The sequence below is a fragment of the Heteronotia binoei genome, chromosome 8, assembly GCF_032191835.1.
Source record: "Heteronotia binoei isolate CCM8104 ecotype False Entrance Well chromosome 8, APGP_CSIRO_Hbin_v1, whole genome shotgun sequence".
NCBI lineage: Eukaryota > Metazoa > Chordata > Lepidosauria > Squamata > Gekkonidae > Heteronotia > Heteronotia binoei.
Genome location: NC_083230.1, coordinates 101,739,043 through 101,883,221, shown reverse-complemented (window position 1 = coordinate 101,883,221; position 144,179 = coordinate 101,739,043). Strand labels below are relative to the sequence as shown.

General features: G+C 46.2%; 1 protein-coding gene across 1 annotated transcript; it reads left to right on the top strand.

Annotated features, from left to right (window-relative positions):
- Nucleotides 1–24,624: 24,624 nt before the first annotated feature.
- LOC132576528 (sodium- and chloride-dependent betaine transporter-like) lies at nucleotides 24,625–119,522 on the top strand. The gene is made up of 15 exons (XM_060245747.1): nucleotides 24,625–24,761; nucleotides 47,213–47,443; nucleotides 54,349–54,483; nucleotides 62,469–62,609; nucleotides 67,351–67,438; nucleotides 71,974–72,106; nucleotides 74,709–74,843; nucleotides 79,171–79,274; nucleotides 81,493–81,617; nucleotides 83,524–83,636; nucleotides 85,989–86,126; nucleotides 87,670–87,772; nucleotides 94,862–94,962; nucleotides 101,666–101,836; nucleotides 117,445–119,522. The coding sequence occupies exons 2-15, from the start codon at nucleotides 47,236–47,238 to the stop codon at nucleotides 117,595–117,597; spliced, it is 1,848 nt and encodes a 615-aa protein (XP_060101730.1). The 5' UTR covers nucleotides 24,625–24,761; nucleotides 47,213–47,235; the 3' UTR covers nucleotides 117,598–119,522.
- Nucleotides 119,523–144,179: the final 24,657 nt, after the last annotated feature.

Genomic DNA, 144,179 nt, shown 5'->3' with positions numbered 1-144,179 from the left:
CTGCGGACGTGAATGCTGTGCCGTTGTCGGTGACGATGGTCTCCGGCAACCCGTGGGTTGCAAAGATGGCCCTCAGAGCCGTGATGGTTGCCTGCGATGATGGCAAGGGCACCTGGACCACCTCCAACCACTTGGAGTATGACTCCACTAGTATGAGTAGAGTCCGCCCATGGAAGGGGCCAGCAAAGTCCATATGCAGTCTTGACCAGGGGTTTTTGGTGGATTCCCATGGTTGCACTGGGCCACGTGGGGGGTCAGGCCTTGACACCTGGCATGTCGGGCACCTTTTAACCCAAGCCTCAATTTCTGCATCGAGGCCGGGCCACCAGACATAGCTTCGTGCGAGAGCCTTCATGCGGACTATGTCCGGGTGTGCCTCGTGCAGGGCTCTAAGCACTTGGTCTTGCAAGGGTTTGGGGATGACGACTCTGTTGCCCCATAGTAGGCAGCCTTTGTGGGTGGATAGTTCGTCTTTCCGGGCTGCAAACGGAGTAAATTCCGGCCCAGTTGAGCCCTTGGGCCACCCCCTCCCCACCCAGTCCAAGACACAGGAGAGGACTGGATCACGAGCGGAGCGGGCAGCAACGTCGCGGGCGAGCAATGGCCTGTCCGGAAGCATGTCCATCAGTAGGATCTGATGAGCCGGGGCTGGATCGGGATCCACGTCAGGCAAGGGCAAGCGGCTCAGGGCGTCAGCATGGCCCATTGCCTTGCCTGGGCGATGCACTAGGGTGTAAGTGTAGCCGGCTAGAAAAATGGACCAACGGAGGACCCGTGGGGACAACACCTGAGGGGTCTGCCGGTCTGATGCAAAGAGGCCCAAGAGGGGTTTGTGGTCCGTATAGAGGGTAAAGGGCCGGCCGTAGATGTAATCATGAAATTTTTTGACGCCGGCCACAACTGCCAACCCTTCTTTGTCGATTTGGGCGTAGTTCCGCTCCGCCGACGAGAGGGTCCGCAAGTAGTACGCGATAGGGACTTCGGTCCCATCAGGGAGTCGGTGGCCCAGAACTGCCCCCACGCCATAAGGGGATGCGTCGCATGCAAGGACCAAGGGCAGGGTCTCGTCGAAATGGGCAAGGATGGAGTTGGACATCAGGAGGCCCTTGATATCCTGGAAGGCTTTAGCGTGCTGGCGGCCCCACGCCCAGGGTCGGTTCTTGTCTAGAAGCCGGTGCAGGGGTTCGGCCACCGCTGCCTTGTGGGGGAGAAAAGCATGATAAAAGTTTAGGAGGCCGAGGAAGGCCTGGAGTTCTTGCTTGTTGGTGGGCGCTGGAGCATCTCTGATGGCACGCAGCTTGGCATCGGAGGGGTGGACCCCCTGGGCATCGATGGAGAACCCCAGGAATTCCACCCGATCCACACCCAGGAGGCACTTCTCCCGTTTGACCTTGAGGCCGGCTGTTTCAAAACGTTGTAGGACTCCTCTAAGGCGGGCGGCGAATTCTTCAGGCGAGGCTGCAGCGATCAGCACATCATCGAAGAATGGAGTGACTCCGGGAAGTCCTTTTAAAAGAGAGTCCATGAGTTCCTGGAACAACCCCGGAGCCACACTCACGCCAAATTGCAACCGCTTTACTCTAAAGGCCCCCCGGTGGGTCACAATTGTTTGGGCGTTGGCCGTGGCCTCATCCACCGGCAGCTGTTGGTAAGCTTGGGCCAAGTCCAACTTGCCAAAAATTTTTGCGCCGGCTAGGGTGGCTAAAACGTGGCTGACGATGGGCACAGGGTATGCGTGGGCCTGAAGAGCCTTGTTGAGGGTGCACTTATAGTCTGCACAAATCCGCACTTCCCCACTGGGCTTGACTGGAGTCACGATGGGCGTTTCCCAGGCTGCGTGGGTGACAGGCTCTAGTATTCCCTGTGCAATCAGTTTATCCAGTTCCTCCTCAATTTTAGGCTTGAGCGCGAATGGAACTCGCCGTGCTTTAAGCCTAATAGGCCGCACTGTGGGGTCGAGGTGTAGTGTAACCGGGGGACCTGTGTAGCAGCCCAAGGTGCCATCGAAAACGGCCGGGAACTCTTCGCAAACCTTGTTAAAGTCGACTCCGACAGTCTTATTGACCCCCCTGATCTCTATTCCCAGGGGCTTGAACCAGTCGAGACCCAAAAGGTTTGTAAGGTGGTTCTTGACCACTAGCACTTGTAGCTGGCCCTTGAACCCCTTGTATTCGACTGGGACCGGGCCCACTCCCAAGATAGGCACCTTATTCTTCTGGAAGTCCACTAAGGTAAACCCCGGGTCCCTGAGACGAGGCCTCAGCCTGGTGGGGATTTTAAAAAATGTCTCTGCCGCTATAATAGATGATGCTGACCCAGAGTCCACCTCCATTTGGCAGGGCACCCCCCCCGATCTCTACATTGACCCGGATTTTGGAGGGCCTGACTGGCGAGGGTAGGTACTGTACCGGGTATTGGTGGGCGTGGAGAGCGTTGGTCTCGAAGTCTGGCTGGCCTTCGGAGTGCGCAGATCTTTGCGGGACGCGTGCTCGGGATGTGGATCTGCAGGCGCAGGCGATGTGGCCTTCCTTGCTGCAGAGTCGACAGGTGGCATTCCGGAATCGGCAGGTCTTTCGCTCGTGCTGGCCCCCGCAGCTTGCACATGCAGGTGGTGTCTTGTGTCTCATGCCCTGTGGGGTATGGGTGGTCTTCCTTCCTGCTGAACGATAGCCGGTTTGTAGAGCTTTGTCCTTGTCTGAGTCCTCTGTAGATGGTTCAGGGTTGATCTGGTGTGCCGCAGCCTGTCTTGTCAGCCGTGGCCCTGCTGATCTGCCCTTCTCCCAGCTGGTGGCCACATCGATTGCCTTTGTTAGGTCGCACTCGGAGAGGGACAGGAGTTTCTGTACTAGTTTTTCGTCCCTCAAGCCCCATACAAACTGTTCGAGAAGGGCTTCGTTGAGGTCTGTGAAACTGCATCGGCTTGCCACCCGGCGCAGGCTTGTCAAGAACGCCATCGTGGTTTCGCTTGCCTTCTGTGTCCTTTGTCGGAAGTCCCAGTGCCGGGTGAGCTTGGTTGGCTGGGGCTGGAAATACTTCTCCAGAGCGCTGATGATGTCGTCCACCGGCGTCTCTGAGAGCTTCCTGGGTTGGAGAAAAGCCCTGGCTAAGTCCACGGTCTCCGTGCCACACGTACTGATAAGCAGAGCTCTCTGCATGGTAGTCTCTGTAATCTTCCGGAAGGTCAGGTATGACTGGAAGCCTTCGACCCACGAGTCCCACAGCTCGGGGCGATCGATGCTAAAGGGCTGCAGGAGGTTGGCTGGAGCCTCCATTCTTGGCAGCGTGTCTGGGCGGCTTGCGAGATGGGGTGTGCGCAGAGCGGAGGTGGGGACCCAGATGGCTTGGATTTAGCCACCTTTCCGTGTTCCTGGTTCTGTTGCTGGTTCTTACTGGCATCCCATCCTCGTCGCCAGTGTAAAGTACTGGGGTCGGCGCAGTAAGAGACCGGAGTCGGAGAGTGATTTCAGCAAGCTTTACTTCAGGAACACCAACACAGACTGAGCTCTATTCAAACCTCCCGCTCCTTTTATACAATTCTTGCCCCCTTCTGATTGGACCTTAACTATGTACATGGATTGGCTATTTACAGAGGCCTAAGGGCCTATCAGGGTACAGTATGAGCCTAGATGTTGATTGGCTACTTATGTTTCAATCCTTCCCCTGATTGGGCACGCTTAGGCCTTCTCTGGAACCCTGGTGTGGAGTACAAGCTTGGCTTGTTCAGCTTCCCTCCAAAAGTAACAGTTCTCCATTTGAACCTAGGACACAACAGAATCCATCCTCCAAAGCAGCCATTTTCTCAAGGGGAACTGATCTCTGTAGTCTAGAAATCAGTTGAGGTTCTGGGAGATTGCCAGTCTCCACTTGGAGGCTGGTAACCCTAGGCCTCATTTGGAGATTGGTAAACCTATTCCTTGCCGGTGTGCCTTAAAGGTTATTTCATTTGTGCAAACAACCAACAAAAAACCCGGACAGTGCCCAGGTTGGACCATGCTGAAGAATATATTGAGAGGCCTGAGAACTTCAAGATGCCTGAGGCCAAAGAAAGACTGGGTGGGGATGCAAATCAGAAAAGGGTACACAGATGGAGCAATACAGTTGGCAGTTCATAGTCTCTCTGTGTGGGTTGTGTTTATCCAGTAGGAAAGCCCTCTCTGCCCCCAAACTTGAACACAGCTTTCTTGTGGCAGGAAGGGAGTTCCCAAGATCATCTTCTGACAGATCCTTTGAAAGACAGTACAACAAATCCGGTAGTGGGTGTGGACACATGCATACCTAAAAAAACTCCTGCACCTTTTTTCAGAAGAAAGGGCCAGGCAGAATGGGAGGCAGCGGAGCCTTGCCAGCTGGCGAGAACTGAATAGAGGATAGAGAGGGCATGCTGGAAGAAGAAAACTGTTGTGATGCAGCTTGTTCTCATTGTCAGGGCGAGCATTCAGGAAGGAAGAACAGGAACACACATTAGAACACACAGATCTCCTGGAATTACAAGTGATCTCCAGACTACAGGGATCAGTTTCCCTGGGGAAAAAGACAGGTGACATCTCTGGCACTATAACTCCACTGAGGTCTCTCCCCTCATCAAATACCACCCTTCCTAGGCTTCACCCCCCAAATCTCCAGGAATTTCCCAACCCAGAGACGGCAACTCTGGTGCAGACACAGGCAGGCTTGAGCCATGGGCTTCTTGAGTCAATGAATCACCAAGAGAGCAGACCTAGTGTTGCCAGGTTCCCCCAGCCACCACTAGGATATAGGGGCAGGCCACAGGCAATGATGGCAGCTACAAGCATAGACAGCTTCAAGAAGGGCTTAGATAAACATATGGAGCAGAGGTCCATCAGTGGCTATTAGCCACAGCGTATTGTTGGAACTCTCTGTCTGGGGCAAGTGATGCTCTGTATTCTTGGTGCTTGGAGGGGCGCAGTGGGAGGGCTTCTAGTGTCCTGGCCCTACTGATGGACCTCCTGATGGCATGTGGGTTTTGGCCACTGTGTGACACAGAGTGTTGGACTGGATGCACCATTGGCCTGATCCAACATGGCATCTCTTATATTCTTATGCTTAAGGTCTCCTGAGTCCTAATAGCTCCACTTGTTCTTTTGGGTTGTTCACCCTGTCTCTTCCTCACCCTGAACATCTACTTCCTGTGGCAGGCTTTGCATTCATCCAGACAAAAATTTCCATTGGCAGAATGGAACTTTTCTGCCTTCTCCTTCCCACTGTAGATCACTGATCTCCAAGAGCTGCTCCTCAGGGGCAGAACTGTTCTATTACCTGTAACTGCAGTATACCTCCGCAGTTGCATCAACATGTGAAATGGTATGTTGTGCACCTTAACATTCATGCACATGTAGAGTTGCCAGGTCCCCCCTGGCCGCTGAAGGAGGTGCGTAAGGTTGCCAACTTCAAAATGGGAAACTCCTGGATATTTGAGGGTGGAGCCAGGAAAGGGTGGAGTCCACAGGGAGCACAATGCCAGTGTCCACCCTCCAGAGTATCCCTTTTCTCCAGAGAAAGTGATCATAATCTGGAGATGAGCTGTAGTTCCAGGAGATCCCCAGGCCCCACCTGGAGGCTGGCACCCCTATTCTGTAAACAAGAAACAAAACATATACACTTTGAAATCTAACCTGTAAAGATGCAGGGGAGAAGGTTGGACTTTGTAGAGTGAAAACTCTGGCAACTCAAGGCATCTGTAAAAGTCAGAGTAGGGACAGGGTTAGGGGACAGAAAAAAGAGACTGGTCCTAACAAATGGGGACAGTCAATACTACTTATAATAACGTAGTATAAGTCAATTGTGTGGCCTCATTTGGAATATCGTGTACAATTCTGGTTACCACAACTCAAAAAAAATATTGTAGCATTGTGAAAAGTGCAGAAAAGGGCAAGTAGAATGATTAAAAGGTTGGAACATTTTTCCTATGAAGAAAGGTTAAGGCGATTGGGGCTCTTTAGCTTGGAGAAATGATGACCACGGGGTGACATGATAGAGGTTTACAAGATTATGTATGGGACAGAGAAGACAGAGAAAGAAGTACTTTTCTCCCTTTTTCACAATACAAGAACTCCTGGACACTCAATGAAATTGCTGAGAAGTCAAAGGAAGTACTTCTTCACCCAAAAGGTGATTAACACATGGAATTCACTGCCACAGAATGTGGTGGCAGCTACATGCATAGATGGCTTTAAGAAGGCATTGAATAAACATATGGAGCAGAAGTCCATCAGTGGCTATTGGCCATAAGGTATCAGGGGTGTCAAACATGCAGGCTCCTGTCAATCTCCCAAGCAACTGGCTGTTATCTGATTCCTTCTCCCTCTCTTTTGCTTCCTTCTGTATCACAGCTTGCTTTGTCAGGCTTCTCAATTGCACAGGAGCTACAGAGCAAAGCCTCTGTTTTCTCCATTGTCTGAGGCTCTTCCCTTGGGAAGGAACGGGAGAGAGCTTGTTTTACCAGGCTCTCTCAGTTGCACAGTAGAGCTACTGAGCCAAGCCTCTCTTCCTTCTGTTGGCTGAGGCTCCTTCCCCTCCTAGTCCCCTGGAGAAGGAAGGAAAGAGCCAGAGCTTCCTTTGCCCAGTTCCCTAAATTGCATGGGAGAAATAAAAAGAAAGCACCTTTAAGACCAACAAGTGCTAATATTTTAGGCATGTTTAAAAGGGTTTTTTTTTTTTAAAAAAAATCTTTAATTGTGTTTGTGTGTCCATTAAAAAGGTAAAGGTAGTCTCCTGTGCAAGCACCAGTTGTTTTCGACCCCGGGGTGATGTTGCTTTCACAACATTTTCACGGCAGATCCAACATGGCTTCTCTTATGTTCTCTTTCCCTAATAGAAACCATCCCTGCAGAGGAACACAAGACCCCCTTGAGTCCATGTTCAAGTCCACAGTGATGCCATTTTCTTTTTTATTGCCATCACTTTCTTACCATCATTACTGCCACTTCACAGTGCAGACAACACCTTTCAAGACCTAGCTTATTCCTTCTGGATATATATAGCTATGGTTTGCATAAAGGACCACACCCCCGGGAGGAAGGGAGGGAGGGAAAATAGTGGCATGGAGTTCTGGAAACAAAATTCTTGAAAAAATATTTAAAAGTTCACGAGGGGCATTCCTGTGTTTCTCCTCCATTTCCCTCTTGAGAGGAGAGCTCCCTCACATCTTTTTCCAGAAGAAACAAACAAACCAACCCTGTTTACAGATACACATCAACAGGCATTTACTTCACATCAGTTACCAAAGAAGTGAAACCAAGCTGTCAAGAGAAGTTGCTGCTTCCTGGCTCTTGTCTGGAACTATTGTGGATTGAATTCTGCTATAGAAACTGATGGGTGGGGTGGGCAGATCCATTTATCAACTAACCACTGCTGTAGAATAGCTGGTGATGCAGACTGGATGCATTGGGTGAGAGCTTTTTTTTTTTAAAAAAGAAAAAGCTCAGCAGGAACTCATTTGCATTTTAGGGCACACCCCCTGACATCACATTGTTTTTCTCTGGGCTCTTTTGTAGAAAAAGCTCAGCAGTGACTCATTTGCATATTAGGCCACACCCCCGATGCTGAGCCAGCTGGAATTCCGTTCCTGTGTATTCCTGCTCAAAAAGGAAAGCCCTGGTGATGAACATACAGGGCTGGAGAGTTTTTTGTGGAAAGGTTAAGTAAGCCGAAACAGTACTACAAGAAGAGGAAGAATTCTTTTCTTCCAAGCAATCATGTTCCATCACTTGCCAGATTCTTTCAGTTGCTTATCTTCACTTCCTGTCAGGTCTGCTTTAGCTTTACACATCATCAATATTTTGGTCTCCAGTGTAAAAGGCCAGAATGCATCAATATGATCCAAAAAATATGGTGGAAGAACTCATTTGCATATTAGGCCACACCCCCTGACACCAAGCCGCCTGGAATGGTTTTCCCGTGCGTTCCTGCTCAAAAAAAGCCCTGGTTCTGCTTCAGTAACTGTAGCTCTAGTAAATCCTTCGACAGTCATGAGGAAGAACTCCGCAACCCCTTTGCTTCATCCAGATCAAGCATCTTTTTCCAGCAGATCCAATTTAATATCCTTTTAAGAGGAAAGCTCTTTTCCCTGGTCCACATTTTGCCTTTCCATTTCACTTTGAGGCTGAGCGAAACCTTCTGTTTTCATTCTAGATCGAGGAGCAGGGAGCTGGACAAAGCAAAAGGTTACTGGCAGAGGTAGACAAAAAGGAAATTAATGAAGGCAGGAAGAGATAATCTGGCAGGCAGCGTGATAAGAAGCTATGACAATTCAGATGCGGGGAGAAGGCTCAGCGAGGCAGGAGAAGGGGAGGAAAGCGGGGAGGTTAGGCAACAGGAAATTAACTGTTAAAAATCATTATAAGGTTCAGCACCCTCTGTGGGGCCTTGCTAGCCAACAGGGCTGGGGAGGCTTAGCAGAGGCTGCTGGACTTTCACACGTTATCCGATCTAAATTGCAGAATTAAGGAGAATTATTTATTCCATAAAAGTGGACTGTAGTGTGAATTTCTGGACTGTGGATTATTACAATCAGGGCTTTTTCTGAGCAGGAACGCAGTTCCACCTGGCTTGGTGTCAGGGGGTGTGACTCAATATGTAAATGAGTTCCAATTTATTTATTTATATATTAGGATTTATACTGGACTTTTTCTGCCAAAACAGCCCTGATTATGTTAGGTAAATTGGAACAGTGTGGTACAGGGGTTAGAGTGTCTGAACAGGATCTTGGAGAATGAGGTTCAAATTCCCAGAAGTGCCAGGAAGATTGCTGGGACAATTTGAGCCAGCAGCTCTCTCTCAGCCTTCTTTTTAAACATTTTTGGAAGGTTTTGTATGTGTGTATGTGTGAGCGTGTGTGTGCACCTGGAAGTCATGGCAACTTTGGGTGTGTGTGTAAGACAAAGACAACGACTACAGGTTTATACCCCGCTCTTCTCTCTGAATCAGAGACTCAGCGCGGCTTATAAGCTCCTATATCTTCTCTCCCACAACAACAGACACCCTGTGAGGTGGGTGGGGCTGAGAGGGCTCTCTCAGCAGCTGCCCTTTCAAGGACAACCTCTGCCAGAGCTATGGCTGACCCAAGGCCATTCCAGCAGCTGTAAGTGGAGGAGTGGGGAATCAAACCCGGTTCTCCCAGATAACAGCCCGCACACTTAACCACTACACCACTCTTGACCACACCCTCTGGACCTTGGCACTCCAGTGTCTTCTTCTCTGGACCTTGGTTCAACCCCATTTCTCCCTGGAAGTGATAAAAGGAAAGTGGATACCTACTCCTATTACTGTTTGTCCTCTCTCTGCTCTCACTCTGGGGTTTTAAAGGTATCAAGCCCAGCTTCCATCTTCTTATGTTCCTGGCTGTCGGCCTTCACTCTTACAAGCTGCCTCAGGGCTGTCCAGATCTCCAGCTTCCTCTCTAGCAGCAGTGGGGGCTTCTATCTGGAGGGGGGGGTCTGTCACTACCTGTATAATGCCCCTGTATAAATCAATGGTGCGGTCTCATTTGGAGCACTGTGTGCAGTTCTGGTCGCTGCACCTCAAAAAGGATATTATAGCATTGGAGAAAGTCCAGAAAAGGGCAACTAGAATGATTAAAGGGCTGGAGCACTTTCCCTATGAAGAAAGGTTGAAACGCTTGGGGCTCTTTAGCTTGGAGAAATGTCGACTGCAGGGTGACATGATAGAGGTTTACAAGATAATGCATGGGATGGAGAAAGTAGAGAAAGAAGTACTTTTCTCCCTTTCTCACAATACAAGAACTCGTGGGCATTCGATGAAATTGCTGAGCAGACAGGTTAAAATGGATAAAAGGAAGTACTTCTTCACCCAAAGGGTGATTAACATGTGGAATTCACTGCCACAGGAGGTGGTGACGGCCACAAGTATAGCCACCTTCAAGAGGGGTTTAGATAAAAATATGGAGCACAGGTCCATCAGTGGCTATTAGCCACAGTGTGTGTGTATATATAAATTTTTTTGCCACTGTGTGACACAGAGTGTTGGACTGGATGGGCCGTTGGCCTGATCCAACATGGCTTCTCTTATGTTCTTATGTTCTTACCTGCCCCACTGGGCTGGCCATTACTTCTGGGTTCTTTGCTGCCTCCTTGGCTGGATAAAGGCCCTCAGGGCACTAGGTTGTTTGTGGTTTGCCCACGGGGCAGGGGGGTAAGTTGGGGGAGTTGGCATCGGACCAAATGTGTATAAAGGTACCTCTGGGGCCTTTCTCTATCAGAGACGCTGGACTTCCTGACAAACCCACTCTGTTCCTCAGACAAAAGATGGCATCATCGCCCAAGTTTGCCAAGCTTCTACAAGCAGTGTCCACAATGTTCTTTTCAAGTTCAGAGGCACTGCTAATACTGCCAGAGTCCGACTGGACTCTTAGCTTGGATCTCAGACCACAGGTCTTAAGTTTCATTTAAGTCCATTTGCAAATCCCTTCCCTTTTGATAGATTTACCGAAGTTTGCCAGCAAATTTGCCCTGCTGTGCTGAGAATATTTAAGGAAAGGTAACTGCTTCCCTGTTACATAGCAGGATGTTCTAGCACATCTTCTTTTGGCAAACTGAACAAGCTATTCACATTTTTTATTTTTAGATCCTGGCTGATACTTAATTTTAAAAGTTTGTTGGCAAGATGCCTATTGCTGTTTTTATGCTCCCAATGTCAGGCTGTGCTCAGATGGGTAAAAGGACGACTTCAAATAGATTCGTGTGGGGTAGCCATGTTGGTCTGAAGTAGCAGAACAAAGTTGGGAGTCCAGTGGCACCTTTAATATGAACAAAGTTTTATTCAAAGCAACCATTATATATATTATATATGGTTGAGGAAATCCTGTTTCACTCTATCTGAGGAAGTGTGCTTGCACCTGAAAGCTTATACCTTGAATAAAACTTAGTCTTAGAGGTGCCACTGGACTCAAACTTCAAATGGAGTTTTTATTTTAGCTGTTGTTGCAGCCAACTTATGACAACCCCATAGGGCAGAGGTGTCAAATGGCCTGCCCAGGGCTTTAATCAGGCCTGTGGGGCTCTCTTCTCCCCCCTCCCTCTTTCCTGTCCTCACCCTTTGAAGCTCTGAGGCTGCTGAAGTTCCCTGCTCCTTCTTCCTTGTCTTTGCAGGAAAATTTCTTAGCCTGCAAAGCTGCAAAGAAAATGCAGAATGGACTTTCCATTAAGGCCTCTGTGCTGAGATAGGCAACTCTGGGAGTAGTCTATCTGGGCACAGGCACCTTAATGAAAAATCCTTTCCATGTTTTCCTTGCAGCTTTGTCTGTGGTGAAATGTATTTTAATAGAGTGGAGCTCATTTTCCCTTTTCAGCATTTATATGACCAATTAGAAGTTGTTCCTTGCTGGAGTTGTGTGACCTTGCAAATAAAGGGTTGATGCTTTGAGCCAGCATGTCTCTGCTGAATGGACCTAAGAACTAGTGCCTAGTGAGCACTCGAACCTGGGTACCCACAGCCAAAGGGGGATATTACACTGAAGAGCCATTGCCAATCTGAGTAGACCTGGGGCAGGGAGAGAAGCTTGCAATGCCAGCTTCTGACCAACAGATAGCTTGTTCAGGTTCCTCAATGCGTATCTCTGATGTATTTTGGTTTTCCATTATATTATGTAAGATGTTTGTGGCTGTTTCAGTATACTCATTTTGTTTTTATCTTCAGAAAAAGAGAGTTCCCATCAGCTGCAACTATTTCTAAACTTTTCAGCTGTTACTGAGGAAAGAATAACCAGACAAGACAAATACTCCATAATATTACCCAAAGAGGCAGTCTTCTAATTATTTGAGGGAAATTAGCTTTAAAGGAGACAAAATGAGAGGGGGTAACTGGGATTCTCCACCAAAGTATACCAGGGTTTTCCCCCTTTACGAGAATATTCGAAATAAACCTGGCAGATGTTCTGCCAGAAAGGTTTTTATTGAAAGAGAATAAAAGAGTAATGCATGTATACAAACACACTGAAACCACACACAAGGCTAACTAAGAGGAAATCAGAGAGGAGAGGGGAGAAAGCAATCTCAAGGAAGGCTGTAATTGCCTGTCTCGAAGAAAGAAGGTCCTCAGAAGCAGCAGCAAAATGACCAGAGTTTCACAGAGGGAAGAAGACGAGGCCCAAAATGGATTTGGAAGTATGGATCTGAGAACACACACTGGTGGCTAGGGGCTCCAGATATAGGGCAAAAAGCTTCCTGGGGCAAGTTGATGTCTTAGCCCAAACACAATAACTTGATGTGGGGGTTGGAGGTGGATAATGATTTGGTAGAAGCTTGCTGGGTTTATCAGAGTTGGACCATAGGTGTAAGTAGTGCTTGATGACCCTGTTAAGTACTGGATGGGAAAAGCTACCAGGTTTGGTGAATAGCATGTTGCTTAATTTGGGTAAATGGGTGAGGGGAAGTGGGGCAGGGTGTTGACGACATGAATCCGTAGGTTCTTGGGAGACCCATTGTCCTAAATTATGCATTTCTCTAGGGTGGGCAGGAGGTCGTTAGCTAGCCAACCGCTCTTACTCACACTTCTAAACTACATGACCAGGCTTGCCTCTGACTGGTATCCATTTTGTGTCATTTCAGGCCAGGCTCTGTATTGCATGTATGATATCTGAGCTGACATTAGGAAGGATGCTTATGGTTATTCTAGCTTTAACACGCTCCTCAGTGAGAAGAAGAAGATATTGGATTTATATCCCGCCCTTCACTCCGAATCTCAGAGTCTCAAAGCCGCTCACAATCTCTTTTATCTTCCTTTCCCATAACAGACACCCTGTGAGGTGAGTGGGGCTGAGAGGACTCTCACAGCAGCTGCCTTTCAAGGACAACCTCTGCCAGAGCTATGGCTAACTCAAGGCCATTCCAGCAGATGCAAGTGGAGGATCTGTCCTCTTTATTATTCATTATTCATTTGTATACCCAGTTCTCCCAGATAAGAGTCTGCACACTTAACCACTACACAAACTGGCTCTCTCTCTAACAGGGGTCTGACCTCTCTAACAGGGGTCTGACCTGCTAACAGTAAGGTCTAGTTATTTGGTTTAGATGGAGTGGCCATGGCTCAGAAGCAGAGCATCAGCTTTGTATTCAATAGGTCCCAGGTTCAGCCACTAGCATCACCAGTTAAAAATGGATCAGCTGATCTGAAAGCTCTCTCCTTGAGAGCAGCTGCCAGTTAGAGCAGTCAATGCTGATCTTGATAGACTAATGGTCTGACTCAGCATAAGGCAGCTTCACGAGGTCATGAACATAAGAACATAAGAGAAGCCATGTTGAATCAGGCCAATGGCCAATCCAGTCCAACACTCTGATTCACACAGTGGCCAAAAAAAATTATACACACACACACACACACACACACTGTGGCTAATAGCCACTGATGGACCTCTGCTCCTTATTTTTATCTAATCCCCTCTTGAAGCTGGCTATGCTTGTAGCCGCCATCACCTCCTGTGGCAGTGAATTCCACATGTTAATCACCCTTTGGGTGAAGAAGTACTTCCTTTTATCCGTTTTAACCTGACTGCTCAGCAATTTCATTGAATGCCCACGAGTTCTTGCATTGTGAGAAAGGGAGAAAAGTACTTCTTTCTCTACTTTCTCCATCCCATGCATTATCTTGTAAACTTCTATCATGTCACCCCACAGTTGATGTTTCTCCAAGCTAAAGAGCCCCAAGCGTTTTAACCTTTCTTCATAGGGAAAGTGTTCCAACCCTTTAATCATTCTAGTGGCTCTTTTCTGTACTTTTCTGAAGAAAGAATAACATTTTAGACTGTATTTAGACTTATTGATAGGATTATGTTAATTTATATTATTGTTTTATTGATCAATTTTAGTGATAGTTTGTATTGACATTGTAATTTGCTATTAATATGATTGTATTTTCCTTCTTTTTGTGTTTTGTTGATTGCTATGGCTGAGATGAAACAATAAAGTTATTGATCTATCTCTGATGGGCTCACAGTCTTATCACAGACAAGGTGAACTCATCGACCAAACAGGTTTGCTAAGAATCCACAGCATCCCTAATGGCATCACCACCCTTTCTCAGGATTTCACCAAAAACAAGGACCTCTAATCTAAACAAAAATGTTTGTATTCTAAAACAGAGCTCTCATCATTAAAATGGAAATATCACAAATTTAAAAGCTTGGGCTTTGAAAAAATTCACAGGTAGGGCAAATTGATGTTCTCAGTAGGACATTGCCCACATTTGGCCTAACCTGGTTACATCTCTGGTTCCCTGGTTGCATAGTGGCTGGTGGAAATTCTACTATTTCCCAAACAAACGAATCTAATCCTTTGCTTTAATTCAGGATCCGAATTCAAACCAAGAATAATTAACACTTAGGACAAAGCTGGAAAGCAAGTTTTAAAACAGTGACAAGCTGGAAGATGTCCAGAGGAGGGTAATGAAGATGTTGAGGTGTCTGGAGACAAAGACTGATGAGGAAAGGTTGAAGGAGCTCAGTATTTTTAGCATGGAGAGGAGATGACTAAGAGATGATGCTATGAGTCTGTGATGATTGACAACAGATACAGATAATTCTACAGCCATTATAGGGTAGTGGTTAGAGTGCTGGAATAGGATACAGGAAACCCTGCTTTGAATCCCCACTTTCCCTTGGAAGAATGCTGGGTGACCTTGAGCCAGTCACATTGTTCAGCCTAATCCACCACACAGGGTTCTTGTGGGAATAAAATAAAATGGTGGAGAGGTTAAAGATGTAAACTCAGGGCTTTATTTGAGCAGGAACACAGTTCCAGCTGGATTGGTGTCAAGGTTTGTGGCCTAATATGCAAATGAGTTCCTGCTGGGACTTTTCTGCAAAAAAAGTCCTGTGTAAGCTCTTTTGTGTCCCCATTGGGGAGAAAATCAGAATACAAATGAATAATGAATAATAAAGAGGACAGATATTATACAACTCAATGTCAATATCATAATTAAAATCTCCATTTAATCCTATGAAATTGTTCTCCATTGCCACTGAAGATGTTTTTTTTTAATTGTTGTTTTTGAATGGACAAAGCAGAATCCCAGAATGGCATTTAGGATTGGCTTGTGGTCATTTGTTGTGTAGCAGATGCAGGCAAACCATACACATTCAGGTGCTCACGCAAAGTCCAGAGCTCAGTCCCAGAAGTCCACAAGTCAAACATTTACAAGCCAGAGGGTTGTTACCAGAAGGGGTGAACCAGAGAGCATAGTCAGGAGGCCCATAAGCCAGAGAGTAATCAAAAATTCCAAAACCAGTCCAAGATCACACAAAGAAAGCAGGGTCAGGAGCTGTGGTCACAGAATCTAACAAAATAACCTGGTACTTTCACAACAACCAGACTCCCTTAGCTGGTTTTATAGGCAATCACTAACAAGACTTGCTAGCAGCTGGCTGCTGGAGCATAACTCTGCAACTACTGCAAGCTGTTATCAGCCAGCTGCTGGTGACAGGCCATGAGCCGAGCACTCTGATGTCTTTCTGGCAGCTCCCTTCTTAGCTGCTGGCTTTGGCACTCAAAGGATAGAGTTGAACCTAACGGGCTATTGATGCTCAGCTGAGGTTCATCTACTGCATCAAAGATGAGTGCTGGTGACCCTGAGTCAGCTGCTGCTGGTGAGCCTTGATGAGCCTGCAGCTCCTCTTCTATCAGCTCAGGGCTGGTTCCATGCAACTCCTCTTCTCCTGAGAAGTCCTGCTGCTGTTGAGTCCTGGCTGAGGCCAATCCACAACATTGTTGCAGCTATACCACAGCTGCAAATTCCCATGACAACTCGTGTGTAAACAGTACAGATGGGCCTGATTCTGATTGAGACTGCAGTATGTGGGGAATGAGAGCACCTGCCTCTCCCCTTCCCGCTTTTGGCAGCCAGAACTGCCAAAAGGGATTGGATAAACATATGGAGCAAAGGTCCATCAGTGGCTATTAGCCACAGCATATTGTCTGGGGCAGTGATGCTCAGTATTCTTGGTGCTTGGGGAGGCACAGTGGGAGGGCTTCTAGTGTCCTGGCCCCACTGATGGACATCTCGATGGCACTTGGTTTTTTTGGCCACTGTGTGACCCAGAGTGTTGGAATGGATGGGCCATTGACCTGATCCAACATGGCTTCTCTTAACTACCCAGGGCTACAGGTGTGGGTGTTGCACCATTGAGAAGCGCCTGAGCAAGCATTCAGTGCATGTTCAGCCTCCCCACCAGTGCTTCCAGTGCCCACCAATGCACTCGTTTTGGATACAGCCTTGCTTCCTGCTGTCGATTTCTACAGAGAGAAGTGCCCTGCAATTGGTGAAGGAGAGGATGCAATTTTCTCCCTTTTCAATGCAGACCACCACTCCCCCTGTCTTGTTCTGTTTCTTGAGGGCCGGAACACTTTCCATATGAAGAAAGGTTGAAACGCTTGGGACTCTTTAGCTTGGAGAAACATCGACTGCGGGGTGACATGATAGAGGTTTACAAGATAATGCATGGGATGGAGAAAGTAGAGAAAGAAGTACTTTTCTCCCTTTCTCACAATACAAGAACTCATGGGCATTTGATGAAATTGCTGAGCAGACAGGTTAAAACAGATAAAAGGAAGTACTTCTTCACCCAAAGGGTGATTAACATGTGGAATTCACTGCCACAGGAGGTGGTGGCGGCCACAAGCATGGCCACCTTCAAGAGGGGTTTAGATAAAAATATGGAGCAGAGGTCCATCAGTGGCTATGAGCCACAGTGTGTGTGTGTGTGTATATATATATATATATATATATTTGAAATTTTTTGGCCACTGTGTGACACAGAGTGTTGGACTGGATGGGCTATTGGCCTGATCCAACATGGCTTCTCTTATGTTCTTATGAGGATACCCTGATCCCAGGCAGGAAGCATACAGGCCTAAAGCTGACCATATTTTATTTTATTTAAAACATTTAGTAGCTGCCTTTCTTCCTCGCAGAGCTCAACACAGCTTATAACCTAGATCAGGGGTGGCCAAGGGTAGCTCGCCAAATGTTTTTTGCCTACAACTCCCATCAGCCTCAGCCATTGGCCAAGCTGGCTAGGGTCAATGGGAACTGTAGGCAAAAAACATCTGGAGAGCTACCCTTGGCCACCCCTGACCTAGATAAAACACCCAGAACAAAATACATTAGAAACATACCTTTTATGAAAAGCATTTAAATAGCTAAGCATTTATAGTAAACAAAGCAGACCACACACCAAGCTAGCAATGAATACATTAGAAGCATGTCATATAGATAAAATGTTTAAATAGCTAATTTTTTTAAATAAACCAAGCTGACCACCCGACTAGCTAGCACAGCAGTGAATGTTGTAATAGAAAGAGATGTTAGAATCTGAAGTGATGGTATCGCTTTACTCTGCTCTGGTAAGAGCCCACCTGGAGTATAGTGTTCAGTTTTGGGCACCACATTTTAAGAAGGATATAGACAAGCTGGAACGGGTCCAGAAGAGGGTGACGAAGATGGTAAAGGGTCTGCAGACCAAGTCCTGTGAAGAAAGGTTGAAGGAGCTGGGGATGTTTAGCCTGGAGAGGAGGCAGCTGAGAGGTGATAGGATCACCATCTTCAAGTACTTGAACGGCTGTCATATAGAGGATGGTGTGGAATTGTTTTCTGTGGCCCCAGAAGGTAGGACCAGAACTAATGGGTTGAAATTAAATTGAAAGAGTTCCCAGGTCAACATTAGGAAGAACTTCCTGACAGAACAGTTCCTCAGTAGAACAGGCTTCCTCAGGAGGTGGTGGACTCTCCTTCCTTGGAGGTTTTTAAATAGAGGTTAGATGGCCATCTGACAGCAATGAAGATCCTGTGAATGTGAATTTTCTGCATTGTGCAGGGTTGGACTAGATGACCCTGGAGGGGTCTATGCTTCTATGAATCTCCTTTGGTTTCTTTCTTTTTTTAAAAAAAAATCTCTCAAAACATTTTGCATTGGACTCAGAATACTAAGCATCACTGAAAAGCCTGGCTGGGATTTTTAAAAAAGTAAAAAAAGTTTTCCAACGAATAGCAGTATTAAAGGACTTCCTTAAGGGTGATAGATTGGGCAGGACAAAATGAAAGCACTGAAGTAGGGTTGCCAGGTATGTGTTGGACAATACCCAGAGACTTTGAGGTGGATCCGGGAGACAGCAGGGTTTGAGGAGGGGAGGGGCCTCAGTATGGTACAATCCCACATAATTCACCTTTCAAAACAGCCATTTTCTCCAAGCCAAGCCAGCTGGTGGCTTGGACAGTACATTTAAAGTTGCTTTCTTTCCCCCTCCCTCCCCATCGTTTCCTTCCTTCCTGGAAAGCCAGTTTGTTGTAGTGGTTAAGTGTGCGGACACTTGTCTGGGAGAACCGGATTTGATTCCCCACTCCTTCACTTACAGCTGCTGGAATGGCCTTGGGTTAGCCATAGCTATTGCAGGAGCTATCCTTGAAAGGGCAGCTGCTGTGAGAGCCCTCTCAGCCTCACTCAGTTCACAGGGTGTCTGTTGTGGGGAGAAAAAATATAGGAGATTGTAAGCCGCTTTGAGACTCTTCGGAGTAGAGGGCGGGATATAAATCTAATATCTTCTCCTTCCTTCCTTCCTTCCTTCCTTCCTTCCTTCCTTCCTTCCTTCCTTCCTTCCTTCCTTCCTTCCTTCCTTCCTTCCTTCCTTCCTTCCTTCCTTCCTTCTCTCAAACATCTGATGTTTATTCTATGCGGCTCTTATGTTAAGCAGGTTTGGCCATCCCTGGCCTAGTCTCTTAACAAGCAAATCTTCTCCCCCATGCCATGTCACAAGCTGCTTTTGAGAGTCTCCTTGATTTAAAAACTGGCTTTCCATTTTGGCATAAAGGGCTGCTGTTCAAGAAATGCAAGCCAATGCACTCTTGGGCATGAAGAACTAGTCATGAGTTTCTTTGGAGTCCTGCCATTGGGAATAAAGGCCATCGTATTCATTATATAGTTGTTAGGTTTTGTGTGTATGTGTGTGTTTTAAATCTCAATAACTTGCCTGGGCTTCTCCACCCTTACTTTGATCTTTTGGCAACATCGATTGATGTTATTTTAGTGTGATATATTGAAGATACAGTTCTGTTGGTAGCTGGAGAGAAAGGGAGTGAATTGCTCATTAACCCAGAAAGGTGAGGTCCAGTAAACAACAATAAATAATGGTGATATTGTACAAAGTATTTATACAATCTGAAAAGCATGGGAGTGCCTTTAGAACCAGGTTTTACAGAGAATGTTGCTACTGGTTATGTGACCCACCACACCCTGCTCTTCTGGAATGCTGCCTACAGGCAAGTTGCCTTGGAAGTATGAAGTTCTTAGCATTTTAGAAAATCCTGCCCTTATTCAGATGCAATATAGAAGCCACAGTGTTGGATTTGGTGTGGTTCAAACTCAACCATAAAGCTCTCCATAAAGCTCAACCATAAAGCTCTCAGGTGGCTGCAGGTGAGCCACTGCCCCTTGCGCTGGCCTACCTCATAGGGCTGTGAGGATATATATGGGATAAACCTTCCCCACTATCTTGATTTAAGAACATAAGGGAACATAAGAGAAGCCATGTAGGATCAGGCCAGTGGCCCATCCAGTCCAACAATGTCACACAGTGGCCAAAAAAACCAGGCGTCATCAGGAGGTCCACCAGTGGGGCTAGGACACTAGAAGAGCCAGTTTGGTGTAGTGGTTAAATGTGCAGACTCTTATCTGGGAGAACGGGTTTGATTCCCCATTCCTCTACTTGCAGCTGCTGGAATGGCCTTGGGTCAGTCATGGCTATCACAGGAGTTGTCCTTGAAAGGGCAGCTTCTCTGAGAGCTCTCTCAGCCCCACCTACCTCACAGGGTGTCTGTGGAGGGAGAAGATATAGGAGACTGTAACTGTTTTGAGTCTCTGATTCAGAGAGAAGGCTGGGGTATAAATCTGCAGTCTTCTTCTTAGAAGATCTCCCAATGCTGCGCCCAAGCACAAGAATACAGAGCATCATGTGCCCCAGACAGAGAGTTCCATCTATACCTTGTTGCTAATAGCCACTGATGGACCTCTGCCCCATATGTTTATTCTTTTTTTTTGCAAGATGAAACAGAAGGAGGGAGACCCATTTACACCACCATGAGTTCCTTGCAGGGCTGCCACCCTCCAAGCGGGGCCTGAGATTACAACTGATCTCCAGCCAATAGAAATCAGTTCATCTAGAGAAAATGGCTGCTTTGGAAGGTGGACTCCATGGCATTATATCTTACTAAGTTCCCACTCCTCCCTTTTTAGGCTCCACCCCCAATTCTCCAGGAATATCTCAACCTAGAGCTGACAGCCCTAGCTCTATGGAAGAAGAGCAAAAAAAAAAAAAAGATTATTTACGGTAGCCTGCTCTGGCTGCTAGAACAAAGTAGGAGTCCAGTAGTACCTTTAAGACCAACACAGTTTCATTCAGAATGTAAGCTTTTGTATGCATACATACTTCATCAGACAACAGAATGGCAAAATGGATTCTAACTTTGTACCACTTTGCATTCTTAACCACTGCCCACCAGCTATATGTATTTCTGCTCACTGTACCCCATTCCATTGTCCGATGAAGTATGCATGCATACGAAAACTTACATTCTGAATAAAACTTTGTTGGTCTTAAAGGTGCTACTGGACCCCTACTTTGTTCTATTGCTTCAGACCAACATGGCTGCACACCTGGATAACACTGGCTGCTGTTGACACTCCACAATCCCAGCAAGAGAAAGGTCTGTTACCAGAAATCCTTAGAATCTGGGAACTTCTGTATTGAAGAAGAAGAAGAAGAAGAAGAAGAAGAAGAAGAAGAAGAAGAAGAAGAAGAAGAATGAGGAGGAGGAAGGGAGGAGGAAGAAGAGATTGGATTAATACAATGCCCTTCTCTTGGAGTCTCAGAGTGGCTTAGAATCTCCTTCCCTTCCGCTCTCCACAATAGACACCTTGTGGTGTAGGTGGGGCTGAGAGAGCTCTCAATGAGGCCATCACTTTTTGCTTCCTCGTTAGCGTTGCTGACTCTTCACTCAGAGCAGTTTACAATCTTAGAATCATAGAGCTGGAAGGTATCCCCCAGGGTCATCTAGTCTAACCCCAAATGCTTAAATCTTCTTCCCTTCCCCTTCCCACAACAGGGGGTGTGCCCCCCCTGCACTGATAACATCACTGAGTTACAAGGGGGTGCCCAATTTGCCATCTCCAGAAGGCTGGTGCCCTAGCCAATTGCCTAGTTTGCCTAGTGGCAGGGCCTGCCCTGAACTGTGGCTGCCCCAAGATCACCCAGCATCTGCATGTGGAGGAGTGGGGAATCAAACCTGGTTATCTCAGACTGGAGTCCACACCCTTAACCACTGCACCAAACTGGCTCTCTCCAACAACCCATACCCTTCTTCTTCCTAGAAAGAAGAGCTTCAATTACCATCTTGACTGAAACTTGAAATTATTTTTTTTATCGCAAGTTAACAATGCTGAATGGCTGATTCATGCTTTCATCCCTAGCATAAATAAAACCCTGTTATGGTCCCTATCCATTAGATAGGCCATATAATTTTCCCATCATGTGTAAAAGGCTCTGGAATGGCTGTGCATCCCATTTCTATGTAATGAGTCTTATCTATCTGCCAGTGCTTCTTTCTTTGGTTGGCGCAATCCTGATGGTGTGCTGTGGGAATTCAATCTCACGTCTTCGCAACTGCAGCAAATTTTAAAGCTGTAAAATATGAGAGGGAATGGAATGGGGGAAAATAAAAAGATTCAAATTTATGCCATTTCTTCAACTTTTAAAGATAGTAAATGTATACTTCAAATGCTGGCCCCAATCTAGCCCAAGACAAGCACTTCAAATTGTGCCAATATTAAAGTATATAACATTGGCTGGATTGTATTCAGCATGGGGTTGGACATTTTGTGGCCAGACCCCAGGGTAAATTAACAGAGAAGAACAAAGGGCTGCACTGATTGGAGTGAGAGACGAAGAAAAACCAAGGGTTCTGTGGGAAGAAATCATTTTTTTCTTTGTCTCTTCCACAGAAAAGCTCCATGGTGCTCCACGGTCTATTAGAAATGCCTCCACATTATAGAGCTCCACATTAATCTTAATAACAAGCTTTTTAAATTTAAGACAAACCTAACCAGGATAAATAGGAACTGGACGAGCATGCTGCATGGTGTACATGAGCCCATTTGTTGCGCTACTGCTGAACACTATTAGCGGTTAGGGCTTTTTTTTTGGGGGGGGGGAGCAGGAATGCACAGGAACTCAGTTCCAGCTGGCTCAGTGTCAAGGGGTGTGGCCTAATATGCAAATGAGTTCCTGCTGGGCTTTTTTCCTACAAAAAAGCCCTCCTTGCGGTTGTCCTCCACCATCATGGGTAGGTGAGGACAGATCTCAGACACAGTTTATCTACTGAGCCTACAATACAGCCAGCATCTGCAGTGACCCTGCCTGGTGTACAACTAGGGGCTTCACTTTGGGACTGCCGGTCCTCATGCTCTCGCCTGGTTTTCACAGCCATTGCAAGCTGCATGACAGACTATTAGGGATGCTGATTCCTGAAGATTTAGGGGTGGAGCCTGGGGAGGGCGGGGTTTGAAGAAAGCAGGGAGCTCAGTAGGTATAATGCTGTGCAGGGCTTTTTTCTGTAGAAAAAGCCCAGCAGAAACTCATTTGCATATTAGGCCACACCCCCTGACAACATCAGTTTCAGTTTCAGTTTATCTCAATTTATATCCCGCCCTTCCCACCGAAGCGGCTTATCATTGTTTCGCACAGCAGGAACTCATTTGCATATTAGTCTACTCCCCCTGATGCCAAGCCAGCCTAAACTATGTTCCTGTGAGTTCCTGCTCAAAAAAAGCCCTGATGCTGTGGAGTTCACCCTCCAAAGCAGCCATTTCCCCCAAGGGAACCGATCTGAATTATACCTGTTGTGAACTTGCAACAATGGGCAGTCAGGGTCAAAAGGTGATCTTGCCTTAAAACCAGTGGGAAATGATGCCTTGTATGAACATTGTTTTGTGTTGTGTCAGGTCCCATGATTCTCTTGTCTAAAGCTATTTCTTGGGGTATTATTCCCACACTGGGATCTGATTCCTTCACTGGGTGAGGCCAGGGGCTTTCTGTGGGAGTATGTGAGAATCTCTGTTCCTTGGTGATGTTCTTCAGGTAGTTTTGGACAGAGTCACTCTCACTGCCCCTGTTACATTTTTGGTGCTCCTACTTCTCATAAGTGGGAGAGCATGTTACCCACAGTCTCTTGTTATGTCCCATCACCATTCTGTGGGAGCAGGGCAATGCCTAGATTTTCAAGGTTCAGTAGGCACACAAGCATACCTGCAACAAACAAATTCTAATCCCGTATCCTGAAGCTGGAAAATATGTATGTTCCTCTATGCACGCAAAATTGTAATCATATATAGAATGCTTTTTTCTGTTTGTTTGTTAGGAGCAACAAAAATATAAAATAATAATTGCTGAGAAAGGTGCCAAGTGAGGGTTGCCAACTCTGGGTTGGGAAATTCCTGGAGCACTGGGAGAAGCTAGGGTTGCCAGGTCTGAGTTGGAAAATACCTGAAAACCAATACTCCCTCTAAGCTGTGGAGTCTTGTGAGCAAAAATTCTACTTTGTGAACTACTGGCACAAAAGTTGTGAGCTACTGCATAAATTAGTTTGCTCTGGGGCCATTTTTCCTGAGTTAAGACAAAAATGTGTGAGCTGAAGGCTTAAAAAACTGAGCTAGCTCACACTAACTCATCTTAGAGGGAACACTGCTGGAGACTTTGGGGTGGATCCAGGAGAGGGTGGGGTTTGGGGAGGGGAGGGGAGGGGCTTCAGCATGGTACAAAATGCCATAGTGTCCACCCTTCAAAGCTGTCATTTTCTGCAGGGGAGCTGATCTCTGCTGGAGATCAGATGTAAAAGCAAGATGTAAAAGCCCAAAGGATGGCAACCCTAGGGGAAGCCTAGGGAGGATGGGTCTTGGGGGCCCTCATTGCAACAGAATGCCATTGATTCCACCCTCCAAAGCTGCTGTTTTCCCCAAAGGAAAACAGTTGCCTGCCGATTAATTGTATTTCCAGGAGACCTTCAGGCCCCTCTGGAGGCTGGCAACCCTTCCTCTGATCTGTGGGCCTAACTAACCTCGCAGGGTGTTTTGTGGCTCAAACATTGCTCTGATTTCTTTGAAGAAAGGAGGGTGGGACTATGAAACCAAATAAATAAATTCCAGAAGTGGGAAAATGTAGCACAGAAAGCGGTTTTATAGGCCACCCCTCTGCCTGTTTACTTGGACACAAGTTTCATTGAGTTCATTTCCTAGAATCGTGTTTCAGATGGCAGCCCAAATCTTAAGTGAAAAAAAATCACCCACTCAGGGTTGTGAACTGATCGCAGTCTTCACATTTTTGGCCTGCCGAATCTGGCCTCATTCATCTCTCACTCTCCATTTGCTTTATTTACAATTCGGTGTCTGCATAGATAAAATATTATAAGACAGTCAAGGAGAGATGCACGGCTTTGTCCTTATCTCAGAAACACATCCCTCTTTCTTTTAAACCTACACCCACAAGAGAACTCTGGTGATAATTTGTCTGGGATATCTGCGGGAAGGGGAGGGAAAGGAGGAGGAGAGAGAGAGAGAGAAGAGAGGAGGGATTGTTTGCTCCAACTGGCTCTGTCTCTCGCAGTGGCACTTAGTTGGTTTCTTTATTTTTCCCCTTCCATTCTCCAAGCCGTTTTCAGTAACCAAGACGGAGTTGCTTGTGGGACGTGGGGTGAGTGATTTTTTTAAAAAAATGATCATTTGTGTGGGGCTGTGCTTCAGACAGAAGTCTGACAGGGCAAGACAATAGGAGAAGTTAATTTGAATCTGAATCTAGTGATGTGTGGATTCAGGGACATAGTAACTGTTTAAAAAGTGAGTCTGAGATGTAATTTGATCTTACGGGAACTTCTTGTGGGGATTTTCAGACTCTCATTTCTCCCTACATGCCATGAGAGGAGTGGCTTTAAAGGGGATGTGGGCTTTGCCCCAGAAGTGAATGGGAGTCAAAATGTGCAGCTAATGGTGGGCAGTGGGCAGCTATGTACACAAGCAATGTGTCACGTCACAAGAGGTAGACAGTGGCAGCAATCCAGAGGGAAAAGGGGAGTTTAGAGGGATGTGAATATGATTGGTTGCAGTGGTGTCAAGTAATGTGCAGTACAGTCTGCGAAGGGCTTTAAAATACACAAACTGGGAGGGGTGCCTGCAGGGAGGGGGATTAGCAGCCAGACTCTAGGAATATGCTTACATCAAACAGAGCTTAGAAATGACATTTTCTTCCTGACACATTTTTGTCTCCCCCTGAAGAAAACAGGAGGATCTTATGGAAAACAGAACTTTTGTAGTATGACTCTTGTTAGAAATGGTTCCATAATTGTGTGTGTGTGCGTGCGGGGGGGACATGTTGTGTATACAGTGCTGTGTGTGATATGTCCAGAAAGACAACAATGTTCAGGGATGGAGTAGTTACTCTACCCATCCCTCACACCATAAGATGCTTTAATAAACAGCACTTTCTTGACATGGAGATACAGTGGTGAAGAGGTAAGCTCGGGGCTCAGGGAAAAGCAAGAGGGCAAACAAGCAGCGCAAGAGACTTGCACGGTTTGACAGTGGCCCACGTGCTGAGACAACATGAATCAGAGACACTCCCTTATCATTAGCAGAATGCTGGCACTGGACCCGTGCCAGTTACGTACTGAAGCGGAGAGAAGTTTGTGGAAGAACTCTATGAAACTTTCAACATGTCAAAGTATTAAAGAAAACTGTTTTAAGATGATGTATAGATGGTATATAACTCCTAAAAAATTGACAAAGATGAATAATAAGATGCCAGACAAATGTTGGAAATGCAAAAAGCATGAAGGTTCTTTCTACCATATGTGGTGGACGTGTGAAAGAGCTAAAATGTTTTGGCAGATGATTCAACAAGAGATTTCTAAGATCTTGGGATATGAGTTTAAAAAAGTTGCAGAGATTTTTCTGTTGGGACTACAAATGCTTATGAACATATATATGAACATATGAAGCTGCCTTATACTGAATCAGACCCTGGGTCCATCAAAGTCTACTCAGACTGGCAGTAGCTCTCCAGGGTCTCAAGCTGAGGTTTTTCATGGTTACTTGGCTGAATCCTTTTTAGTTGGAGATGCCAGGGATTGAACCTGGGACTTTCTGCTTACCAAGCAGATGCTCTACCACTGAGCCACCGTCCCTCCCCATCCGTGTGACAGCTTAAAATGCCGATCTGGACTCAGCCCTAGACAGGCAAACTGTGGGTTTCCTTCCTGTAGACTCTTTTGTCTTTGTCTGTTTGATGGGTATGATCAGATGGGCTTTTTGGCCTGCCATAGTCACACCCTACCTCCAGATTCTATGAGTGCAATCACACATGCACATCTGGCCCCCGTGCCACTCCTGCCCTTGCCTTGTCCTGCAGTGCCTCCTACTCACATTGAACTTCCCAGTGACAAAGTTTTGCTGTGCCTCTGTGGTGCATTTCTGGCCGTCTGAACAGCTGGGGCACACTATGTACACACAGTGCATGTGCAGGAGCAGTGTGAATGCTCCTCTAAACATGCATGTGTCAGGTGCTGTGTGATTGCTGTGGCGAGCCTCAAGCAGGGCTGGCTTTTTAAAAGCTGGGAGACCACTGTGGCAACTTCCTGGTCTGATTGTACCCGATGTGTAGACTGATATTCTCAGGGAATTGCTTCTTTCTTCTTCACTCTTCTCTCTCCCACATACACAAAGAAGGGGGCATGTTTGCTCTCCACTTTTGTCATCATAGATGCAGGACATGCATCTCTGCATCTGCATCCATTATAGTTAGTTTAGTTGGATTCTGTTCCTATCTTTCATCTACTCTGTCTCGAAGGGAGTTCACTAAAGAAAGAACTCTTTATTTGTTTGAAACTGAGAAGTGGCTCTGTGTAGCTCTGTAACTTTGCAAGTGCAAGCAGAACAAAGAAGCTCAGGTGCGAGTAGGTCTAGTACACACTCTGCTAAATTGATACAGGTCCTGGCTTTATCATAGCAGTGAAGCTAACACAGACCGATTTCGCACTAAGGCTTGTTCTGGGTGGAGAGCCCTTTTGGGTGATTAACATGTGGAATTCACTGCCACAGGAGGTGGCGGCAGCTACAAGCATAGCCAGCTTCAAGAGGGGGTTAGATAAAAATATGGAGCAGAGGTCCATCAGTGGCTATTAGCTACAGTGTGTGTGTGTGTGTGTGTGTGTGTGTGTGTATATATATATATATATATATATATATATATATATATATATATATATATATATATATATATATATATATATATATATAGTGGCCACTGTGTGACACAGAATGTTGGACTGGATGGGCCATTGGCCTGATCCAACAGGGCTTCTCTTATGTTTGCCCCCGGCACTTCAATCGGTTTTCACACAAGCTGCCCTGGGGCTGCAAGATGGTGCACCACTTTTCCATGGCAAGCAGGAACCGCTTGTCAGAGGATCTTGCTTGCTGCAGAAAAGCAGCGCACCAACTCACAGCTCCGGGGTAGCTTGGGCGAAAATGGAGAGAAGCCCTGGGAGCAAAAGGGCTCTCCACCCAGAACAAGCCTAGTGTGAAATCAGTCACACTGTGTACACTGGAATACACTTTGCCACTACTGGACTCCTGTTTGGTTCTACGCACTGCTTTGGTTTTATCACCCTTATGCAGTTGGCCATTGGAATGTTTTCTCACAACTTCAACAAGAGTTAATAGATGCTATTCCTTGGCTGAGAACAGACGGGCATTCTGGGGCAGCTGGGAGGTGTCCCGAATCGGGGGGGCTCAAAAAGAGCCATGCTGGAGCCTCCAGACGGTCCCCAGCAATGTGACCCCATCCCGTCTGTGAGGCAGCTGGGCGCCTCCACACAGGAAGGTGCCCTGGAAGCCGGATTCCTTTTTTCCCTCCTTGTGGGGCAAGTGCACATGTGCACAAGTGCACCAGCACTCTGATTGGTTTCCTGTTAAAAAAAAATGGAACAGCTTGGGGTGGCTTGGCAGCTCCAGACCAACAAGTCGCCTCGCTTGCGCCCTTCCCCATCCAGATGGCGGGGAGGCAACTGATGGCCGGCTCAAATATTTTGGAAGTGGTAGTTTTCTGAGCCAGTCAAAGGAGCCTGGAGGATGGGGTGAGGACAAGAGGAGGACTGTCAGCAGATGTTGCTGCCTGCACAGATTTTTTGGGTTGACTTCAGAGGCATCTGAGTCAACCCAAAGTGCCAGTCTGTAAGCAGCCCTTATCTCCTTCTGCAGATCTTCATATTCCTGCTGTAAGCACAGTGGTTACAATTCTCCATTCAGCAATTGCTGATACAAGGTGCTAAACCTTGGACTTTCCCACTCAGGCTGTTTCACAGCCAGGCTTGGCAAAGGCCGCCTGTAACTACTCCCAGGCTGAAAGAGCAGCTTCGAGAGCTATCTAGACAAATTTCCCTTAGCCCGGTAACACCGGGGACAAACCATAAGTGCCTTTAGCCAGATTGACTCTGTTATCTGTGGTTGTATCACCAGCAGACCAGCTGCCATTCGGGGTGGGGGGGGATTCTCAGAATCCCCCATTTGGAATCGTAGGCAGAGATGCCAGTGCTGTTCTCTGCTCCTCTCTGGATTGACTGTTTGACAGTCTAAGGGTCAAGACAGATGAGAGGCTGGCAGATCTATGATCTGATATCCCCGGGTGTTTTTTTTTAAGGCCCAGTGATTGAACAGGAGTGTGATTCAGATCAAGGTTGAGATAGGAACCCTTTCACCCGTGCATGATTTCACAAGACAAAACCAAGCACTCTGCATTGCCATAGCTTTTGAAATAAAACTGGGTAAAAGTGGAATACCTGTCCTCCTTCAAAGCTGCTAACAGCATAGAAGAGAGGAGTTTCAATTAGTGAAACCAAACAGGAGCGGAAGGGTGGGATCCCCTCTCTCCTTCCCACCCAAATCTGATGGAAATCAAACTTCTGTGCGGCTATAACTGCACTTTAAAGGATGCTGGGAAATCCACAGTCTCTGTGTCAAACTCATTTGTTATGAGGGCTGAATCTGACATAAAGGAGACCTTGTCGGGCCAGGCCAGTACCTTTTTTTGTAGAGAAAGCCCAGCAGGAACTCATTGGCATGTTAGGTCACACCCTTGATGTCACCATTGTTTCACACAGGGCTTTTTTGCAGAAAAAGCCTAGCAGGAACTCATTTGCATATTAGGTCACACCCCCTGGCACTGCATTCCTGCTCAAAAAAAGCCCTGGACCAGGCCATGTGTGTCATACAATGTAATGGCAGGTAACAGAGGTATAAACTTTATAAAGGGCACAGACAAACACAATTAAAGATTTTGTTTTTAAACTTAAAATAAAACATGATTAAAACATTAGCACTCATTGGTCCTAAAGGTGCTTTCTTTGTATCTCTCCCTTGTGATCCAGGGAACTGGGGACCAGGAGAGGTGGGGAGCCTCAGCCAATAGAAGGAAGAGAGGCTTGACTTAGAAGCTCTGCTGTGAGACTGGCAAAGCAAGCAATCCCTCCTTACTTCCTCTCCAAGGAAGGAGCCTCATCCAATAGAGAAAATAGAGTTTTTGCTCTGTAGCTCCTGTGTGATTGAGCAAGCCTGGCAAAGCAAGCTGTGATGCAGAAGGAAAAAAGAGAGAGGGAGGGAAGCAAATGACAGCCAGTTGCTCAGGGGCATGATGGGAGCCCTCCAGGAGCCTGATTCAGCTCTTGGGCCGCATGTTTGACACCCCTGGTCTAGACCCCAACACTAGCCAATGCCATCCTCTGAAACAAGTTTCTCTCACCCCTAAGTGTGGAACTCACAAATCCACTGTAAACTGAATCAGAACATTGGTCTATCAAGATCAATATTGCCTATTTGGACTGGCGGCTGTTCCCAAGGCCTCAGGCAGAGGTTTTCTCACATCCTTCTACCTGGAGATGCCAGAGACTGAAGCTGGAGAATTCTGCATGCAAAGCAGATGCTCTACCACAGGGGTGGCCAAAGGTAGCTCTCCAGATGTTTTTTGCCTACAACTCCCATCAGCCCCAGCCATTGGCCATGCTGGCTGGGGCTGATGGGAGTTGTAGTCAAAGACATCTGGAGAACTACCGTTGGCCACCCCTGCTCTACCACTCAGCCACAGCACCTCAAGAATCCCCCAAGCCTCCCCATTAGGGTGTCAACTTCCAGGTGTAGGGTTGCCAGTTTGACTCTGTTATCTGCAGAGTCACCGATGGGGAATGGGGGGTAGGGTTGCCAGATCCAGGTTGGGAATCTCCTGGAGATTTGGGGATGGAGCCTGGGGAGGACAGGGACCTCACTGGATACAGTGCCATACAGTCCACCCTCCAAATCATTCATTTTCTCCAGAGGAACTGATCTCTGTAATCTGGAGATGAACTATCATTCCAGGGGATTCCCCAGGTCCCTCCTGGAGGCTGGCATCCTTAAAAAGGTACTGCCTTGGGGGGAAAAAGTGTACTGCCTGGAGATCTCCTGCTATTATAACTGGTCCCCAGACAACAAAGATCAGTTCCCCTGTAGAAAATGGTTGCTTTGGACGTTGGACTCTATGGCATTATGTAACAATGAGGTCCCTTCCTTTCCCTAACCCCACCTTCCCTAAGCTCTGCCCCTAAAATCTCCAGATATTTCTCAACCCAGAGCTGGGAACCTATAATATAGTGGGTTCAACGCAAGGAAGAGGCGAGGTGGTAGTGATCATAGCTCTTTAAGTACAGCAAGTATAGGGCTGCACTAGAAGGACTGGGGAACTGGGCCAATGGGGCCAACTTATACACACTTCAAGGTTCCCGCGCTAGGATGCCATTGGATCATTCAAGCCTGCAGGGGGCCCTGACCGGAGCAGGGCAACAGGTATTTGGATCCTGCTGCCCATTGTTCCTGAGTCCCCAAGCTCAGTCTGTATGGTTCTAATAAACCAGGCAGGAACACGCGTAATAGTCTTCGCTTTGGTCCACATACATAACAAAACCCTACTTCCTGTCCCACCTAGAAAACACTGATTTTCATTGAACAAAGTCTATAACCAGTTGATTGAACAGTACATGGTCATTTAATTTGGGAAAGTGGGGAGGGATCATGCAGGAAGAACTACAAACAGTGGTTCATTTTGACCACAGTGTCTTTGTTAGTGCTGTTTTATTTACTTACAAATGTATACACTGCTTTTCTGCCCTGCTCTGGGTCACCAAGGTTCCTAACAAATTAGAAAGATACTTAATAAATACACATCTTAAAAACCATTGAAACCACACAAAGCATCAAAACATGTAAAGCTAAAATATACACCTGGTTTAATAAAACACAAACATACATGAAGACAACAAATTAAAATCTAGGGTAGGAAGAAACGCCATTGGTGAAAATACCCCCCATTTTTTTCAGTTTAGTGGCACAAACCTGAAAAAGCTCTCCAGAGCTTCTTCTGCCAGAGGACCTCTCCCCCATACAAATTGCAGCCTTGTGCAAAGCTTGGTAACGTTGCAGCCAACTTTGCACAGGTGTGCACACGCATACGCTCACACACATGTTGCCAGTGATCACAGCTTGCCATGCCGGTATCAGTGGGTTCTACCATGCATTCTGTACACTCAAAATCAATCAATCAAATCTTTAATGGTATACGGAGTAAACTAGGACAAAGTACATCGTTGTCAGAATAAGAGGGGAAAGAAAGTGTTATACACTCAATATGTTTCCCCATATTATGTAATTGTGTGACTCTTCTCATTTTTCACAGTGGCTGATAACACAGCAGAGAATCCCCTAGTGCTCCACAGAATGGAAATTGGGGCTTTGCAGCTGCTTGTCAGTTTTTAAAAAGAGTTTTGTAAATTTGAACATCATGTCTCCCCTCCCCGCCTTTGCCTGTGTTCCCTTCTGTTCCCTCTTATTCAATGAACTAATGCTAAAATGTATGCACAAAACCTGAACCAGGAGGATTGAGATGGAAGGGGCTTGTTGGATGCTGCTGCACAGTTGTGATAGAGCAATTGCATAATTTTTTTTTAAAAAAACTTTTGGGCACTACTCCCCCTCCCCCCATCACAAGTGACATTCTATCCTGATTCAGAGGATTACAGTTGCAGAATAAATTGCAGCTGCAGAATAAATACACCGGAGGGAAAAAGAATGGTGCATAATGCAGGTACAGGATCTGAAGTCAAGATGAAAGGCTTACTGCTCTGAAAATCTGCAGTAAGATGTGTTTGCGTAGTGGGCCTTAGCCTGTTGAGGGACAGTAATGTTCCCTACAGAACTGGTTTTAGAGATCAAGTGAACCTTTGAAGAAGCTATTGTGGCACAGGTTATACCATGCTGTGGAATGTGGCACAGAAGCTAATTTGTTAGCTAATTCTTGGTTCTGTGCTAACAAGCCACGCAGCTGCTGCTTAGATAAAATGTATAAAATATTATGAGACAATTGCACCTTAAGCTATGGACATCTGTGGAGCTTTCCTTTTTAACCTTCCTTTCAATATTTAGCATAAGGGGAAGAAGCCAGGGCATGTTCGCAGGCAACAGAGTTTCTGCACGTGAGATTTTCTGCATGCTTTCCCCTGCCTTCTCCTTACCACCCCCTTCTATGTGTGCTTGTCAGAGGCTCCAAACTGGCTCCTGAAGGCATGCTTGCCTGCTCCCACTTTTGTTAGTTTCTTCATACATGTGCTATAGCATTATAAAGGTTCTATATCAGTTAGAAAAAAAAGTGTTTGTCATAGTGCTGCAATGTTCTACTGCCACAGTTGTTTTCAAGCTTAACGTAACTGTTACAGTGTTAAAGCGATAGATTGTTATAGTGCTACAGTGGTATTATGCTGTAACATTCTATTGTCATTTATCTATTTCCAGTTTTAATAGAACATTATATTATTATTGCAACTCTCATGGCCATGGACAATTTAAGGTTTGCTCCCCAGGCTCTCCTGCATCATTGCAAGAGATTCTCCTAAGGGGTCAGATTCTCCAGATGTATCAGATCAGCTTGCGGATGACTGGTATTTCTGCTGTGCAGCTTGTCAGTTCCACCCCCCACCGAGCCATGTCCCATATGCAACAGTGACTCCGGAATAAATTAATACTGGTGAATGAGAGAAAGCGAAGTGTAGTTCCTTCTTAAATCATGCTGGTAATGTGACTCTTGAGTGCGTGATTATTTATTTACTTTAGTTATATCTCACCTTTCTCCCAAAGGGGGTCCCAAAGTGGCTCACGTCATTTTCCTCTCCTCTGTTTTATCTCACAATACCCTTGTGAGGTAGGTGAGGATGAAAGTGTGTGACTGGCTCAAGGTCACTCAGCCAGCTTCTGTGGCACAGCAGGGATTCGAACCTGGGTCTCCCAGATCCTAGTCCAACATTTTAGCCACTACTCCAAGCTTGACTCTCTTTATTTATTTATTTTATTACATTGGTATCCCTTCCCTAGGAGCTCGGTGGCGCAGAATGGTAAAGCTGCAGTACAGCAGTCTAAGCTCTGCTCACAACCTGAGTACAATCCTGGTGGAAGCTAGGTTCAGGTAGCTGGCTCAAGGTTGACTCAGCCTTCCATCCATCCAAGGTGAATAAAATGAGTACCCAGCTTGCTGGGGGGGAAGTGTAAATGACTGGGGAAGGCAATGGCAAACCACCCCGTAAAAAAGTCTGCTATGAAAACATTTTGAAAGCAACGTCACTCCAGAGTCGGAAATGACTGGTGCTTGCACAGGGGACTACCTTTACCTTTTTTATCCCTTTCCTCCCCTGACGGGCTCTTTGCAAATGTCAGGGAAATTCCAGTCATTATGTATGGTGTAGGGTAAATAAGCTCATTGAACTCTCCTTTAATCTAGTATCCTTTAAAAATAAATAAAGCTGCCTTATACTGACTATGACTGGTGGCCTATCTGGGTGAGATCTGTCTATTCTGACTGGCAGCGATTCTTCAGGGTCTCTCACAAGGAAAGCTGTCCCAACTAGGTATACCTATAACTGAAAAGAAAGGGTGTTTGTAAGAAGTGGGAGATTTAGAGAGCCTGGAAGTCTATAGAAAGAGGGCTGGTACACAGCGATTGTATCGCAGTGGCAAAGCATGCGCTTGGCACGTGGAAAGCATATGCTCTGCTGCTATATACTAGCTCTCATTTCATTGGCTTCCTGAGAATCCTGACAATTTAACTGAGACGAAGAAGAGTTGGATTTATACCCTGCCCTTCACTCAGAGTCTGAGTGGCTTACACATCTCCTTCTGTTCCTTTCCCCACAACAGACACCCTGTGAGGTAGGTGGGACTGAGGGAGCTCTCAGAGAACTGAGACTGGCCTAAGGTCACCCAGCAAGCTGCATGCAGAGGAGTGGAGAATTGAACCCAGGTTTCTAGATTAGAGTCCACTGCTCTTAGCCACTACACCAAACTGTTTCTATTGAATCAGACTGAAGGTCCTTCTAGTCCAGGGACTTTTGGCCCAGAGTGGCCAGCCAGATCTCTCTGGGCGTTTTCGCACTCACCTTCAGCCGGCGCGACCCCCCTCTTCACCGCGCAAGATCTGCGTGGATTTCGTACTAAATGCCGTGGAGCAGCCGGAAGAGCCGGAAACTCCCGTCGCAAAAGCCGCGCAAACGGAAACTGCTTTTTGGCGGTTTACGTTTGAGCGGCTTTTGCGCCGGGAGTTTCCGGCTCTTCCGGCTGCTCCGCGGCATTTAGTGCGAAATCCGCGCAGATCCTGCACGGTGAAGAGGGGGGTCGCGCCGGCTGAAGGTGAGTGCGAAAACGCCCTCTGTGAAGCCGGAAGCAGGGCACAAAGGCAAGAGCTTTGCTGTTGCCCCCCCCCTCCCAAGCACTGGCATTTAGCTGCAACATTGTCTACACGTGGATCAGCCACTGCTTCACATTCTCTTGCCCAGAGGTTATTTTGTAGAAAAATAGGTGGTGGAACTCATTAGCATAATCATTCACATATGCTACCCCCTCCCCCACCAGCCAAAAGCAACCAGACACAAGAAAGGAGAGCCCTGGGCAAGTGAGGCCTGTTTGGGCTGGCTAGAGATCCAGCCAGCCCAAGCAGGCCTCGCTCACCTGTGGCTCCCCTTGGCTGCCCCCCCCCACAGTCAAAAGGCCAGCAAGCCACCCACCACCCAGAATCACATAAGAAGTGGAGAAAGGGTGGTGTGGGCTTCTCCGGGGCTGCTGGGGGCTTGGCAAAAACCCTGGTGGCTGGCTGCCCGCCCACTCTTCTAATCCAAGAATTGTTATGCAGCTGCACAAACGATTCATTGGAAGAGTAGCAGTAGGGGGGAAGAGGAGGGGGGGCAGTCAGAAAGGTTCAGGAGCTGTGCTCCTGCTGAATTCAAGGCCTGCTCTTGTCCATTTAATGAATGTGACAAGGCTCTTACGAGCCTACTAGTCACAGCTTTGCCTTAATAGGAGCAGGCATCTCTGGTGAAGGATTCTTTCTACTTTGGAGCTAATTTATTTGTTTGCATATACATCCAGCACCCCAGCCTGGAATCCAAAGCAGTGGACAGATGATTCTTAGGTGGGCCCCCCTCCAATCCAATTGTTGCCAATGAGACATGGCCAGTGCTTTGGCATCGGCACCTGAATCATACCACATTGGGGCTGTTCCTCTGTTCAGCATTTATTTATTTATTATTTTAGATTTCTCTCCCACAGTCCTGCCATTGCGGCCCTAAAATGCACAGATTTCTTTTTGCCAACCTTATCGTGGAAGAAATAAAGCAGTGCGCAGTGTGTGCTAAACTCCTGTGATGGAAGAGACCTTTGAGAAATTGAAAAGCTTGTGCCCAACTGAGAATTGTCTCATGGCAATCAAGTCAAGACATCAGGCTCTGTTGTGTCCCATCGGCTCCTACCCTGAGAAGTCAAGGGGAAATGAGGTCCAGGAGAAACGGGGCATCTTGCTATGAATCTCCATAGCAGCAGCAATTTTTCATAACTCCCTAGAGAGGCCAGCCTTACACTTGGAGAACTTCTGCAGCAGGGATCGTGCAATGGCTGGCATAGTCTATCTCTCCTTAGCATTTTTTAAAATAATTTTTTATTTTTCATTGAATAACAGTGATTCACAAAAGAAAATATAAAGACCCATAATCAGAAAGTCCTCAAGTAGTAATTCTCTACACACAAAATACAATTACCAGGATTAAACAACATCAATTAATACAATAAGTACCACCTTCTTCATGCAAAACTTATACCTGTGTCTAACCTTCTAGGTACATCACTACTGTTCAGGGTCCTTTTTTTGTAGAAGGAACTCCTTTGCATATTAGGCCACACACCCCTGATATAGCCAATCCTCCTGGAGAACATAAAAGAAGCCATGTTGGATCAGGCCAATGGCCCATCCAGTCCAAAACTCTGTCACACAATGGCCAAAAAAACAAAACAAAAACCCAGGTGCCATCAGGAGGTCCATCTTTGGTGCCAGGACACTAGATGTCCTCCCACTGTTGCCCCCCCCCAAAAAAAACCAAGCTTACAGTAGGCCCTGTACTAAGAGCCTTGTAAGCTCTTGGAGGATTGGCTATATCAGGGGTGTGTGGCCTAATATGCAAAGAAGTTCCTGCTACAAAAAAAGCACCGCCACTGTTTACTCTAAACAGTTACATACACAACTGAGAATCACAAGTGTAGTCTGCTCTTCAGGTGTAATTTTATTCCAATATTCTCTGATCATATTTGTACAAATAATGACTGACAATGGCTGAGAGCAGATGGGCAATCTGGGGTGGCAGGGAGGCGGCCCGAATTGGGACGGCCCAAAAAGAGCTGTCCTGGAGCCTCCCCACGCTCACCCTCATGCCTCCAGCATCCCGTCCATGAGGCGGCTGGGCACCGCCACACGGGAAGCTGACCAGGAAGCCAGACTCCTTTGTTTTCCTGGAGTGGGGCAAGCACTGGTGCGCATGAGTGCACCAGCACTCTGATTGGTTTCAGTAAAAAAAACAAACCCCAGAACAGCTTGGCACAGTTTGACAGCTCCAGACTGCCAAACTGCCTCGTGTGCGCCCTTCCCCGTCCAGACGGCAATCTGGCGATTGACGGCCGGCTCAAATATTTGCTACCACTTTCAAAGTGGTAGCTTTTTGAGCCGGATGGTGTGGCCGGAAGGACGGGGTGAGTGCGTGATGGGGATGCCCGGCAGATGTTTGTGTGTGGAGGGATTTTTTGGGCCGACTTCAGAGGCGTTTCTGAGTTGGCCCAAAGTACCGGTCTGTAATCAGCCGATGTGTCCTCTTGACTACTTACACACATAACTGCTTACACATTTCCTCAAGACAGATTTTGATAGATGGTCTTATCCTTTTTTCCCTGTTGATGTGCCATCAACAGCCACGCAGACCCAACCAGATTTCTTAAGACATGATCATATTTCCTATCGAATGAACTATCCACTTGGCCAAACAGAATTGGCAGGCATTCTACTTTAGGGGCTTGCCAATTCTGTTTGGACAAGTAGATAGTTCATTCAATAGGAAATACGGAAGAGAATACGTAAAGCGTTAATGTTTTATGTATTCTCTCCCAGAATTTTTTTTAAATAATGGGGCAAGTCCACCATATAGGGTAGAGTGAGCCTTTCTCCTATAGCAGGGGTGGCCAACGGTAGCTCTCCAGATTTTTTTTTGCCTACAACTCCCATCAGCCCCAGCCATTGGCCATGCTGGCTGGGGCTGATGGAAGTTGTAGGCAAAAAACATCTGGAGAGCTACCGTTGGCCACCCCTGTCCTACAGGGTCTGCCAACATTGGTCAGAGATATTATCAAGCATTTTTCCTGATTTCACAGGGGTAGAATGCTAGCTAAAGATTAATATCAAACAATTTTTCCTTATTTTAATGTTAATCGATGTAGCTAAGATATCTTTACAGATTTGCCCTCACTTGTTTTTGGTGATTTCTTGGATTAAATCACATTGCAATTTCTACATATACCATGAAGAGAAATAAGAACAGTGGAAAAATTTTCATCTATACCAGTGTGATCCTACCTAGCCCTGACAAGTTAATCTTAAACCAAAGTCTGAATCCAGGGGTTTATTTTGGGTATATTTTTGGTTATAAGCTTTCATGTGCATGCATTCTTCTTCAGATACCTGATCAGATACCTGATGAAGTGTGCATGCACATGAAATAGAATTGCCAATCCCCAGTTGTGCAGGATGGGGGGGAAGTCAAAGGACTTCCTTGATGACCAGGCTCAAAAAATTAAACAAGATCGAAACACTATTTGCAAAATTCTTCATGAATATATTATAATACCACAGTTGTGTGATTCAGTAAAACATAATAATAAACAGAATGTCCAAAACCCAGATACACAGTCCTAAAATTTCTTAGAAATGCAACTCAATGCACACAATATCCAATGAAGGAAGTCCAGGTGGCTGTTCTGGAAGTAATTGGTTTGTATGAAGTCCCAAGCTTCTCCTAGTACATTCCAAAACACAGTCAGCGTATCATTCACCACTACACAGTGAAGAAAGGTTTCTTTCTATGAAGAAAGGTTAAAACACTGGGGGCTCTTTAGCTTGGAGAAATGTCAACTGCGGGGTGACATGATAGAGGTTTACAAGATTATACATGGGATAGAGAAGGTAGAGAAAGAAGTACTTTTCTCCCTTTCTCACAATACAAGAACTCGTGGGCATTCGATGAAATTGCTGAGCAGTCAGGTTAAAATGGCTAAAAGGAAGTACTTCTTCACCCAAAGGGTGATTAACATGTGGAATTCACTGCCACAGGAGGTGGCGGCGGCTACAAGCATAGACAGCTTCAAGAGGGGATTGGATAAGCATATGGAGCAGAGTGTATTGTTGGAATTCTCTTTCTGGGGCAGTGATGCTCTGTATTCTTGGTGCTTGGGAGGGCACAGTGGGAGGGCTTCTAGCCCCACTGGTGGACCTCCTGATGGCACCTGGGTTTTTTGACCTTTGTGTGACACAGAGTGTTGGACTGGATGGACCATTGGCCTGATCCAACATGACTTCTCTTATGTTCTTATGTTCTTAAGGTCGTACGTAACCCTTGCTTCACTTTGTTTCTACAAGCTTCACAGACAGAATTTATGATTCAAATAAGGATGCTTACAATCTCATTTGCTTTCAACGACTTTAGGACGGTGTATCTGGGTTTTGGACGTTCTGTTTATTATTATGTTTTGCTGAATCAGACAACTGTAGTATTATAATATATTCACAAAGAATTTTGTAAATATTGTTTCGATCTTGTTTAATTTTTGAGCCTGGTCATCACGGAAGTCCTTTGACTTTTTCCCCTTGCCCTATCATCCGTGATTCTCTGTTTGGTTGCAGAATCCCCAGTTGAAGATCCTCTGCTTTGGAGGTCTCCCCCCCCCCGCTTCAGGGTTATCAGAAGTGTGTGGGGGGGGTCGAATGTCCACTGGGCACTCCATTACACCCTATGGAGATTGGTTCCCATAGGGTATAATGAATAGATTTGTGGGTATCTGGGGTCCTGAAGTGGCTGTTTTTTTATGTAGAAGCACAAAATTTTCAGCATAGTATCTGGTCCTCAAAAAAACAACCACCCAGAGTTTCAAAAAGATTGCCCCAGGGGATCCAATTCTATGAGCCCCAAAAGAAGGTGCCCTCATCCTCCATTATTTCTATTGAAGGGAAGGCATTTAAAAGGAGCATGATCCCTTAAAATGTGATAGCCAGAACTCCCTTCGGAGTTCAGTCATGATTGTCACAAGCTTTCTCCTGGCTCCACCCCCAAAGTCTCCTGGCTCCACCCCCAAAGTCCCCAGATATTTCCTGAGTCAGACATGACAACCCTAAAATGAATCACTTCCATCCATGGAGCTTTTTTGGGGGGGGGGGCCCTGTTTTTTGCGGTAGAGGCACCAAATGTTCAGCATAGCATCTGGTACCTCTTCTCAAAACATCTTCCCAAGTACCATAAAGATTGGACCAGGGGAATCCAATTCTATGAGCCCCAAAGGTGCCCCCATCCTTCATTATTTTCAGGCTTTTAGAGGGCATACAGTCCCTTCAAACGTGATGGCCAGAACTCCTTCAGAGTTCAATCATGCTTGTCACAACCTTGCTCCTGGCTCCGCCCCCAAAGTCTCCTGGCTCCACCCCCAAAGCCCCCAGATATTTCTTGAGTCAGACCTGGCAGCCCTAGAAGCAACAGAGTTCCATTTGGCCAGAATTGTTGGCTCTGCCCTGATTCCTTCGTCTGAGTAATTTGTTGCTTGCACAAATTGAGCTAATCACAATCCATGCAAAACTATACGAAAAGACAGAGGTGCATGGAAATGAATTCTGTTTCAATGCTCAATATTATAGTGGACAATATGTAATGTGGATACATTTAAATAAATTAGCATATGCAAATGAGCAGCCTTGGGCTCACTTCAGCCTTCTAGGATTTTGGAGGTCATCCCTTCAGCGCTGGGTCAGAAATGCTGTGTAAACCATAATGCAAGCGAGTAATCATAAAAGCAGGTGGACTGTGCAGGCTTTCTCATTGCTAATCAGCAAATAAATTGGAGTTAAGTCTTTCGCCATCAGCCTGTAATGACTTTACTAATAAGCATAGACAAAAACTGCGTTGTGCTTGATGATTTGCATTCAGGGGCTGGCAGGAAACTGGAATTGCAGAGGAAGACTGACATTTCAGCGCAGCATTCATTTTGAAGCACTGGCTTTCATTCCACTGATGGCCTATGGAACTCCACTAGGTTTTGACACCAGTGATACAGAAAGGGAATCTGTTGCTGAACAAGCATTTCATTTAGCTGATTAGCCTGATGTTGTGTCTCTAACAGATGTGGTAACTAACTACAGAAGATTGTCTGGCTATCTAAGATACAGTGGTAGAGGGAGGCATTAGCAGCTCCTTATGCCAACAGGCGCAAGTCCCTCAGGGGAAGGGCCAGGGCTTTTTTTGTAGCAGGAACTCCTTTGCATATTAAGCCACACCTTCCTGATTTAGCCAGTCCTCCTGGAGCTTACAGTAGGCCCTGTGAGGACTGGATACATCAGAGGTGTGTGGCCTAATATGCAAAGGAGTTCCTGCTAAAAAAAAAAAAAGCCCTGGGAAGGGCAATTTTTAAATCAGGATTACTGGGCCAGTGTCATTTAGTTATTTGTTTAGTCATCAAGTTACAGCTGGGAGTTCTGACCATCACTGTAGCAATCTTGAGTATGCTGTTCAGGTGTTGTTCAAGTGTGTGCCTGTAAGTTGCAAACCTACTATTGATTTATTGAAAATTCATTACAAATAGGGTTGCCAAGTCCTCTTCATCCCCTGGCGGGGGACATTTGTGCGCGCAATCTGTGCGCATACAATGAAATTGTACAGAGTTTTACCTCCCAAATTGCTAGAGCATCTGGGAAAACCACAGAGTTTTCCCGGAAATGCCTAGGGCACCCCCACATGGGCACCCCCATTTTGATGACATCACTTCCGGGTGATGTCATCGCGCTAGTGATGCGGGGGGAGGTCCCCCCCGCTGGCCCAATGTGGGCCGGTGGGTTGAGAACCTCCAAGGGGGGGATTCCCTGCCTGGACCGGGGGCTTGGCAGCCCTAAAAATGCTTTGAGCCTAAGGCCCAAGGGAAAACATAAAATGGCAGGGCATTGTGAGTTTTTGTACATAAGTTGCTTCATGTGCTGGTCAGCCAATGGAGAAAATAGATTCTTTGCTCTGTAGTTCTTGTGCAATTGAGCAGGCCTGGAAAAGCAAGCTGTGATGCAGAAGGAAGCAAGAGAGACAGAGAGAAAGAAGCAGATGACAGTGAGTTGCTCAGGGGCCTGATAAGAGCCCTCTGGGGGCCCGATTTGGCCCTTGGGCCTCATGTTTGACACCCCTGATATAAGCTTTTGAGACTCAAAGTTTCCTTTGTCAGATCCCTTTGTGTCTCGAATGCTTACATTTTGGAAATCTTGTTGGTCTTCAAGGGACTGGACTTATATTTTGCTCTTCCACTGCAGACTAACAGAACAAAAGTTCATTTAAAACACAGCAACAAAAATCAACACAAGTTTCCCAGTTGTGCCGAGAAGCAAATGTCTTCACTATCTTGGCAAATGATCTTACTAGCTTTTAACTGAATGACGACCACCACCGAGATATTAGATCTAAATGGATGTTTAAGAGCTCTGATTGCTAACCTTAAACTGTATGGAAATTAGCACCAAATTGTCTTAATATAATATTTAATTTAACTGTTTTTATTGTTACTCTATTATGTATTGTGAGCCACCCTGAGCCTACTTTGGCAGGGAGGGCAGGATATAAATAAACTAAACTATGACTTTGATGGACCGAGGGTCTGATTCAGTATAAGGCAGCTTCATATGTTCATCCGGGTGTTCATATGTTAAGAGATGAGGTTGGGGGCAAGGAGGAAGGTTGAGCCTGCTGTGGAGGAAAGGGGACCAGAGTGTGTGTGGGGCAGTGGGGGAAAGTTAGAATTGGGAGAAGGGTTAATGTTCTGCTGAGATTTTAAAGCTTGCCAAACTCTGTATAAATAGCAGGGGTGGGGAACCTCTGTCCTGAGGGCCATTTATGGCCCTCAAGATCACTTGGTCTGGCCCTCGGGGAATGCTGGGCTGAGCCGAGCCAAGCCATGTGGCTGCCTCCCTGGGGCCTGGCTGGCCAGCGAAGATCGTGGGGCCCAGCCATGCTGTGCCCTTGATTATTCCAGATGGTATGGCCTAATATACTAATGAGTGTGTGACTTAATATGCTAATAAGTTCCTGCCAGGATTTTTCTACAAAAAAAGCCTTGGACCTAGGCATTTTTTGCCTAGAGTGACAGGTCAGGGTGTTTGTGTGCCAAATTAGGCTCTCTCCACATGACTTCAAATAGAAAAACAATTATTTACATTAGTTTTGCCACCCTGAATCATTCTCCCTTGGCAGAGCACTATTTTTTAAGTTGATAATTTTGTTTGGCCCATGAATGATGTTATATAATATCCAAATAGCCCTTGGCAGAAAAAGGGTTTCCCACCCCTGATAAACACATTGCCTTGGAAGGGTTTGAACTGCCCTTATCCTTTGGGATACAGCAGGATAAAAATTCCCAGTGAGGTCATAATAGTCAATGCATAATTGCAAGCCGCTCTGGAAGCTTAAACTGGGGAACGGAGTCTGTATCTCACAGAACAACCAAACAAATGTTTCTAAGAAACAAGGCTTTGCTAATACAATGGAAACAAGACACTTCTGCGCTCGACTGAGAAATATTTATTTACAATCGTATACAGAAGTTCCAGGGGAAAACTTAAGGCTGTACAAGGAAACTACAATAAACACATATTGATTACCAGCTGTTCCTTTCTGGGCTTTACTCCTATCACATCATTTTGCATGACAACAGCAATCTGGCTGCTGAAAAGCAGTTTGTCTCTTGATGACTCTGGGAGTCACATTCTGCTTGGAGATGCAGAAAGACCCAGCTTATGGGGTATGTGCCTGGGGGACTTGGACCATACTACAAAAAGGAGAGAGGGGAACGTGTGGGGTTCCCTGGACAACAAATGGTCCCCCTTATCCACCAGAGTGAAGAAATAAGGGGAGGGTGATTAACACATGGAATTCACTGCCACAGGAGGTGGCGGCGGCTACAAGCATAGCCAACTTCAAGAGGGGATTGGATCAAAATAGGGAGCAGAGGTCTGTCAGGGGCTAGTCGCCACAGGGTATTGATGGAACTCTCTGTCTGGAGCAGTGATGCCCTATACTTTTGGTGCTTGTGGGGGGCAACAGTAGGAGGGCTTCTTGTGTCATGGCCCCACTGATGGACCTCCTGATGGCACCTGTTTTTGGTTTTGGTTTTTTTGCCACTGGGTGACAGAGTGTTGGATTGGATTTATTAGATTTATATCCTACCCTCCCCGCCGGAGCAGGCTCAGGGCAGCTCACAGAGAATAAAATCACAATAACATTAGTTATACATTTAAAAATAATACAATATTCAATAATATAGCAGTTAAAAACAATTTGGATGGGCCATTGGATTGATCCAACATGGCTTCTCTTTAATTCTTATGTTCTTGTGAGGCTTAATTCCAACAAAGAGAACCCCTGAGCACACAGATGGCATCACCGAAGCCAACCTTAGTCCACTACCATAAAAAAAGAAACAGAAATAAGACAGAGGATAGGGGAAGCTGGCCTCCAGCCCTCTTCACTTATTCAGCTGCTCTTCCATGGGCTAGGTGGGCAAGAGTTGGCCTGTCTGTCTGTCCGGATCTCTGTCTTCACTTGTCAGGGTGTTTGCAGCCTGGTCTCAATGCCTATTATTGAGGGTTCCCAGTTCCATGCTGGGAAATACCTGGTGATTTTGAAAGTGGAGCCTGAGGAGGGTTTGGGGCAGGGAGAGCCAGTTTGGTGTAGTGGTTAAGTGTGCGGACTCTTATCTGGGAGAACTGAGTGTGATTCCCCACTCCTTCACATGCACCTGCTGGAATGGCCTTGGGTCAGCCATAGCTATCTCAGGAGTTGTCCTTGAAAGGGCAGCTGCCGTGAGAGCCCTCTCAGCCCCACCCATCTCACAGGGTGTCTGTTGCAGGGGAGGAAGATAAAGGAGATTGTGAGCCACTCTGAGATTCGGAGTGGAGGGCAGGATATAAATCCAATTTCTTCTTCAGTGGAGTATTACGTCACAGAGTCCACTTTCCAAAGTGCCCATTTTGTCCCAGTGAACTACTCTCTGTTGCCTGGAGATCAGTTAAAATCCCAGGCGATCTCCAGCTATCACCTGGAGGCTGGCAACCCAACATAGTACTCTTTGAGGCTTCTGGGAGTTTGGATGCTGCTGCCGTTGTTTCTATACTTTCCACTGTCACTGTCTCCTAGGGTTGCCAACTCTGGATGGGGAAATACCTGGAGGTTTTAGAGGTGGAGCCTGGGGAAGACAAGGTTTGGGGAGGGGAGGGATCTCATCAGGGTATGATGCCATCAAATCTACCTGCCAAAGCAACCATTATCTCCAGGGGAACTCATCTCTGTCATCTGGAGATCAGTTCCAATAATGGGAGATCTCCAGGCCCCACCAGGATGTTGAGACCCAGAAATAAAGCCATGAAAAATAACTTCAGAAGTATAATATTAATCAACCACAAAAATTTGTAATGAACCCAATCATATGCTGCACTATACAATGTTCAATACATTAAGCAATACTCAATACATAAACCACTGATCCCTATGAACACCTAATACTCATTTACATTCAAAATATGCAAAAGTTCTTACCCGCTTTTAAATTTCAAAGAGAAAACTCCAAGGAAAGGGCTTGTGCCATTCCAATAAAAGTACCCGTGTCATTGCTAGTCTTTATCAGGCTTTTTTTGTAGCAGGAACTCCTTTGCATATTAGGCCCCACACCCCTGATGTAGCCAATCCTCCAAGAGCTTACACAGCTCTTACTACAGGGCCTACTGTAAGCTCTTGGAGGATTGGCTACATCAGGGGTAATATGCAAAGAAGTTCCTGCAACCCCCCCCCCCTAATATGCAAAAGAGTTCCTGCTACAAAAAAAGGACTCTTTATACATCCTACATAATGCAAGTTAGGAATTTGAGACTTTCCTCCACTAAGGTGCTTGGAATCGTGCTGTCCTTGTTGGAATGATATGGATTTGTGATTGAGCCTCTTTGATAAAGTTGGGAAATGGTGACCAAGTCGATATAGCCATCATAGCTTTAAACTGGAGTCCGTACTCTTTATGGATCATGAAAGCAATGGAGGAAGACCATAGAGGATTTTGGAACATTCTGTTATAAAGACTGACAAGCACTTTCCTTGGAGCCTTTAATTAGGAATGAGGGGTCATTTTTGACTACCAAAAAAAGGCTATGCTGAGAACCATGGGGGCTTCATTTACAAAAGCTAAGGACAGAGGCTATAGAAAGGAGGGAAATTGGACAAGATTCAGTGGAAAAGCTGGCTGGATCCAGCCCACAGTTTGTATGTTTGCACCAAGTGATGCATGGTTTATGAGCTAGAATGTGCTAACTACAGCCTTGAACCATGATTAGCTGGCCTGCTTGCACGGCTACTTACCTGCTGCCCTGTCATTTATTCCCATTCTGCAGATGGGAATTACGGTACCTCTGCAGAAAAAGTCCTTCAAGGTCAAGCATGGTTCAGCTGAAATTTGAACCTAGAACTGTTAAAGTCAAGACCAGTTCACATATCATCAGATAGATTCTTCCATTTGTTTTGAACAGATTGCTCATCTGGTTCCTACAGCCAGGATATACAGTTCCTGTCTTACACCACCACCATCATCAGGGATTTTTTTGAGCAGGAATGGACAGAAATGCAGTACCAGCTGGCTTCGTATCAGGGGGTGTGGCCTCTTATGCAAATAAGTTCTTGTTGGGCATTTTCTACAAAGAAGTCCTGTGTTAAACAGTGGTGATGTCAGGGGGTGTGGCCTAAGATGCAAATAAGTTCGGCTTTTGCTACCAAAAAAAGCCTCCGCCACAGCCACCACCACCACCATCATCATCACACACTCAGGGTGTGTGGCAGGGTAGCAAAATGGGTCATTCACATACAAAACATGGATTTCTGCATATTCAGGGGATTCCTAAATACAATTCTGAACTAAAGGGAAGGAGGAAATAGTATTAGAGAGTAAGAATGATGGAGAATGGAAAGGCATCATGGACACATAAATTAATATTTAAGCCCTTTCCTTTCCTTTCCTTTCCTTTCCTTTCCTTTCCTTTCCTTTCCTTTCCTTTCCTTTCCTTTCCTTTCCTTTCCTTTCCCTTGCCAGTCCATGTGAGTGAAACTGATGCAGTTTTCATAAGGACAATATCACTTTCAACAAATTGCCCCAATAAACAGATTTTGGAATTTCTTCTGTGTTACTTTTGGGGCTCCTGAGTATATGCTAGACGCAGGGATGGCCAACGGTAGCTCTCCAGATGTTTTTTGCCTACAACTCCCATCAGCCCTAGCCATTGACCATGCCGGCTGGGGCTGAAGGGAGTTGTAGGCAAAAAAACATCTGGAGAGCTACCGTTGGCCACCCCTGTGCTAGAGGACCACACCTGGAGAGTGAGAAACTGGACAAGTTTGATATGAACTGCGTAATAAATTCTGACAGTATGTTTCCTGCTTTTTCTCTCAGTTTTCCCCCTACCCTACAGAGCCATGGAATGCAAAGAATCTTGGGATATGGAGCCCAACGGGGCCATGACTGTGTCGGAAGTAGAGGAAAAGGTAGACAGGGAGAAGGAGAAGCTTCAGGACAGGGGCCAGTGGACCAACAAAGTTGAATTTGTGCTATCTGTGGCTGGGGAGATTATTGGTTTGGGAAATGTTTGGAGATTCCCATATCTCTGTTACAAGAATGGAGGTGGTAAGCATTCCCTGTTTTTCAGTATTTATTTATTTGTTACCATTGGCCATTGCAAAAGCAGGAAATCAAATTTTCTGTTTCCAATACAGCAAGTAATATAGAGATTTTATTATAAACCAAGCCATAACATTTACAACAGAATTAACAAGCTAATGGAAAAATCATCCAGTGACAAGCTGGCTTTTAAACCATTAGATAATCATGGTCCCCCATAACACCTAATGATATTTTGTGTAACACTTTCAGTCTTTTGTATTGCCATTATTTATGACAGACATGTGTGTCCTTGTTAGGGGAGGCCTGAAAGCTTGGCTCACTTCCCATTCACTGCTATAGGGATCAGGCAACCAATTCATCAATGGGCTGTTCAACTATTTGCAACCTGTTCAGGTGCATTCTTAGGAACAGGAGACTTGCAACTAGGGCTTTTTTTTTGCAGAAAAGCCCAGCAAGAACTCATTTTCATATTAGGCCACACCCCCTGACATCACTATTATTTCACACAGGCCTTTTTTGATAGAAAAGGCCCAGCAGGAACTCATTGGCACATTAGGCCAATGACATCAAGCTAGCCCGAACTGCATTCCTATGTGTTCCTGCTTTAAAAAAAAGAAAAGAAAAAAGAGCCCTGCTTGAAACCATCAGAAGCTTGTGATCTCCTGTTTGAGAAATTTTGCTCTGTCTCCCCATTGAAGTTTTTTCTGGGGAGGTGGGAACTGACTCCTAGGTAATCATCTGTAGGTGAGGTTAGTCTGACCTCCCACCTTAGCCTAGGGTTGCAGGTTGCCAGCCTCTGGGTGGGTAACAACCCCTAGAGTATCACAGTAAGAAGCATAAATAAAACAGAAAACTGTGAAAAATAATGAAAAATACCAACACTTACAGCATTACAATATTTATATTACAAAAACATAACTACAATCCTACAGTTACAATCATAAAAATAAATGTCCAAAGCGGTATTCCAAATTTATTATTTCAGTCCATATATAGACGTCTGGTTCCGACTTTTAAAACTCAAGAAGAAGAAGATGAAGATATTGGATTTATATCCCGCCCTCCACTCCAAAGAGTCTCAGAGCGGCTCACAATCTCCTTTACCTTCCTTCCCCACAACAGACACCCTGTGAGGTGGGTGGGGCTGGAGAGGGCTCTCACAGCAGCTGCCCTTTCAAGGACAACCTCTGCCAGAGCTGTGGCTGACCCAAGGCCATGCTAGCAGGTGCAAGTGGAGGAGTGGGGAATCAAACCCGGTTCTCCCAGTTAAGAGTCCACACACTTAACCACTACACCAAACTGGCTCTCACAACAATTCACCCGCTCCAATGGTCTGAATCCAAGTGCTGGCACTCCAGATTCTCATCCCCAATGAGTTCCCTCCCCCTGGAGCTGGCAATTTTAATCTGCCACAATTATTATTATTTAATTACACTCAGTGCTTTTTTTTGTAGAAGCCTGGCAGGAACTCATTTACATATTAAGCCACACACTCTGACATCACTGTTGTTTCACACAGGGCTTTTTTGTGGAGAAAGCCTAACAGGAACTCATTTGCATATTAGGCCACACCCCCTGATTCCAAGGCTGCAGGAACTGTGTTCCTGCTTAAAAAACAACAACACCCTGATTATACTGTCAAAAAGACAGTGTCACGATGAGGGGTGTGTTTGTGTACTTGTGTGTGAGAGAAAACCTTGATAGTGTGATGACACAGGCATTGCTTGTAAACATGACCATGACATTTGTGCTGCTATAAGCCATGTAGCCTTCACTGAGAAAAGACAACAGCAGAGCTCTTTGCGTTGGAGATAAACTTTGGGATTCTATGAGCAACAAAGGGATATCAGCTACACAACTGTTATGCTCTAATCCATTGTTTTTTCCTATTTTTCAAACCAGTTATTAAAGATAGCTTGTTACGCATTATACACACCCATCGACCATTTCCCCGTTGTTCTTAACTGACTTGCACTGGAAAAGTTATGAAAGAGGATATCTCATTGCTGACCTCAAGTTCCTTATAGCTAGAGTTACAGCTGTGCTAAGACAATAGTTAGAGCTGATTCTTAATTTAAAGCATGACATGCCTGGCACTCTAACAAGGGGAACATTTTTGTTGTTGTAGAGGCCTTCCAGTTAATTATCTGGCATGAAGCTCTGTCAGAGGCTGCTGGCACCGGAGAAACAGTTTTAAAGGGCAAAGCCAGGTTCTCCTAGGAAACAGATCAAGGCTCCTACAAACACCTGCATCTGCAGGAAGAACTGGGCAAGGGAGGATGCAGCACAAGCTTTCTTTCCCTCTGCTTTACTAACATTTGGAGGCTTTTGGATGGGCCAGTGGGATGGCTTGCAGAAAGCAAACAACCAAGCGAATTTCTTAAAAGCTGTGATGAGCAGCTCATGGAATTCAGGGATTAAATATTCCCTGTAGAGCAGCGGTCCCCAGCCTTTTTGACACCAGGGACCGATTTTGTGGAAGGCAATTTTTCCATGGACCAGGGTGGTGGTGGTGGTGGTGGTTTTGGGATGATACAATTGTGCACTTTATTTCTATTAATTTGGTGCAGCGGTTAAGTGTGCGGACTCTTATCTGGAAGAACCAGGTTTGATTCCCATCTCCTCCAGTTGCAGCTGGTGGAAAGGCATAGATCAGGTCAGCCATAGATCTTGCAGAGTAGTCCTTTAAAGGGCAGCTTCTGGGAGAGAGCTCTCAATTCCACCTAACTCACAGGGTCAGTTGTGGGGGAAGAATATAAAGGAGATTGTGAGCCGCTCTGAGACTCTGAGATTCAGAGTATAGGGCAGGATATAAATCCAATGTAATCTTCTTCTTATTATTATTACCATGCTGTTCCTCCTAATGCATGCATTAGTACTATTAATATTAATAATATTAATATTACATTAATATTATTACTACATTATAATATGTAATGAAATATTTATACAACTCATGGCCCGGAGGTTGGGGACCCCTGCCGTAGAGTTTCAAGGGTCTATGGAAACTCTTGGAGGCTTCAGTTCTGTTGTGACATAATATGTGCTGTAAGCAGTGCTTTTTTTGGTAGACAAAATCCAGCAGGAGCTCATTTGCATGTGGCTGCTGCATGGTGGGTCAGGCTGGGTGGAGCTCTGCTCCTGTGGGCTGCAGCAGGAAAAAAAACCCTGGATGAAGGATTGATTCTCTTGAAGGAATACCTGTGGAGCTCCTTCTAACTAAGGAGAGAGGACAATGCTTCGCTAAACAGAGCAATGGGGTGCAAGGCAGTCTCATACAGGTGTATGTTGTTCTCTGTAGATAGATCCAAGTAGTCAGCCGTGTTTGTCTGAAGTAGTAGAACAAAATAGGAGTCAAGTTGCACCTTTAAGACCAACTTCATTTTATTCAGAACGTAAGCTTTCGTGTGCTCTCTAAGCACACTTCATCAGACGAGGAATCTGGTACAGTGAGCAAAGCCACACATAGCTGGTAGGCAGTGGCTCAGAATGCACCAATTTGCATTCTGAGTCACTGACTACCAGCTATGTGTGGCTTTGCTCACTATACCTGATCCCCTCGTCTGATGAAGTGTGCTTAGAGAGCACGCGAAAGCTTACGTTCTGAATAAAATGAAGTTGGTCTTAAAGGTGCAACTTGACTCCTAATGTATATGTTCTGTTGATTACTACAATGACTGACTGAATTGGTATAACAGCAAAACAAGCAGGCTGGAACCTAACGCATGGAGACTAGAGAATAGGGAGCAAGGAACAAACCCTGAGAGAGCTCCTGTAAGCTTGCAGAGATGCAATAAAAGGGAAACTCTAGCAAGCATGGCTTCTCTAGTTACCTTCAGCACTTTAATTTGAAATATATGTTGCATATAGATCTCTCTTTAATATTAGTTAAATACATAGCTAATGCTGCGTCTGGCCCCAGAGTTCAGATTGAAGCATTTATACAATAGGGCCAGATCTGCAACAACAGCAACAAATCTTGCATTAAAAAAAAAGGGGAGCCAGGAATTGAAAATCCACATATATTTTTAAAAGAACATTCAATAAGCAGGAAGATTTGTGGGAAGAAAATAGGAATGTTTCCTGAAAAACCCCTGGGGATTTTAACCAGCTCTTCTCCATGACTGTCCCATATCACTGAGGTCTACACAAAAGTAGTTAAAATGGCAGGAAACAGTAATGTTAACAGAGTTGCCAGCTCCTGGCAGATTTTGAGGTAGAGTCTGAGAAGGGCAGAGTTTGGGGAGGGGAGGGACATCAATGGGGTACAATGCCACAGAGTCCACCTTCCAGAACAGGTGAACTTCCCTAGGTGAACTGATCTCTGTCGCCTGGAGATCAATTGTAATCCTAGGAGATCTCTGACTACCACTTAGAAGTTGGCAATTGTAGATATTAGTAACATGTCCAAAAAAAAAAAAAAGAACCAGTATACAGATTAAGCTTCATAGTTTTTAAAATAAACTTAAACAAAAAACCCACAATCATCTTTCAAATCCAAGAATAGACCATGGCCATTTACAGAAGGCATATTCATCTCTGACTTCTTCAAGAAATTTACAGCATGCCATCCATGTATGGACAGTCAACCCCTCCTTTTGGAGTGCCAAGCAGGCAGCAAGAACAATGCCAAACCCTTGAGAAGCCCATTTTGGTACAACTGCACTTGCCTCTCACAGTCACAAGCTGTGTAATTCTGCTTTCAAAAAGACTTTGCCACTGGTTACAGAGATAAGATCATGCCAGAAAATTTCCATATTCAGAGGCAGCAAGGTTCTGAACTCCAGTGCTAGGAGGCAACTTCAGGGGAAGACCTTGGCCTCTATGCCCTGTCTCTTGGCCCTCTAGGGCAACTGGTTGGCCACTGTGTGAAACGGGGTGGTGGATTCGATGGACCATTGGTCAGACCCAGCAAGGCTCCTGTTATAAGACAAACCTGCAATATTATACCATACATTCCTCTAGAGCAGCACTTTCTAGTTCAAATTTCATCCTTTTCTGCATACTATAATTTGTAAACTTCTATCCTATCCCCTCTTTAGTTATCATCTCTCCCTTAGCTGTCTTTCTCTAAACTGAAAAACTCCATAATACTTTAGCCTTTCTTTGTGGGTCTGTCTTTCCAGTTCTACAATATCCTTTTTGAGATGAAGTGTCCAGAATTTTATATGGTAGTCCAAATGCAGATAAATTATGCAATTATATAAATGCATTATACTACTGGCAGTTCTATTTTCAGTCCATTTCCTAGTAACCTGTAGCATGGAATTGTGTTTTTGGATTATTGCCATTCACCAAATTTATATTTTAATTGTAGGCTTCCCAGCCTCCCGCTGGGGGTAGGTTTTCCCCAGTTTGGAGGCCCCCAGCCACTGGCATGGACCTGCCCACCTCCAAAAAGCTCTGTTGGCACCTGATGTGCCTGGCATGATGACATCTCATGGAAGTGATGTCATTGCTTCAGGCATGTCACGCAAGGGATGCTCTAGCATTTGGGTAAAAACTCTGTAGTGCCATAGTTTTTAACTCAAATGCTAGAGTGTTCCCCACGTGACATGGCTGGGATAATGACATCACTTCCAGGTGACATGAATTGTGCCACCCCCACCAGGAGCCAGGTAAGACCTGGCAACCCTTTTAAATTGATTTATTGATCTATTTACCAAGATGATGATGATGATGTTGAGTTTATATCCTGCCCTATAATCTGAATCTCAGAGTCTCAGAGCAGTCACAATCTCCTTTACCTCCCCGCCTCCCAGTAGACACCCGGTAAGGTAGGTGGGGCTAAGAGAGCTCTTACAGCAGCTGCCCTTTCAAGGACAACTCCTGTGAGAGCTACGGCTGACCCAAGGCCATTCCAGCAGGTGCAAGTGGAAGAGTGGGGAATCAAACCCGGTTCTCCCAGATAAGAGTCCACACACTTAACCACTACACCAAACTGGCTCTCTAGGTGACCTTTATGGAAGATACAGAGAAGCAGACAGATCCTGCTGTGAGTTGACTGAAGTATCTAAGGGTGCTAGATCTCTCTCTCTACACTACATAATGTGTTTGAAATCCAGATTTTTACTGTGTAAGAATAGCAAAAATCTGGATCTAAAACACATCATACCTCTTTGGGGCCCCCTGTGCTTTGTATGCATATCTGTAAATAAATGGAAAATGCCATATATATTCAGAGCTAACCCTTTGAAATGGAATCAAACCAGGTAAGCACTACAACTGGAACAAGTCATGAGGATAGCAAAGCAATCCAGATCTTGTAGAGCAGGGGTGGCCAAACTGTGGCTCAGGAGCCACATGTGGCTCTTTCACACATATTGTGTGGCTCTTGAAGCCATCCCCCCCCCCCACCCTGTTGGATGGCTCGGAGAAGGTGTTTGTCTCTTTAAATCACTTCTCCAAGCCAAGCCAGCAGCTTGGAGAATACATTTAAAGTTGCTTTCTTTCTACCTCCACATCTATTTCCCTCCCTCCCTTGCAGTTCTCAAACATCTGTCGTTCATATCTTGCGGCTCTCAAACATCTGGCATTTTTTCTATGTGGCTCTTACGTTAAGCAAGTTTGGCCACCCCTGTCGTAGAGGGACATTTGGAAGGATTCCAAATCAAAATTCTTGTTAATTGCAAACTGGGAACCAAGGTGCTTCTGGGCTCTTACTTCTTTCAAGCAGTGACTGAGACAAAGTGTTAAGAAAATCATCCACCCCCAGTGCTTTCCTACTCACAATCAGCCCACCTCCAATGGCTTTTAAAAATGGCAGTAGAGTTGTAATGTACTTAGTTCAGCATTACATGTAATGGAATCCTTAACACTCCAACCTGTAGAAAGGAAGTTTTTTTAATTTAAAAAAGCAGAAATTAACACATGGTTTTTCTTCATCTCTTCCTCGCCCACCCTCACAGGTGCTTTCTTCATCCCGTACCTCATCTTCCTCTTTGCCTGTGGGATTCCAGTGTTCCTTCTGGAGACAGCCCTGGGGCAATACACCAGTCAAGGTGGGATCACTGCCTGGAGAAAGATCTGCCCTATCTTTGAAGGCAAGTCAGTCGCACGTGGGAAGTCCCCCTTACTTTCCATCAAGACTCTGTGTACTCTTGGATTTAGTTCCCTGTAAGGTCCTCAGCTATAGGGTGTGGCTCTGAGCCAGCAGTTGACATACCCGCTTCAAAGTGTAATCTGAGTCAAAAGGGTGAGTCATTCCCAAAGATGTCAGGAGACCATATTGATAATCCACATGCAGCCAAAAGATGGAGCCAAAGTAATGGTCAGAAGCGAACCAAATTACAGAACTGTGACACAGAGCCCTGGGGAGATAAGGCTGTAATTGGGTGCAGGATGATGATGATGATCAAAAGAGAGGTGAAAGCCCAGATATGCTGAACAAGAGGCTGAAGCCTGAGAATGAATTGTGCCAGTTGTGATATGCAGTGGTGCAAGTCAGAACAGCAGGGTGATGAGGTGGTAACAGCAGAGTTAGATTTCTGAAGGTAATGTTATGGCTCCTATTTGGGCGTTGCAATGGTAGCCGACAAGGTCAGATCTGCTCAGTGGTGCCGAATGCAGTGCCTCAAAGCCAAAATCTATTTCATTTTCAGCCATGTCTACTTTCTCCTCCCTGTCCCCCTTTTTTTCCCTTCTTCTTCAAAATCCAGCTGCAGAGAATGCAGGCTACTGTGGAAGAAAAGGATGGGGTTCTTAACCTTGTTCCCTCTTGCAATGTTGTTTTTAAAATTATGGCTTCTCCAGCCAGCTGCCTTTTTCCATAGCAGGAACCTGGGTGGTGGGGATCTTTAGTGGAAAAACTGCCAGAAGGAACAGAGTTGGAGGTGTAATCTAAAGGTTGGTTTCTGCCAATGGAAGGGGATGATTAGGAATTTCCCCTAAATTCTAAAGCAAGGGTGGCCAAGCTTGCTTAATGTAAGAGCCACATAGAATAAACATGAGATGTTTGAGAGCTACAAGACATGAATGTCAGATGCTTGAGAGAAGGAAGGGAGGAAGGGAAATAGATGGGGAGGGAGAGGTGAAAAGAAAGCAACTTTAACTTTAAATGTATTGTCCAAGCCGCCAGCTGGCTTGGCTTGGAGAAGTGATTTAAAGAGACAAACGCCTTCTCCAAGCCAGCCAATGGGGGGATGGGAGCTTCGAGAGCCATACAATATGTGTGAAAGAGCCACGTGTGGTTCCTAAGCTGCGGTTTGGCCGCTCCTGTTCTAAAGTAAAGACTATGGAGGCTATCTTCTTGCCATTTTTAGCTCCCATTCCTCAATTTCTTGAGGGGGGGGATTGGGGATGAGGGTGGGGGTTTGCTTGCTGTTGATAGGCAAATTGCAAGCCCACCTGAGAGTCTACAGGTCTTGGTTGCATTTCAGCAACTAAGAAGGGTCCGAGGGCAGGTAGAAGAGTATTGTGGATTATTTTGCCTTTGGAAGGTCAGGCATAGTGCCGCTTTCTGAAAGAGAAAGCAAATTTGTGATCTGAATATTTTCTTTCCTCTCTCCTTGGCTTTAATTGTGTGTCCAGTGTTTCTGGTACATTCCTAATCACTATTTTAAAAGATACTATTGTATATTCAGGTATGCTTGCTCCCCACCTCCTGTGTGTACACTGGAATGGACGGTTAGTCCTAGTACTGTTGGGTCTGGTTTAGGATGGCTGGACTTGTCGCTTAGCAGAGTGCTCCTTCTGAGCTTCAGCGTAGCAGCCTGGCCTAGTTTAATGGTTGCCACACTATCTCACAAACTGCACAGAGAGCCCTTGTTTTAAATTAAGAAACCAATAATGGTGTATTTTTTTTGTTAAAAAATAACATTTAAGTGTAGTGGAGAGAAAAGAGTGTCTAAACTCAGGACTCAGATTCAGTGGGAGCTCACAGGAGCACAGCTCCTGAACCTTTCTGAGAGTCCCATCGCCTCCTTCTGAGAGTTCCACCTCCTTGTCCATTGAATAGTCTGTGAAGCTGCATAACAATCCCTGGATGAGCGCCACCACCTATTTTTCTACAAAATGACTGCTGTCTAAACTATTCTAGCTAACTGGATGGCTGTGGATTGTAGTAGGCCATCTGCTTAGTTCAGATCAGGAGGAGAGACACCATGCTGTTCCTCCTAATGCATGCAGTAAAGAAGAAGGAAGAGGAGGAGAACAAGGAGGAAGGAAGTTCTCTGAGATTACATTCTATCAACCTATCTATCTGTCTTGTTCTGTGATGTTTGTAGTCCTGGAGGACTGAGCAAGAGCCATTGCCCTTCTAATAAGAACTACTAGGGAAAGGTAGTACCCCAGAAATGTGACCATAAGAGAGGTACTGCTGATTATTTCACAATTACCTCAATAGCAAGTACTGGTAAACAGCCTTAAAGAGGACACTTGTGATGGATAGTATACAGTAGATGTGTCAAAACAGTTGCCTTTGTAAATCACTTTCTCCATGTTAAATCTGAAAAACAGGGATTTTTTTTTTTAAATGCACACACTTTGTCTTTTTCTACTCTGTATTTTCTTGCACGATGCTTCCACTAATGTATCATGGCTCTTTTCTAGAGATGTTGAGTCCTCCCGGCTCAAAGTTAGATACAAACTGTGAAGGTTCTAGTCCTGGGCCAATGGAGTACAAAAATCATGTTGGAACCTGCATCTTTAAATATACACAATCTTTGGGTTGGATCCAGACTAACTTTCCTGCTAATGGAAAGGGTGGATCTATTTCCACCAGTTCCATCTTCCTGCTGCGGGCCTCATACTGTTCTGGGTGAGGTGGGGGGGTCCCATGTCCCTGAGGAGCAGTGTTTTGGGGAGATCAACAGGGACCAAGGAAGAAGGAATGTCCTATTCCACTGAGAAGTGCCACACATGAATGGAAAATTTCATCTGGCTCCAACCTTGTAGACGTCTACAGATAGAAAAAGTAGTTCCCGGATGGCAGAAAAAACAACCCAATTACAGGTCTCACCCGCTGGCCTTGCAATGCATCTTCCTAATCACTATTTCTTCTCTTCTGTTTTTTTTTTTCCTGCTTTCCCTTCCTGTCTACCGCTCGCTTTCTGAGGCATCAGCAAGGGGCAATGAGTGCAACTGCTGGGCTGGCTGTTGTACAGGCACAGAGAAAGAGACTGCTTTCTGCTAAATTGACACAAGATGCAACCGGGGGCGTAGAGCGAGTGAACGGGAAACTCAAGGAAGGGAGAATGGAGCAAATGGTAATCATTTGTGCATGCTACAGAGGCCAGATGAACAACAGAAGAATTATTAGTCTTGAGGATTCAGGGGCTGGCTATGACCTGGAGATCGGGTTGCCAAGTCCAATTCAAGAAATATCTGGGGACTTTGGGGGTGGAGCCAGGAGACTTTGGGGGTGCAGCCAGGAGACATTGGGGGTGGAGCCAGGAGCAAGGTTGTGACAAGCACAATTGAACTCCAAAGGGAGTTCTGGCCATGACATTTCAAGGGACTGAACACCTTTTAAATGCCTTCCTTCCATAGGAAATAATGAAGGATAGGGGCAACTTTTGCGGCCCATAGAATTGGACCCCCTGGTCCAATCTTTTTGAAACTTGGAGGGTATTTTGAGGAGAGGCACCAGATGCTACGCTGCAAATTTGGGGCCTCTACCTCAAAAAACAGCCCCCCCCAGATACTTGTGGATCCATTCTCCATGATTTCCTATGGGAATACATCTCCATAGGGAATAATAAAGTTCCCAGCAGATATTTCCCTCCCCTCCCCCTGCTTTCTGATGACCCTGAAGCGGAGGGAGGACCTCCAAACCGGGGGATCCCCTGCTCCCACCTGGGGATTGGCAACCCTACCTGGAGAGCCCAGGCTAGCTTGATCTTGTCAGATCTTGGAAGCAAAGTTGGGTCGGCCCTGGATAGTATTTGAATGGGAGACCACTGAGGAAGTCCAGGGTTGCTACACAGGGACAGGCAATGGCAAGCAACCTCTGAATGTCTCTTGCCTTGCAAACCCCATGGCATCACCATAAGTCAGCTGTGACGTGATGGCAAAATTGATGAGACACGTTAGATGCAGCTAAATTAAAAGTTCTGCTAACTTCAGAAGGGCTTGACATAGGGTTGCCAAGTCCAATTCAAGAAATATCTGGGGACTTTGGGGGTGGAGCCAGGAGACATTGGGGCGGAGCCAGGAACAAGGGTGTGACAAGCAGAATTGAACTCCAAGGGAGTTCTGGCCATCACATTTAAAGGGACAGCACACCTTTTAAAATGTTTTCTTTCCATAGGAAATAATGAAGGATAGGGGCACCTTCTTTTGGGGCTCATAGAATTGGACCCCCTGCTCCAATCGTTTTGAAACTTGGGGGGTACTATGAGGAGAGGCACTAGATACTATATTAAATTTTTGGTGCCTCTGCCTCAAAAAACAGCTCCCCCAGAGACGAAGCTATCAGGAGTCTCGCTGTTGACCCTGCTAATAGAAACCTCTGTGTAAACAGGGAGGGATTCCAACAGAGATCAGAGCCCTTTTCTCTTTCATGAAAAATTAAACATTTTTTTCAAACTTTTGGGAACTCACACCCACACCCCCCTGGACAGTAATTAACTTCTTCCTGTTCTATCGACAGCCCAGTTTTCCAAAAAAAACAGAGTGGGATGGATTATTTTTCAAAGGAAGTGTTATTGAAACACTTCTCAGCCATGTCCTAAGAACGGGGAGGGGGGAACTGTCACAGTGTGACCTAGGAAGTGTGGGTTGAGGACATGGGCATTCATCCAGGACAGCTAGGTCCTCGCGGGGTCCTCGCAGGGTACCCAGAGGCTGCCCCATCCCCCCCTCCTCCTCCTCCCAGCTCTGAAAGGCGAGGCCCCATGTCCTCGGAGCAGCCGTGCGGGCGCCCACCCAGCCTCATCCCCGCACATCCCAGCCGCCTCCTCCTCGCTCGCCCGCTGGAGAGCTGGCAGATGCACGCCAGGCTGCCCCGGCTCCGGCAGCCTTGGCGAGGTAGACGAGGAAGGAGGTGAGATGGCCGAGCTCAGCCACCCAAGGGAGGCCCACCCCGGTCCCGTGCGCGCCCTCCTGCCTGGCACTCACCACCTGGCGCGCAATCTCGGTGGCCGCCACGGCCCCTTCGCCGCCGCCTCCAGAAGCCGAGCGAGCTCCTTGGCGCCGTTTCCCCCCCTTCCCCCCCCCGCTTCCATTTTTGGGTGGGGCGGGGGAAGAGGGTGGAAATCCTGGACCCCCCCGCCAGAGCGGGAGGGTTGGGAAGCCTAGCTTGACACATGGGTTGTGATTGACTTGAAGGATTACCAGTTTCATATGTAGGGCTAGGTTACCAGCCTCTGGGTGGGGCCTGGAGATCTTCCGCTTTCACAGCTGATCTCTAGCTGGCAGAGATCAGCTCCCCTGGAGAAAATGACTGCTTTGAAGGTTGGGCTCTGTGGCATTGGACCATGCGGAGGCCCCTCCCATCCCCAAACCCCACCCTCTCCCAGATCCACCCCCAAAGTCTCCAAGAATTTTCCAGCCCAGACCTGGCAATCCTATGTAGATCCTGATCCAGAGTTAGTAGAACATAAATATCCAGTGGGACTTTGTTTGTATAGGGGGCCTACACAGGACTGGCCTGTCCATTAGGCAGCCATAGGCAGCTGCCTAGGGCGTGGCCCTGAGGGCCGAGTTGGGCCCTTCCTCCATCCTTGCCTCTTTAACGAGAGAAATAGGTGAGTGCAACAGTGCAGCTCAGTGCACCTCAGAACACATGTCCCCCCCGATTGCCATCATTCAGCCTGGCTGCTGCTGTTCCTGGAAGCGATGGTCATTGGGCTGAGCAATGGCAAGCCTGGCTGTGAGTGCACTCTGAGATGAAGGTGCCACGTCATGCCATCGCTGTGGCTCTCGCCCTTGCTGGGGGCAAGGGAGGAAGGGTGCGGGTGGCATGGCAGGGGTGGTGGGGCAGCAGGGCGGGGCCTCACCTCAGGTGCCAGGCCCTGAAGCTGGCCCTGAGCCTATATATGAAGTAGCTCTTAGTGCTACCCGGATTGCTACAGTACTTCTCCATCTAGTATAAAGCTTTCATATATTTTGAAAGATCCAGGCCTCCTAATGCACATCATCTGTGATACTGTAATCTTAAGGATAGGTTATTAGAATGCATTCTGTCTAGAAGCTTCAGAAAGAATGTGATCAAGGCCTACTCTGGGAGTACATTACATCACTACATCGAAGGTCCTTTGTCTTCTGGATACAACAAAAGGGGCTGGTTTTGTCCTACAGAGCCCTTGTGTGGATGTATGAGTTTCGTTTCTTCTTCACAGGACAGTATAGATTTTAAAAATGAAACACGGCATGAACTTTCAACCATTGTCCCCACAAAATTTGCATCCTAAGAGTCCAGAATATGCATCATAAGGTCAAAATGTGATGCACCTTGAAAGAGCTGAATACTCTAATCATGACACAGTGGACGTTTGCAAACATTTACGTAATGGCCCTGCATAATTCATCCCTCCATCAGAAAAAGGATAACAATTGACTACTTAAATGACAATCTTAATTTGATAGTTTCTGGAGAGCTGTGAGATTGTTAGTGGGGAGAGGTACTCTGGTAATGCCGGTGAATAAGAATTGCATTTCTTGCGCATATAATTAGGGTTGCCAATCCCCAGGTGGGGGCAGGGGATCCCCCGGTTTGGAGGAACTCCCCCCACTTCAGGGTTATCAGAAAGCAAAGGGGGGGGTGAATGTCTGCTTGGCACTTCATTATTCCCTAGGGTGTCTATGGAGATTGATTCCCATAGAGTATAATGAAGAATCAATCTGTGGGTATCTGGGGCTCTGGAGGGGGGCTTGTTGTTTGCAGTAGAGGCACCAAATTTTCAGTATAGCATCCAGTGCCTCTCCCCAAAATACTCTCCAAGTTTCAAAAGGATTGGACCAGGGTTCAATTCTATGAGCCCCAAAAGAAAGTGCCCCTATCCTTCATTATTTCCAATAGACTGAGGGAAGGCATTTAAAATGTGTGTGGCCCTTTAAATGTGATGGCCAGATCTCCCTTTGAAATTCAGTTATGCTTGTCACAACCTTGTTTATGGCTCCACCCCTAAAGTCCCCAGATATTTCTTGAATTGGACTTGGGAACCCTATGTACAATGCTGCTGCCATTACCTGGACATGTCAGCAAAAAGCCAGTTTTCTAAAGCAGGGGCTCCCAGTTTTTTTTGAGCCCGTGGGTACCTTAGGCAGTTTGCGAAAGGGTAATGAGTGCCACCCCAAAATGTGTAGCAGAGCCCAAACCAAAATAGTTGCCACAGGAGGTGGCACAATGCCTCCCTCTTCACTTTTCAAAAGAATCTCAGAAAAGGCACAAAAAGAAATGAAGGAAAGCCTGGGCAAAGAAAAGGAAAAGAGAGAGGAGAATAAAAAGAAGGAAACTCTGAAGAGCGGATGGAAATACCTCATTCTCTTTACTTCATTTAAACCTGGAGCTAACAGTAGGCCCTGTACTAAGAACTCTGTAAGCTCTTGGAGAATTGGCTACATCGGTGTTTGTGTGGCCTAATATGCAAAGGAGTTCCTGCTACAACAAAAACCCTGCTTCTGACATTTGCCAACGCGGTGCTGGCAAATTGCTTAGCAGGATAGCTCCATGAAGTCCCTTCAGATAATTTGTCTGGTTTTCATGGACCAGAATCCAAGATTTCTTTCCCATTCCCTACTTGATAGTACCCATGATGCGGAGTGTTAAAGCTGCAGTACTGCAGTCCTAAGCTCTGCTCCTTACCTGAGTTTGATCTCTGGCAGAAGCTGGGTTTTCAGGTAGCCGGCTCAGGGTTGACTCAGCCTTCCATCTTTCTGAGGTCGGTAAAATGAGTACCCAGCTTGCTGGGGGGAAAGTGTAGATGACTGGGGAAGGCAATGGCAAACCACCCTGTAAAAAGTCTGCTGTGAAAACATTGTGAAAACAACATCACCCCAGAGTCAAAAACGTCTGGTGCTTGCACAGGGGACCTTTCCTTTCCCATGCCTGATACATTTTCTTCCTCTCTAATTATTTTTCATTCAGGAATCGGATATGCGTCACAAGTCATTGAATCTTACCTGAATATCTACTACATCATCATTTTGGCCTGGGCTCTGTTTTACCTGTTCAACTCCTTTGCTGCTGTTCTTCCCTGGGCCAGCTGCAATAATCCCTGGAACTCAGGTACAGCTTAATCTGGAGACAGCCTTGCAAACGGCTCTCTGAAAAAAATGGGCCTGCAGTTCTTCCTGTACACTAAGACTGGGCTGAAGGTCCCAGATCTGACAACTGGGTTGTTTGCCTCATTCTATGTGATAGGATGAGTATTGTGATGAACTTGTGTGATACATGCCTACATCTCCCTTATGAACCTGGCCAGTTTTTAAACTGGAGAGCCAGTTTGGTGTAGTGGTTAAGAGTGATGGTTTCTAATCTGGGAGAACTGGGTTGGATTCCCCTCTCCTCCACATGCAGCCAGCTGGGTGACCTTGGGTCAGTCACAGTTCTCTCAGACCTAGCTACCTCACAGGGTGTCTATTGTGGGGAGAGGAAGGGATGGAGATGGTAAACTGCTCTGAGACTCTGAGTGAAAGGCAGGTTATAAATCCAATCTCCTCCTCCTCCTCCTCTTCCAAGAACCTTCTAGAGATGATGGTGTCCTCCAGAGATGGGACTTTTTCTGTAGTGATGCCCTGGTTATTTTCCTGATTTATTTACTTCATTTAACCTCATTCTCTTTACTTCATTTAAACCTCATCTTCAGAAGGGAAATCAAAATAGCTTATATTGTTCTCCTCTCCTCCATTTATCCTCACAGCAACTCTGCGAGGGAGGTTAGACTGAGGGTATATGACTGACCCAGGGTCATCCAGCATGACAGAGCCTGGATTCAGTTAGGTCTCCCAGATCCTAGTCCAACACTAACCACTACACCACACTGGCTCTGGAATGCTCTCCTCAGAGATTCTTGCCTCTGGCTATGTTTTTAAGCTTTAGGTGCTAGGTTAAATAGTTTGTTACATGCCCCGGCTTTCAATGGAGTGACATTTTGACTGAACGTCTTGCTGCCTCAGCTGTTAGATTAGTTGTACTTAAATGGCAATTTGACCATGTTGTGACTTCTCTTACTTTTATTGGAAACTACTTTTATTGGAAATTAGGGGATGAAAAGTGGGAATAGAAAAGGCTTACACAAACAAACAAAGCAATGTGTCTAAAGGAGATGGCATAGATGTCTATGCCTTCTTGTCTCCCTCTGGCCCAAATCATGTGTTGCATTTGTGGGGTGAGAACCTTCTTTAGAATTGAACTCCATTAGTACCCTTTCACTTAGGAAGGAAGCTCTTGGTGGAAAAGGGATTCCCAACATGGCTTCAACTATTCACTCACAACAGGGCAACATCTAATGAAGGTAAAAATGGTCCCCTGTGCAAGCACCAGTTGTTTCCGACTCTGGGGTGATGTTGCATCATGACGTTTCATGGCAGACCTTTTACGGAGTGGTTTGCCATTGCCTTCCCTAGTCATCTACACTCTACCCCCAGCAAGCTGGGTACTCATTTTACTGACCTCGGAAGGATGGAAGGCTGAGTCTGTTGGAATTCTGAGGATTTATATTGCATGTCTAGGCAATGTCTAAGTTCACTCATTATAGGGTTAAATATATTTACCAGTTCATAGGTTGGTTGACAGCTTTGGATCTGTGGGGAGCTGACTGATTACCAAGCTTGTTAGCTATAGAGTAAAGATGAAATCTATAGCGTTATTATTTTCATCCCAGTGTCCCTATCCCTTTAGAAATAAAATATATATATTTTTCAATACTAAAGATCTCTCAATTTCTTTTGTGATCCAGCAGTCCATTGAACTGGCTGGGAAATTTTAAACAATTTTCCCCACAAAATTTTCCAAAAGAGTCAACCTTGAGCCGGCTACCTGAACCCAGCTTCTGCTGGAATTGACATCTAATAGGCCCCCCCCCCATTTTTTTTATAGGACTGCATACTGGTACACAATGAACTGGACCTGGCTCTCCTCTCTCTCTCTCTGCTTTCCTGCACTGCCAGACTTATTGTAGACAGTCCCATTGCCAGTAATAAAGTCTTCTTCTATTCTTAACATCTTTGTGTGCCTGCATGGTTCCTGACTGTGTGGAGAACCTTTCTGAGAGCTGGATCACAACCTCCCAAATTAGGAAGAACTGGATAAGAATGTCACACAGCTGCCCTTTCCACACGGTATTCAAGTGGAGCACAGACCCCCTACCTCCCTCTTGCTTTCAAGCATCTGAAGAGACCCGAGTCCCACAAAGTGGCCTTGAACTGTGCTTTTGTTTAGTCAGCCTTTGGTTTATTTCATTCTCTTCAGAGTCTACAGTCTTCTGGAGAAGCCAGGTTCTCCCTGACCTCTACGTGTTCTTTAGTCTTCTGCTGTACTCTGTTAAGTAAACCTATTTTCTCTCCCCCCCACTCCCTCTCTCCACACACTGGCATAAGTGTCACCACATAGTTATTTCTTCTTTTCCTTGTGCCAGTAGCCAGTTTCTAAAAAGAAGCAATGCACACCTTGTTCTCTGATTCTGCTTTATAGGCAGCTGTCTCTTGATGTGCCCCAAGGAAGGCCCTACCATATCTCTCCAAATGGAGATGTCCCCTCACAGCTTCCGTCAGCTTACAAAATGTCCACTGACCTGGATATAGGCTTGCCATACCCCCGCTGGGACCGGGGGTTCTCTTGCTCTGATGACCCCTCCCCCACTTTTAAAAGTATTGGCAGCGGGAGACAAAATGATGCCTGTATTCCCCCTCATTATCTCCCTGACCCCGGAAAAATAGCCTGCCAAATAATAGGGGGCAGGGGGAGAGAAAAGAATGTGTGTGTTTGTTAGGGGGTGGGGAGAGGTGATTTCACTCATCTCACGGGGTGTTCACTTATCCCGAGCCCAGGTTGCATGTTGTGCTTGGAGTCGCCGGGAGAGAGCTTTTCACTGGCTGGCGCTGCCGCTTTAAAGGTAGGAGGGCCTCCTGGAGCGGGGTGGGGGGAGTGGCATACTGCTTAGCCCTTGTAGGATTGCCCTCCCCCCACCCGCGCTTTCTGGCTCCTCTCTTTCCCTTCCCAATCCGGTGTTTACACAGAGACCCTGCTGGGATCAATTTGCAGCTGCTTTGCATTCCACAGGCTTCCGTCATCCCACTTCTTCACAATCTTCTTCTTTTTGCACAAAGGTGTGCAGTTCCTTTAAATATGATGGCAAGAACTTCCTTTGGAGTTCAAATATGCTTATCACGCCCTTGCTGCTGGCTCCACCCCAATGTCTCCTGGCCCCACCCCCAAAGTCCCCAGATATTTCTTGAATTGGACTTGGCAACCCTACCAGGATATCCCAGGCCAGCTTAATCCTGGCAGATCTCAGAAACCTAGCAGGGTTGGCCCTGTACAGTATTTGGAGGAGAAATCCGGGGTGGCCATGCAGATGCAGGCAATAGCAAACTAACTCTGAAGTCTTTTGCCTTGAATAACCTACAGTGTTATCTAAAGTTAGCAGAAGTCCACAAAAGCTGCAATTTTGTAAGTCTTCAACACAGGGTTGGCCCTAGGCTGTCTGGCACCCTAGGCAAGGCTAACATCTGGCACACACAAACCCTGTGCTGATAATATCACTGAGTCACATGGGGGGCACCCAATTTTGCGCCCCAGAAGGCTGGTGCCCTAGGCAGTCACCTAGTTTGTCTAGTGGCAGGGCTGGCCCTGCCTCAACAAGATTTTTGTTTAGCATAAAGACATTTCATTACAGAATGCTAGAATACAAGTTATTTAAAGCTACTTCCACATGAAAATTTTGCTCTCCTCCAGCTTCCAAACTGCAGCCCCTCCCCCCTTTTTTGATAGCATCCACTCATTCCTTTCCTCATCCCTGTTCCATTCTTCACTCACTCTGGTTTCCTCTGATCTTTTTGAAAGGGCACAGTTCAAAGTGGTCAAAATGGTGCATGTTCTCTTGACCTGCAAAAGTCCAGCCCACATTTGCATCATTTTTTTTTTTGCAGGGGGCCATCAACTCCTCACAGCCACCCTTTTCATTGCTGCACCATCAGTGGGCTTTCGGAGAGCATAAAACAAACTGGGAATTGCTATAGTGCTATAGCAATCAGTTTTAATTGTTATAGTGCTGTAGCAATTATTGGCTTTTTCAAAAAGCCAACAAAAGGCCCTTCAGGGGCTCAGCAGGGAACAAATGCAGAGGAAATAGTTCGAATCATAGAATCATAGAGTTGGAAGGGACCTCCAGGGTCGTCTAGTCCAACCCCCTGCACAATGCAGGAAACTCACAAATACCGCCCCCTGAATTCACAGCATCTTCATTGCAGTCAGATTTTTGTTGTCACAAAAAGCTGATTGGGAGTGTGTGCAGAAAACTCCTGCAGCAAAGACCCAATGTACAGGCCTCTGCCTTCACAGCAGCGATGAAAACAAAACAGAATATGTGGAAGCAAAAGTAACATATGTAATGCGCTATACTTCTAAGTCTTCCTCTTCCTTTTCTTCTTTGGGCTTTCTTTTAATATATTACCATTTTCTCCTAGAACATTTTTGTCTCTTTCCCCTGTCTCTAATAATTTAACAGATAAAACTGTGCTCAAGGGCTTGTGTGAGTGCGAAAGGTTGGATTGGGAGATCTGCAAAGCAAAAGTAGTGAATGAGGGGAAAGGGGGGTTGACGGAAGGAAGCAGAACTGAGATCTGATACCTTGGAATTACTATGTTCTTGATTTATAACCTGCATTCCACAGACATCTGGATTTCATACAAATAAGGATCTGCCTCGTACATCTCAGAATTCTAGTAGTGCCTTCCCTAGTAGGAGGACTCTAGTCAGAGAGAAGATGGATGTTTTAAGAGGGTTTCTTATTTTTCCTCTTTTGCAGAGCATTGTGTGGATTTTCTAAACAGCACCAATTGGGAGAATGGGACAGGGTCGGCTAATGCTACCTCCCCGGTCATCGAGTTCTGGGAGTACGTATTCTGACTTTGTGACCCCTTTATTTTCTGCAGCTCACAGGGAAGATTATTTTGGCTACTACAAAGCTAGAAATGAGAGGAAGCTCAAGGGCTGCATTTTGTAAACTTTGTGGCATATGGCAACCACATGGGCTTATTTGGAGGGCTGCCTGTATATATGACAAATACACTAAAAATCAGATTTTTGAATAGTGATGTTAGCATACACATCCCCCAGCCTTTTTGATGCCCAAGATGAAAAGGCTAAATCCTTCCTCACCAACCAACTACTCCCTTTATTCTCTATGTGCTCTATGAGTCTGGTAGGGTTGCCAATCCCCAGGTGGGGGCAGGGGATCCTCCGGTTTGGAGGCCCTCCCCCTGCTTCAGGGTCGTCAGAAAGCGGGGGGAGGGGAGGGAAATGTCTGCTGGGAACTCTGTTATTCCCTATGGAGATTTATTCTCATAGAAAATCATGGAGAATTGATCTGTGGATATCTGGGGCTCTGTGGGGGCTGTGTTTTGGGGTAGAGGCACCAAATTTTCAGTGTGGCATCTAGTGCCTCTCCCCAAAATACCCCCCAAGTTTCAAAAAGATTGGACCAGGGGGTCCAATTCTATGAGCCCCAAAAGGAGGTGCTCCTATCCTTCATTATTTCCTATGGAAGGAAGGAATTGAAAAGATGTGCCATCCCTTTAAATGTGATGGCCAGAACTCCCTTTGGAGTTCAATTATGCTTGTCACAGCCTTGATCTTGGCTCCACCCCTAATGTCTCCTGGCTCCACCCCCAAAGTCCCCAGATATTTCTTGTATTGGACTTGGCAACCTTAGAGTTTGGGCAGAAGAAGGCATGCCTCTAAGATGTTGCCAGGCATGTGAATTGTTTGCAGATAGTATTATGCATTTGTTTTTGTACCTGAGGCCCCAAAGAAACAAGAGGCTGGAGCTGTCAAAGCTGGGGCCTAGTAAATAGCATATTTGGACCAAAATTTGCCAATTATAACCCTGAGGCAGAATTTCCCCCCTGCCTCATATTTCAGTCTGCCTTTCTGCATACTCATACCTGGGCTTTTATTGTAACAGGAACTCCTTTGCATATTAGGTCACACACCCCTGATGTAGTCAATCCTCCAAGAGCTTACACTAGGCCCTGTAAGAATAGTCCTGTAAGTTCTTGGAGGCTTGGCTACATCAGGGGTGTGTGGCCTAATGAGCAAAGGAGTTCCTGCTACAAAAAAAGCCCTGCTCATACCCCACATTTGTACCCCTTTATTAGGGCTGCACTGGAGGTTCCCAACCCGGCAGCCCACATTTGCTGGTGGGGGGAACCTCCCCCGATGTAGCCAGCGCAATGATGTCACCCAGAAGTGATGTCATCATGCCGGCAACGCTGCATGGCAGCCGCTCTAGGCATTTTCAGGAAAACTCTATGGTTTCCCCAGACGCTCTAGCAATTTGGAAGGGAAAACTCTTTGGAACAATAGGTATCATAGAGTTTTTACCTCCCTGAATTTCTAGAGTGTCCAGGGGAAACCATAGAGTTTTCCAGGAAAGCCTAGAGCAGCTGGCATGTTACTTCCGGGTGTGCGAAAAAAGTCCCCCGCCAGAGGCTGCGGGGGACTTGGCAACCCTACCCTTTATATGTATGAGGAGTCACTCCCTGGCCCTGTCTCAACTCCTGCCTTGGCTACCTGAGCTAAGGACAGCCACAGGCCTGGCCCGCCTATGAAAGGGAGGCCAGGAGATAGTAGCAGCTGGACGAAGGCAGACTGCTCCCACACAGCCAAGAACAAGGCTGAGAGCCAGACAGTAGTGGAGGTGGGCAGAAGGGAAGGCTGACCCTGGACTTGGGGAAGGCTGGGAAGAGAGGCAGCCAGGTGAAAGAGCAGGGCAGGGAGACAAGAAGCAGGGAGAAGAAGCAAGAAAGACTTCCCTTTCCTTTGATAGTTTCCCAGGTGGAAGGCGACTGAAAGAGAGAGAGACAAGCACTCATCTGGGGAAGGAAAAGGACTCCTTTCTAGTTCTGAGCCCGGACACCCACTTTGGTGATGGGACTGTGGGAGGCCAGGAACCCATCTCAGTGGTGGGAGAACCTCACAATTTATTTATGTAGAAGAAAAATTAAACATCTGTAATTTAGGTATGCGGGCTCTTTTCAGGCTTTGCCAGTTCATCTGCTACTAATGAATGGGCACAAAGGCCTTTTCCAGATGCTTTATATGTTGCAACCCCATATTTTAGGCTTGTGAATACAAAGGGGATGGTGAAATATCAGGTCCATATGATGGTGGGACGGGTGGCTCTGTTGCAGCACAATTCCTGTGCTGCTGTTCACCACATCCTGGAGAACAAAATGTGGAAAACATTTTTAGAAACTTAAAAGCCAGAATGGTGGGAGAGAAGAGAGAGAGGCTCTCTTTTTGTGTGTCTTGTAGGGCTTGTGATGCTGTTTTGAATAATTAATTGTGTGACCCTGGAACCCTCCTTGAATCCAGCAGTTCCTGCTTACATGGAAATGTTAGGGCTGCCAGCTTCCAGGTGGCACCTGGAGAACTCCAGGCAACCAGGATCAGTTGGAGAAAATGATTACTTTGGAGACTGGATTCTATGGTATTGTATCCTGCTGAGGTTCCTCCTCTCCCAGGCACCACCTCCAAAATCTCCAGATGTTTTCTAACCTGGAGTTGGCAACCCTAAAAGGACTGTCAACAGCAACTGTGTCCCACAAGCCATATCTGTATCAGCTTAGGGTAGCTTTCCTGATAATGCTGTTTCTCCATGTTCCAGATCGGAAGGAATTATGCTTTCTTTTTCTATTAAAATTTTTGTTTATTTTATACAAATATATAGGAATATCCCATTTTGTCAATTATATAATTAATACATAATCCATAAATATTCACCAAAACACTGTGTACATATGTACAAGCATACATACCCAGCAATTGTGTTTTGTTGAATATTTATAAATTGCATAATATCTATAGACTGTGTAATATGACCCACACATAGAGAGAGCCAGTTTGGTGTAGTGGTTAAGTGTGCGGGCTCTTATCTGGGAGAACCAGGTTTGATTTCCCACTCCTCCACTTGCACCTGCTAGAATGGCCTTGGGTCAGCCATAGCTCTGGCAGAGGTTGTCCTTGAAAGGACAGCTACTGTGAGAGTCCTCTCAGCCCCATCCTTCTCACAGGGTGTCTGTTGTGGGGGAGGAAGGTAAAGGAGATTGTGAGCCGCTCTAAGACTCTTTGGAGTGGAGGGTGGGATATAAATCCAATATCATCATCTTCTTCTTACATATGTATGATGAGTGTGTATATACTGCTGTCAAGTCACAGCTGAATTATGATCAGGGCTTTTTTTGGTAGCAGGAACTCCTTTGCATAATAGGCCACACTCCCCTGATGTAGCCAATCCTCCTGAAGCTTACAGTAGGCCCTGCACTAAGAACCCTGTAAGCTCTTGGAGGATTGGCTGCAGTGGGGATGGTGGTGGCCTAATATGCAAAGGAGTTCCTGCTACAAAACAAACAAACAAACCCTGCATGGTGGACCCAGCAAGGGGCTTTCAAGGCAAGTGAGGTGGTGTGCCATTGCCTTCCTCTGCAGAATCTTCCTTGGTGGTCTCCCTTCCAAGTACTGACCCTGCTTAGCTTCTGAAATCTGATGATACTGGGCTATACTATACCATTCCACATCCCCCATATAGAATCATAGAGTTGGAAGGGATCTCCAGGGTCATCTCGTCCAACCCCCTGCACAATGCAGGACTTTTACAAATACTTCCCCCACCACTGCACGCACATCGCCAGTGATCCCTTCTCCATGCCCAGAGGATAGCAAAAGCCTCCAGGATCCCTTGCTGGTCTGGCCTAGAGAAAAATGTCTGACTGACCCCAAAGTGGTAAACAGCCATTCTCTGGGCATGTAAAAAAGGGCCACAAGAACTAAGCACTGATTAAACCCTTCCTGCCTTCCTTCTCATGATCTGCCTAATTCACAGAATCAGCACTGCTTCCATCTAGCCTATGTTTAAAAACCTCAGATATACATATAAAACTAATACTTAAGCCAATATTAACTGTAAATTCCCTTTTCATTGATTATCTCACCAGATTTAGAAGTAACATTCCCAGTACTGGGAAAACATATGTGCAAATATTCACTCTTTCAGCTATTTCACATGAGCCAGTCTCACATGACCCAACCCATCTCCAATGCTTTAGTCAGTTCTGAGTTGACGCTAGAGCCTATATGTGTAAAGCTAAGCCAGATGAAAGGACTGCATTGTCTGAAAGAGGGCAATGCTCAAAAAACAAGAGGAGGGTGAGTTTTTTTTTTGTGAGAAGAAATTACCATTACATGAGCACAAAGGACAAACAGTGAGGCTGTGGACAAAGAATTTAGCCTGGGCACAACAGAAGTGATGGGATCCGAACCTTGTATGTGACAGGGTGTAAGAAGATAATTAGGAAGGGACTGACATGGTCTGGCATGCCTAAGCCAGGCTGGGACATCAACCTCCCCGTCTCTTTATCTGCTCTGGCAGGAAGCGAGCATTGGGAATAACCGATGGAATACATAATCTGGGCACCGTCCGGTGGGAGCTGGCTCTCTGCCTCTTGCTTGCCTGGATCATCTGCTACTTCTGCATCTGGAAAGGAGTCAAGTCCACCGGCAAAGTAGGAGCAGATCTTTGTGCCTTTTGATTCTTCAAATGTATTGTTTTGTCCCTTCGGCTTCTTCACCAGAGTTTACCTCTGCCATGCTCACGATTATAGAAGAGCCTGTTTGGTGTAGTGGATAAGTGCATGGACTCTTATCTGGGAGAACTGGGTTTGATTCCCCACTCCTCCGCATGCAGCTGCTGGAATGCCCTTGGGTCAGCCATAGATCTCATAGGAGTTGTCTTTGAAAGGGCAGCTGCTGTAGAAGCTCTCTCAGCTCCACCTACCTCACAGAGTGTCTGTTGTTGGGGAGGAAGGTAAAGGAGATTGTGAGCCACTCTGAGATTCAGAGTGAAGGGTAGGGTATAAGTCTGATATCTCCTTCTACTACTACTGCGCCCTGTCAGTCCCTTATTTGCAATATGATGAAAACAATACTGGTCTCTCTAACAGGGCTGTGGTAAGGATTACCAAGTTAAAGTATAAGAAGTGTTTTAATAACTATATGAATAACAGGTCGTTATATGGACTATATGAATAACAAGTTGTTGCTATCATTATTGACTCTTGTTTCTTCAAAACAATTGTTTGATGGGTCTAGCGGAAAGGCAAAATACCTCCCCCCCCCCAAAAAAAAACTATTCCTAAAGTGATAAGCATTTGATATTGACCCTGCCCCATAGGCGCTGGTGACTGTTAGACCGAAATACATCCACACATCTTGCCATAGTTCATAGTCACACACTGCTGTGGGCTAGCTCCAACCATTCTGGGGACCAGCCTGAAGTGGGACTTAGCAGGTGTGACTGCAGGTGACCATGGTGGGACACACAGGCAGGGCTTTTTCTGTAGCAGGAACTCCATTGCATATTAGGCCACACCCTCTGAGGTAGCCAATCCTCTTGGAGCTTACAGTAGCCCCTGTACTAAGAGCCCTGTAAGTTCTTGGGAGGACTGACTACATCAGGGGTATGTGTGGCCTAATATGCAAAGGAGTTCCTGCTACAGAAAAAGCCCTGCACGCAAGAACGTACTAGATTCAAATCCAGTAGCACCTTAGAGACCAACAGCAAGATTTCCAGGTTATAATAAGCTTTGAATATTCAAAACTCCCTTTGTCAACTTTGACTCTCAAAAGCTTATACCCCCAAAATCTTGTTGGGCCATTAAGGTGCTCCTGGGCTCAAGCCTGGCTCGTCCACTGAAGCCCAACATGACTTTCCACCTAAAAGTCTGGGCGATGGGCAATGGAAGCTCTGCAGGATGGCCTCCAAATCCTTGAAAATCCATTTTCTGCATGCAGCCTATATATAGCTCTGATGCTCCGCATGTGCAGTGGAGATGCCATGCTCCTTCCGGCACATTTTCTGCTTGTGCTATGTAGGTCAAGGCAAGCAGCAGAATGACCACATGCATCACTGGAATTCTTCCACTCCTCTCAGCCAGAGCTGAACCCTTCCTGCCACCTACAGAGCCTTCCTCTAACAGAAAGAGGAAGAAGGCTTCTGTTCTGAAGGAAGAAGGCTTCTGGTCTGAGGCTGTGAAGATGCTTTAAGCTTAGACAAGACAAGTGGTATGCTATAAGCCTGCATAGAACCACACAGTTCACTGAAATCTTCTTCTTCCTCTTCTTTTCTTCTATAATCTTAAAGGGGTGTGAGCAGCAAATTCTTCCTCCTTCCCTCTTCTGCTGCAGCCCACACCACCCTCAATTTTGTTCCACGTAGACCTGCAGACCCACAGGTAGGGCTTTTTCATTCACATATTTGGCCACACACCCCTGATGTAACTGATCCTCCTGGAGCTTACAGTAGGCCCTGCACTAAGAGCCATGTAAGCTCTTGGAGGATTGGCTACATCAGTGGTGTGTGGCCTAGGACTGCCAAGACCCTGGGCTGGGTGGGGATTCCCCTGCCCTGGAGGTTCCCAATCCGCCAGCCCACATTGGGCTGGCAAGGGGAACCTCCCTCAATGTCGCCGCACAATGATGTCACCCAGAAGTGACATCATTGTTCTGACGATGCTGTGCACCAGCCGCTCTAGGTGTTTCCAGGAAAACTCTATCATTTTCCTGGTTGCTCTAGCAATTTGGGAGGGAAAACTCTGTGGTACAATAGGTACCATAGAGTTTTTACCTCCCAAATTGCTAAAGCATCCAGGAAAACCATAGAGTTTTCCCAGAAACGCCTAGAGTGGCTGGCGTGCAGCATCGCCGGTGTGATGGCGTCACTTCTGGGTGATGTCATTGTGCTGCACACGCATTGCTCATGCGAAAAAATCCCCCGCTGGATGCTGCGGGGGACTTGGCAATGCTAGTGTGGCCTAATATGCAAAGCAGTTCCTGCTACAAGAAAACCCGTGCCCACAGGTACAGCATAGTGTGATTCTGCAACAGGAGGAGGAAATCAGCAGGAATCACCACCTCCTTGAAAGAAAACTGAAGCGCTACTAAGTCATAGGAAGATGGCTGTCTGTCTGCAGTGTACTGTGTTTAACTGAGGGGTTTGGTTGCCTTATGTTATTGCCGGTGACTGGTGGACAATAGGACATAACCACCCACTATTGCTCATGTTCATGTAGAGGTTTTGGCATACTTCTGAGTATTGTTTGCTTGCAGGTGGTCTACTTCACTGCCACATTTCCTTATCTGATGCTTTTCGTTCTACTAATCCGAGGAGTCACTCTGCCAGGGGCCTCAGAAGGGATCGTGTTCTATTTGATGCCAGACATCTCCAGACTTGCAGATCCTCAGGTGAGTTTATAGCTGATTCTGATCTGATGAGAAAGATTGTGGGGGAACAACATTAAACATGACCTAGTGAAGAGCATAATGTCCAACTTCTGTGAAATATGTTTCTGCAGGGCTATTTTTGTAACAGGAACTCCTTTGCATATTAGGCTACACCCCTTTTGTAGCCAATCCTCCTGGTGCTTACGGCCCTGTACTAAGAGCCCTGTAAGCTCTTGGAGGATTGACTACATCAGGGGGGTGTAGCCTAATATGCAAAGGAGTTCCTGCTACACACCCCCCCTTGCATTTCTGAAACAGTTGAGAAAAATGGTGACAAGTTTGTGAAATGTTAAACAAAAATTTGAATAAAGTTAAAAAGTTTAACACGTATATCATAACATATGGTATTTTCATACTTCCTGGTTAATATCTCTGACGCTGCAACAACAACAGCAGCAGCATTGCATTGAAGGTGACATCAGGAAATGGCTTGATGCATTTAATGGGTCATTCATACATCCTTGTCACTGAGTAGCGACCAGAGCTGTTATTCCACAATAGACCACATCCTTTGCACTCATCAGGTCCAAGATCCATTCCTTAGCACCTCCAGTGAAAGGATCTCTGACTTACAGTATTCTTCTCTCCTCCATTTTATCCTCACAACAACCCTGCAAGGTAGAGTAAGCTGAGAGTGTGATTGGCCCAAAGAAGAAGAAGACTGCAGATTTATACCCCGCCCTTCTCTCTGAATCAGAGACTCAGAGCGGTTTACAATCTCCTATATCTTTCCTCCCCACAACAGACACCCTGTGAACTGGGTGGGGCTGAGAGGGCTCTCACAGCAGCTGCCCTTTCAAGGACAGCTCCTGCAATAGCTATGGCTAACCCAAGGCCATTCCAGCAGCTTTAAGTGGAGGAGTGGGGAATCAAACCCGGTTCTCCCAGATAAGAGTCCACACACTTAACCACTAGCAGGACTCTTTTTCTAGCAGGAGCTCCTCTGCATATTAGGCCACACCCCCTGATGTAGCCAATTTTCCTGGAGCTTACAGTAGGACCTGTACTAAGAACCCTCTAAGCTCTTGGAGGATTGGCTACATCGGAGGGCGTGGCCTAATATGCAGAATTGCTCCTGCTAGAAAAAGAACCCTGACCACTAGACTAAACTGGCTCTCCCAGCAAGCTTCTAAGGCAGGGGTGATCAACGGTAGCTCTCCAGATGTTTTTTGCCTACAACTCTCATCAGCCCCAGCCAGCATGGCCAATGGCTGGGGCTGATGGGATTGTAGGCAAAAAACATCTGGAGAACTACCATTGGCCACCCCTGTTCTAAGGCACAAGTGGGGGTTTGAACCCAGATTTCCCAGGTCGTAGTCAGACACTTTAACCACTCCACCACACAGGTTCTCATTATTCATAATCATCTGAGACTGGACTAGGCTCTGTAGGAGGCCTCCCGGGGCAACACTGTTCTTTCCAAAGCCCTTTCTAGCTTGTCACCTTACAGGCAGCAGCCCTTTCTAAAGGACAGCAGGAATCGCACTGGAGCATGACCACTGCTGTTTGGCACAGCATTTTAAAATATGGACATGCTAGGTCACAACCACTTAAGGCACAGCAAAAGTGGCTGCTTCTATTAAATATTCAGCACCTGACAGATGGTTTTGCTGAGCCCTAAGTGAAAATGATTAAGAAAGAGAAAGATAACGTCTCTTCTGATTTACTGGGAGCTGGCTTGAGCTTCTCATGGATAACGTCAGAATCTCCCCAGAGGCTGGAGTTCCTGGCAAGAAGGAGCCCTGTAAAGAAAATAGCATCGTTATCGGATCTGCTATGCATGGCCAGGAATATCTCAAATATATCACAGCAATCATTTGGTGTGTTTTCTGATTCCATTAAGCTGGTCGTAATAGAATCCATTCCTTGTTGTAGGGTTGAGCTTCAGTGATATAGGATTATTTAAAAAAAAAAAAAAACCCTTCTGTTCCTCATCGTTGAAGTGATATTATTGAGAATACATGGTTGTTCATTTTCTCTGTGCCTCGTTATGAATGAAAGCTTTTCTAAACAGAGGAGTCCTTGCATGTTAGCAGTGCTGGTTTCGAGTGCTAGACATAGCAAGCCGCATATAGGCTGCCCATCACATGCTAATTCCAGTTTGTCCAAATAGCAGGCTGAGGACAGAGTACCTCTGGCTGCTTGCTTTAAAGGCAGTTGGACAAATTCATGCAGGGCAGGTCATTTATTGTCATTTACTTATTTATTTTCATTCGATTTATATCCCGCCCTCCCCGCCGAAGCAGGCTCAGGGTGACCCACAACAATAAAATCACAATGAACAATTAAAATTTCACAACGTTAATACATCATAATTTAAAATTCAACAGTTAAAAACAACCTGGTGCTAACATCATTTGGTGTTGTTTCACTTCCGATGGCTTCAGTATTTCTTAAATTTCCTCCTACAATAACAGTGACTCAGAATCAGCTGAAGGCCAACCGCAAGAGTGTGGTCTTACAGGCCTTGTGGAACTGGGCAAGGTCCCGCAAGGCCTTCACTTCCTCCGAGGTCCCGCAAGGCCCTCATGTCATCTTTTTCCTATTAGCTATGATGGAAATGGAACCTCCATATTCAGAGGCTGTGTATCTCTAAATAACAATTGCTGGGAGGGGAGCAATATCATGTGGAGGATTTTCCCTCTGTGCTCTGCCTTCCAGGGACATCTATACAGCCACTGTGCAGTGCCGGATTAAACCCTGTGGAGGCCCTTAGGCAGTCAAAATCTTGGGGGGCCCCTTGCAAATTATCTCAGAGCACTCACCCCACCTTCCACAGCCCCCACTGCAGCCTGCAGGCACCTTCTCAGAAGCCCCTCTGACATAGCTGTGGGGGAGAGGCAAACTTGGCAACGACGCCAGCAGCAGCCACACCAGGCAAGTTGGGCAAAGAGCAGCTCAGTTGCTGGCTGCGCCTGCAGGCTGGGAGGGCTGCAAGAAGGGGAAAAACCAAGGGGGAAAGCTGGCTCAGACTGCTAAAGGTGTGGGGGCCCATAGGCCAGTGCCTAGTTGGCCTAATTGTTAATCCAGCCCTGCCACTGTGGGGATCAGGATGCTGGACTAGATGGACCATTGGTCTGATCTTGTAGACCTCTTCATATTTTCTTAACATGTGTGGCAGAATACATAGATTCTCTGGGATTGTTGCATACTCTCTGCCTAGTTGTTCTTCAAGGTGCTGAACTCTCTAATAAACAATATATCTAAGAGAAACAATTTGCAGAAAAATGTGAAGTCTAAACCCCCCCCCCCAACAGTCTAGTACCAGACTGGTGATCCAGGTTCTGAGGGATCCAGTTCAAACTGCTGCTCTGCCATGGAAGCTTGCTGGGTGACCCTGGACCAGCCACTCTCCCTCAGCCAAACCCACCTTTCAGAGTTTTGTGAGGATAAAATGGGGGAGAGGAGAATGATGTGAGTCCCCAGTGGGCAGAAAGGTGGGATATAAAAAGCAGTATAAAAACGCTGGTTTTGAGCAGGAACGCAGTTCTGGCTGGCTTGACATCTGGAGGTGTGGCCTAACATGAAAATGAGTTTCTGCTGGGCTTCTTCGACAAAAAGCCCTCTGTGAAACAATGGTGACATTGGGGTGTGGCCTAATATGCAAATAAGTTCATGCTGGGGTTTTTCTACAAAAAGCCCTGTGTGAAACAATGATGACACCAGGGAGGTGTGGCCTAATATGCAAATGAGTTCCTGCTGGGCTTTTTCTACAAAAATCCCTGCTGTGCTTTTTCTAAAAAAAAAAAAAAGCCCCGATAAAAAGTATCCATAAAACTGAAGTCTGGGGAGGGGGAGAAAAGAAAGGTTGGTGGGAAGGAGAGAAGGAAGCAAGGAAACGGTAGAGGATATGGAGGCTGCCAAGGGGAGAGACAGCAGAAATAGTGTGGGGAAGGTGATACATGGGAATACGTAATGACCTCCAACAAGTCCTTGGAGATTCCCTGCTGCTACTTTATGTAGCATCTTCCTTAAGGGTTCACATGTATCACTGCAGCAAATCTTGTTAAAAGCCCTGTAAGTTCTTCCTTCTTCCCCACCGCTATGATGGATGGCTATGCAAGCCCATTCAATCGCTATGCATGATTTTAAGCAAGGATGGTTTATTCCGTCCTTCCCCACTTCCTTGCCCAAGCTGCTTTTAGGACTGCATTGCCAATATATTAAAAAAATATTGTCAAGGCAGCTGATCTGAATTCTGGATTTGTGACTGGAATCGCCAATGAGGCATAGTTTCCAGAGCCTTTCTAAAATACATCTGGAAACTTTTCTCCTTTCCTCGGTCCAGGTATGGATGGATGCCGGCACTCAGATCTTCTTCTCTTACGCCATCTGCCAGGGATGCCTGACAGCTTTGGGCAGCTATAACAAATACAACAACAATTGCTACAGGTAAGAGTGGCTCCTAAGTTATTCAGGGCTTCCCCCCTCACCCATGCCCTTGATATTGACATCTTTGGAACGCATTGCCTCTGTATGCCCCTTTCATTCCTGTGGATGTCTACACTATGCAATTCCTCGCCCCGTTAAATTCTACAGTGGGAATATTTTATAGAACTGACTATCCATCCACGTTTTTCTCATTATTTCCTCCCTTGGTCATAGTGATTTCTTTTTCATTGTTCAAATCACTTAATTGTCCCCTGGAGGGAAATCAATGCCTTCTTCCTCTGTGTGGAGATTTGTGTACCAAACAGTAACCGTCTCCATTAGTTTTGCAAAGGCATTCTGCTAAGGAGATATGATTTAATTTTCCCTTTCTATACTATAATAACCGTATTGAGTATTATACGGCTATAATAACCGTATTGAGTTTTTGTTCTGGTCTGCTGTCCATTGTTTCCAAGCATATCTTTTGCCACTAGCAGCAATTATTTTTGGCACTTGGGCCACAAGTCCTAACCATGACAGAGTTCCTGTCTAGAGTATATATGCAGGTCCATGGTGCATGCCTGAGGTTGTCCACCTCTCCTGAGGTGTGTCAACAAACTTCAGTCTCAGGGCTTTTTTTTGTAGCAGGACTTCCTTTGCATATTAGGCCACACACTCCTGATGTAGCCAATCCTCCTGGAGCTTACAGTAGGCCTTGTACTAAGAGCCCTGTAAACTCTTGGAGGATTGGCTACATCAGGGGTGTGTGGCCTAATATGCAAAGGAGTTCCTGCTACAAAAAAAGCCCTGGTGGAGTTAATCTCCAATGAAGTGATATTCTGTTAAGGATTGTTGTTTGAGCCCTAAACATGGTGCGATGCTTGCATGTATCATCCCCAGCTTCAAAACTATATTCTCTTAAGTTCACGCTCCAGCAGCATTCCCTCCAAGCTGTGTTAGTGTGAGCTAGCTCACAATTTTTTAGCTTCTGGCTCACACATTTTTTGTCTTTGCTCAGGAAAAATGCCCCCAGAGCAAACTAATTTATGCAGTAGTCAAATGACTCACTCACAACTTTAATGCCAGTAGCTCACAAAACAGAATTTTTGCTCACAAGACTCCACAGCTTAGAGGGAACATTGCTCTTCAGGTGTACAAACAGATGTTTAGACCAACGTGCTAGCACTACTGCTATGTCCTGTGCAACCTGGAAATTGCTTATTGAATACAATGGGGTTTTACTTGTGTGACAGCTTACATGATGTTTTAAAAGAGAACTTCTGCTAACACGGTGGTACTTATTGGCTTGGGAACCACATGTGGTTCTTCCGTATGTCCCTCACGTCTGTTCTGAGCACTGTTCCTCAATATGGCACCTGTGCAATGTTTCAGAAAATTAGGCAAGGCCCTTCCTTGGTGGGGCTTGTGATTGACAGGTGACTTCCACCTTGAGACAACCACAGCTGGAGGAACAAGTCAGCTGTGAGCCTCCCTGAGTTTGCCATAGTTGGCTGCAGGGGTGGAATTCTAGTAGGACCTCCTTTGCATATTAGGCCACACACCCTTGATGCAGCCAATCCTCCAAGAGCTTACATAAAAAGTGCCTTGTAAGCTCTTGGAGGATTGGCTAAATCAGGGGTGTGTGGCCTAATATGAAAAGAAACTCCTGCTAGAATTCCACCCTTGGTTGGCTGCAATGTGACAGCACTTTCCGCCAACCCCCAACTGCAGAGGTGGCTCCCCATGAGCCATGGAGTGATAAGGTAAAGGTAAAGGTAGTCCCCTGTGTAAACACCGGGTCATTACCAACCCATGGGTGATATCACATCAGGACATTTTCATGACAGACTTTTATGGGGTGGTTTCCCATTGCCTTCCCCAGTCATCTTCACTCCCCCCCCCCCCACAGCAAGCTGGATACTCATTTTACCGACCTCGGAAAGATGGAAGACTGAATCAAGCTTGAGCTGGCTACCTGAACCCAGCTGCTGCCGGGATCGAACTCAGGTCGTGACCAGAGCGTGGACTGCAGTACTCTGTGCCACAGGGCTCTTATGGAGTGAATACTACTGGGTTAACATAATAGCTTTTATGCTAGCAGAATAGGACCATAAAAGACACTTACATATGCACATGCATGAGAAAGCTAAACAGCAATAACCTTGTAAAGAACAAAAACTTGCAATAACGAGCATTGTTTTCTCTTTCTTGCTGTCTCTTTCTGGGCTTTCCCCAACAGGGATTGCTTTATGCTCTGCTTCCTAAACAGTGCCACCAGCTTTGTTGCTGGCTTTGCCATTTTCTCCGTATTGGGTTTCATGGCACAAGAACAGGGGGTGTCCATCTCAGAAGTGGCTGAATCTGGTAAGCATGTGCACACTGGCTAATCGCTGCAGTCCTGCAGCAAGGGCAGCGGTAGACTGGAGACTGGCTTTTTAGGAATAGGTACCTGCCAGCAACCCTGAGTAGACTCAGAAAAGTTGTCAGGGATGTTGATGGGAAAATCTGTGAGAATTGTTGAAGTCTAAATCTCTTATTTTACCTCTGCATGTTTAATAGCTGACAGTTATCTCTGAGACTGTCTTCCAGTCCAAGACTGCATTCCATCCAGTCATGAAACTCTTTGTTCCATCCTCTGAACACATGCTCTATTCTGTTTCACTGTACCATCGTGGACTCCCCATGAAGTGACTCGCATTATCATTGAGTAATGTTGTATGGCATTCATGGAATGCTTAGTCAACACTTTACAGATATTACAAATGCATGTACTGAAAGCTCACCAGCTGGAGTGTGCCTTGCCCAAGATGTTTCTGAGATGCGTGGTTGCCATTTCATGTAAATATGGTAACATGTAGATTTCCCATGTGTGTACAATTCTTGTACATGGAAACAATCAGAGGTCTTTTTTGCGTGTACCAAAGCTGAACATGCTTGTGAAATCTGCATGTGTTTCTATTCATATGAAATGGTGATTGCAAGCATCAGAAGCATGATGGGTAGTATGTGTTCCCTTTGGTGGGTTCCCAGAATGCATGATTGTAATATCTTAAGAAGGGCTATTGTCCTATGGGCATCCTTTGAAAAAGCCAGGCTGGTGCTAGACATGAGATACTGACCTAGATAGACTGTCTCATGCAGGGGTCCTCAGCATTTTTGTGCCTGTGGGGACCTTTGGAATTCTAATGAAAAGTAGGTGCCACAATCACAAAATGGCTGCCACAGGAGGAGGAGCCAGTCACAAAACAGCTGCTGCAGGAGGTGTGGCCATCCACAAAGGTTATATATAATACTAACTCTAGCAGTAACATTTCTGACAGAAACTCTGTTTAACAGAATGCCTTTTAATTTCTACAGCCAGTCAAAAGTCCTGCTGGGAAAAGCTCCTCCTAGCCCCACCCACTTTCTAAATGCATTGGGGGAGGGGCACCAGAAAAGGTATCACAGGGCACCACATTGGGGATTCCTAATGTCTACCTGTCCCTCAAGTAGGCCTCATTTTGGGCAGGAGCTCACAAGTGGAGCTCCGGAACCTCTAAATTTTGTGTTCTTCCTTTTTTACCCCCCCCCCCCCACAAATACTTGCTTCTGGGCTCTATTGTTCAACCTGCTTGTGAGAATTTTGCTGAACTCTAAGATTTGACAAACTTTCTAAAACCACCTACCACCCCAATGGGAAAATAACCAAAACATATAAAGCAGACAGATGGAAATCTTCGTCATGCCACTGTGGTCACATAGGAGAAAGGAATTTTAAAAGTGTAATGGGAGTAAGGTTTTATCTTGACAATTATAATTCAAGAAGCATTTTAAGGCAGATGCTGAGTTGATATAATTTAGTACAGCTTCCGATGATGTCAGGGGTGTGTGGCATCTGCAAATGAGTTGTGCTAGTGAGCTCCAGCACATCTTTTCCTCCAAAATGAACCTTGCCCTCAAGCATGGCAATTCTTGTGAAATTTTTGCCCCATGATCCTAATTGGGTTTACCTTGAGGTATGTTCAAGATCCTTGGTGAACCAAGTCCCTTGGTGGAAAGCTGGAAAATATAACTAGCACTAAAGGGGAAAGCATGTGTCTGTTTAAAAAAAAAAATGTCTGGAAAGATTCTCAGACAAGTCTGGGGTACAGGATATGGATGGAAAAAATAAAGCGCTTCATCCAGTTCATCTGTACATTGGCAGGGTTAAAATACACGTGTCCAGTTTGCATGCTGTAGGGTGCTAGTGGTAGTGCAACCCCTGTTCACCCATGTTTTGTTTGATTGGCAGGTCCTGGCCTAGCGTTCATTGCTTACCCCAAAGCAGTAACCATGATGCCCATATCTCAGCTCTGGTCCTGCTTATTCTTCCTGATGCTGATCTTCTTGGGGCTGGATAGTCAGGTATGCCAAGAATATATCCCCTTCCAAGCTCAGGTGTTGTATTCTGTCACTGAGAATATAAATGGGTACCTGAACGGGAGGGTGAATCAATTATTTACTAGACTGGAAGCATTGTGGGGAACAATGAGTTGGGTCAGCATGAGATACATTTCAGGAAGAGTTGGTGAGTAGGGTTGCCAATCCCCAGGTGGAGGCAGGGGATCCCCTGGTTTGGAGGCCCTCCCCCCACTTCAGGGTCATCAGAAAGCAGGGGGAGGGGAGGGAAATGTGTGCTGGGAACTCTGTTATTCCCTATGGAGATTTATCCCAATAAAAATAATGGAGCATTGATCTGCAGGTATCTGGGGCTCTGTGGGGGGGCAGGTTTCTTTAGGTACAGGTACCAAATTTGCAGCATAGCATCCAGTGCCTCCACCAAAAATAACCCTCAGATTTCAAAAGGATTGGACGAAGGGGGCCAATTTTATGAGCCCCAGAAGAATGTGCCCCATTCTTCATTATTTCCTATGGAAGGAAGGAATTGAAAAGGTATGTGGTCCCTTAAAATGTGAGGGCCAGAATTCCCTTTGGAGTTCAATTATGCTTGTCACATCCTTGCTCCTCTCCTGGCTCCACCCCCAAAGTCCCCAGATATTTCTTGAATTGGACTTGGCAACCCTATTGATGAGATGTAGTAGTTAGGCTAGGGTGCATCAAATTTGTTGAAGTTGTGGGCACTTAGGGATCTTGAAACCCAAGTACCACCATAAAATGCTCACCAAGGTGTGTGTGTGTGTGGGGGGGGACAGCGCAGCTAATCACAAAAAGGTTGCTATGGGGGATGAGGGGGCAACTCACAACATTTTAAGAGGTTCCAAACCAAGGGAGTAAATTTCTCAAAGATCCCCCATTTTAAAAATTCCCTACTGATGGGAAACTATCACTGCACATGAAAAGGGTAGACTAGAACCTCTCTGAGTGATTCCTCACTGGTGTTTGCTCTGCCCCTGCGCTTCTTCTTTCATTGGCAGAAACCATCGATTCCTCACCGGTCACTCTGCAGCCCCTCTTGCTTTGGGGCTACTTCTGATTCCCGTTGCAGCAACTGGAACTCCGAAAAACCAGCATCCTGTTGCTGCAACGGTAATAGGAAGAAGCTGCAATGTAAGAGGCACTCACGAAGCAACTAGTGGGGAATTCATCGCTTGAGCCGGCACAAGGAGAAGAGTGGGGACAGAGCAAATGCCCGTGAGGAATCACTCTCTTTCTGAAGTGCTGTTTTTTTTTAATTTGAAGAGGGTTTTTAAAAAATAAATAAATAAGGATGAGCATTAAAAATGTCTTTCCTCATCAGCAGTGCAAAGTGCTGTAGCTCTTTCTACCACCTCAAAATTATATAACTTCCTTCTGCACATGTGTGGACCAAGCCTAAGTCAAGCTTGAACTGATCTTTCCCAGGCCTTGATCTCAGACTTTTTCAGTGGGTGATGCCAAAGTAAAGCAGCAGAGCACAAAATCCCAGGTTCAAGCCCTGTCATCTCTAGTTAAAAGGATCAAGTAGCAGGCAATATGAAAGACCTCTGCCTGAGACCCTGGAAAACTGCTGCTGGTCGGAGAAGGCAATACTTCTCAGTATTGGACCGAGGTGCTGATTCAGTATAATGCAGCTTCTTGTGTTCATATGCGATTGTACCTGAGAATTCGTGCATGCAAACCATGTGCCCTAACACTAAGCCTTGCCTATTATTAAATTAATTGCCTAATATTAAATTAATTAGAAGTCTTGCCTATTTTAGCATCCAACTTTTTCCTTTTGTGCCAAGGCAACTGTGTATATCTCTCATTGCACAAAACATTCAGACCCTAAACTATATTTTTGGTGTGCTGTTGCAAATCAACACACATGAACATGTTTATGAGGCTGCTTTATACTGAATCAGACCACTGTTCTGTATTAGCTACTCATACATGGCAGCAGCCCTCCAGGATCTCAGGCTTAGATCTTCCACATCACCTATGAGTAGGGATAGACATGAACCAACTTATGAACAGCGACTCGGCAAGAACCAAGTTGGTTCGCAAAGCACAAACCAGGGGTTCAGAAGACTGATTCGTCCCTGAACCCTCCCACAAACCTCATGGTTCCTGGAGCTTCCCTTGTCACTTCCGGGTACCTCTAGGAATTGCCATGAACTCTACGGTCAGAACTTCCTATAAGTAAATGAGGCCTTATTGTTGTTTTTAATTTTCTCCCAGAATGCAGCTCTTCCACAACTTTCCCTCCAATTGCCAGAAAATAAAAGGCCAGTGGGAATGACAGGGAAAGAATATTTCTGAAGTCTGTCTTCTTCCATGATATGATTTCTTCCACAGTTTGTCTGTGTTGAAAGCTTGGTAACAGCCATTGTAGACCTGTTTCCGGAAATCTTTCGCAAGAAGGGGCGGAGAGAATTGCTGATCCTGGGCATTGCAGTGATCTGCTATCTGATCGGCTTGCTGCTGGTTACTGAGGTGAGAAATGGAGGTCTGTAGGGGTGGGGAACATGAGTGGTTATGGAGGACATCTGTCAGATGCATTATATTAAAGATATTCAAAGGTGCTCTGCAGATCTGAATAAATCATATAAATGTTCAATAGAAGCTGTCACATTGATTGCGTAAGCTCTGCCTCATCCTCATCTCTCAAGGGACATTCCTTATATTCTGCTACTTGTTCCAGGTAAATCTCTCGCTCTATTTTGTCTTTATTGTGGCTTTTGGAGTAGAGATGTCATCTTCCAGGTGGAAACTAGGGATCTCCCAGAATTACAGCTCATCTCTAGACTACAGAGATTAGTTCCCCTGGAGAAAATGGATGATTTGGAGGGTGGACTGTGTGGCATTGTCCTGTGACCAGGAAAGTATGGATGCCAGCCTCAAGATGGAACCTGAGGATCTCTCAGAATTATAGCTGATCTCCAGACTACAGAGATCAGTTCTCCTAGAGCAAAGGGATCATTTGGAGGGTGGACTCCAAGGCATTGTACCCCAATAAGGTCTCCCCAGGCTCCACCCCCAAATCTGGATCTGGCAACCCTAAGCCCCCTGATGCCCAGAGGGGACCTGGAAACCCTATTTTGGGATAGCATTTTGGGGATAGCTCTAAATTACATTATCATATAAATAACTCAAGGCTTCTAGATGATTACTCAGTGGTTTTGACCTGAAAAGAGAGCCAAACAAGCCGGGTATGCTGGAGAAAGAGAAATGTCAGGTCTTCCGCTATGACAGAAGCCATTCTTAGAGCAGTAAGAAATAAATAAATAGGCAGGCAGATGATATGACATCACTTCCATGGAAATCCGGAAGGGAATTGCTAGAAATCCTATGGTTTCTATGTTTCCCCTGGACTCCCACAAGTTGTCATGTCATGTCTAGCAACCTTACCTGGCCAGGACTGAACTGATGCTACAGCTCTCGTGACACCATGTCACGAGGATGTCGATGTGCCCAGTGATATCAAGGGTGGAGCTTCAGTGAGAGGCGGGGCCAAGATCTGTGTCCAGACCAATACAAATCCTGCAGGGGCTCATTTAAGCCTAATTTGCAGAAGGAGGATCTACCTGAAGGTGTGAGTGGGGCTATCATATTGGGAAAGAGGAGACAGAGTCAAAGCCCAGCGAAAAGATCTTCAGGCTTCATTCTAGTTTTGCCTCCAGCACTGTCTATTTAAAAGCCTTTAGGTACCTTGCCATGAGATGTGGCTAGACTGATAAAATCTATGTATAAAATGACTGGGGATCTTAGCAGATAGAGAAGGGTAGACGCAACAAAGTCTAAGACACAGGACCACTGAGGCCCTCTCCTTTGACAAAAGATAACATTTGTGTTGTTGAAAATACATGGAGATGTATGGTGAGATGTAGGAAGAAAGGACAATAGATGTAAGTGATTATATAAACACCACCGCCATGATTAGTTGATTTCTTTCTCATAGGAGGAAAAGTTCTTGCAAGACACATTCTTCTTTGCAAAGGGCCTTCTTCTTACTGCTTCCTCCCTATTCCTTTTGCAGGGTGGAATGTATGTTTTCCAGCTGTTTGATTACTATGCAGCCAGTGGCACATGCCTTCTCTTCTTGGCCATCTTTGAAGTCATTTGCATTGGATGGGTTTATGGTAAGTCAGTCACATTCTCCCAAAGAGAAGACAAGAGCTGTACTATGTTCCCATTCATTCACCAGTACGATTGCCTAAGAAGCTGAGACCAAAGGCCATTCAGGGCATTCCATGGCACCAAACTCAAGTTGGCTACTCAGCCGAGAGCCGCAGTCAATCCTGGCTCTCTAATCCATGTAACTGCATCAGGTGCACTACCAAATGCATGTTTATCTCATTCATATAATAACATACTTCTAAGTGTAAACTTAAAAAGAGTTATGTGAAGTGAAGCTTTTTTTTGAAGCAGGAAATCCTTCACATGTTAGGCCACACCCCTCTTCTGTAGCCAATCCTCCAAGAGCTTACAGGGCTCTTTGTACAGGGCCTACTGTAAGCTCCAGGAGGATTGGCTACATCAGGGGTGTGTGGCCTAATATGCAAAGGAGTTCCTGCTACAGAAAAAAGCCCCGATGATGGCTAATATGGGGAGGGGTCGCGGCTCACTGGCAGAGCATACATTTGGCATGCAGAAGATCTTCCAATTAGTTTCTGGCATCTCCCATTAAAGGGGTTCAGGTAGCAGGTGTTTGGAAAGACCTTCTGCTGCCTGATAGTTACTGTCAGTTCAGATCAGCAGTTTTGACATGTTAAAATAGCCTCAGATGCTCATCTCCCATCCCTTAAGTAATCTCTGGCATCTGCAGCAATTACTTGTGCAAAGGAGGGACTTCAGCAAGACAGATCAAGAATTCATAGCTGCTTTCAAATGGGCTGAAGCAGCTGGAAACGATCAAAAAGCGATCCCCCACCTGGCATTGTGCAAGCCTACACTTTTCTACACAACTGAAATGTGAGATCTTGGTTTGGTGGATTTTTTTAAAAAAAAACTTCTATCCCAAATCTCTCCATCCTGCGCTGCTTGCCTTGAAAAAATGATGTATACATGGTATGAAATATTGGCTAAGTTAATGCCCCCCAAGCCCAGTAAATGTTGTTTCTCTCCCTTCTCCCCCAGTCCGTGGGCTGGCAGCCCAAATCCTCTTTGCTTACACCTCCGAAATATTATAGCAAGCGTCATGAATAAAGACACATGTTCCAGGCTTGCCGGTTGCCAGCCCTGACGACGCCACCCACAGCCTGGCAGCTTTCTCACTGCCTTGTCAAAGTCGTCGTCATGAAAAAGACTGGAGGATTTCCTGTGTACAGCTTTATTTCCATGAAAGGATCAGTGCGGTTTCCCTCCTGCTTGCTTGCTCACTGCTGCAGTTGCCAAAGGGAAGAGCCTAGGGGGGTGGAGGAGGAAAACAAAACCCTGCTTCTAAAAGCTTAGGCATATAATGAGATTGGAAGCCAGATGCTGAAATAGTACTGCACAGGGAGGAGAATTTACACAGGGAGCAGAATTCACAAACAGCCACATTGGCCTCTTATGCACTCATAGCTTACTGATGATTTTCACTGAAGTCGAGTCAGTAGCGCTTTCCTTCGAATGCTGTGCTGACTGCCACATATAGTCCCACTGTACACTGCATTGAACACACCTTTCGCCTCCTCTGATTTCTCTATTGGGAATCACAGAGTATATATTCTGCACATGAATGAGAAAACCTGGATAGTGTCACCGTGCTGAAATTTCCTGTTCCCCCCCCTGCTTAATATGCTTTATTAAAGTTTCAGAAATAGGGTTAGGGAAAGGGGACGGGGCATAGGGTAAAAAGGAAAAAAAGTATTGACAAGGTTACACACTCTTCTAACATGAAGGATTTAGCAATCAGGACCATAACATAGAAAAAAGGTTATTCTCTGTGGGCAGGGGTGGAATTCTAGCAGGAGCTCCTTTGCATATTAGGTCACACACCCCTGATGTAGCCAGTCCTCCAAGAGCTTACAAAAAAGAGCCTTGTAAGCTCTTGGAGGATTGGCTACATCAGGGGTGTGTGGCCTAATATGCAAAGAAGCTCCTGCTAGAATTCCACCCCTGTCCGTGGGGATTATAATACATTAATATCATTCTTAATAAGCCCAAGTATCTCACAAATAGCTTTGAGTTTCATAACTCTAAGGATTTTTTGATTGCCATGAGCATGAGAAATAAATTCAAGCCTAGTAATTTAACCATCTGTAAAAGGGTGCCCAAACGTCTTTAATTTTTTTATATCCCCTATTTTAAGATTATCGATACTGTCTGTTTTAGGTGTATCAAAGATTTTCTAAATGAGTTCTGCTTTCGAATGGTATTGCTGACCTTTTTCCGCATCTTTGCAAACAATAGCCTAGCCGTGGTAATTGCATGTATCAACAAATATTTCATATTTTTATCAACATCATTAGGCAGGGCTTTCTTTTTAAAAAGCCCAGCAGGAACTTATTTGCATATTGAGCCACACACCCCTGATGTCACCATTGTTTCACCAAGGGCTTTTTGTAGAAATAGCCCAGCAGGAATTTATTTGCCTATTAGACCACACCCCCTGGTGCCAAGCCAGCCAGAACAGCGTTCCTGTGCGTTCCTGCTTTTTTTTTTTTTTTAAAGCCCTGTCATTAGGTATTATATTTAACAAAAAGAACTGTGGCTTAAAGGGTATAACTCTGCAAAATATCTTTTGTAAACATTCATGCACCATTTGCCAATATTTTTTAGTAAGTTCCAGTTTGAGTGCTACATTTCCAAAATTATTAGACATATTAGGGTACATTTTTGCTAGATTTTCTGGTGTCAAGTGCCATCTATAAAGTATCATATAAATTCTCTTTATAAGTTACAAATTTAGTCATATTAATATTATACTTCCATGTCTGTGTCCAGCTGTCTAATTTAATGTTATAACCAACATTTTGTGCCCATTTGACCATACAGTCTTTAACTATTTCGTCTGCCATTTAATTGCAAAAAGAAATTGTAAATGAGTTTGATAGTTTTTTCACTTAGACCACTGATAATTTTGTGTCATATAGGCTTTCAGAATAAAAGCCTATATGCTTGTCTTTCATATAACGTGATTCTATCTGAAGTCCTGTCCACCAGTCAAACTCAATATGTTGCTCTTTTAGTTTCTCTTTAGATATTAAGTCTCCATGGTTTTCTAGTAGTTCTTGGTAAATCACTATCTTATCATTAAGTATCAAGGACAGGTGGGAGAAGGTTTCCACTGGAGAAACCCACTTTGGGATTTTCTGGTAGATTAAAAGTTTGGCTTTCTCCTATATAGCATATAAAGATTTCCTAATCCAATAATTCTTAAAATAGCTATGTCCTTCACTTTTATGGTACCAAAGGAACGAATGCCAACCAAGTTTAATATCATGGCCCTCCAGTATCAATGGTCTGTTATTATGCAGTAATATCCAGTCCTCTAGCCATGTCAAGACACATGCTTTATAGTATATATCCCAATCGAGAACAGCAAAGCCTGCTCTGTCCTTAGAGTCATGTAAGGCCTTCATTTTGATTCTAGGTTTCTTGTTTTGCCAGATAACCTTGGATGTAAGCAGGGCTTTTTTCTACAAAAAGCCCAGCAGGTACTCATCTGCATATTGGGCCACACCCCCTGACAGCACCATTATTTTACACAGGGCTTTTTTGTAGAAAAAGCCCAGCTGAAACTCATTTGCCTATTAAGCCACACACCCTGACACCATGCCAGCTGGAACTGCATTCCTGTGCGTTCCTGCTCAAAAAAAGTCCTGGATGTAGGGGTTTTCAGCTCTTTAAAAAAGGCTGGTTCAACTTTATTGGAATAATCTGAAATAGAAATAGGATTCTTGGGAGTATATTCATCTTGATTATGGCTATTCTCCCTATCAAGGATACCTGCAAGTCTTTCAATTTCTCCAGTTCCCTTTTAATTTCCTTTAAAAGTTTTTTATAATTGTCTTCCAACAATGTTCCACATTTATTTGTTAGGTAAATACTTAAATATTTTGTTTTTTTAACCCAAGTAAATCCTGACTTCACTTCTAGTTCTTTTATCTAATCTAAACTCTTGTTCTTTGTAATGAATTTCATTTTCTGGTAGTTAATTTTCATACCTGCTACCTCTCCAAAGTCTTTCAATTTTGCATCTCTCCCAGCGCATGGTGATTATCCTGTATGCCCTGGGAGAGATGTTGGTCTGAGGACCTTTTCAGAGTTGGCTTATGAAGAAGCTGTAAAGGCAGCGGAACGCAATTCAAACCGGTGGTTGCGTGAAGGAAAGAATTTCTCCTTTGAAGCCGACGCCATGGAAGGACTCCGTTTGAGCTTTACACTTGAGTCTTAGCACTCCTTACAGACTGTATGAAGATTGTTTTCGGAGTCATCCTTTGATATTGTTTATATGGGATTGTTCTTTAATGTCTGAATGTTGGTATTTAGTCTGGATGTTTTCTATGATATAATGTATTAATTTTTGTAAGTTGTCATTTGTTTTTTGGACACAATAGGTTTTGTTTTTTGAATAGAAGGAAGAGAGGCTTGGCTCAGTAGCTCTGCTGTGCAATTGAGAGAGCCTGGCAAAGCAAGCTCTGTCTCCCCCCTTCCTCTCCAAGGGAGGAGCCTCAGCCAATGGAGAAAATGGAGGTTTTACTCTGTAGCTCCTGTGCAATTGAGCAAGCCTTGCAAAGCAAGCTGTGATGCAGAAGGGAGCAAGAGAGAGGGGGAAGGAAGCAGATGACAGCCGGTTGCTCGGGGGCCAGATAAGAGACCTCCAGGGGCTTGATTCGGCCCTCGAACTGCATGTTTGACACCCCTGTCCTAGCATTTCAACTTCTGTGCATGGTGTTGGTTCAGGATAACAGCAAACACTGCCTATTAGTTAAGCAAAAGCTCTGCTCAAGAAGTCATTCAAGGCCCTTCTCTCCAGCAATGTACACAATTCTTCTGAACCAATGATGGGAAGAAAGAGTGGCACATCCTTCCTCCAGCTTCTTCGCTGGAAAGCGGTATTGTTGTCTGGCTGAACTAATGACTCCTTAAGCTTGATTACATTTTTCCATCATTTTTCTTTTTTTAAATACAGAGCAGTCAACTTCCTACTCAAGGTCTCAGTAAACCCATTCATGTCAGGTTCCATTATTCTCTATTGCACTGTCTTTTGCTTTCAACGTATTTGCTGAAACCATGAAACGTGGTGTTTCTGCAGGCAGTGGGTTACAAAAGAAAGTTCTAACAATGTTGCTAACCAGAAATCTACATTATCGAGAGCAACACTCCCCCTAAGCTATGGTGTTTTGTGAGCAAAAATTCTACTTTGTGAGCTACTGGTAGGGCTGCTTTTTTTTTTTGTAGAAAAAGCCCAGCTGCAGCTGGTTTGCATATTAGGCCACACCCCCTGACATCACCATTGTTTCACAAAGGGCTTTTTTATAGAGGTCCAGCAAAAATTCATTTGCATATTAGGCCACACCACCAGATGCCGAGTCAGCCTGAACTGCGTTCCTGCGTGTTCCTGCTCAAAAAAAGCCTTGGCTACTGGCATTAAAGTTTGAGCTACTGCATCCAATAGTTTGCTCTGGGGCCATTTTTCTTGAGCTAAGACAAAAATGTGTGAGCTAGAGGCTAAAAAACTGAGGTAGCTCACACTAACTCAGCTTAGAGGGAACACTGATTGAGAGTATTGCAAGGTGTCTTTCTCTTGATCCAGCAGATCCTTTCCTCCTTCCATTTAGCTAACTGCTAACATACTATAGAGCTTTGAAAGTCCCCCTCCCTTCCAGTTTCTGAACTTGCTAGCTTTGCTTCATGTTGTTGGTTAAATTGCAGAAGGGAACTGCACCTTCTACCAATTACTTAGCTGTCATGATGTCACAGAGGTCAGGCAACAGGGTATTTGTACCCTTGGCATTTGGATCCAGGGAATAAATTCTATTAAATTGAACTGTGTTCATTTCCATCCAAACTCCCTCAGCTTCTGAATGATACTTAGTTTATTCAGGATCCACTGAGTAATTTTAGAACCTAGATATTGATGACACACTGCGGATGGTTTGTGATTCCACGGAGAAATTTAATATGAGCTGTCTTCTTCAGAAGAACAATTATGCAACAATTATGACTGATTAATCTAGAGTTCCTTCCAGATTTCTGAAGACGTCTTCATTGTACATCAGCATAGGCAACATAATGAGGCCTTTAAATACTGGGTTCAGTGGAAAGGACTCCCAGAGTAGCGATCAGCATCTTTACATAGGATTGCCAATCCCCAGGTGGGGCAGGGGATCCCCCGGTTTGGAGGCCCTTCCCCCACTTCTGGGTCATCAGAAAGGGAGGGGGGAGAGAAATGTTTGCTGGGAACTTATTATTCCCTATGGAGACTTATTCCTTAGAAAATGATGGAGAATTGATCCATGGATATCTGGGGCTCTGGGGGGCTATTTTTTGAGGTAGAGGCACCATATTTTCAGTATAGCATCCAGTGTCACTTCCCAAAATATCCTTCAAGTTTCAAAAGGCGTGTGGTCGCTTTAAATGTGATGGCCAGAACTCCCTTTGGAGTTCAGCTATGTTTGTCCCACCCTTGCTCCTGGTTCCACCCCCAATATCTCCTGGCTCCACCCCCAAAGTCCCCAGATATTTCTTGAATTGGACTTGGCAACCCTATATTTACTTAAAGTGATTTCATTACTATATACAAAAACATGCAATCCCCCAGACCATGCCTGGTTATATACAGCGAAACTCCACCCTGCTGTAGACCCATAGGTGTATTGAAATATCTCCTCAGGCCCCCTATAGGTAGTCCATAGCAGCCTAGCCAACCAGACTGTGACTGTTTCAGTTCTATCTCTCTATTGTCTACAGGGTTGCAGCTCATCCAGTTTTAAGTAATCAAGCCCGGACACAACAGGGGCACTTAAAATCTTGGAAAGGAATGAGCAAAACCCAGATTCAAACCCCTGTTTTGATATATAGCTTTTGGCTGTGTATCTGTCAGTCAAATCAGTCTCACAGCATTGCTATTAAGCTGCTTTAAGATCTTTAGGGGAGTGTAATAAATAAATTACAAGGCAGGGTTTATGACTATCCAGACTCTTTTCATCCATTAGCCTGTTTTTAAAAGATGCATAATATCATAGCTTTCTTTTCTTCCCCCCCCTAAAAACGAGTTCTGTCTCTGTTTGATGGTTTAGGAGCAGATCGTTTCTATGACAATATTGAAGACATGATTGGCTACCGGCCGTGCCCCCTGGTTAAACTGTGCTGGCTTTTTTTCACTCCTGGAGTTTGTCTGGTAAGGATACAATGCCTTTTGGGATGGGGGTGATGTTTCGGGTTAATCAAGGCATCTCTGATTTGGAATGGGAATTGGGGGGAAAAGAAGCTACCATTAGAATTGATCTTGCTTTGAGTACTGAGTAGTTTAAGATTTACTTTCATGTAACACTTTAACAAATAACCCACATTTTCTTGTTTGATCAAAGACATGCAAATAAATTGCCTACTGAAATCTGAGCCAGACTTTTGCCCTGTGGGTGATTTTCTGCAGGGATGAAAGCATCAAAGGAGAGGAAGAAACCAAGCCTTTGCAGTAGGGTTGGTCTCATGTTTGGAATCAAAGTTAATCCCATCGAACAACACTTATAAAACCACACTGCTAGGTTACTTGCACAGTTCAACTCAAGAAAGACCTATATGGAAAAGAGGAGAAGACTGAAAAACTACCTGCAGCAGGAACAAGCATGTTTGGCTGTTTGTCAAAAATTTGGATCCCCAGAAAGGCTTGCAATCTGAAATTTAAGTAGAGTTGCCAGAAGGGGTGTGCAGGGGAAAAAAATGGTTTTTTCTTCTAGATGCAGGTCTTTTAGACCTGCCCTCCCCCCCAAAAAAATCAGCATGTCTTGATATTTCTAAATTCCAATATCAGTATGGTGTTTGGATTTGGGTAAATATTTGGGATACCTGAATTTATTTGACTCCATTATACCCTATGGCAGGGGTGGCCAACGGTAGCTCTCCAGATGTTTTTTGCCTACAACTCCCATCAGCCCCAGCCAGCATGGTCAATGGCTGGGGCTGATGGGAGTTGTAGAGAAAAAACATCTGGAGAGCTACTGTTGGCCACCCCTGCCCTATGGGTACCAATCCCCATACAGTGTAATGGAAAATCAGTCTGGGAGTATTCAGGGCTTGAGTTGGTGTTTTTTGAGGTTGAGACACCAAATTTGCAGCATAGCTGCTGACAGGGGTCGTTTTGTAGAAAAATAGGTGGCAGAGCTCATTAGCATATGCTTCCCTGGCAAAAGCAACCTGATGCAAGAAAGGAGAGCTCCAGGTGAATGATGCCTGCTTGGGCTGGCTAGAGATCCAGCCAGCCCAAGCAGGCCTTGCTCACCTGGGGCTCTCCTGGGCCACTCTCCTCCCAGTCAAAAAGCCAGCAAGCCACCCACCACACAAAATCACATAAGAATTGGAGGAGGGGCAGCACGGGCTTCTCCAGGGGTTAATGAGGGTTGCTGGGGGCATAGCAAAGCCCCTGATGGCTGGCTGGCTGCCCACTCTCCTAATCCAGGGATTGTTATGCAGCTGAAGTAAATACAAAGTAAAATTGGGGAACTGGAATGTTTAGTGTTGGGGAAAAACATAGACATTGTGGGAATTTCAGAAACTTGGTGGAATGAGGAGAATCAGTGGGATACGGTGATTCCTGGATATAAGTTATATCGAAAGGATAGGGAGGGAAGGGTTGGAGGTGGGGTGGCTCTGTATGTCAGAGTGGGTATACAGTCCAGTAAGACTGAGGTCAGAGAATTAGATTCCCTTCTAGAAATGCTTTGGGTTGAAATAGAGGGCCCAAAAGGAAATTTAACTATGGGAGTTTGTTATCACCCACCAAATCAAAATATAGAGTACGATTATAATAGGATGGAAGGATTAAAGATAGTGGCTAAACGTAAAAACTGTATCATAATAGGTGATTTTAACTACCCGCAGATTGATTGGGTCAATATGTGTTCTGGTCAAGAGAAAGAAATTGCGTTTTTAGACTCTCTCAATGACTGTGCTTCGGAGCAGATGGTCACAGAACCTACCAGGGGTGGGGCGATCCTGGATTTGGTCCTAAGTAATGCCCAAGACCTGGTGAGAGATGTAAAAGTGATTGCACCACTTGGGAGCAGTGACCATAATGTTATTGATTTCACCATTTGTATAAATAGGGAGTTGCCCCAAAAGACCAGCACAACCACTTTTAACTTTAGAAGGGGTAAACTCTCTGAGATGACGAGGCATGTGAAGAGGAAACTGAAAGGAAAGGTAAATGCAGTTAAAACTCTTGGGGAAGTTTGGAGGCTATTTAAAACTACAATTGTAGAAGCTCAGATAAAATATATACCACAAGTTAGGAAAGGCACAAACAGGTATAAGAAAAGGCCTGCATGGTTAACAAGCAAAGTTATGGAAGCTCTAAAAGATAAGGATTCCTTTAAGCGGTGGAAAGCTAGTCTGAGTGAGATTAATAAAAGGGAACACAGGCTGTGGCAAAACAAATGCAAGACTGTGATCAGGCAGGCAAAAAGGGACCATGAGGAGCATATTGCAAAAAACATAAAGACCAACAATAGAAATTTCTTCAAATATACTAGAAGCAGGAAACCAGCCAGGGAGGCAGTGGGGCCCTTGGATGACCAAGGCGTCAAAGGATTACTGAAGGAGGATAGGGAAACAGCTGAGAAGCTGAATGCATTTTTTGCCTCCTTCTTCACTGTGGAAGATGAGAATTGTTTGCCCGCTCCAGAACCGCTTATTTTGGAAGGGGTGTTGAAAGACCTGAGTCAGATTGAGGTGAAAAGAGAGGAGGTCCTACAACTGGTAGATGAATTAAAAACTAAAAAGTTACCAGGTCCGGATGGAATACATCCAAGAGTTCTGAAAGAACTCAAAGTTCAACTTGTGGATCTTCTGACAAAAATATGTAATCTTTCATTGAAATGTGCCTCCGTTCCTGAGGACTGGAAGGCAGCAAATGTCACCCCATCCTTAAAAATGGTTCCAGAGGAGATCCGGGAAATTACAGGCCAGTCAGTCTGACTTCAATACCGGGAAAGTTGGTAGAAAGCATTATCAAAGACAGAATGAGTAGGCACATTGATGAACACAAGTTATTGAGGAAGACTCAGCATGGGTTCTATAAAAGAAGATCTTGCCTCACTAACCTGTTACATTTCTTTGAGGGGGTGAACAAACATGTGGACAAAGGGGGACCCAATAGATGTTGTTCATCTTGACTTCCAAAAAGCTTTTGATAAAGTTCCTCATCAAAGGCTTCTTAGTAAGCTCGAGATTAATGGAGTGAAAGGACAAGTCCTCTTGTGGATCAAAAACTGGCTAATTAATAGGAAACAGTGAGTATAAATGGGCAATCTTCGCAGTGAAAGACGGTAAGCAGTGGGGTGCCGCAGGGCTCAGTATTGGGTCCCATGCTCTTTAACTTGTTCATTAATGATTTGGAGTTGGGAGTAAGCAGTGAAGTGGCTAAGTTTGCAGATGACGCTAAATTGTTCAGGGTGGTAAGAACCAGAGAGGATTGTGAGGTACTCCAAAGGGATCTGTTGAGGCTGGGTGAGTGGGTGTCAACGTGGCAGATGAGGTTCAATGTGGCCAAGTGCAAAATAATGCACATTAGGGCCAAGAATCTCAGCCACAAATACAAGTTGATGGGGTGTGAACTGGCAGAAACTGACCAAGATCTTGGGGTCATGGTAGATAACTCACTGAAAATGTCAAGACAGTGTGCAATTGCAATAAAAAAGGCCAATGCCATGCTGGAAATTATTAGGAAGGGAATTGAAAACAAATCAGCCGGTATCATAATGCCCCTATATAAATCAATGGTACGTTCTCATTTGGAATACAATTCCGGTCACTGCACCTCAAAAAGGATATTATAGCATTGGAAAAAGTCCAGAAAAGGGCAACTAGAATGATTAAATGTTTGGAACACTTTCCCTATTAAGAAAGGTTAAAACGCTTGGGGCTCTTTAGCTTGGAGAAACGTCGACTGCGGGGTGACATGATAGAGGTTTACAAGATTTTGCATGGGATGGAGAAAGTAGAGAAAGAAGTACTTTTCTCCCTTTCTCACAATACAAGAACTTGTGGGCATTCAATGAAATTGCTGAGCAGTAGGGTTAGAACGGATAAAAGGAAGTACTTTTTCACCCAAAGGGTGATTAACATGTGGAATTCACTGCCACAGGAGGTGGTGGTGGGTACAAGCATAGCCAGTTTCAAGAGGGGTTTGGATAAAAATATGGAGCAGAGATCCATCAGTGGCTATTAGCCACAGCATATTATTGGAATTGTCTGGGGCAGTGATGCTCTGTAATCTTGGTGCTTGGGGGGTGGGGGGGCAAAGTGGAAGGACTTCTAGCCCCACTTGTGAGCCTCCTTTCTTTTTTGGCCACTGTGTGACAGAGTGTTGGACTGGATGGGCCATTGGCCTGATCCAACATGGCTTCTCTTATGTTTTTATGTTCTTACAAGGTTGGTGGGGAGGAAGAGGGGGAACTGCCAAAAAGGATCAGGAGCTGTGCTCCTGTGAGCTCCTGCTGAATCTGATGCCTGGCTGCTTATGCCTCACTGTGATCTCTTAAATGCCTTCTCCAAGCTTTGCCCTAATAAAAGCCAAATATCAGCTTTTATTCAGGCTCTGCTACATAGGTAGTTGAATCAAATCAGGGAACCTCTTTTCTGCTGAATAAATACCTAGAAAATATCTAGGTATTTTGAGTACTTATTTGGTTTTATTTATACTAAAATAAATAAATAAATAAGCAATCTAATTAGTCTGGAGACCAGTTATAATTCTGGGGATCTCCAGCCCTCACCTGAAGTTTGCACCCATAGAGGTCTTTCAGCCTTCCCTTTCGTCATAACTGCCCTTACACTCACAAGAAGCACAAAACAATAGTGCACAGTGATGTCAACTGTAATCTCAGCTCTAAGTATAGTTCTTTCTGCTGCCCTAGTGCACAACTGAACAAACCCATAGGGATCTTTAAGAAGAAATCGATTAGGGTCGATTTAAATAAGAAACTACTGAGGCAAAAGACCCATGCAACTTCTCTTTCATGCAGCTTCCAGGGTGGTGTAGTGGTTAAGAGTGTTGGACAACTGGTGTCTGGAAACCCTGGTTTGAATCCCTGCTCATGCTATGCAAGCTTGCTGGTGACTTTGGGCCAGTCCTACTTCCTCAGCCTCACCTACCTCAGAGGAGAGGAAAACAATGTCAGCCTAGAAGAAGAAGTAGAAGAAAAAGAAAAAGAAGAGGAGGAAGAGGAAGAGTAGTAGGAGATTGTATTGATCAGGGTTTTTTTTAGTAGGAAAAAGTCCAGCAGGAACTTATTTGCATATTAGGCTACACCCTCTGACACCAAGCTAACCAGAACTGCATTCCTGTGTGTTCCTGCTCAAAAAAAGTCTTGGGATTGATACCCTGTCCTTCACTACCCGAAGGAGTCTGAGTGGCTTACAATCTTCTTTCCCTTCCCCTCCCCACAACAGACACCCTGTGAAGTGGGTGGGGCTGAGAGAGTTCTCCCAGACCAGCCCTTGAGCAGAACCAAACTGGGTCCCCACTGGGGAGAAAGGCGTGTTCCAAATGAATTAATTAAATAAACCCTGTTTGAACTAGCTCACCAAAGAGCTACGCATGCCGAGTTAGCATGCTGGGGACTGGTAACTAGACAGATGTTGTGTTGGCATGCCAAAGGAAGTGCGCATAGCTAATTTGCATAGGAAGCAGTGCAAGTTAAATGAAAAGCAAAGTCATACCAGTATGTTCTTTTGCTTTGCTGGCATCATGTCTCAACTGGCCCTTAATAGCAGTTGAAGGAATGGGAAATTGAATAGAGACTCTGGTGCTAGGGAAGAGAGAGTTTAACTTCCCACTCCCTGTTTTCATGTTGTAAATTTAGGATTGCCAGGTCCAATGATTGTGCCCGTAGGGGTGGGATTTTCTGGGAGTGTGTGTGGGTTGGAGTGCTGTGACATGTCGTCACGTTGGTGACACTCTGCTTTTGGAGCAGAACTCCATGGTAAAATTGCCCTCAAACCATAGCATTTTGCCCCCCAAAACAGAGTGCTGCCATGCAACGTTGTCAATGTGATGACATCACTTCCATGCAACATCAGTCTGTCGCATTTGGGGGTGGGCAGGAGCTAAAAAAGGGGGGACTCCCTCACCCATAACAGGGGAATAGCATCCCTATATACATTGCATAGGTGTTTGCACACCAAGAGTTGCTATTTGCCCCAATACAGAAAAAAAAAAAAAAATTAGGTTCTTCTATCAGGGTAAATTGCAGGACAGGAGAAATGGGATTTATATTGTGGATAATAGTACTGGGGGAAAGGTTAAGCTCTGCTTCTTCACCAATTCCCACCTACCTACATCACTTCCTGTAGTCTGGGTCTTTCTCTTTCTCCTGATAAGTCTCCCCCATCTCCTGCTAGTTGCCAGGAGGAACCTGGCATCCCTATTGCTCCTAGGCCTTTTGAATATTTCCATCTGCCCCTCCTTGGTTTTCACAAAATCAGGGATGGAATTCTAGCAGGAGCTGCTTTGCATATTAGGCCACACACCCCTGATGTAGCCAATCCCCAAGAGCTTACAAGGCTCTTTTTTCTAAGCTCATGGAGGATTGGCTACATCGGGGGTGTGTGGCCTAATATGCAAAGGAGCTCCTGCTAGAATTCCACCCCTGGACAAGATTCAGCTCTTTGGCGTACATGCCCCAAAAGCTTCCTAGATCTGGTGAGATGAGGCTAGCCTTGGGTATCCAGATCAGGGCATTCATTGTGTTAAGATGTCCTGAATGAAAGAGATAAGTAAGTTCACTCAGTTCCTTCCACTTCTCAGGAATTCTCTATCAGTAAACATTTCTAATTGATCACTTCTCATAGCCACCCTTTCTCTCTGCTTTTACCTTTCTCAGGCAACCTTCCTGTTTTCGCTCATTAGATACAAACCACTCAAATATAATAATGTCTACGAGTACCCCACATGGGGCATCACTGTGGGATGGCTGATGGCGCTTTCCTCTATGATCTGCATTCCTCTTTATGTCATGTACATCTTTCTGAAAACCAAGGGATCGCTAAAAGAGGTAAGCAAAGCAAAGCAAACAAACAAGAAAGCATTGAATCTGCAGGCCACGGAGTCTAGACTGGTTATTGAATAAATGTCCATTGGCTCATAGAAGGATAAATTGGTGGGTTTGGTCAGTTTCTTTGATTGCTGGGCTGCTGGAGTGGTGTTGCAGTGTCCGGGGTTGCGATGTGATGAAGTACTGTTGCAAAGCATCTCCAGTGTCTGATTTCCAAGCTCTAAGTTGGACCAGTTCCAGAGAGCAAGGCAGTCTGTTGTAACCAGGATAACAGCACCATGGCACCATGAAGATTAATTTCCTGTGGCATCAGCTTCCATAAACTAGAACACATGGGAGGGATGGGGCTCAGTGGTAGAGCATCTGCTTGGTAAGCAGAAGGTCCCAGGTTCAATCCCCGGCATCTCCAACTAAAAAGGGTTCAGGCAAATAGGTGTGAAAAACTTCGGGCGTTTTCGCACTGACCTTAATCGGCAGTGACCCCCCTCTTCAGTGCGCAGGATCTGCCTGGATTTCACACCAATTGCCGCGGAGCACCCGGAAGAGCCGGAAAGTCCCGCGGCTTTTGTGGCGCAAATGGAAACCGCCAAAAACCAGTTTCCATTTGCGCCGCAAAAGCCGCGGGACTTTCCAGCTCTTCTGGGTGCTCCGCGGCAATTGGTGCGAAATCCGGGCAGATCCTGCGCTCTGAAGAGGGTCGTCGCTGCCGATTAAGGTCAGTGCGAAAACACCCTTCAGCTTGAGACCCTAGAGAGCCACTGCCAATCTTGAGTAGACAATATTGACTTTGATGGAGCGAGGGTCTGATTCAGTATAAGGCAGCTTCATATATTCATATAACTACACACTGGTCAGAGGCAGATGCTGGGCAATTAATCCTTTATATCGGAAGGAAGTGGTGTGGATCTCTTTTGCATTTCTAGACCACCTTTCCGCATTTCTAGGCCACCTTTCCACCAAAGTAGGCTCCCCAGTTTTGAGATACACAGAGCACTGATTGGATGGAGGAAAAAGCTGACAGATCTTTAATTTGGCCTAGTTGCAAGAGCTTTGAATATTTGCCTTTTAAAATAGATTACTTTGTTATAAGCATATGAAGAACCCTGCTGAATCAGACTGGTGGTCCATCTAGTCCAGCATTCTGCTTCACACAGGACCAATACATGGGGCATAGAGGAGAAAATATGCCTCTGTTGTTGCCTCGTAGCACTGACATTCAGAGATATAGTGCATTAAAAGTGTAGAGGTTCACTTTAGTCACTGTGGCTAATAGCCACTGTTGGACCTCTGCTCCTATCTATTCCCTGTTGAACCCATTACCATTTTCAGCTGAGCCTAGCAGGGCTGCCAAGTTCCCGGGTGGGGGCTCTCCTGCTTTGGGGGTCCCCAACCCACCGCCCCACAGTGGGCCAGCGGAGGGATCCCCTCCTGACGTCCCCGGTGCGATGATGTCACTTATGCATGATGTCATTGTGCCACGTGCACTATGCGTGCACAAAAAAAGTCCCCCGCCAGAGGCCACTGGGGACTTGGCAACCCTAGAGCCTAGTGAAACCTAGGTGAGGTTCTAGGAGCAACATTATGTTCTGCAAGGCCTGTAAGACGACACTCTTCCACCAGGCATTTGCAAGTTAGATCGTTGGCTACTACAGTCTCCGAAAAATACCTGGACCACCTCTTGCAATCTTCTCCATATAGAACATATGGACCACTAAGATCTGCTTTACGGAGAACACCTAGTTGGAATAGCAAGACAACACACTTTAGATTATAGCACCTGAAATGTCAATTTCTATGTTTTAAATTGTTTTTACTGTTTTAATGTTTTACTGTATGTTTATATTCATGCATATGCATGACTATGTGAGCCGTCCTGAGCCTGCCTCGGCAAGGAGGGTGGGATACAAATTGAATTAAATAAAATAAATAAATACATCAAGGGGATAGGCAGGGACCACCAGTGTGTTCAGGGAAGGGAAGTAAACATTTTTACCACACTAGAGTTTTAAGTACAAAATAATGGGTACAGGTTTAGTGAAAACAACAGTTTGCATAGGTTGAGAAGGGTACAACATAGTTAAAGTTACTGGACAGTGTCTGGAAACTGGTGGGTGCTTGGGAAATGGAGACGTGGGGGTTGCTGATGTTGCATGTGGCATAATGTCACTTACAGCAAAAAACCAGAAGTGACACATCACTCTAGAAATTGCCTAAACTCTATTGTAAAACCATAGAGTTTCCAGTGTTTCCTAGAGCTACGGGATGTCCCTTCTGGGTTTCCCCCAGTGTAATGCGGCATATGATGCTTATGTGATTTTTTAAAAAAGAAAAATAAATAAGGGCTTCTGGTGAGAGACTTTCCACCATAGCAGGAGGATTGGCATCCCTTTCTTTTGGACACACATGTCCTGTATCTCAGTGAAGTAATCCACATGGCAGTGACAAAGCTGAAGGATCTCACAATAGCACTGGAGAGGATGAACTTTGGAGAGGGTGCCCTTCTCAGTGTTCTGACTTCTGGGAAGGTGATGCTGTGCCCACCAGGCCCTTGTTTACTGACTAAAGTTTATAACATAATGAAAAATGACAGGGTAGATGTTGGCACTGATTTAATGTCTACCTCAGGTGCATAACTAGCTGTGAGGCAAAGCCCCAGTCAGAGAGAGAAGAAAAGAGAGCTGTAAGCAAACGGAGAGGCAAAGGGCACACCATATGCAAAAATATTATAGCAGGAGGTGAGAGAAAATAGGTTTTCATTGGTGACTTCCAGTTTGGTCTGTTCACAGCTATACTGTGTATAGAAGCATGCCTTTTTTTGTGTTTGACACACCAGAAGGGAAGCCCTGAGGTGAATGTGAGGCTACAAATTGTAGTTCACTTGACAGGGGATGAATAGCTTGTGCAGTTCTCGCTTCTGCAGCACTCTTTTGAGAAAAGAGGGAGAAAGATGATTTCTGGAGATCTGGATCTACTGTGATGGTTTTGATAAGACCTTTGTAGATCATAATTTGGCCACTGTGTGACACAGAGTGTTGGACTGGATGGGCCATTGGCCTGATCCAACATGGCTTCTCTTATATTCTTATAATTCTACTATCTTGAGCTGACCAAACTAAAGAACAGCCTCAGTGTCACAAAATACTTCTTATTGTAAAACCAAAAGAATATCTGAAGTTCTACATTCACCAGGTTTGAATTTACTAGTTTTGAGTCATTATTGGTTAGTTTGTTAAATTATTCATTATAATGATATGTATTATTTATAGAAATCCATCTATCTAGGACATGAGTTGTCAATATGCATGGTGCTTTACAGAGTTCAAGATCGCTGCCTGGATGAGTATGCAATCTAAAAAAAAAATAATTTTCTCTCTGGGATTTGTTCACTGTGTTATACTTTCTCCGAAGAACTCTAGCTTTGTGTGCTGGAGAGTGTGAGAGATTATTTTTATTTATTTGATCTAGAAACAGTTTATCCTCCTTCTCTGTGCAAGGATGCATTACAAATACCGGAAGCACATTCCTCCAACATAGTAACACCTAAAATGTAATGACATTAAAACAGCAATGGCAATAAGAGCAAAATTCAAGTACAGTGGTACCTTAAAGGGTGGTTTCACACTGGGAAATTGACGCGATAATATCCTGTCGGCAAAAAAACTGCTTACGTTTGATCCATTTCAGAGGGATCAGACACTTGCTGTTGAAGTGGCAGGATCTCAGCAGTGGTTTGTGTTTGCCCATTCACACTGCGAGCGCACCTCAACCATGGACCTGCCACGGAAAGGTTTTTTTTTTTTTAAAAAGTCCCTCAGTATGTGTGCTCAAGCACAGAAGCGCACAAGTGCTCCTCGGAGAGGAGGAACCCTCCCCCCCACTGTGCCAGAATTGGCTTGGCACAATCACACAGCTCTTCTGCTTATGAGTCGCACCCGGGTGTTCAGACAGCCGCTGATTATGTGACCTAAATGCGATTCAGGGGGAAACTACTGGAAAAATCCTTATGGCTTTTTAATCCGGATAGGAAGTGTCTGGAGACAGGGTGAGAATGGGTGTGGCTCGGAGGGCAGATGTGCTTGTGTGATTGTGCTCTTTTAATCCAAATGGGTGATGGGGCTAGGTTGGGCCAAATCTCTTGTGTGAAACCACCCAAAGACTAACAAGATTTTCAGGATATAAACTGGAAATATGACAAAAGGAACTTTGACTTTCAGAAGCTTGGAGGTGGTGGAAAGCACAGTCAGGGCCAGTTCTAGGGTGTGCGGTGCCCTAAGCAGGTCCTCCCGCTGGCTGCCCTCCTCCATGGTGAAGTAGGGTGGGGAGGGCACCCAGGAAGGGAGGCAAAGTGAAGCTACCGGCTGCTGTGCAAGCATGGTATTTGCCTAGGGCATTGGGAGGGGGGAACTCCTAATTTGGTTCCCTCCAGCTCAGCACTCTAGGCAAATGCCTAATTTGCCTACAGGCAGGGCCAGCCCTGAGCACAGTCAAGTTGTAGCCAACTTATGGTGACCCTGTAGGGTTTTCAAGGCAAGAGATGAACAAAGGTGATTTGCCATTGCCTGCCTCTGAGTAGCACTAGCAAGGACTCCCTTGGTGCTCTCCCATCCAGATATTAACCAGGGCTAACCCTGATTAGCTTCTGAGATCCAATGAGATTGGCCTAGTCTACACCATCCAGGTCAGGTTGTAAAATTATACCCTGGAAATCTTGTTCATCTTTAAGATGCTACTGGACTCAGTCTTGCTCTTCTACTGCAGACCAAGGTGGCTCCTCACCTGATGATAAGAGCAATAATAGAGAGTTAAAACCTTAAAGGAATAATGTGGATAACAGTTAGAGTAGATCATGACTAAGGAATCCTGGGTTCAGTTCCCCACTCATCCATGAAGTTCACTGGGTGATTTTGGACCAGTCATACTTCCTTGTCCTGTTTCTGCCTCTTTCTTGGCTTCAGATACTTGTCAGGATTGTTGTGAGCATAAAATGGGAGTGAATTAGGGTTGCCAGCCCCCAGGTCCCAGCAGGGGATCCCTTGGATGGGGGGCTTCTCCCTGCTGTGGACCAGCTGTCTGGCAGTTGGAAACCTCTCCCCTAACCAGGGATATTGCAGTGTGACATCCCTGAAGTGATGCTGTCACCTGGAAGTGACCTCATCAGATCGGGGATGTTGCATGGGGGACGCTCTGTTTTTTGAACAAACTTTTAAATTTAATTTTAATATTAATTTTTAGATTTATATCCTGCCCATTCCCGCAAGTGGGCTCAGGGCAGTTTACAGAAGAAGTTTAACATACTTACAAATTAAAATATAAAACATTATAAAAGCATACAGCATAAAAATCTGAGGGTAGTAAAAAAGGTAGTCCCCTGCGCAAGCACCAGTCGTTTCCGACTCTGGGGTGACATCGCATCATGACGTTTTCTCAGCAGATTTTTTTACAGGGTAGTTTGCTATTGCCTTCCCCAATCATCTACACTTTCCCATCCAGCAAGCTGGGTATTCATTTACTGACCTCGGAAGGATGGAAGGCTGAGTCAACCATGAGCCAGCTACCTGAACTCAGGTGATAGAACTCAGGTCTTGAACAGAGCTTTGGACTGCAGTACTGCAGCTTTACCACTCTGTGCCATGGCGCTCCTCTGAGGGCAGTACAACATATCAACAAACAGGCATAAGAAGGCATTGTCCACACAGCAATGTATAGGCCAATATCTGGCAACATAGCACAGTCACAACAATGGTAGAAAACTATGATTTAAGCCCAATTTTACCATAGATTTTGTAAAAAAACAACCCCAGAGCATCCCCCAGAAACAGCCCTTATGTGATTACATCTGTAATCGCACCCCTGGAACACCCCCAAATCTCCCCATTGAATGGGAGAGGGGACCGGGTAACACTAGAGTGGATCATGCATGCCACCCTGCACTTCTTGCAAAAAGGGATAAAAATAGAAGGCTGATAAACATAAAAGATAAAAATCTATAACAGCGCAGTCTATAAAATGATCAATTGCCTTGTTTTCTGCACTGTAGTGCTGAGTCTTGCACTGTAGAGATGGCATTATCAATTAAATTTATGAGCAATTCTCCTCCTTGCAGCTTTCATAGAGTCTTCCAATCAATAAGAAAGTTTAAAACAGTAAGTTTAATTAAACAACAAGGGCAATAAAATTATAAGTTAAGAAGAGGAGAAGAACTTAACCATGTAGACCAGAGTGGTTTGTTTCAGTTTATTGTTTTAGCCAAAGGCTCTAACATCACAGAATATTCTTGAGATAATAGGATAAATATTCCAAAATAAAACAGTTACGATGCAAATAAAAGTCCCAATTAAAATTATATGAAATCCAGTATAGCCCAGAGCAACCTTGCATAATAGTTAAAGCCATTAAGAGAAAATACCAATGTTAATAAAAATTAATGAAGAACAGCCTGAGAACAAAAAGGCATTGTTTGCAAATAAGTGGACTGAATTCTACCTGAGGATATTCAGGCCTTCAGGGATGCAGGAACATTCAGCCCCCTTGGACTTTGTCCTTCAACCCAAATATAATTTACTGGTGTCTCATATCAAGGGGGGGCGGGAATGTATTCTTCTATTTCTCAAGTCTCTTGGAAAAATTTAAAATAAAACTTATAGACCCTTAAAACCAGAAGCAGACCACAATCTTCTTCCTGTGACAAACAAGGTCCAAGACCAAGAAAGGAGCTGCTTTAGCGTGTGTTGGATAATATGTTTCCAATGCGCTTTAGCAATCATTTGCAACTGGATTTTCCTGTGTGTAACAACCAATGTTCCTTCTAAGCTGCAGAGTCTTGTGAGCAAAAATTCTACTTTGTGAGCTACTGGCATTAAAGTTGTGAGCTACTGGTATTAAAGTTGTGAGCTACCGCATAAATTAGTGTTCTGGTGTCATCCTTCCTAAACTAAGACAAAAATTTGTGAGCTAAAATCTGTGAGCTAGCTCATGCTAACTCAGCTTAGAGGGAACACTGGTAACAACATGTGCCAAAGCAGCCTTTCACAGGATGATATTTTAGGAGGTAAGAAGGAGGTCATTGCGGAGAATGTTTCCTGTGTATATGAGACCAATCCTAAGCAGATCTAAAAAGGAAAAGGTAGTCCCTTGTGCAAGCACCAGTAGTTTCTGACTCTGGGGTGATATCGCATCATGACATTTTCATGGCAGATTTTTTTAATGGGGTGGTTTGTCACTGCCTTCCCCAGTCATCTACACTTTCCCCCCAGCAAGCTGGGTACTCATTGGATGGAAGGCTGAGTCAACTTTGAGCCGGCTACCTGAACCCAGCTTCTGCTGGGATCAAACTCAAGTTGTGAGCAGAGAGTTTGACTGCAGTACTGCAGCTTTATTTATTTAATTTATATCCCGCCCTCCCCGTCGAGGCAGGCTCAGGGTGGCTCACAAATTTGAGGTCACGCAGTTACATTGTGTGACCAAATAAAATAAAATAACAATAAAAACATAAAACATAAAAAACAATTTCTAAAAACATCTACTTATACTGGTATCAAGGTTTCACAGCTATCTGAATGGTGGTTAGCCATGGTTTACCACTCTGCGCCATGCTGCTCAGATGTAAATGCCATGTTATTCGGTGAGGCTTACTCTCAGGAAAGTGATTTTTTAAAAAAGGATTGCTATTTATGGCATTTCATCGGGTAGTCAAAATCCTGACGGCCAGTGTGATATAGGAACTTGCTGAGGTAGAACCAGGGAAACCAGGTCTCGCTCAGACGCAAAAGTTATTGTGTGTGTGACCTTGGGCCAACCATTCTCAGTTAGCCTAATTTATTCCAGTGGACTGGGAAATTCCTGTAGATTTGAGGGTGGAGCCTGTGAAGGACTCATACCTCAGTGACATATAACTCCATAGAATCCACCCTCCTAAGCAGCCATTTTCTTTAGAGGAACTATCTCTGTAGTATGGAGATCAGCTGTAAATCTGGGAGATGTTCAGGCCCAACCTGGAGGCTGGCAGCCCTACTTCTCTCACAGAGTTGTTGTGAAGACACAGCAGAGATGAGAATTGTGAAAACTACCCTGAGTCTACTCTGTGGGAACTCACAACTAACCTGGCCATGGGGTAGGGCTGTCAATTCCCAGGCGGGGACAGAGGATCCCCCGGTTTGGAGGCCCTCACCCCACTTCAGGGCCATCAGAAAGGGGGGTAGAGGGAAATGTCTGCTGGGTACTCCATTATTTCCTATGGAGACCCATTCCCATAGGGTAAGGGAAAATTTATCTGCGGGTATTTGGGGCTCTGGGGAGGCTGTTTTTTGAGATAGAGGCACCAAATTTCCAGCATAGCATCTGGTGCCTCTCCGCAAGAAAACCTTCCAAGATTCAAAAAGTTTGGACTAGTAGGGGGTCCAACTCTATGAGCCTCAAAAGAAGGTACCCCTATCCTTCATTATTCCAAATGGAGCGAAGGCATTTAAAAGGAGGGTGGTCCCTTTAAATGTGATGGCCAGAACTCCCTTTGGAGTTCAACTGTGCTTGTCACACCATTGCTACTGACTCCACCTTCGAAGTCTCCTGGCTCCACCCCCAAAGTCCCCAGATATTTATTGAGCTGGAGTTGGCAACCCTACCATGGGGTTCCATGACCCATCTGAGAATCTTGACCCACTGAGGGTCACAAAGCACAAAGTAAAAGAAGTTCATCATTAGGAAGTCATAGATTTTGAAAAACCCTGGCAGAAGGAAAATAAACAATCTCTCACCATAGGTGGACCATTCTGCTGAAGGATTTATTGGTCAAATGCAACATAAAATATGCACCATTTTAGAGTTCTCGGAAGAGACTTCTTCAGTAACCTTGCCCAGCCTAACTTTGCATACATCTTATCAAAATTTACACTCCACAGTAAGAGAGTGGACACATTCTATTTAATATCATATTTAAAAGAAGCTGGAATTTCAGGTTCTGATTTTTTTCCTGCAATAATTGCTTTGTAAATGGTCCACGAGTGAATTGCTCCCTGAAATTTTTTGATGGACAACCTTGAATAAAGAACAGATTAAGACACATTATGTCTTCGTAGCAGGCAGCCCACAAGGACAGAGAGCTACAGAATAAGTCAGAATGAAGAGCTAAAAATGATTTGCCCTGCTCACCATGCGTAAATGACAAGATATGGGGGGAGGCAGTAGTTAACCAAATACCTAGTTTCCACAGGAGGCCAGTAACCAAGAATCCCTGCAACTAAAGGCACAGAATTACATGTCTCAATACATCCCCTTAGAGAAGGGGCAATGGGTCAGTGGCAGAGCCTATGCAGAAGGTCCCTGGTTCAATCTCTGGCATCTCCAGTTAAAGGATCTGGCAGTAGGTGATGTGAAGGTCCTCTGTAGGAGACCTTGGAGAGCTGCTGCCAGTCTGAATAGACAAGACTGACTTTGATGGACAAAAATGCTGATTCCGTACCAGGCAGCTTCATGTGTGAACAAAATCTATGGCAGGATTGTTTATAGCGCACTATTGGAGAGCCAGTTTGGTGTAGTGGTTAAGTTCGTGGACTCTTATTGGGGAGAACAGGGTTTGATTCCCCACTCCTCCACTTGCAGCTACTGGAATGACCTTGGCTTAGCCATAGCTCTTGCAGAGCTGTCCTTGAAAGTGTTTGATTCCCCACTCCTCCACTTGCAGCTACTGAAATGACCTTGGCTTAGCCATAGCTTTTGCAGAGCTACCTCAAAGTGTGTCTGTTGTGGGGGAAGGTAAAGGAGAGTGTAAGCTACTCTGAGATTCAGAGTGAAGGGTGGGGTATGAATCCAATATCTTCTCTTTCTCCTCCTCCTCCTTATTCTTCAGAACCCCATGTCAAATATAATCTCTACTTTTGCACCTCAAGCTATCTTTTTAATAGCAAGTCGCTACCAGTGTTCCCTCTAAGCTGAGTTAGTGTGAGCTGGCTAACAGGGTTTTTTTAGCCTCCATCTCACACATCTTTGTCTCAGCTCAGGAAGGATGGCCCCAGAGCAAACTAATTTATGCAGTAGGTCACAACTGTAATGCTAGTAGTTCACGAAGTAGAATTGTTGCTCACAAGACTCCACCGCTTAGAGGGAATATTGGTCACTATTGCCCCCCCCTTTTGATAGCAATACATCTGAAAATGTGTAGAGACGTTTGAAATGGTGTATGTTGTTAACCTGAAAAGAATTTCCACTGGCAGAACTAAAAAAAGGAAGGCAGATAAATCAATATCTCAGTGTTCACTGGTAAGGAGAGACACAGTTGGGTAAGACAGTTATCTTACCCAAGATAAGATACTGAAGGGGGAGGAGGCCTGTCTGGTGATCTGGAAAACTGTTTCCAAGTTTGTCTGCAAGAGAAAACAACATCCTAATCGCATATTCTCCAGACACTGCTTTCCATGCCTGATGGCAGATTCTCTGATTCCACTACAAATTGATGGGTGTGGGAGATGTACATCATTCTTCCCAATAAGTAAAATTTACAGTTGAGTGTCTGTCATAGGAGATAGATTCAGCCATGTTGGTCTGATGCAGCAGAACAAAAGTTGAGTCCGGTGACACCTTTAAGGCCAACCAAGCCTATACCTTGGGGGAAACTTTGTTGTTCTTAAAGGTGCCACTGGACTCAAATTTTCTTCTGTTATAGGAGAGACCCTTGTGTGGGAGGTGAAGGCAGTCCTCTATGAGGCATGGAATATTGAATGGGTTCGGGGAGGGGGGAGGGGTTGGTTGGCTGGCCAGAGGGGAAGATGGGCAAATTGGCTTGCCCATGCCTCCTAAGAGCATATCGAATTTTGGAGGCAGATTTTTCCAGACTGTTCATCCTTCTTGAAATAACTTTTGAGGCTCCCAACTTGCAGTGCATAATTGCAATGGTGGTGGAAAGTGCCATCAAGGTGCAGGTGATTTATGGTGACCCCATAAGGTGACCCCCATAAGAGCCAGTTTGGTGTAGTGGTTAAGTGCACAGCCTCTTATCAGGGAGAACCAGATTTGATGCCCCACTCATCCACTTGCAGCTGCTGGAATAGCCTTGGGTCACCCATAGCTTTCATGGGAGTTGTCCTTGAAAGGGCAGCTTCTTTGAGAGTTCTCTCAGCCCCACATCACAGAGGCCGTTTTCCCACTTACCTTACCCCGGAGCGACGTCCCTCTTCACCGCGCTGCATCTGCGCGGATTTAGCACAAACTGCCGCGCAGCACCAGGAAGAGCCGCGTAGTCCCGGGGCTTTTGCGTTGCAAATGTAAACTGCTTTTTGGCGGTTTGTGCGAAATCCACGCAGACGCAGTGCGGTGAAGAGGGACGTCGCTCCGGGGTAAGGTAAGTGGGAAAACGGCCAGAATGTCTGTTGTGTGTGTGTGTGGGTGAGGGAAGGTGAAGGAGATTGTAAGCTGCTCTGAGACTCTGAGATTCAGAGTGAAGGGTGGGATATAAATACTATATCTTCTTCTTCTTCTTTCCAAGGCAAGAGATATTCAGGGGTGGTTTGCCATTGCCTTCCTCTGCACTACAACCCTGGTAATCCTTGAAGATCTCCCTTCCAAGCAGAGCCAGTTTGGTGTAGTGGTTAAATGTGCAGACTATTATCTGGGAGAACCGGGTTTGATTCCCCACTCCTCCACTTGCACCTGCTAGCATGGCCTTGGGTCAGCCATAGCTCTGGCAGAGGTTGTCCTTGAAAGGGAAGCTGCTGTGAGAGCCCTCTCCAACCCCACCTACCTCACAGGGTGTCTGCTGTGGGGGAGGAAGGTAAAGGAGATTGTGAGCCGCTCTGAGACTCTGCAATTTGGAGTGGAGGGCGGGATATAAATCCAATATCTTCTTCTTCTTCTAACCAGGGATGTCCCTGCTTAGCTTCCAGGATCTGATAAGATCAGGCTATCCTGGGCTATCCAGGTCAGGGCACTAACTTCTGTACAGACATATTATTACATCCAGTTTTTTATCTTTAGTTCTATAGCAGGGGTGGCCAATGGTAGCTCTCCAGATGTTTTTTGCCTACAACTCCCATCAGCCCCAGCCAGCATGGCCAATGGCTGGGGCTGATGGGAGTTGTAGGCGCACAAAAAACATCTGGAGAGCTACCGTTGGCCACCCCTGCTCTATAGGAAAGCAATGAGAAAAATTCTTGGAATAAAACACTCCATGGAGGTAATAATATGGAGGTGTTTTCTAGCATCTGAAGTAGACCTGTAGGATTGAAAGATTATGCTTGGGTTAATCTCATCCCTCTCTAGAATTATTGGATTTGGCCGCTTTGGTTAGAGGAACTAAGGATAGGCTCTGAGGATTCTGGGACTAGGAGTGGTGATGTCATTAACTGGAGCGCCTTCTGGCCCTGCCTGTAACAAGTTGGATGCTCATGAGAAAGGCAAGCATAAAACTATTTTAAATAAGTAAATGAAAGTATCATCAGTCTCGCCCCAAAGTTTGCTGGGACTGTGAAAGTATCATCAGTCTCGCCCCATGTGCTTGGACTGTGAAACAGTTGCAGGGGGTGGCCAGGTCCACGTGCAGGATTGCTGTCTCTCAAAGGAGCAGAAGACTATGCTGGGAGTCCCCCTTTTCAGGTGAAGCCCTCTCTGTTGCCAGGATAATCCTCCTTCCTCTTTTCTTTTGTCAACCCACCGGCATGTTGTAGGTAAATATTGCATTGCATTTGGGGCATGGGCCAAAAAAGGTTGCCTCCCCCATTGGGTAAACATTGCTATAATGGAGGGTAAGGAGAAATTCATATGGTGTGCCAGATGGGGTTGGGTGGATTAAGTTGCAACAGGCTTTTGTGCTGGTCACCTGATTCATTGTGCCGCTGAACTGCAGTCGATCTGCATCTACCACACAACAACCAACTTGCTTTTAGTAGCTTTGCAAGTGGGGCCGTGGTCAAGATGAAACATGTGGGCAGCATCAAAGGGGCTGTCTTCATTGTCATTTCAGCCCATTATTCAAAGGCAAACAGAAATTTGCCAACAAATTTTTCAGAGACTGTCTTTTCCGCAGTGAATCCTGTTCCACCTCCTCACTCTTGGCCTCAAGACACACCTGCAGGAGTGAGTTATGTCCCATTTTGGGGTTGTGAGCCACAGTTTGAGAACTACTGCTGTACACCGACTGAAGTCAGTAAGCTTAGGCAGGTATCACTGTGCTTACACCTGTAATACTGCCCAGATCTGGAGGGCCCAGGCTAGCCTGATCTCATCAGATCTCCAAAGCTAAGCAGGGTTGGCCCTGGTTAGTCCTTGGGTGGAAGACCACCAATGAAGTCCAGGGTCGCTACGCAGAGGAAGGCAATAGCAAACCACCTCTTGCCTTGAAAACCTCATGGGGGCTCCATAGTTGGCTGTGAGTTGGTGGCACTTCCCAACACCAACTCTGCTTAAGGTTGTACTATGAATGTGCTTCATCTTATATATCTGGGGTGGTCATACTGCGCCTCAAGAGTGTGTGGCTCTCCAAGCCCTCACCACCCCATTAGCCATCTTGAAGAAAGCATTTCTAAATCACTTATCCAAGCCAAGCCAGCTGGTGGCTTGCTCCCTTCCCTTGTTTATTTTCCTTCCTTCCTTCCTTCCTTCCTTCCTTCCTTCCTTCCTTCCTTCCTTCCTTCCTTCCTTCCTTCCTTCCTTCCTTCCTTCCTTCCTTCCTTCCTTCCTTCCTTCCTTCCTTCCTTCCTTCCAACATGTGACATTTATTCTATGTGGCTCTTGTGTTAAGCAAGTTTGGGCCCCCCTGTTATATATGAAGCAGTTGAGAATGATGAGGGATATATGTTATGGTAAGTGTCAGACACTTGTGGATAGTAACCTTTTTAGCAGCGAGTCTTAGGACTGCACAAAGTTCAGCAGAAACTGTGAGCAATCAGTCTTCTTTTTGATTTCTGTATCATTATTCAGTCCTTTATTGTGATGATTATGATATTTGGAGATTTACTAAAGATACTTGATTAGGCACCTGTTATTTCCTTTTGGATTTGTTAAAAACTTTCTAGTAAATGTCATCATTGACCACATTTCTGACATTTAGATTTGAGTCCAATGATGCCTTAGAGATCAGCAAGAGCTTCAAGGTATACATTTTTCGAGACTCAAAGTTCCCTTCATCAGACGTTGGTAGGAATGGAGATCTCTGGCTGGGTACAGGCAGGCAGGCAGGGGTGGCAGCGTCCCATACCATTCCAGAAGTGAGCCGGCACACAAAGAAGTGCCTTGGGGCAGTCAGACACCATGTGGCCTGTCGCTGGAACAGGGATGGGCCGTGGGTGCTCTGGAGGAGCGTTCACAGCAAGCACTCATGCACCCAGGGCTTTTTTTGTAGCAGGAACTCCTTTGCATATTAGGCCACATACCCCTGATGTAGCCAATCCTCCAAGAGTTTACAGGGCTCTTCTTCCAAGGCCTACTGTAAGCTCCAGGAGGATTGGCTACATCAGGGGTGTGTGGCCTAGTATGTGGTAGCTTTTTAAGTCTCTCTACAGATGGCAAGGGGCAAGGTGAGAACAGGAGTGGGCTGCTAGCCAGATGTATGTGTGTGACTTGTGTTTTTCAAGCTGCACAAAGGCCATCCTTATGTTAGCTTAAACTGCCAGTCTAGACCCAGCCTCTGAGTCCTTATATCACAGTTAGAAGATGGAAGGGGTGTTGTAAAGGATGCTTGTAAAGGATGCAGAGGTACCCTGCATATTGTAATCTGCTTGATTAGAACAGACGGGAGATGCTTGGGGGCAGTAAATGAGCATCTGTAGTGAGATAAGAATCCTGTGTCCCTATTCAGACCTGGGAATTCCATTGCTCTGAATCCATGAATGAACTCAAATTCAGCAATCTCGCATTGTGATTATACCTTGACAATTTGTTTGAGGACCACCGTTCTTAGGTCCACACAGGGCCAGCGGGTGGGAGTAGGCCAAGTAGGTGGCCACCTAGGGCATCACTTGGCCTAGGGGTGCCACAAGGCATCCCCCCCCACGCACTGCTCTCGCTGCCTTCCTGACCTTCCTGAGGCTTCTCGAGGCACAGGAAGCCTTGGCAAAGTCAGGGGCGTGGCAGTGAGCACTCTCAGAGCCCGGCTCTGAGCGTGCCCACTGCCATCCCAACCTTGCCCAGGCAGGGAGCAGGGGTCTGTCTGGGGCAGCAGAACCCCCGGTGCCGGGCCTGGGTCCACAATGGAATAGGAAGCGACACATACTGAAATGACAGACATGGTCCATATAGAACTCTCCCCACAATATATTTGTTAGTTTATAAAGCGCCACAAGACCTTTTTGGTTGCTCTTCCAAATCATGCATTCCAACATCTGTCCATTCATCTATAAATATCGCTGGGCTTTTATGACACACTGCAATACATCAACCTAAAGTGAGCCCAGGGGCAGAAGAAGCATGACGTAAACCTGGCTGATAGATCACAATGGGGAACCATTTCCCTGCTGCTTCTTTTTCATGCCTATTCCAGCAAGCACCTCTTCGGAAGTGGAACAAATCGGTTCTTGCAATGCCTTTGCCCCCAGCAAATGACGTTGGATTGCTATTGGGTATTGGTTTGTTGAACGTTTTAATTAACAGAGACCCTCTCTGTTTGTTTGTTGTTGTTGTTTCTGCAGCGGTTATGCCAGCTCACTGCTCCAGCAGAGGACCTGCCTCAACCAAAGAAACACTTGGTTAATTTGTCGGGACAGTGGGAACACTCCAAGCCAGGATGCCAGATCCCAGCCAAGGAAGTGCTCATCACTACAGAGAAGGAAACCAATTTCTAAAGCTCCTAGGGAGTGACTTTATTTTCTGGAGAGGCTGATACTTATTTCTGGTGGCTTCCCTTTCCACATGGTATGAAGTCCTTTTCAAGCCTTCCCTACCTGAGACAGATTCACCCAAGATGCAGGCATAGCTGGCCTGGAATGGTTTTTCTTCTTATGACCCAGCAGATGATTATACAGAATGGGCAGCACCAACAGCATTTTTCAACCCAGTGAACAACCATTAGAAAGCTATGAAATTGGGCCAAGTGATAAATCACATGCGTTGTCTGCATTAAGGCCCAGGTTGAACCACTGAGGTCTTCAGTTAGAAGGATTTCAACAGACAAGTTAGGGAAAGACACCCCTGCCTTTTTTGGAAAGTAACAGCCAGTCACAGTGGATAATATTGGTCTTCAAGAATCCACAGCAGGGGCCAAACTGTGGCTCTTTCACACATATTGTATGGCTCTCAAAGTCCCCACTTTGGGCTCAATCTCAAGCATCTCCAGACCCTTTTGTAGTCTCTAGTGACCAAAACCAGCCAAAGTTGACAGTACTGAGCTAAGGGAGCCCTGTCAGCTAGCTTGGAAAAGGCATTTGTCTGTTTAAGCCAAGCCAGCCAGGAGCTTGGAGAATACATTTAAAGTTAAAGTTGCTTTCATTCCACCTCTCTATCCTTCCTTCCTCCCCTCCCCGCATTTGCCTGCTTGCCTTCCTTCCTTCTTTCAGCTTTCAAACATCTGACATGTATTCAGTGTGGCTCTTATATTAAGCAAGTTTGGCCACCTCTGAAACACAGTACGACTCAGTCAAATGAACCTTCATTCATGAGGTCAAAAAGTTCAGGGAGGGAGCATAATGCAAAGACAGAGCCCATACTTTGCAGTCAGAAGGTCTTGGGCTCAATCTCAAGCATCTCCAGACCCTTTTGTAGTCTCTAGTGACCAAAACCAGCCAAAGTTGACAGTACTGAGCTAAGGGAGCCAATGACACTTCCAAGGCAACTTCATATGGACTTTACATTTCAAGAGCACATGTTTTGTATACAGAAAGCAACAGGTTCAAACCAAAAGAGGATCTCTAGTGGCAGGGCTGGGAAAGACTCTGGAACAGCTCCTTCCAATGAGGTGACTATGGGTGTCGACACCTGCCTGGTGCTGGCTTGGTTCTTGGATATAAATTCCAAAAGGTTCTGAATGGAACAGGAAACAAACAAAAAACAGGGAGCATTGAGACCATCTCTGCCAGTTGGCTTACTGGTAAAGTACTATGCTTGCCCCAGGTAGGAATATTCTAGCCTCACAGAGGGGGGGGAGGAGGGAGGGAAGGGGCTTGGCCATAGACACAGAGTTCTTATCTCTCTGAAGACCCACCAAACAGCATCTCTTCTCCAAAGCAAAGAGCCAATCCAGCTTTCTTGTACCTCGTTGAAGCAGGTGGTGATTCAGAAGAGCCCCAAAGACACCACCTCTGCATCTACAGCAGCACCTGTTCAGAAACAGCTGCCTCTGCCATAAGAGGATACTCAGTTTGGAACTTGCCAAAATTTTCTTTGATCCTCCTGCATAGCAACCATTTTGTTATCACCAGGAGGTGGAGACAGGACCAATCATTTTGTGACAGTGCCTTAACATTTCAGGGTGAAGCATATGCTTTGCAGACAGAAAGTCACAGGTTCAGTGGGTTTTAAAAAGAGGATCTCAACTAGCAAGGCTAGTTTTGGGACCTCCAACTGAATACTCTGTCCAGGATCCTGGTTTTCTCTTTACTGTCCAAGCCAATGAATAATATAAACATTTTGTAACTGGGCAGATGTGATTGCTCTCTTTAGTAGCATTCTGTTGAATGCTGTGAGTTCGTTAGTGTCCTTGAAATTTCCCCTTCCATGACCAGTTGTTTTTTTAAAACTGTAACATTAAAATCTACATTTTCTTATCAACTGAGAACTGGTATCATTCTACCAAACTAATTTTATCTTTAAAATAATTCTTGGTGAGTTCTGTATTGAGAACAGAAGAGAGAGAAGCCATCCCGCCTTTTACTGAAAGAAACCAAGGTTTGAAGGCTGGTAATATTGTTGTGGTTGCTCTGCAACCCACACCATGGTCAGTGAGATCTCAAAGGGCATCCAGTTCTTAAATACACAGGTGCTGCTTTTATTATTTGGGGTGGGAGAACACCCTAATATATTTTATTTAGATTCCAGATTTTACTGCAAACCTGGGGCTTTCCTCGGCTTTGTAGACCTGCCTCTGTCCCCAAATCCTGAGATTAGAGCCAATATCCACAAATGGGGCGGTGTTGAGAATTCAATATATTGACGAAATAGAGAAAATATAGTGCATCACATTGTGGATCTTGCAATTAGAGAACACTGAACTACAGGCCGTGTAGTTACCCTTCAGGCACAATTCCATTTTACTGTATCCCCATTCCCTTAATACATACCCTCCGGAATAGTTCCATTTCACATATTTTATGAAAAAGCAGAAGTTTGGGAGCCCTTCTTACCTTATTAGGCAGGCCATTCCACCAGGTGGGTCTGAAATAAAGACAGCTTAGGTTATAAGACACTGTTGTTTTACCCATTTATGGAGTGGTATCTATCCCCAGCACCTTCAGGAGGCTCTGCTGAGGTGAGACGAGCTCCCACAGAGAGAGGCAGTCCCAAAGATAAGTGACTCCCAGGTCTCAGAGGGCTTTCTAGGCAATAATCAGCACCTGGAATTTAACTCTGGAATTAATCTGTTACCAATGGAGCAACCAGGGCTTTTTTGTAGAAGGGGCTCCTTTGCATATTAGGCCCCACACCCCTGGTGTAGCCAATCCTCCTGGAGCTTACAGTAGGCCCAGTACTAAGAGCCCTGCAAGCTCTCAGAGAATTGGCTACATCAGGGGTGTGTGGCCTAATATGCAAAGGAGTTCCTACAACAAAAAAAGTCCTGGGAGCAACCACAGCATAGATACAGCATGCATATTTCATAGCATTCTGCAACAGCTGGAGTTTCCAAGTTGTCTTCAGTGGCTAGGGTTGCCAAGTCCCCTCCGTTCTCTGTTGACATCACCGGAGGTGACATCACCGGAAGTGACATAATTGTGCTGGCACACGCATCCGCTCTGGGCGTTTCTGGTAAAACTCTATGATTTTCCTGGACGCTTTAGCCATTTGGGAGAGAAAAATGCTATGGTACCTATTGTACCATAGAGTTTTCCCTCCCAAATGGCTAGAGCATCCAGGAAAAACAAAGTTTTCCCAGCCGCCGTGCACCGTTGCTGGCGCAATGACATCACTTCATCGTGCCGACAACGTCAGGAGAGGTTCCCCCTGCCGGCCCAATGTGGGTCAGCGGGTTGGGAGCAGTATCATGTAGAGCACATTATCAATGTCTAGCCTTGTGGTTACTGCAGCAGGGATACACATGGCCAAATCAGCAAGCCAAGGTAGGAAGCCATCCTCTGGGCTAAGTAAAGATGGAAGAAAACATTTTTTGAGCCACAAAATTAGAATGGGGCGGGAGAGCTAGTAAACAAGGCTATGGTGCCTGCTGCAAGACTGGCTGATCTCTCAATGGAGCTTTTTCTTTTAAAAAAGAGTTCTGTGTTGTGCTTTCCCACTCTCCTGTGCAAGAGTGCACAGGTAAAACACAAGAACATTGAAGGTCAGGGGTCAAGAACCAGCTACTTGGTTGGCATCAAGGCAAATGATTACCTTCAATCAGCATTTCTAGATATTAGGTGAGTACAGAGATGAGGACTCTCCCTACTATGTGGAATACTCAGGCAATTCTCCAAACCACAGCTCTTATTAGCAGTAATTCCCCCTCCCATGAAATCTTTTCCTTACATATGAACATACAAATCTACGTGGAATAAGCTGACTCTTGATCTTTCTTAATCTCTCTCTCTCTCTCTCTCTCTCGGCTTGGCTTCGCGAACGAAGATTTAAGAAGGGTGCAATAGTCCACGTTTGCTGCAGGCTCGCTGGTGGCTGACAAGACCAATGTGGGACAGGCAGGTCCGGCCACAGCGGCTGCAGGGAAAAGTCTGATTTAGGGTTGGTCCTGTAGCAGTGCGATTCTTTATTTTTTGACCGCAAGTAAGGATGCCCGTTGACCGCGGCTAGCCAACTGGGGTGGGGGAGACTAGCTTTGTTTAGGCCACCTTTTCTAGGCCCCTCTCCGTGTGGAGCAAGCAGTGCTGTCCCTAGATAAGGCTGCTTGGTCGTTCAGGGTGCTGCCGAAAGATGCTTTCATCTCCGGGTTAGCATCAGGCGACCAATATCCTGAACCGCCTACATGCAGGATCGGGACTGCGGCTTCCAGTGGCACCTTCCACCTGCCGTTTCGCCCCTTGCCTATCGCTGCAGGACTTGATGCGTTGTGGGTTGTGTGTGTGGATATGCCCTTCAGGCCTGCGCAGAGGAATTTTTTAGGTGAAGCGCAGTGTGCGCGGTACTGGCTCCACCCTTTCACCTGGGGGTCATCTGCCATGGCCCAGTAAGCCGGGACGCCGGCAGTGAGTCCTCCAGGTGGTAGGTGTTACATTAACGAGCTCTATCTGCCCGGGTTTGATGTTAGAGTTTTCCTTCTCTTAGGCTGACGAAGTTGGTGGGCCCAGCCTGCCCATCCGGTTATACCGCCAGACAATTCGGTCGCACCATGACGTAGCAAACTCTGTGAAAACGGGGGGGACCAGCGAGAAGGTGTTGCTACGGATGCAGTAATGCAGGAGAGGCCATTGCAGTGACCATCTGCCAGGCATAGCCAGACAGTGACCACGCGGCGTTCACTACACCGGGAGAGGAGAGGCTATGTATTGCGCATGCACTTTCCCTGGGGGGGTAGGATTCCCAGAGGGAGCCCACCCCCCCCCACCCCCTGATCTTTCTTAATACTGTAGTTCAAATGGCACTAGCTGTCCGACGGTCTCAGGCAAAGACTTTTCCAGGTCCTCCTAAATGAGATCTTTTCAAGGGGGATACTGGAAATTAAACCTGGATCCTTCTGTGTGCAAAACATATGCTCTAACTGCTGGCTGCTCTACTGCACTTCTCCTTATTAGAGATAAATTGGCAGCAAGGTAAGATTGTAAAAAGAAAAAAAAAAAAAGACTGTGGCAAAAAGGCATCGGTTCTCTTTTTCTTTCCTTGAGCCTTTGCCCTCCCATCAAGTTCTTGGCAAAACATTCCAAATTCTTTTAAAAAACAAACCCTCACACCCTGAAGTGTTGGAAGTGGGATAAATTATGCAAAAGAAACAAACGCAGCCAGATTTGCATAATGCAGTCTAATTGCAGGATATACGTGCTCCTTTAGCCAGGACCGGATCTACATGTTTTTGAGGGTTGGGCAAAATTAAAAAATGATGCCCCCTTTTGGGCCATTTTGTCTTATGGTCCCATAGAAGACAATGGACTCCATGTCCAATTTGGCACCCCACCCCCCTGTCAGTGCCTGCCTGGGGCAAGCACCCCCCTCTGCCACCCTCCCTAGATCCGGCCCTGCCTTTAGCACAGAATCTGGTAGCAGTTTTTAAAAGTTTCTTTTTGTGTGTATAGATATGTTGCAGATGAGGGTTTTTTTTTAAAATAGCAAGTTACAACTGCTATTCGGACTCCAGAATCAGAACTGAGCACTCAACCCCTCTCATTTCATGAGGGCCTGGAGGAAAAGAAGGTGATAAATTGTAACCAAGATGAGTTTGTCAGGAAAAGAATGTGTCAAAGCCACTTAAAATCTTTTTTTTTTTAACTTTGAGAAGATCCTAGTGCAGAAAGGAAATGCAGCGAGCTGACAGTGTTTCAGCTTGAATATACCATGTTTGATGCAGCTCCATGTGACGTCCTTGAGTTGTTGGGAAAGCTAAAAGAAATGTGACTTGAACAGACCTGCCTTAAAATTAAATGCCCAAACTCTATTAGCATACATTGGGAAGAAATACCAAAGATGAAGTCTCACCAGATATCGACTTAGCAATTATGATGTGAAGGCTTGGATATGGCTTGTGACACAGAAAGGACAGGAGGAAATGAAAGAAAACCAAGAATGTGGACAGTTGTCTGGATTTCCTTCCATTGCTTAGTTTCACTCCTGCTGTTGTTAACCATTCAGTTGTGTCTGACTCTTGCTGATTCTATGGGCCAGCTCTCTCCACATTTTCCAGTCAAGTACCATTTCTTTGAGTTGTTCCCTGCTCAGGCTGGTGTCAACTTTTATGGTGCTAGCCAGAGTTTTTTTCGTAGCAGGAACTCCTTTGCATATTTCGCCCCCCCCCCGATGTAGCCAATACTCCTGGAACTTACAGTAGGCCCTGTACTAAGAGCCCTGTAAGCTCTTGGAGGATTGGCTACATCAGAGGGGTGTAGCCTAATATGCAAAGAAGTTTTGGTTGCCAAAAAAGCCCTGGTCCTAGCCACCCTGTTCTTTGGCGGCTTGGTTTCCTTTTGCCGCTAACCAATCCAAATATAACTGCTTTTTTTCTAGTGAGTCCTTCTGCATGACATGGCTCCTCCTATTCGTGATCAACAGAGAATACAATTCAGAATTGAGACCTTTCTGAATTGCCACTGCAGCCTTATAGCTTGAGTTGATTCATCTTTTAAGTCCTATTGAGATTGTTGGCGCTTGCTGTCCTGTATCAATTTATGAATGCAGTTGCATCCTCTCATCTTCAAACACCTATTATGAGTTTGAGTAGTCACCATTTTTTAAATATATAGCCCCAGGAACTCAGCTTAGCAGAATGCAAAAGACCCATGTGAGGTGGGCTGAAGTCCAAGGTCTACTCTTGAATAGGGTAACCAGGGATTTTTTTTTTTGTATCAGGAGCTCCTTTGCATATTAGGCCACATCCCCCTGATGTAGCCAAATCTTCCAAGAGCTTACAGGGCTTTTAGTACAGGGCTTACTGTAAGCTCTAGGAGGATTGGCTACGTCAGGGGTGTGTGGCCTAATATGCAATAGTTCCTGCTACAAAACAGCCCTGAGGGTTACTATTAAATTGCAACACACAGGGTGTTTCCGGGCATTTGTTGTGGTTGTTACTTCTTTTCCCCTGGTGCAATAGGACAGCATCTCCTGAAGAATAATCATCTGTGGTTTGAAATGTAGAATTTCCTTCCCTAGATGGCACCCTTGTCAAGGTGCAACAAACAAAATTGTTCTCTTTCTTCACAGGAAGATGCTACCTGAACTCCCTTCTTAGTTGTGGCATGGCTTCTTCACTCTGGTAGGCAGAAAGCAAAGATCTTTAAAGAGCCAAGGATGGGTGACCACATGATGGTGGAATGGGCTATCAGGTCACAGCTGACATGGCAACCCAGTAGGGTATTCAAGGCAAGAGACAAAAGGAGGTGGCTTGCCATTGCCTGCCTCTGCGGTCCAACCCTGGACTTCTTTGGTGGTCTCCCAATCAAATACTAACCAGGACTGACTTTGTTGAGCTTCTGAGATCTGATAAGATCTGGCTAGCAGAAGGTTGCCATATTTTGGGATGGGCTGTACTCCAGTGTGACACTCAGAAACTCCAAGGGTTGTATAATATAGTGGGTTCAAAGCATTGAGGAGACAAGGTAACAGTGACAACAGCTCTTTATTAGAAGCAGCATGGTAGATGGCTGCACTAACAAGACTGGAGAACCGGCCGACAGGGCCATAACTATATACAACTCTTGGTTCCCACACTAGCAAGTTATTAGGCCATTCAAACTGGCCAGGGCCCTGTGATTGGTGCAGGGCAGCAGGTATCAGGATCCTGCTGCCCATTGTTCCTAGTTCCCCAAGCTCCGTTCTTCCGGCTCCAATGAGCTAAACAGGAATACCCAGATACTAGACATAATTCTACATACATAAGAGGTTGGATCCAGGCCTGTAGCCAGAAAATTCCAGATGGGGGGACCCACGGGAAAAAAAATTGGATGGAGGGCCCCTCCCTCTGGCAGCTTCCATGCTGGCCCCGATCTCTGCACCCACTCTGGTGGCTCCTCCCCCTCCATGCGGCACCTCCCTTCACTCTCTCCCAACTCACCAATGTGGCGAAACAGGGAAGAGCGAGCTTCAGGGGCTCTTTCAAGACCCTCCCTGCCGGTCATGTGACCGGTGGGAAAAGCCACTCTGAGGTCGACAGTTCCGAGGCCGGCTTTCCAGCGCACTCAGGACATTCAGCTCTGGGACAGCGCTGGACATACTTGTGGTTAAGCACCAGCTCACCATCTTACTGGGCCTGGCCTGGTTCAGACCACTGGGCATACAAATAGTTTGTGTGAATCAGATACAAACGCACAATTTTGTAAATGTGTGCCAGGAATTCCTGGAGGTGTTCGATGGGACCCTGGGGAGCTACAAGGGGCCACCCATCACCTGACAGCTCGACCCCCATGTGTGGCCCATACAGCTGAAGGCCAGGCAAGTTCTGTTCACTTTAAAACCAAAAATCGAAGTGGAGCTGGACCTCCTCGTGGTCCAGGGAGTACTAGAGACTGTCTCCTATGCTACATGGAAGACCCCCATAGTCACTCCAGTGAAGCCTAATGGGGACGTGCGCATATGTGCAGACAACAAATACATGATCAATAAAGCACTCCAGGACCACCCGTTCCCCATCCTAGTGGTCAGCCACGTCCTCGCAACCTTGGCCGGCTCTACAATTTTCAGGAAGCTGGATTTGAGCCAAGCCTACCAACAACTCCCAGTGGATGCAGAGACTGCCGAAGCACAGACAATAGTGACGCACAGGGGGGGTTTCAAGGTGCGGCGATTACAATTTGGGGTTAGTGTGGCTCTGGAAATTTTTCAGAGCATAATGGACTCATTCCTTAAAGGAATTCCTGGAGTACAACCTTTTTTCAACGACGTTCTGATCGCTGCCCCTGACGCCGAAGAATTCAGCTGCTGTCTGCATGAGGTACTCCGCTGCTTCTAGACTGCGGGACTTAAGGTGAAGTGGGAGAAGTGCTCGCTTGGTGTGCTGAGGGTGGAGTTCCTGGGGTTTGCAGTGGATGCCGTGGGAATCTACCCGACAGCTGACAAGACCAGGGCAGTAGTCCACGCCCCGTCCCCCACATGCAAGGCGGAACTTCAAAGTTTTGGGGGGCTCCTGAATTTCTATCATTCCTTCATGCACCCCAAAGGCACCTTTGCTGAACCCCTACATAGGCTCCTCGATAAACACACCCTGTGGGTCTGGGGAAAACATTTTGCTCGGGGAAAACCCTCAATTTGTTGCACCGCAGTGTAAACCTGAAAGAACAGGTTTACGCTGCAGCGTGGCAAATTGCAGGTTTTCCCTGTGCAAAATGGCAGTGCGGAGCAGCTGGTGCAAAATCGCTAGTTTGCTTCGGAGAGAAATGGAAGCCTGGCATGGAGCAAGGGTAGTGCAGAATCAGCCTTAGAATCCAATGGCAAGGTAGTGAAATTAACGAATTGAAAGAATGACAGTTTGGTCTGGATAGTATAAGTTGTGTGGGAAAACAGAAAATGGTAATGTGCGTGCAGAAGATGCCCCTTCTAGTCGTCAACTTTTAAAATAAGAATATAACTTTTGGGGTTTTTTTGTTTTTTCTTAATAGCTAAGGGTACCTTTAATATTTGCTTTTTTAAAGAAAATAACACTGGCGGGGGTCAAGTAACGGAGGGAGGGGTGGGAGGAAAGTAAGATATGGGGTAGAAAGATCTTTCTTTTACTTTAAGCTTTTATAAGTTGTAGATATAGTTCTGCTACCATATGTTACTAATAAAATTGTTTATACCCGGGAAAAAAAAATAGAGTCGTCAACTTTTAAAACCTGCCCTGATCTTGTGCTTTCCAGAACTGCCCAATATGCAGAAACTAAGCAGCCCCTCCAGTTTCTGTCACTGTGTGCCAACTGATGCTCCCCACCTTGAGAATGTCACAGGCATGCATTGGCCAACAAATGAATTCACAACCAGGAAACACTCATGCCAAGGTGGCTTTGGTGACAAACTCTTCTCCAAGTTGCCGCAACTACACAGACTGCAGTGCCTATGTGCTCTAAGATTGTTGCCTCCAAGCTACTGGCTCAGCAGTGCCTCTGTATGATTTCCAACCTCTTGATTTGTGGGGGGAGTATGACTGCAAGTATGAAAAGCCCTTTATTGGCAAACTAAAGAACACCCTTCCTGCTAAATTTCAGATAATGCACAGGGACGGGAAGGGGGGAAGTTGGTAACACTGACCCTCAACCCTTGCAACTATATTGAATGTATTTTTCATAGGAATATATATATTTCATAAGGTTTTATACTGCAAATCTACTCAATAAATATGTTTCTTTTAAATATTGAGAAATGCTGAGTTTTGGTTTTGTTTTCCTCTAGGAAAGAAAGAGGTCAGAAGACTACACCTCTGGCCAGGAGAGAGTCTTGGAGAGTAGTGATCAATTAGTAGTTGATGGAGCTTAATGGAAGGAGTAGAAGCTTCCAGTCATGAACTTGGCTAGCCTGGACTTAATTTTAAATAGCTAGAGAAAACATTGGATTAATAAATGAGAGAAGGTCGAGTGAATTCCACAGTTGATTTGTTGCCTCATCAGAAAACAGTCACTTTGCGTTGATTTGTTGACTTGATTCATTAAGTTCAGTTAAAATGGTCACAGGGGTAGGCCTGTACTTCCTCGGGATGTCAGTCTCCAGGTGGGGCCAGGAGAATCTCCTGAAATTACAGCTAATCTCCAAACTACAGAGATAAATCCCCCTGGAGAAAATGGCTGCTCTGAAGGGTATACTCTATGGCATTATACCCCACTGAGGTCGCTGTTCTTCTTGTGCTCCACCCCCAAATCATCCCAGCCTGGATCTGGCAACTCTCCAGGGGAACTGATCACTAGAGATCTGTTGCAATTTCCTCTTAGAGGATGGCAAGCCTGCTGTTGAAGGATCCTTTTTCTGCACTAGGGTTGCCAGCCTGCAGGTGGGGCCTGGAGATTTCCCACGTTTCCAACTGATTTCCAGCTGGCAGAGATCAGCTCCCCTGGAGAAAATGGCTGCTCTGAAGGGTGGACTCTTATGGCATTGTCCCATGCTGAGGCCCCTCCCCTCTCCTCCCCAAACCCCACCCTCTCTTGATTCCACCCCCAAAGTCTCCACTATTTTCTAACACAGACCTGGAAACCCTATTCTGCACTGAGGTGCAAACAGAGCAGAAATGAGGAGGCTTCACATAGTTAAGGTTGCCAGCTGGTCTGGAGAAAAATGTGCTGTCCCTTTGATAGATATTTAATGTTTGGAAGTGGGGAGCTGCAACTTTTCATGGCATGGGGCTAAATAATATCCCACTAAAGCACTGTTTAAGGCATCCCATTAAGTCTCTGCTAAGGCATTCCCCCCCCCCCCCCGTCAGTAATCTTATCTATCTTAACACAGTTTGACAGCTCTGTTATGACAGCAGGTGATCTAGCTGGCATGCTAGGTCACAGTGACCTTATCTACAGGCCGGTTTGAGCCGGCTGAAGACAGGTGGAAAGGACCTGCTGAGTCAGCATGACTGTGGACTGTCAGGATTGGCTGACAGAACTATATATGGACTGTGCTTGCAATGCACAGGTCTCTCTTCGAGAGTACACTTGCTGGCGGAGCACTTTGGTCCTGTGTTTAATGTATTTGACTGCACTAGTGAGCACGAGTTGTATATATTGTAAATACACTATTTTAGCACTAGCTGCAGGTGTTTGGCTCACTTCTTTCCTGGGGCTCACCGTTGAGCACATCACACAGCTCTCTCTGCTGACACCCGCACCGACACCCCCCACCCCAGCAGTTGGAAATCCTATTCACTTTTGTTTGTCCATTCCCTTTACTTTGAGAAAAAAATTAAGCCTTTTTTCCAGTTAAACGAGAAACTGCAGGTAGTGGGATGTGTGGGCAAAGAGGCTATCTGGGATGCTCTGCCCATAGTCACTGTAGTGAGGGAGGCTTCGCTTTTCAAAATCATGTGGGACAACTGATTTTGTGTGCCCCCCTCAGTCACTTAAAGGGCTTTCATTCATTTACCTAGGTGAGCCATGGAACATAAGAACATAGGAGAAGGCATGTTGGATCAGGCCAATGGCCCATCCAGTCCAACACTCTGTGTCACATAGTGGCCAATATACGTGTGTGTGTGTGTGTGTGTGTGTGTACGCATAGACACACATATATATATATATACTGTGGCTAATAGCCACTGATGGACCTCTGCTTCATATTTTTATCCAATCCCCTCTTAAAGCTGGCTATGCTTGTAGCTGCCACTACCTCCTGTGGCAGTGAATTCCACATGTTATTCACCCTTTGGGTGACTTCCTTTTATTAGTTTTAACCTGACTGCTCAGCAATTTCATTGAATGCCCATGAATTCTTGTATTATGAGAAAGGGAGAAAAGCACTTCTTTCTCTACCTTCTCCATCCCGTGCATAATCTTGTAAACCTCTATCATGTCACCCCGCAGTCGACGTTTCTCCAAGCTAAAGAGCCCCAAGCGTTTTAACCTTTCTTCATAGGGAAAGTGTTCCAGCCCTTTAATCATTCTAGTTGCCCTTTTCTGCACTTTTTCATAGAGCATGGCTTGGTAAAGAATGGGAGGGGAAATAGGGTGTTCCAGCCCATGGAGGAGCTGCCCAAATTGCCCTTGTGTCTGTACTTTTGCTCACATGACAAAGAACAGTGGAGCAATGAGGGATGAGGTTGGGGGCAGCATCCACTTACTGTTTTCTTTTATAAAAAGCAGAGTCCCCTGCTTATGTGTGAATGGGAACCCTCAGCTGCCTCCAGTTTGGTTAGAAGAGGTTTATGGCATTTGGCAGCAATATTTCTGCATTGGGCAGCTATAGAACCTCTCTTTGCAGAGGCAGTGCTGGGTGCTTCTCCTGGAAAGCTGTTTTTCATGTATGGCCTGAATTGACACCTCCCCCAAATAGGGTTGCCAGGTCTGACTCAAGAAATATCTGGGGACTTTGGGGGTGGAGTCAGGAGCAAGGGGTGACAAGCACAATTGAACTCCAAAGGGAGTTCTGGCAGTCACATTTAAAGGAACTGCATTTCTTTTAAATGCCTTCCCTCCATTGGAAATAAAGGATAGGAGCATCTTCTTTTGGGGATTGCTCATAAAATTGGATCCCTTGGTCCAATCTTTTTGAAACTTGGGGGGGGGGCAGTGTTTGGAGGAGAGGCACTGGATGAAATGCTGAAAATGTGATGCCTCTACCTCAAAAAAGTCCCCCCAGAGCCCCAGATATCCAAAGATCAGTTCTTCATTATACCCTATGGGAATCGGTCTCCATGGGGAATAATGGAGTGCCCAGCAGAGATTTCCCTCACCACCACCTCGCTTTCTGATAACCCTGAAGCGGGGGGAGGGCCTCCAAACCAGGGGATCCCTAGCCCCCAACTGGGGATTGGCAACCCTCTGCCCAAATGAAAGACCCAAGGCAGGTCTTCACCTTTCATTCTTTCCCAGGGAATTGTATCCTTTGAGAAGCATCTCTCTCCTTTAGACCGCTGGCAGAGAGATTCCTTTACTTGCTAGCAAAATACTTTTCCGTGACACATCTGTGCTCATAGAGTCCTTGCTACAGCATGGATACCCATGAGAGTGAAGGCAGGGTGGAAGATATGCATGGCACCCCCTCTGTGGGATCCTTGTCTCTGTCTGCAGCTTCACAGCAGAGGGCAGGTTTTCCTCCTTTGTGAGGCTGCCACCAAATGCAGGATTTCCTTTCCCCATAGCCGTGCATGGCTGCCCTTCTCTTACATCGGAGAATATTAAATATTAAGTGAACTGGCAAGGGGGAAACAAAATCTGCCTTACTGATGGCTGCAGCTGGTGAGAATCAAGCCTTCTCCTATATCCAGAGTCCCTTTCATCTGCACAGGGGCATCCTAGGTTCTGTGCATTGGACACACCATGGTGTGATTGAATGTTTGGACTTGGCTTTTAGATACGGTTGTCAGGTTACTGAGACTGGGTCTGACACTACGATTGATCATGATACGTCCCAGACTTGCAGATGAGTGTCGGGGAATTAATAGGTGTGGATGTTTCCTGAATGGACAATTCACCTGCAAGACTAAGACTGTTTCTACACTCAGGATTGATTCTGATTTTATGAGTAATGAATCCACCTGCAGAAAACTCCTGCTCAAAGGTACTCTTGTAAAGTGTAGTGTATCGGACTCAGCGCAAGCGGCGCGCGACCCGAGCCACCCTCGGGTCGCCGTGCGCAGCGCGGGAAAAGCCACCGCCAATCCTGACCAAGGGCGGGAAGTTTAACTGGCCAGGATTGGGCTGGCCAGCGAAGGGGATGTTCCGGGAGGCATGTATATATTAGCGGACCCGGCCGCGTGTTAGTTGTTGCGTGTGATGTACCAGCCAATAAAGACCTATGCTTTCACCACGTCTCGTCTCCCAGTACATTACACTGGCGACGAGGATGGGATTCAGATAGGTCCGGCCGCCCCGAGGGGAACCTGACCGGGCCGGAGACGAGGAAGGCGTGAGACCGCAGGATCGCACAGCCCGCCGCCACCATGGCGAGCTCTACGGTAACGACGGGCCATCTTGCGGAATTCAACCCGGAGCACCCCGAGAGATGGGAGACCTACACAGAAAGGGTCGAGTGCTACCTGCGGGCGAACCTGATCGAAGATGACGACAGGAAGAGAGACGTCCTGCTGAGCGTCTGTGGAGAAGAAACTTTCGAGATCGCAAGGGGCCTCTCCGCTCCAGCTAAGCTGACCGAGAGGACCTACCGGGAAGTCGTGAGACTCCTCACGGGCCACTTTTCGCCCCAACCGTCCATCGTCGCCCGCCGATTCCTCTTCCACAAGAGGGACCAAAAGTCGGGGGAGACAGCGGCGGTCTACCTGGCGGCCCTTCGGCAGATCGCCGGGAACTGCAATTTTGACAAAAGGGACGAAGCCCTGAGGGACCGTTTCGTCTGGGGCCTCCGAGACGAACGACTGCAGCAGAAGCTCTTCGCTAAGGAGGAGCTCACGCTACAACAAGCCTTCAACGAGGCGACGGCGTTCGAGAGGGCCACCAAGGCGTTCGGCCAGCCACGCGGCGAAGCAGTCCACCAAGGAGAAACAGAGCTGGAAGACCGAGCAGAGGAAGAAGCGTTTCAGCTCCGGAGGCCTCAGAGAACGGACACACGGGCCCCCGCGAGACAACGAGCGACGGAGAGGGCCACCGCCACCACCGGTTCCAGGTGCGCCAGCTGCGGCGACCCCCACGAGCGACGGGACTGCCCGTACCGCAACCTGGACTGCCGCAGCTGCAGAAAGACAGGCCACATCGCCCGGGCTTGCCGGGCCAAGAACAGCCGCCGCCAACCGTCAGCGCATCACGACTCCCTGGACACACACACGACGGCATCCACCAGTCTGCAGGTATTGAACTTGCCCCTCTCGGCCCCAGACAAGGTCAAAATGTCGGTCCTAATCGAGGGCGCCCCCTGCATCATGGAAGTAGACTCGGGTTCCTCCATCTCTATCATTTCGGAGGAAACCCTCAAGAAACTATGTCCCCGCCGCCGCATCCAAACGAGGCCAGCGGACTTCGTACTGAGGGACTTTCAGAAGAACCCAGTACACATCGTGGGGTGGGCCCGGGTGCATGTAGAAAGAGGGGGTTTTAGGGGGCCCCTAGACATCCTAGTGGTCAAGCGCCAACTGACCACACTTCTCGGGTTGGCGTGGTTCAATCCACTGGGGATCCAGCTGGTGGGGGTGGACCACTTGCAGGCCAGCAATTTCGACGGGGTCTGCCGGGAGTTCCCCGAGGTCTTCGACGGGTCCTTGGGGAGCTACAAGGGTCCGCCCATCACTTTACCGATAGACCCAACGGTCAGGCCCATAAGGCTTAAAGCGAGGCGCGTCCCGTTCGCCCTTAAGCCTAAAATAGAGGCAGAACTGGACCGCCTAACAGCCCAGGGCGTCCTAGAACCTGTAACGTATGCGGAATGGGAGACCCCCATAGTAACGCCAGTCAAACCCAACGGGGAGGTTAGGATCTGCGCTGACTACAAGTGCACGATCAATAAGGCGCTGCAAGACAACCCCTACCCAGTCCCGGTGGTTAGCCACGTCCTAGCAGCACTAGCCGGGGCGAGGGTTTTTGGAAAGCTGGACTTAGCACAAGCATACCAGCAACTGCCGGTCGACGCTAAGACAGCGGAGGCGCAGACGATCGTGACCCACAGGGGCGCGTTCAGGGTTAAACGGCTGCAGTTCGGGGTCAGTGTAGCTCCGGGAATATTCCAGAGTATAATGGACTCTCTCTTGAAAGGGATCCCCGGAGTTCAACCCTTCTTTGACGACGTTTTAATCGCCGCCCCCACCGAAGGAGAGTTCAGCTGCCGCCTGCGAGAGGTCCTCAGACGGTTCCAAGCGGCGGGGCTGAGAGTCAAAAAGGAGAAATGTTTGTTGGGTGTTCCGCGAGTAGAGTTCCTGGGGTTCGCCGTGGACGCGGCTGGAATTCACCCGACGGCGGACAAGACCAGGGCCATAGTCCAGGCCCCTGCCCCCAAATGCAAGGCAGAACTACAGAGTTTTTTAGGATTATTGAACTTTTATCATGCATTCCTGCCGCACAAAGCCGCCGTGGCGGAACCCTTGCACCGCTTGTTAGATAAACAGGCCGCGTGGGTCTGGGGTAAACGCCAAGCCGCGGCGTTCCAGGCAGTGAAAGATCTCTTGGTCTCTAACGCGGTACTGCATCACTACGATGAAAACCTACCCCTGATCCTGGCTTGCGACGCCTCCCCCTACGGAGTAGGAGCGGTCTTAGGGCACCAACTCCCGGACGGGAGAGAGGCGCCGATCGCTTACTACTCCCGGACTCTGTCCCCTGCCGAGCGGAACTACGCCCAGATCGATAAGGAGGCCCTGGCGATCGTGGCGGGGGTGCAAAAGTTCAACGACTACCTCTACGGTAGGCGTTTCACCATCGCCACTGACCACAAGCCGCTCCTCGGCCTCCTAGCCCCCGATCGTCAGACCCCCCAGATTCTGTCTCAGAGGGTTTTAAGGTGGAACCAGTTCCTGAATTCATACACTTACGCACTGATACACCGCCCCGGTAAAGCAATGGGTCACGCAGATGCCCTCAGCCGCCTGCCGCTACCCACAACGGACCCAGATCCCGCCCCGGCACATGGGGTGATGCTCATGGAGTCGCTCCCCGAGCGCCCACTGCACGCGGATGAGGTGGCTCGGGCGACTGGGAGAGACCGCATCCTCGCACGGGTCAGGGACTGGGTGGGAAGGGGATGGCCCTCGGGCAAGGTGGAAGAAGCATTTCGGCCGTTCGCGTCCAGGAAGGACGAGCTATCGACACACAAGGGGTGCATACTCTGGGGGAGCCGGGTGGTGGTGCCCCCCCCCCCTGCGCAGACAGGTATTGGAGGATCTCCACGAGACCCACCCGGGCATCGTGAGAATGAAAGCCCTGGCCCGGAGCTACGTGTGGTGGCCGGGCATGGATGACGAAATAGAGGGGTGGGTAAGAAGGTGCCAACCATGCCAGGAGTCCAGACCCAATCCGCCGTCCGCCCCGGTCCACAGGTGGGAGTCGAACGGGCGGCCGTGGTCCCGCCTCCATGTGGATTTCGCGGGGCCGTATCAGGGCCAGATCTTCTTTATACTTGTGGACGCATATACAAAATGGCTAGAGGTAATCCCGGTGGCCTCGACCTCCACCGCAGCAGCAGTCAGGGCGCTCAGAAGGGTCCTCTGCACACACGGGATCCCTGACACCCTGGTGACGGACAACGGCACGGCATTCACCTCCCGGGAATTCCGGGAGTTCACCGACCGGTACCTCATAAGGCACATAAGGTCCGCCCCATTCCACCCAGCCACCAACGGCCAGGCGGAGCGCATGGTGCGGACCACCAAAGAGGCCCTTGGCCGTATAGTACAGGGGGATTGGGACCACCGCCTCTCAGCATTCCTGTTCCACAACAGGATCACCCCAAACCCTGTAACCGGTTTCAGCCCCGCAGAACTGCTCATGGGGAGGAAACTGACCACGCGTCTAGATAGGCTACACCCGGACCGGGCGCCGGATGTCCGCGGGTCCCCCGAGGTCCGGGAAGCAGTGAGAGGATTCTTTCCGGGCGACCCCGTGTATGCGAAAAACTTCGCAAGCGGCCCCGAGTGGTTGGCGGGAAGGGTTCTGAGGGTGACAGGCTCCCGGTCATACGAGGTAACCACCGCTGGAGGCCAGGTGCTGAGACGGCACATCGACCAGCTGCGCCGCCGCACCCTACCCGAGGAGGCAGAAGAGGCAGAGAGTAGGGAACCGCCAGCAACGGAACCGCCAGAAGGGGCCCCGCCAATACAGGAGCTACCCGCGTACGAGGCCCCCGCAGCCGCGGGACCAGAACCGGAGCCAGCACCCGACCCGGGCCGGCAACAGCCAGAAACGGCGCCACCCACGTTGGGATCGGGCCCCGCACCAACGGCAACCCCGAGGAGATCAACACGGGAACGCAGGACGCCAGCGTACCTACAGGACTATGTAGTTTAAACTAGGAGGGGAGGAGTGTAGTGTATCGGACTCAGCGCAAGCGGCGCGCGACCCGAGCCACCCTCGGGTCGCCGTGCGCAGCGCGGGAAAAGCCACCGCCAATCCTGACCAAGGGCGGGAAGTTTAACTGGCCAGGATTGGGCTGGCCAGCGAAGGGGATGTTCCGGGAGGCATGTATATATTAGCGGACCCGGCCGTGTGTTAGTTGTTGCGTGTGATGTACCAGCCAATAAAGACCTATGCCTTCACCACGTCTCGTCTCCCAGTACATTACATAAAGTTAGGAGCAACTCCGGTGTGAAACCACTTTTGGTGCCAATTCAAGAAAATGAGCGTAGACGACTTAAGATCATGCAAAGCAAGGCAGAAGTGATGGCAGTATGCAATGTAGATTAACATTTTAAATGCGCACTGAGAGAGGATCTTCTGTCAAGTGTAGAAATAGCCTAAGTCTGAGGCTGGCTGCTATGGTTGCAAAAGAGAACCTTTTGCAATTAGAATAAAATTGGAAGCCGCTTTCTGACATTCGGGGGGGGGGGCAGAATGAACATGAAAAGGGGTGCAGTAAGGATTGCCAGGAATCAGGATTTCCAGGATATTGTGGTGCAGAAATGTGGGGGGAGGCTATCAGCAATGGTATGACACTGTGGAAACCCGGAAGTGACATCAGTCCTCTCTAGGAATCACTGGAAACTCTGAGCCCGTTATGGGAAAGGGCGGAATATAAATCTACCAAAATAAATAAATAAATAAATAGTTTTAGCATAGGCCGTTTTCCCACTTACCTTACCCCGGAGCGACGTCCCTCTTCACCACACTGCGTCTGCGCGGATTTCGCACAAACTGCTGCGCAGCACCAGGAAGAGCCACGCAGTCCCGGGGCTTTTGCGTCGCAAATGTAAACCTGCTTTTTGGTGGTTTACATTTGTGACGCAAAAGCCCGGGACTACGCGGCTCTTCCTGGTGCTGCGCAGCAGTTTGTGCGAAATCCGTGCAGACGCAGCGCAGTGAAGAGGGACGTCGCTCCGGGGTAAGGTAAGTGGGAAAACGGCCATAGAGTTTCTGGTAATTTCTAGATAGGTGTAATGCCGCTTCTGGGTTTTCCCCAGAAGTGATGTCCCCTTGTTGCTGGTGGTGTGTAATTTTTTCTTCTGCCACCAGCTGCTAGAGCCCTGGTATTCACTGGGGATGGGCGATCTCCCACCACAAATTGGTATATGGTGAATTGGTATATTGTGTCTTCTCTGACATTCACATGGTCCTGTGAACAAAGGTTATCAGACTGTTTATACACCAATGTACACTTGTATAGCTCTCTTGGTGCAATCATGAGCCCTATTTTTTCAGTTTCTCATCATGTAGAGAAAGTTGTGTGTGTGTACATTTGAAGGATCAATATGTACATTCAAATGAACATGCGTAAATCAAGAGAGAAGTTTGCTGGTGTGATCCTCCTCTTCCTCCAAAGACACATGCACTCTCTTTCTGTGTCCAAAGAGGGCTAGAACAGGTGAAGCTTCTTGGGGTGGATCTCTAGGGTAACTGATCTGCTGCTAGGGCTGCCAAGTCCCCTGCAGCCTCTGGCGGGGGACTTTTTTTGCACATGCATAGCATGCACAGCGTGATGATGTCACCACGAGTGACACCATTGTACCAACAAGGTCGCGTGTCAGCCGCTCTAGGCATTTCCAGGAAAACTCTATGGGTTTTCTGGACGCTCTAGCAATTTGGGAGGGAAAAAATCTATGGTACCTATTGTACCATAGAGTTTTCCCTTCCAAATTGCTAAAGCGTCCCGGAAAACTATAGAGTTTTCCTGGAAATGCCTAGAGCGGCCAGCACATGATGTCACCGTTGCAATGACGTGACTTGTGGTGACATCAGGGGAGGTTCTCCATGCTGGCCCAATGTGAGCCGGTAGGTTGGAAGCCTCCAGAGCAGGAGAACCCCACCCTGCCCAGGGGCTTGGCAGCCCTATCTGCTGCCCTAACAGGGTACCACTTTGCCCCCATATGTGCTCTTAACTTTTATATAGGTGAATAAAGCAAAGATTGAAAGTACACTTCAAGACCCCAGTGTTCTCTCATTTGCTATAAGAAACCAAACCTGGTACTGCTGTCCTTGGAACTTCTCACCACTCTGGGAAGTGTGGAGCACTCTGGGAAGTGTGGAGACACAGGGCTCTTTTTTTTTTTAGCAGGAACATATTTGCATATTAAGCCACATCCTCCGATGTAGCCAATCCTCTTGGAGCTTACAGCAGGCCCTGTACTAAGAGCCCTGTAAGCTCTTGAAGGATTGGCTACATCAGAGGGGTGTGGCTTAATATGCAAAGGAGTTCCTGCTACAAAAAAAAGCCCTGAGTAGACATCATATTTGCATTTATCTTTCTTTTAAGGAGGTCAGGGTGGTATATGTTGGGCTGGAGAATGGAAGATTTATCTATCCTTGATGTAGCCAGTTTTACATTGTCATAAGCACTGGAAGGGTCTCTCTCTTTCTCTCTCACCCCTCCCTCCCGTTTTCCTTCTGCAGTGAATTTTGCTGTCGTTTTATGCTTCATTTGGTGCTGTGCCAGTTGTCAAGGAAGCAGGAGCTCACCCCGGGGAACTGGGAACAGCACGACTGAATCTTAAAAGCACTTCACAAAACAAAATAAAATAACCAAAGCCCACTGCTTGGGTTTGGGAAATGGATGCCGTTCTGAGTCCCCTATCCATGACCCTTCCTTGCCAAGAAGGAGGCTTATTTTTAGAGCTGTCTGTTCCATTTCATCAAGCTTTGGTGTGGAGAGTCATGTAGAAAGGAAAGGAATTCCCACCGAGAAATGCAGGCAGCGTTTTTGGCAACTCTGTGGATTGGATCTCCACCCATGTTGATGCATTTTAAGGAACTGAGAAGCAAATTCCAACGTCAGTGATGGCACTGAGCCAAAAAAAGATAGAAGATAGGTTTAGGGGTGTTGTAGCCATCTTGTTTTAGGTGACACTGCAAGGCTCTGGTTTGGTGAGGTGGTTAAGTGCATGGACTCTAATCTGGGAGAACTAGGTTTGATTCCCCACTTCTTCACATGCAGCCACTGGGTAACCTTGAGTCAGTTACAAGTTCTCAGCAGAACTGTTCTCTCAAGAGCAGTTCTCTATCAGCCCCACCTTTCTCACAGGGTGTCTGTTGTGGGGACAGGAAGGAGACTGTAACCTGATCTGAGACTCTGAGTGAAGAACTGGTATAAATCCAAATATCTTCTTCTTCCATTTCATGTAAAGTGCTCAGTTGGGGACAAAAACCCAGATCAAAAATGTTCTCAGAATTGTGCACAAGCAGGAATGAGCCAACTAAAAGCAGCTCAGATTAGGCTTGAGTTCACTTTTTAGGGCACTTAGAACTCTATTGGCCTTTTGTTTCCCCTGGTCATGGTCAAATTATCTGCAATACTGCCCTTGGGCCCTGGTGCTAGAGCACAACAGAACCATGTCATTTACCAATCTGTTATGGAGGTCCCTCCATATCAAGCCTGAACTCTCCCTAGCAGCTAAAATGAGCAAACTGAGGCAATTGTACTTTGGCCCCATTATGCAAAGAAGAGTCACTGGAAAAGAGAATAATGCTAGGAAAAGTTGAAGACAGCAGGAAAGAGGAGGACCCAACGTGAGATGGATTGACTCAATGAAGGAAGCCACGGTCTTCCGTTTACAATAACTGAGGGTGGCTATTAATGATAGGATGTTTTGGAGGACATTAATTCATATGGTTGCTGCAGTGCCAGGGGTACGCCTTAGTGATTCAAGTTCTACAGGATTTCCCACCTTCTGTTGTAAACCCCAGGGTGGAACCATCAGCTACAAGCAGGGTTGCGAAGTCCAATTCAAGAAATATCTGGGAATTTTTGGGGTGGAGCCAGGAGCCATTGGGGGGTGGAGCCAGGAACAAGGGTGTGACAAGCATAATTGAACTCCAAAGGGAGTTCTGGCCATCACATTTAAAGGGACCGCACGCCTTTTTAAATGCCTTCCTTCCATAGGAAATAATGAAGGATGGGGCACCTTCTTTTGGGGCTCATTTGAAACTTGGAGGATATTTTGGGGAGAGGCACTGGATGCTATACTGAAAATTTATTTATTTTTATTTTATTTTATCTATATCCCGCCCTCCCCACCAAAGCAGGCTCAAAAGCAAAATTTGGTGCCTCTGCCTCAAAAGACAGCCCCCCCCCCCGAGCACCAGATACCTACGGATCAATTCTCCATTATTTTCTATGGGAATAAGTCTCCATAGGGAATAATAGAGTTCCCAGCAGACATCTCCCTTCCCTCCTCCCGCTCTCTGATAACCCTGAAGCGGGGGGAGGACTTCCAAACCGGGGGATCCCCTGCCCTCACCTGGGGATTGGCAACCCTAGCTGCAAGGCATTAGGTTTTGATTGCCAATCAGAGGCTGGTGGGCTAGTAAAAGGAGATTCCTCCTAGTTTTAGTTGTCTGGGCTGCTTGCTTAGGCAAGGAGCTGTGGTGACAAGAGGTGTCAGTAAGAGTATTATTAGAAATCCTAGTGGATTTGGCTGAACCGTCCCAGAAAAGAGTGCCTGTGGAACTCTGAACCTTTTAGATAACTACAATCGGCCTGAGGGTCAAGGTAAATAGACAGCTTTTAAAGCTTTCGTTATTTTGTTACCTGGTGTTGGGAAAATACCTGTACTACCAGAATAAATTTAGTTTAACCTTTTGTTTGCTGTCAGTGGCTTGCAGAAGGGACCAGTGCCTTTCAGCCCAACTCAGAAGAGGGTATGAATACCATAAGTATCTCTTCAGTCATTTGGAGATTGTTGATCCTTTAGGGAAAACAGGGTGGATTGGGCTTGGGAAAAATACCAGCCTGGTGGAAGCACTGCAGCCTTGCGGGAAGGTGGAAGAACTTTGCCTCCCTCTTGGGAATAGTCTTAAAGTGCCCTGGTAGTAAGTTCATAAGACTAGGCTCCTCACAGGGACCTGGCAGGAGTAGAATTCTAGCAGGAGCTCCTTTGCATATTAGGCCACACACCCCTGATGAAGCCAATCCTCCAAGAGCTTACAAGGCTCTTTTTTTGTAAGCTCTTGGAGGACTGGCTACATCAGAGGGGTGTGGACTAATATGCAAAGGAGCTCCTGCTAGAATTCCACCCCTGGCTAGAGGGATTATTGGGCACCACAATTGCCAGAAGTTAGAATCGACTTGATGGCAATTAGCACACACACAAATATTTATTATTTTGTGGCAGCACAGAAACAATTATGGCAACCCAATTGAGCTCCTTGGAGGAAACTCAGGATAAAGATATATTCAGGTGTTTTTTTTTAAGCAGGAACTCCTTTGCATATTAGGCCACACACCCCTGATGTAGCCAATCTTCCTGGAGAACTTACAATAGAGCTTACAATACTAAGGAGTTCCTGCTACAATAAAAGCCCTGGATGTATTTATCTAAAAATCCCTTTGCTAACAGATTATCAACAACTATTCATCCTGGTAGCCAGCCCCATATTCAGAGACAGTTAAACCAGGGAAGACTAGGGGACGGATTTTATGCCCTGCTTGTGAGATTCCCAGAACATCTGACTGGCCGTTGCTTTTTATATCTATATATTTTTTTATTAATTTCCATTTACAAATATTTCAAAGCATAACAGAGTTTAGTGGCTGAAACACTAAAGCAGTTTATGGCGATATTTTAAATTAATTTTGAAAGATATTTCAATTTCACAGCCACCTCTCTCTGTTCAGGAAATTTTGTGTCAGTCCTGGGGCTTGTCAGTAAAAGCTGGACTCTCGCTTACTACCCACTTAAAGAGCTGCCAAGCTTTTAAACAGCCCCTGCATCTGTCCTTTTAATAGCATCATGAGCCACAGACTGTATAGCAGGTGACAGCTTATCTCAGTGCCATGAAAAACTCACTTGCAGATTTTTCCATATCTAGTGTTGCCGGCAGGAACTGGGTGAAGTGGGAACTTACAACGGTGGGGGGGGGGGTTTGACCTGGGTCTCTGCTGCACCCCAGAACTGACATCACTGCCCAGTGTGTGATGCTCTAGCATTTGTCCAAAACTCTATAGTTTGGAGTGAAAACTATAGCTTTATGATGAGTTGTCACTTCCAGGTCACGCCTGAGTTCAGTGTGGTGAGTTGTCATTTCCAGGTCACACTAGAACACCATTGCTTTGGGGACACCCAGGGCTTTTTTTGAGCAGGAATGCAGTTCCGGCTGGCTTGGCACCAGAGGGTGTGGCCTAATATGCAAATGAGTTCCTGCTGGGCTTCTCCTACAAAAAAGGCCCTGTGTGAAACAATGGTGAGGTCAGGGGATGTGGCCACTATGCAAATGCATTCCTGCTGGGCTTTTTCTACAAAAAAAGCCCTGGGGACACCAATCATGTTCCCCATTCCGTTGGCGAATTATTTCCCATCACCTAGTCGTACAGTGGCAGGCAATGAGAACAGGGAAGTGGGAGGTCTTCTGCTGCCACTGGAAAGCTGGCAACTCTATGAGACATATCAACCTCCAAGAGCTTATAGTAGGCCCTGTAAGAAGAGTCCTGTGAGCTCTTGGGGGATTGGCTACATCAGGGGGGAAGTGGCCTAGTATGCAAATGAGTTCCTGCTACAAAATAAGCCCTGAATGTAACAGTTAAAACAATGAAAACAATTAAAATTACTCAGTTTCAGATGGAAGACAACTAATCAGGCCATAATACAAATAGAGCTGGAACTGATGATATCTTAGTAGGCCTGATAGAAGGCGGGATACTGTGGCAAGGGAGGCCAGACTCGATGTACTTTGGGCATCCGCTACCTCACTCAAAGACCTGGCAAAACATGTATAGGCAGTGAAGAAAAAAAATACCAACTGATTTTATGATGTAGAAGATACTGTTTCCAGGATCAGTTCTTCGTTTCCAAAATACAAAAGAAAGCTATGGCAAGGGGAGGGGTGTGACCTACTTTCAGAGGCTTTGTGACCCACTCTGGGGTAGGGTTGCCACAGGTCCCCTCACCCATCTGGCAGGGGGATTTGGGGGGGGGGCATTCCTGGGCTGGGTTGGGACGTCAGATGATATCCCAATGCAATGACGTTTCCTGGAAGTGATATCATTGTGTTGGCAACATCCTACAGAGATGCTCTGGCTTTGAGCAAAACTCTATGGTTAAATTGGGCTTAAATGTAGAATTGGGCCCAAAACCAGAGCATCCCCCAAGTGATGTCCCTGGTGTGATGTCATCACTTCCAGGTGATGTCATCACACTGGGGACATCGCACACAATGTTCCTGTTTAGGGAAGGATCTTCCTCTGCTCACCAGCTGGTCCATGGTGGAGAGGAACCTCCAAAATCAGTTCCCTCCTGGGAAGTGGGGGCTGGCAACCCTACTTTGGGGTTGTGATCCACAGGTTGGGAAACACTGGTTTAGAGGACTGCCAATTGCTGTATGCCTAAAACTCACTAAAGGGAATACGGGAAACTCTGTAACTGGCAGATGCAGGAGCCCACATGGTGAAAAGCAGACCAAGCTTTAAGAACATGAGAAGCCATGTTGGATCAGACCAATGGCCCATCCAGTACAACACTAGTGTGGCCAGGACACCAGAAGCCTTTCCACTGTGGCCCCCCCAGCACCAAGAATATAGAACATCACTTGCCCCAGACAGTTCCATCTATACCTTGTGGCTAATAGTCCCCGATGGACCTCTGCTCCATATGTTTATCCAATCTCCTCTTGAAGCCATCTATGCATGTAGCCTCCACTACCTCCTGTGATGACTTATGAGAATTGTGGCAGAACAGTTCTGCTGTGACCTAAGGGCCCAGCTTGCCTTCCTGATTTTTTCTGAGACCTGGGGTGCGGTCACACGTACCATTAGTGGCGACACAGCTCCGTCTCATTGATGGATTAAATATGTTCGTCCACATCTGGCAATCGAGCGTCATCCAGGGTCATTCTGACTTGCTGCAGATCAGTGCCACATTAATTTGACAGCGCAGAAAGTCCGGCCCTTTTTCAAAAAAGCAGCACAAGATTGGCTTTTCCCTGTTTGGACAGCTCACGTGCGA

What these genes read in the sequence shown, in the direction of transcription:
- LOC132576528 (XM_060245747.1), top strand. Translation starts at nt 47,236, where the DNA reads ATGGAATGCAAAGAATCTTGGGATATGGAGCCCAACGGGGCCATGACT. An exon ending in CCAGACTTGCAGATCCTCAG is followed by an intron (nt 74,844 to 79,170) that starts GTGAGTTTATAG and finishes TCCTCGGTCCAG; the next exon opens with GTATGGATGGATGCCGGCAC. An exon ending in GCTTGCTGCTGGTTACTGAG is followed by an intron (nt 86,127 to 87,669) that starts GTGAGAAATGGA and finishes TTCCTTTTGCAG; the next exon opens with GGTGGAATGTATGTTTTCCA.